At 43.2% G+C, this 143,304-nt stretch overlaps 9 protein-coding genes across 14 annotated transcripts; 2 read left to right on the forward strand and 7 right to left on the reverse strand.

The window, feature by feature from the left end:
* Nucleotides 1-48,260: 48,260 nt before the first annotated feature.
* On the reverse strand, nucleotides 48,261-49,801 carry LOC108555380 (probable malate dehydrogenase, mitochondrial). Its single transcript, XM_017911008.1, has 6 exons — nucleotides 49,627-49,801; nucleotides 49,261-49,556; nucleotides 48,904-49,161; nucleotides 48,693-48,825; nucleotides 48,420-48,622; nucleotides 48,261-48,356 (listed from the first exon to the last, which is right to left on the reverse strand). The coding sequence occupies exons 1-6, from the start codon at nucleotides 49,799-49,801 to the stop codon at nucleotides 48,261-48,263; spliced, it is 1,161 nt and encodes a 386-aa protein (XP_017766497.1).
* A 252-nt stretch (nucleotides 49,802-50,053) lies between these two features.
* On the reverse strand, nucleotides 50,054-50,840 carry LOC108555381 (cytochrome b5 domain-containing protein 1). The gene is given in 2 exon segments (XM_017911009.1): nucleotides 50,054-50,269; nucleotides 50,271-50,840. Coding segments are annotated over 2 exon segments (786 nt in total).
* A 485-nt stretch (nucleotides 50,841-51,325) lies between these two features.
* bur (GMP synthase burgundy) lies at nucleotides 51,326-55,413 on the forward strand. 3 transcript variants are annotated; one of them, XM_017911071.1, is made up of 11 exons: nucleotides 51,326-51,364; nucleotides 51,430-51,604; nucleotides 52,479-52,601; nucleotides 52,694-52,747; nucleotides 52,823-53,035; nucleotides 53,118-53,415; nucleotides 53,610-54,087; nucleotides 54,176-54,417; nucleotides 54,498-54,668; nucleotides 54,743-55,174; nucleotides 55,258-55,413. In XM_017911071.1, exons 2-11 carry the CDS (start codon nucleotides 51,504-51,506, stop codon nucleotides 55,357-55,359), a joined length of 2,214 nt encoding a protein of 737 aa, XP_017766560.1. In that variant the 5' UTR covers nucleotides 51,326-51,364; nucleotides 51,430-51,503; the 3' UTR covers nucleotides 55,360-55,413. The 3 variants fall into 3 exon arrangements, with proteins under 3 accessions (XP_017766560.1, XP_017766561.1, XP_017766563.1); XM_017911072.1 differs by lacking the exon at nucleotides 51,326-51,364 and having other exon boundaries at nucleotides 51,528-51,604; nucleotides 52,479-52,747; XM_017911074.1 differs by lacking the exons at nucleotides 51,326-51,364; nucleotides 51,430-51,604 and adding an exon at nucleotides 51,871-51,944 and having other exon boundaries at nucleotides 52,479-52,747.
* A 183-nt stretch (nucleotides 55,414-55,596) lies between these two features.
* Nucleotides 55,597-59,632, reverse strand: Rev1 (Rev1 DNA directed polymerase). The gene is made up of 6 exons (XM_017911076.1): nucleotides 59,551-59,632; nucleotides 58,053-59,475; nucleotides 57,518-57,959; nucleotides 56,263-57,448; nucleotides 55,916-56,058; nucleotides 55,597-55,750 (listed from the first exon to the last, which is right to left on the reverse strand). The coding sequence occupies exons 1-6, from the start codon at nucleotides 59,602-59,604 to the stop codon at nucleotides 55,597-55,599; spliced, it is 3,402 nt and encodes a 1,133-aa protein (XP_017766565.1). The 5' UTR covers nucleotides 59,605-59,632.
* A 1,039-nt stretch (nucleotides 59,633-60,671) lies between these two features.
* LOC108555476 (mitochondrial 2-oxoglutarate/malate carrier protein) lies at nucleotides 60,672-62,503 on the reverse strand. Its single transcript, XM_017911130.1, has 6 exons — nucleotides 62,173-62,503; nucleotides 61,659-61,874; nucleotides 61,452-61,582; nucleotides 61,214-61,384; nucleotides 61,033-61,132; nucleotides 60,672-60,939 (listed from the first exon to the last, which is right to left on the reverse strand). Exons 1-6 carry the CDS (start codon nucleotides 62,229-62,231, stop codon nucleotides 60,738-60,740), a joined length of 879 nt encoding a protein of 292 aa, XP_017766619.1. The 5' UTR covers nucleotides 62,232-62,503; the 3' UTR covers nucleotides 60,672-60,737.
* Nucleotides 62,504-67,423: 4,920 nt separating this feature from the next.
* Nucleotides 67,424-86,114, reverse strand: Elk (Eag-like K[+] channel). The gene is made up of 16 exons (XM_017911094.1): nucleotides 85,912-86,114; nucleotides 83,910-84,020; nucleotides 74,575-74,808; nucleotides 73,951-74,082; nucleotides 73,222-73,349; nucleotides 72,862-73,090; nucleotides 71,721-71,884; nucleotides 70,958-71,171; nucleotides 70,052-70,231; nucleotides 69,632-69,831; nucleotides 69,165-69,414; nucleotides 68,826-69,088; nucleotides 68,567-68,718; nucleotides 68,315-68,483; nucleotides 67,870-68,242; nucleotides 67,424-67,802 (listed from the first exon to the last, which is right to left on the reverse strand). The coding sequence occupies exons 2-16, from the start codon at nucleotides 83,983-83,985 to the stop codon at nucleotides 67,591-67,593; spliced, it is 2,976 nt and encodes a 991-aa protein (XP_017766583.1). The 5' UTR covers nucleotides 83,986-84,020; nucleotides 85,912-86,114; the 3' UTR covers nucleotides 67,424-67,590.
* A 5,269-nt stretch (nucleotides 86,115-91,383) lies between these two features.
* Nop17l (PIH1 domain-containing protein Nop17-like) lies at nucleotides 91,384-94,233 on the reverse strand. 2 transcript variants are annotated; one of them, XM_017911096.1, is made up of 5 exons: nucleotides 93,690-94,233; nucleotides 92,403-93,617; nucleotides 92,110-92,338; nucleotides 91,902-92,052; nucleotides 91,384-91,824 (listed from the first exon to the last, which is right to left on the reverse strand). In XM_017911096.1, exons 1-5 carry the CDS (start codon nucleotides 94,212-94,214, stop codon nucleotides 91,443-91,445), a joined length of 2,502 nt encoding a protein of 833 aa, XP_017766585.1. In that variant the 5' UTR covers nucleotides 94,215-94,233; the 3' UTR covers nucleotides 91,384-91,442. The 2 variants fall into 2 exon arrangements, with proteins under 2 accessions (XP_017766585.1, XP_017766584.1); XM_017911095.1 differs by having other exon boundaries at nucleotides 91,902-92,338.
* A 2,113-nt stretch (nucleotides 94,234-96,346) lies between these two features.
* Nucleotides 96,347-98,520, forward strand: LOC108555382 (uronyl 2-sulfotransferase). The gene is made up of 6 exons (XM_017911010.1): nucleotides 96,347-96,502; nucleotides 96,932-97,141; nucleotides 97,673-97,833; nucleotides 97,967-98,041; nucleotides 98,113-98,273; nucleotides 98,354-98,520. Exons 1-6 carry the CDS (start codon nucleotides 96,347-96,349, stop codon nucleotides 98,518-98,520), a joined length of 930 nt encoding a protein of 309 aa, XP_017766499.1.
* A 1,382-nt stretch (nucleotides 98,521-99,902) lies between these two features.
* LOC108555537 (obg-like ATPase 1) lies at nucleotides 99,903-112,749 on the reverse strand. 3 transcript variants are annotated; one of them, XM_017911229.1, is made up of 11 exons: nucleotides 112,668-112,749; nucleotides 110,699-110,880; nucleotides 104,876-104,936; nucleotides 103,567-103,694; nucleotides 103,032-103,207; nucleotides 102,372-102,449; nucleotides 102,203-102,300; nucleotides 101,920-102,060; nucleotides 100,711-100,807; nucleotides 100,515-100,637; nucleotides 99,903-100,445 (listed from the first exon to the last, which is right to left on the reverse strand). In XM_017911229.1, the coding sequence occupies exons 2-11, from the start codon at nucleotides 110,877-110,879 to the stop codon at nucleotides 100,335-100,337; spliced, it is 1,194 nt and encodes a 397-aa protein (XP_017766718.1). In that variant the 5' UTR covers nucleotide 110,880; nucleotides 112,668-112,749; the 3' UTR covers nucleotides 99,903-100,334. The 3 variants fall into 3 exon arrangements, with proteins under 3 accessions (XP_017766718.1, XP_017766720.1, XP_017766719.1); XM_017911231.1 differs by lacking the exon at nucleotides 112,668-112,749 and adding an exon at nucleotides 112,573-112,641; XM_017911230.1 differs by lacking the exon at nucleotides 112,668-112,749 and adding an exon at nucleotides 111,281-111,579.
* Nucleotides 112,750-143,304: the final 30,555 nt, after the last annotated feature.

Consider the following 143,304-nt stretch of genomic DNA (forward strand, 5'->3'; position numbering starts at 1 on the left):
AAGAGAGCCAGGCTGCGACGACGAGCACGGGACACGCGGTGTCGCGTCCAATTACCGTCATTGGCCTTTCCTCGGAGCGTGTCGTCTTGCTCGTCATCCCTCGTCAACGCGAACGGACCACATCCGAATCCAATTTAGTCGTCGTCGGGGGAACTGGTCGAATCGTGGTCGTTCACCTCGCAAAATTATCCTTCGTCGTTCTGCTCCTGCGGACAAGAACGCGTCGCATCCCTCGAGAGGACGAAGAAGAAGAGGAAAAAGGAGAAGAAGAAACGATACCGCGCGAGGTGAGCGCCGAGGGATGGCCGATAGAAAGGAAGAAACACGGGAAAAGAATGCCAGGTATTCGCCCTTTGCTATTCCACCCCAAACATCTCGTCGCGGTGAAATACTGGAAAGGAAGATGGTCGACCATTCGACGCAGGTAATAACCCTCTCCTCCCGTTCAACCTGGAATGGTAAATCGCGACGATGCGTGCCAGGCATGCGATACTTAGGTCGGGAGTTTCGCGGGATCGCGCGATCGGTATTATAACCACGAGCACGGCCGAGTTGCCGGATAGCGAGATTTATTTAACGGAAAGAAGGGAAGGAAAAAACGAGGAGAGAACGAGAAAGAGAGAGAGAAAGAGAGAGGAGAGTGAGATATAAGTGTCTGGGTCGTGGCCTGCGGAACGAGAGAATCGCCGCGCCGCTTGTCTTCTTCGGGCCGATAAGCCGCAAGGAAATTTCATTCGCGATCGCAGATACTCGATATGATCGCGTCGCGGCGTCGCGTCACGTCGCGTCGCGTCGAGTCGAAGCGATCTTCCCGGACAGTCGAGGAGATCGTCGAAGAAACTCGACGTCAACGACCGTTTCTCCTCCAACGACCGTTCGTGATCTTGATCCAAGTACGTATGTAACACCAAGTCTCGGTTAGAAGCGGTATCGACTCGGATCGCGTGTCGATAACGAACGCGATTCCGTTATACGCGACAAAGGTCCTCCGCGTCATTAAACGGTCAAGTTGCAAATCATCGGGCTGCAGAGATACCGCTTTTAACGTCGTCTTTAACAAACGGCATTTTCCTGACACGACAGTGCGTGCATTTCCCGCTGGCGTAATACGAAATCGATTTTAATAGTCGAACGGGGACTGCGTTGCATCGGCGTTCTTCGACTCGATCAAAACTCGTCTGTCGAATGGGAGAGTCGTTCGGAAGCGGGTATTTTACGAGCTTGATTTTTATTTCGCCGCATCGAGGTTCGTTCGCAGGATTCGCGCGGAAAGGCAACGGTACGATGCGGATATTTCATCGCGTAACGTTTGCTACGGATAACCGTTCGGTTTCGTCGATTCCCGATCTGCCTTCCGGTTCGTCGCGGTTCACCGTAAGCGGAAAAAAAAGAAGGATGTTCGGAAAACGGTACGGAAGATGTACATACCGACCCACGCAATTTCATTCTCGGAAGAGAGCATCTTTCGTCGTAAAAGTCGAGATACTCGGTAGAGCGAGCGAACAGCCGCGATAACTAGATAAGAGGTTGGCCAAGTATGTAGATGTTGGCCCCAATAACGGTACGGATTTCCCACACGATTCTGGCATTCCTTTGCTCGAGCACGTTGCTTCCTGCTTCGCGGCGCAGTGAATCGGAGTCGCGGCTGCATATGGAAATCGATGAGAATCGTACGACTATCGGAATTCTTCGCGAGAAGACGGTTAAATCGTGGAAGAAGAGGTCAGAACTCCCGGATAGAGGCACCACGATCCCACGGTTCGCCACTATCGCTCTTATCCGTACTCGAATTGGGCAATTACGCACACGCGTCGACGAGTCTCACTCGGTGGGACGTTCGATCGACGACGATCGACGGGATCGCTCGACGGCCACGTCTTTTCAGGTACGTACGCGAAAACGAGTCAAGCGAAATCCAATTACTCGTTTATCAGATAATTTACCGTTTCGCTCGTGGTCGTTTTACGCCGAACGATTTATCGAGTTAACGCGTATTATCGTTGAACAACGACTGTCTCTCGAAGCGCGAAGCGGCAATACGTTTCGTTGGAGTGTCGATTAAAAACAGCCGGGATAATAAAATGATAATGGTAGTTGATGGATTAATAAGTAAGTTTTTTCGCGCAGCGTAGAGTGTCGCGGCAAAAAGTTAATGGCGCAGTTAGAGAAATAAAAGTTCGCGGCGAATCTGCAACGATAATTAGAAGCGGCGAACCTTTAAACGGATTGTTCGATGCGTCGTGGTCGTTCGTTGTCGTATCGTAGAGAAACGGTTGAAATCGTCCGAGCCATTTGGTCACGTTGGAGTAAAAAATGTGCGTTTAAAATATCGGTTTCGATGCGCTCTTCTCGGCAACGCAGTCTCTTTCGAAGGATCCAATTTCGAATGCAAAGCTCCTTCGTTAAAGCAGCCGGTGCTTAAACAGTATGCGTTATTGCGGTATAATGTAAACGCAGGAGAATGCAGGGGCGGCACTTTACTTCGGGTAATAGCAATTTTATCCTCGTTTGCGTAGCTCGGGACACGTCATTTGCTCTGACTGACACCTAATCGCGACCAAAAGTCCATTACCATATTCATAGAATCTCGTTATTATTCGTACGCGTCGTTCTCTTCTGGCCTCGCGTCGCTTATTTTCCTTCGCGACGATTCATTGCCATCGGATAATCGTATTGGGAATATCCCGAATCGCGCTTTCGAGAAGCGCAACGAAAAAGCTTCTTCCAGGATCGAGCGTACGTACGTCCTTCGACCGTTTCCAAGGCAGCTCGTACTCGCGTGTTTCGTCGAGCCTCGCTGCGCTGCTACAGTGGTACCATTTTTTCCATCCACCGTTTTCTAAATCGCGAACGCTCGCGTACGCTCGCTTACGCGGATTCGGCACGCGGATCGCGTGGAAAAGAAAGGAGAAAAATCCGAAGGACGCACACGCTCGGTGGATACGCGCGCGTCGTCGGTATTTCGATGCGAGTCCACCGGTGTCCGGTCGTAAATGAAAGTGAAAATAAATTGCTCGGACGGTTCCACCGCAAAATGCAATTTGCTCCATTCATGGAGCTGGGTCCTTCTCGTACGCCGAGACGCGTATGCGTACATCGAGAGGATCCTGCTCCCGACGACCACGGCAGACACCTAAATTACGTTTCGTCGCCGATTCGCTTTCTTCTTCGCCCTCTATCTCGCGCACCTCTGCCCTTCCAACGGCTTTAGGAATGCGCGCGCTTTAAAAACCACCGGCGAGAGAATAATTTCTTACTTCTCTGCCGCGCACGACGCAGCAGCCATTTTCTCTCGGTCGAACCGGTCGAAACGATACGGAACCGGAGGAAAAGCGAGAGAAAAGGATTGCATCCGGAACGAAGGTTGGAACAGTGACGCGACATGTGCCGAGTCGTCTGGATCGCTCGAGCTCACCGTTAAGCCGGTGTTTAACTTTTTACCCGTTGCGCTCCAATCGCGAATAAATTAGTCTGATGGCATCTATGGTATTATTATGTTATTACCGTTCGACTCGGTACGGCAAGCGAAGGTAAGGCAAAGCGAGACACGGCAAGGCATGGCACGGCACGACACGGCGCGGCGCAGCGCAGCGCGAAGCATCTCGCAGCCCGGCTGGTTCTCTCGTCTATTAATTTATCGTCGCGAAGCGGATTCTTTTACGACGCGTAACACCCAAGGGTCCGCGGCCTCTATAAACGGATGCTTAATAGCCTCGGTACCTAACAGATAATCATTACGAGTCAAACTTCTCTACGTTTGCTTTTGACTCCGGCATTATCCCCGTGAATATTACTCTTCATAAAGTCCGGTGTCACGCGCGTGAACCGTATTTACGATCCGTACGAGTACACGCTTGTCCGACCGCACACCGGATAATACCCGATCGTCGAGGTTACTTATTAAGTCCTCCGCCATTAACTTCTTCGACGCGACCCTCTTGAAAGTGAAAATCGCTCGAATCTCGAGGGAGGTGGACACGGAGACACGGTCTTCCTCCGTTCCATCTTCCCCCTCGATCCCTTGCTCGATTCCTCGCCCGATCGCGCGTGAATATTAAAAGTATCATCCGTGCGGGCAAGAGGCACGTGTGTCGCGTGGGAGATACACGTGGTATGAAAAGTCCACCCGGAGGAGTTGAAACCGCATTCCAGGTGACGTCTGGCGCCAAAAGTGGTTCCCAACTGCGCGACGACCAACCTCGACGCGGTAAACGCATCCGCGTGATTGGCAACGAGATGAACTTTCTACCGGAAAGGGAACCCTTAACGTCGAAGGTTAACGACTATAACCGTACCCGCGTATGTGTATCGATTATCGCTCGAGAGCTTTCCATGGTTGTAAAAGGAGAACGGAGCTTGTACGAAATTATTTTTGGATATGCTCGTTTATCTTTTAGATCCAGAGAAAGTCCGATATTCGTAGAAAGTGAATTTAATTATAAAAGGGTACACGCCGCGTGGACGTTGTAATCGCCTTTAGCGCTCGTAAATAAGAGAGGTGGACCAACGAAGCAGGGTACGGTTTATGATAATGTACGTAAACGGTGGAGATGGAGAGACTCTCGACGGGGATCTTGGGCGGAAAAGCGAGGAGTGTCTTCGTTCGAAACAGAGATCGACGAGATCGCCCTCTCCTTTCCTCCTGTAAACACGCGCCTTTGTTTAATCGTCCACTTATCGTTTATCGTTCGTTTAGCGGTACAGGAAGGTAAGTAAAGGAGTAAGCGAGTAAGTACATCCGGCTATACCGGTGATCGAGCGCATCGTCCTCGAGGGAAAGACCTCGAGTAGTCCGGGAGACGGGAAATGTCTCGGTTCTCGTTCTCGAAACGAAACGCGAATCGCGTGGATCGGGCAGAAGGAAAGGATACGGGGGTTAAATTTAGACGCGGCGATATCGATGCGAGCAGCCTTTCTAAGCTTCGACCTTCCCGGGAATAAGCGCGAGACGTCCCTCGGGCCCAAAAATGGAAACTCCTTTTACGAGTTGCCACGAGGACCTTGCGCGCTTTCGGCAACCGAGTCGTAATCGAGGATTTCGCTTTTTGCGATCGGATCTCTCGGTAGCGGGCATTTACTACCGCGAGCAAGGTGAGATATGGCTTTGCCAAGTGGAAATAAGCCGAACGCGCGGAATGCGCGATTGTGTACATTCGCGAGCACGCAGCAGCCGGGTTCGCGAGTAGGTGTGCGTATATGCCATCTGCATCGATGTTACCCCTTTAGATTCCAAGATACCAATCCGGTTTATGAGTCTCGGATAGAATCCGCTGTCCGCCCATGTATAAAAATAGAAATGCTTCTCCCAATGTGAGATTGAGTTGTCAGACGGTTGCCCCTTGAACCACACGAGGCGGTTTATGCCGGAATGAAGACGGAGAAAAACGAGGAAAGGGAAAAAGTAAGGGAAAAGGGTAAGGGAGGCGAGAATTATGACGCGACATCGTACCACTGCGCTAGCGTACGCGTGTACGCGTTTCGAGAAGACGCGTAATCGTTGCTTCAGCGGGATCTCGGTTTTGCGGAAGAAAGCCGGCAGCTAACTAATCCGGCGAATTAACGGGGTGCGTAAACGTCTCGAAGCCACGACATCGTGGAGATCTCGAGAGATAACGGTCGTGATCGGTGCAAAGACCAGATAAGCGAGCTATGCGCTTCGTCGCGCGATTATTCTCGCGTCGTTCCACGGGATCGATCGCGAAATCGGAATTCGAGTAACTTTTTTCTTTTCTTTTTTCCCGACGCACGCTGTTCGATACCGAGGGTCCGTTAGCGCAAATAAACCGCGAAGTAACGGGAATCGAGAGATGGAGAAATTAAAGCGACAGATCGAAGCGGAGATTCGCTTTTTCCAGCCGCGTTGTTGACGCTCGGAAACGACTATGGCCCCCAACTCCGAGGTATCCTGATAAATAAAACATGCTCGCGATGAAACCGCGACCGATCCACGTTGAATTCTATTCGACCGGTCAGAACCGATCCGACGGCCAACGAATTCGCATTTAGACGATTCGCATCCTGGAACAGAGGATGGAGAGATTCGCACGGTCGTCCCTATGCATCCGTGTCGTTCTCCCGGGCAGCATCTCGAGTGCACCGACGACGCAGATATCGCGGCCTTCCTCCTAAGTATCCGGTGTGGAGAAGATGCTTCGCGAGTCGTTGACGTTACGAATAACTGCCATACTGGCACGAACGTTTCTGTACCAAGGTTATCGGAGGTGTATCGTAAACCGGAGTAACGTGGACGGATAATTAAGGTGAATCGAAAAGGAGAAACGACGAGCGTCTGGTAGATTTTTATAGTTACAACGGAACGACAAAGAACGGAATGTCGCGATTGAATTTGACGCTAGCCGGCAAAACGTTGCAAAAATCCTATCTCCTCTCCGGCCGTCTGTCGTTTAAGACACAGGCGTAAGATAGGACGGTATACAACCGTGACCTCTCGAATACTTTTTACGGTGATCGCGGTGGAGGAACGAAGCGAGTCGAGGTCGCCGAACGACGGTTTCCATTTTTTCCCCGCGAACGATCCGATCCACCAAGGATGTCTCTTTACGCTTTACTGCTTTTGTCAGTAATTCGTTCGGGGGCTTACGAACGAGAGTCGACGGCGATTTCGGAGTTATTTCGAAAGATCGCCGAGGGATATCGACTACGCGGCATATCCCATTCGCCTTTATACGAAAAATCTTTGAATAAATTTCCAGTAAATTTCGATATCTCGTTTCAGCGATGTTCCGTGTCAATTACGATCGGAGGTTTGTTCGTTGCTGCGTCTTTTCCAACGAGTCGCGATATTAACGATAATTTATCTTCCACTGCTACGACGCTGTATTAGGCAGTGTGACCGAAAGGTAGGTAGAAGGCGACCTTTCAACGCCCCCGTAGGACGTTTTTTACGGAATAAGAAGAAGCAACGACAATGCCGAGCGGATGTACAACGGCGCCCTCTGGATAATGACGATGTTTCAGGCTGAACGAGAAAGAAGGCGAAAGAAGGCGAAAGAAGGCGCAAGAACGCGAAAGAATGCCGGTTAGAGGGAAGGTCGATGGCCGTACGACATTCGTGCATTCGTTCGTAATTGTTATGCACCGGACATCGGTAAGCCGTGCAACAAGTTGAAACGCGGTACCCAGAAGATATATTCCGTGAAAGAAAAATATTCAGCTCGGGAGCTTGCCTAAATACAGTGCGCGGGTCTAATATATCCGGAATTTTTAAGCGGGTTTAATGACAGGGAACGAGATGGTCCGATCGCGCGTGGAAAAGGCCGCGAGCAGGTTTTTCATCGACAGAGCGATTGCGATGCGGGACACGGCCAGTGCGGTAATTCGACATAAATGGCATGCGCGCCGTATATCTTTGAATATCTCGCACACGCGTTTTACCATAATTAAACCTTTTAAATTGCTCGCGATTGATTTACCGCCCATCGGAACGCGCGTGTCGCTTTTGAATCGACTGAAAATCAATGCAACCACTTTGATACCATTGTCTTTTCCCGCTAACGTAACCACCGCTCTGTGGATTACGTAACGATGAAATAGCTGCGCGTGCGAGTCGAACGTTAAACGTTCGACAGCGTCCAACACCGACGACCACGACGACGACCACGACGACGACGACGCAGCAAAAACGCGTAATCGCCGCGAGTACGCTCGCGTCGGGATAAACGACGCGGTACGACGTTTAAAATACGCACTTTCCATTTCTGCGCCGACAAGGTGAACGCTGCATGCTACCTTCTAATAAAATATAGAATTACCAAGGTACTTAACTTTCGCCGGTAGATATCGGACCTTCGTAGACCGAGACACCCGATTGCGTAAGGGCGCGCATGAAAAGAGCTCACCTATCCGCGAGATCGTGAACGGATAGCTCGTGTCCGAATAAATGTCGAACCTGATTTAGCGTCGATTGCCGTCGATTGCCATCGATTACCATCGATTCGCTGCTTAGTCCCGAATCGTGAGGCGTAAATTTTCGTCCGATCACGCTTGCCAGGCTATGTGCAGCGAGAATACTGGAAACCCTCGTTGTCGTCGTGGTCGTCGTAGTCGAGTGGTCGCGTATAGCACGCCAGGAGATTTTAAATCCACTGCTCGGCTCGCTAATGGTATGCTAATGGTAAGTCGGTTCGGTATGCCGACAAAGTCGACTTCGCCCACGGCCCTAAAACGGTGTTGGCTTTGTCGTTGTATTTAGATATCGTCATTGGCAACGACGACGCGAGCGATTCGCGCGATACTTTGCCGATGTCTTTACGCGCCACTCGCATTCCTCCATCGCGTCGTAAACCGCGTGGTTTTAAACCCGATGGACCGGAGCGACGATTCGCGCGGGATTCGTGCGAGATTCGCGAGAACGTGGCGTAACTTCGCCACTGGAACGTCGATTTCTCCGCGAGGATCGATCCGTCGAGCGATCGCTCGGAAGAATTTTCCGAGAGAACGCGAACGAGTTGGAAAGTTGGCGCGAGATCCACGTGACGGCGATCGGGCGTTTTACGCGTAAGATTCGGCACGCGAACGAATTATCTCGCGCACGTGAAGCCAGATCGTTGGTGGTTCGTGCGATCGGTTGGTCGCGGCGATCGTGGTAAGCGAGTAAGTATACCTGCAGGTACTGGAACGAGTGAGAGGCCGGTGTGTACCGGAGGTAGAAAAGTTGTTTGGCACGGTGACGTTTCTCGAAACACCCTGCGGCGTGGATCACGGACCAGCGAGTTTAGATTCGCGGAACAGCCTTATTCGCGAATCGCACGAGCATCTATCGCGTCCCTTGCGTAATACGATTACCGATATTTTTTTAATCCATTACCCAACGGGTACAGCCTGTGAAAGTTGGCGTCGGGCGACTCGGACCTTTAGAAAGTCGAGCCGATTGTTCCTACCAGTAGTAAATATATCGATATACCGCCAAAAATTGCGCAGCTACCTATTGTTAGGCGAAAACAAAGCGTAACTCTGCCTTGCCGTGCGAGTTGCCGTCTGTTACGCGAAACGACTCCGTGCAGGCTGCACGAGCGGAGCCGCGCATTGCGACGACCTAGTAGCAGGAAAACACGCGGAACAACTCGCATTCTTTCTTAGCGAGCTAGACGGGATCGCGCGACGAGATCGGTGCACGGTGAGAGGGAAAGAAAGAGGACCGTTCGTAGTTGCACGGTCGAACGTTGCACCCGATCAAAGAGCTGCTTACACGTTACAAATCGCACGCGAACGTTGGAACGAACCGTGGCAAATCGCAACGACCCCCGATAAATCGAACCGGCATTGTGCACCGTGCCGTGCACAGTCGCTGCTGCTGCTGCTGCTGGCTGCATCGTCGAGAGCAGTTCTGGAAAGAACGGGAAAAGACCTCGGCGACGTCGATCGCGTACGATAACGCTCTCCGTACGCCGTGCACAGTCGCTGCTGCTGCTGCTGCTGCTGGCTGCATCGTCGAGCGCAGTTCTGGAAAGAACGGGAAAAGACCTCGGCGACGTCGATCGCGTACGATAACGCTCTCCGTCGCGTTGCGTATTTGACCCCGTGGCGATTCTCTTCGACTTTTTACGAGAACGACGATTGCTCTGACGCCCGTTGGCCTGACCGCGACTAGGCGAGCTCGCTTCTCGGAGATTCGTTTAATTGCCGTTAATTAATACGCCTTGACTTACTCGCGTCGTTTCGATCTGCATGTTTCGTTTTCGCCGCAACGATTTCGCCGATAATCGTCCTCGATACGCGCTCGTTAGATATCCTTTTACGATCCACGTCCACTTATACGTCGTTTTGTCTCGCGTAATCCACGTTTCCGCGTGTATCGACACGCGCGCTGTTTATACAAAGTGCGCGTTCTTTCGGTAAGTATTTACGTAATCGTACATCGAGATTTAACCTCGTTCGACGCGGATGAACCGCGTTACGACATCTGCTTCGCGTATGACGATCAAAGCGATCCAAAGAATACACGACCGCATGGTGTATCGCATCTCGCTATCGGCCAATTAATTCGCATGAATCGAAGCACAGATAAGAGACGTTGATCGTCCTCGATCCAAGTCTCGCAGTCTAGCTCGTTAATTGATCTTTAAAGAACGTTGCGATGCGACGACCAGCCGAGGGGCAACAACGATTACGAGGCGCGTGACACGTAGCACGACTCTGCTTCGCGAGATGATTTTCGAAAGAAAAGCCAAGGAGCTTTTGCTAGCAAAACTAGCTGCCACGAGACGAAACGGGTGGTAGGGGTATCGAATGCTGAGGCTCGAACTAGTAACCCCGGTTTTAGACATCCTCGTAGAACCAGATACCGCGTACGCGCGCAAGTGTTCGCGGTAATAAGTTATCGAGCAATTTCCGTGGAATCTTGCCGTTTGCTTCGCGTTCGCAGGCATCGCAAGCCTTCCCTCGGCAAATTGCTCGTCGTTTTAACGAAGCTGTTCCATTTCGTCTCGCGAATCGATCCGTTCACCGCGGAATCGTATCTTTTCCTCGGCTCCAGCCCGAACGCTCCTACCCGCGAATTCTCGGAAACCAGACGTTTCTTTATTCCTTGCCACGACAGAGGCGAGAGCCTTGTCGTTGGAAACGATATTTTCGCCAATCACGCGGTACGCGAATCCGTCGCCAGCAGCGTTAAATATTTGCCTTTATCGTGGCTCGCGGTGTTCAAACCTCCTCGTAACGCGTTTATTTGTCCGACTGGATAACGATTTTGTTTTTCCACTCTGTTCGTCACGATTCACCGTCGTGAATCTTTATCCCGAGCAAAAACTTCGCTCGATGAGACTCTCTTAGACTTTGCTTCGTAAAAATGGACTAGATACGACCACTCGTCTAATCTCGACAGATAGGACGCGTCTCGTTATCGGCAATGTCACCTGAAAGGCGAGTAATCAGCAAACCGATAGGTTTTCAACGGACGCGAGAAATTTCGCGAAAACGCGAAATCTTGCGCGGATCGCGTCGTGGAACTCGTCTCTTCGTCTCTGGACGAGTTTCGTATCGGTCGAGAGTGTACCGTTGAGCATCGGTGAAAGCGGAGGCGTGTATAATCGCTTTGTAATCAGGGGCGAACGCTTTAGGAACGCTTTAGGAACGCTTTACGAACGCTTTACGAACGCTTTACGAACGGGAAGGAAAAATTGATTCCGGTATCGGTAATTCCCCGATACAGCGCGTTCCATTATGCTGTTTTTTATGCGCGTAATCCAAGGCTCCGACGAGTGACTTATCGCGAACGATTCGCGTCCGCAGAACGAAAGCTCGTGTTACGGTATAAACCGTTCCTACGACTATTCCCGTTCCATCATTAGACGTGATTTATTTCAGGACTTCGGTCCTCTTCCTCTTCCTGGTAGAAACGACCTACTCGACCGGCTGGTTCTTTGTTTCCAGTCTATCTTGCGTTACCTCCACTGGGAGCGAGACTTTCCCAAATTCGTTAGCCCCGGTTGTTTCGCGTTAAAATTCGCTCGGTTATTCGTTTCTTTGCTAACGTAATCGCAAAGGCAGCCGGAGGAAGAAGAAGCGATGTTCGTAATAGCGGCGCTACTTTACGCGATTCGTTCCATTCTTTCGCTATGACTATGACAAATGACCTGTCCCATGGGTCTTCGCCAACCTCTCTACCTTTGCATAGGGAACGAGCGTTATTCCCATGCCAAAAGGACATCGTGCGCTGTTTTAGTCGAGTACAGCGCGGTTGTTTCGCCGAGCTTCCTGGATCTGAATCGTTGGAAATAATTTATGTCCTGGTTCTGAACTGGTACCGTGTATGCAAATGCACCGATCGATTAATCGCGAAGGGACGAGCTCTTTCTTGGAAAATAAGACGTCGTCGTGGCGATTATTAAACTAGCTCGTATCCTGCAATTAACGAGGTTCCGAGTTTGCGTTCCACGCTTTCTGGGACGACCCGTCGTCGATGTTATCGCGCCCAACGACCAAACGCTCCACGACGTTACTCGGTGACCCGACCGAGAATGTAGACGATTCCTCGCAGCGAACTTAATTAGCGGAATTAGATTGCACGCGCTCGTTACGAGACACGCTCGATAACGAGCGATGGAATTCGGTACTTGAAATTCACGGGGTAAACGCCTACCTGCATACGTAATTCCGAGCTATTCCTAGAAAGATGCACCTGAACGACCTCGCCGGGCGACCTTATAAAATATTTCACGCCAACGGTAATCGCCATTATCCACCACTCGTGCGAGAGATTCGTACGTGGGAAACGTTGAATCGATCCGGTATTCTCCAACCTACCGATACACCGACTATACATCTTCGCCTTTTCGCGAAAACTCTTCGTTCGGCGTAACACGACGATTTCTCCGCAAAGGATGGAAGGAACGAAGAGCGAGAAAGCCGCGGAACGGAAGCAAACGAAAGAGAGCAAAGGAAGATCAGCTTTGTCACGCTGTCACGAATTCGACTTTCGAAGAGATCTGTAAAACGGTTAAAGGTGATACGATCCGCGCAACCTTTGTAGGTCGACCGGTCGAACGATATCACTTTCGCTGGCAAAGAGGCAGATTCCGTATCGTTGACCCGTGACCCGCCTTTCCCTTCTGCACGATGTGACAACACCGTCATGATAAATATTCAATTCGCATCGTGACGAGAGCTCCTTTTGTTTCGTACGTAGTCGGCTTTTCTAATTAATTAATTGTTCCGTTGGTTCACGGGGCCACACGGTCGTGCCTTCCTAGGCTCGACTTCCTATTTCGAACTGGAATTTCCCACGCGAGACTTTTTCTCTCGTAGCCGCGGAGCCGGAGGAGCTGCAACGATTCGACTTTTTGCCGGGCATTCACCCAACTCGAGCGCAGCTTCGAAACGTTACGCCGGAATCGAAGAAAAGAAACGCGAAAAAGATAGTATTGGAAGAAAACAATGGGGAGAGCTTAATTCTTCTTGGAAACGTTCTCTACAAAGCTACCATTTCCGACGCGCTTTTATCTGACGCGCTCTCGTCGTCGTCGCGCGAATCGCTAGATAACGCTTTGTTTCTAGACTGCTTGGCATCCGTTCCACGGTAACGATATTATATTATCCGACTACCGAGAGTACCGAGCGACCTCCGACCTCGCGATCGTCAACTCTATCCGTGGTTTCCCGTTTTCTTCCACGCGACGACCGCTGGATCCGACTTTAATCTCGTGACGGGGATAATTAGAAGCGGACCGTCGATCGATCGATAAGAAAAATAAAAAGATTCGCTGTTGACGAAGCAAAGTCCATTGTCGACGATTACGAGTAAAAAGTTTAGTAACGTTACGAGTGGTTGGCTCAAAGTACAGGTACGCGCGTGATCCTACGACGCGAATAGCCGATATCGACGTAAATGGTAAATAAAACGTTAAGCAACGCGGTAAAGGAGAAAAGAGACGACAGATAGAGGCGTTTCGGTCGAAAGAAATTTTTGTCATGGCCGTAGACAGGATTGGACGATGAGACACCTGATAAACAACGGCTAACCCGCAGGTGCGTGGAGAGAACGAACGAAAATAGGTTTACACGTGAACCGATTTCACACATGTCGGAGCACGTGCAGCTGGGCATAGAGCGTGTGCATTTCTCCCTGGCATAACTCTCGATCGCGTGGGCAATGCCTTATAGGTATTGTGCGATCGCCGATTGCAAAAGATCAGCGACCTCTTTTCGGATCGACTGCCTCTCTACGCTCCGGATCCTGTTCGATGCTAACGATTTGCCGGCAACGATAACCATCTATCCAACGAACCGGGGCAACGTTGACGCGGATCAATTTTTCTCACCGACATAAATATAACTTTCGCGATAAACGGCGTATCGCGAGGTATTTTCGACGTATCGTGATATTTTTAATCGGTATACCCGTGGATTTGTCGTAAATGGCCGAGCTCGCGAGGCGGTTCGCGCGACGGAACGCAGACCGCGGAGGATGCATACTTTCTCGTGGCAACAGGAAGAAAAGGGCCGAGGAAAGCCAAAGGCGGTTCGAAAGGCGGTTGGAAAGGGAGAAAGGGACGGAGAAAGACGCAGAGGGAGCGACGCGACGGGGGCCGAAGAAGAGTTAAAAAAGAAATAGGAGGAGGAGGAGTTGGAGGAGGGGAAGGAAGAAGGGAAAAGGGGAGGACATTAGAGTCGACCTTGAAAAGAACCTTGCAAGGCCGTTACGCTTACCTCTGGACCGTCTCGAGCTGCTGCCGCCGCTGCTGCTCGCTGCTTCTACGGGCCGGATCTCGTTCGAGATACGATACGGAGAAAGCCCACCAAGCCCCGACATCTTTCGTTCGTCTAGTTTTACAGACTCGAAATCGATCCGCGCTCGACTTTGGGCATAGACGCGTTCTCCAAGCGAACGAATATAGGTAAAACGAGACATCGGAATCGTCTGGTTCGACGCGGCTATTACGGGCAGGAAATAAGATGGAAGAAGATAGGTAAAGATAAAGAATACGCGTGACGCAATCGCGATATCGTTAATCTTTCCTTATCAGAGCGAGCAACGTTGGCAAGGTCGATCGACGTCCTCGAGAAACTCTCGGACTCGAGGTGATATACGAATTGCCGCGTGACTGTATGTACACGCGTCGATGTAGACGTGGTCGATGATTCGCGTAATCGACGTAGGAGGATGAATAATTACGTTTCATCTAGACGTCTATCGAGCACGACTCAATTTGGTAACGGCAAAACGAAGATCGCGTGGACTCTCGTGCATCAAGGTTAATTGGATTTGAAATTGAACGAGTCTCGCTGGATGGAAGAATCGGCAAGCGGTTTTTTCGAGCATCGCGATCGTTGGTAAAACGGAAATTCCGAGTCGGAGTTGGCTGGCTTGCTCGCAGGCTGAAGCGCGATGGTCGCACGAAGGTTGGATAAACGTGAGCCGTTCCATAAATATTCGTTAACTTCTAATAAGTGTTCCTTTTCATTCCGGCGTAACTACTCCGCGAGGAAGCCCGGCTAGATAATAGCCTGTGTCTGTAATTACGTAGCGGATGAGCTTAGTCGAGAGTATTCTCGGGGTTAACGACGAAACTAACCCCGGAATACCATAGATACCGGGATCGAGAGGACGACGGCAACGACGACGACGATCGGTGGTTCGGTTGGTTTGCTCGCTATCGAACAAGGGTCTGGGCTATCGCGTTGGTCCTCGAGAGAGAGGGTTCGGATGGAAAAGAAGGCAGAGGCGAGGCGCGTACGAGCGTGTCGGAGGACGAAGGATAAAGGGTGACGGAGCGTTACGCAAGATTTTGTTTGCCGGTTGGCTGTGGAGTTATTGGTCGCGTCGCGTCGGTTAGCCAGGAATAATGGTTTATTTGCTGGGCTGGTCGGGTGGGTTAGTCGTTGCCTGCTCGGCAACACGGCGATACGGCAACTGCGAAGACGGTCGCCCAGGCACGAACAAGAAGTAAAGGAGAACGTCCTTGCAAGGCCGGCCGCCGACGCCCGAGAGTCGAGCCTCTCTCTTTCGCTTTGCCTCTCCTTTCCTCTCCTTCCTCCCTCTCTCTCCCGCTCTCTCCCGCTCTCTCCCGCGCCCTTCCTCTCACACCCTCTCTCTCCCTCTCTCGTTCGCCGGTTCGTTCGCTTCGCTGCTCCTCTCGCTCGCTCCATTCCTCTCTCGATCCCACTTTCGATCCCCATCTATATACCCGCTTACTTATCCATCCAGTCTCTCCGATCCTTCGTCTGCACGTTCGCCAGTTACTACACGCGGCTATGTAACATCCATTCTACCATCCTGTTTGCTTATATAGAAAACTGTCGTCTCACCTATCCGAGTGTAGTTACCAACGTGCATCCTGCATTCCGATCTACCGAGGCCGGGATAAGAGCCGGAGCGCGGCGAGATCGCGTGAGAAAACCGGCGGGTATTCGAGTTAATTCGTTTGACAATAACTAGGTGTACCGACTTCGTGGAAAGCCGAACCTTCCCTGTCGAACCCGCCACCACCGTCACCGCCCATGCGTCTACGGCTCTTTCTCACGCGAATATAAGGAACACGGAAAATCTCTCCATTACGGTTGCCACACGGGCGCGGCGATAACGCCACCGCACCATCCCAGCCCGCGAATAAAATATCCGATAGGACCGGTTAAAAAATTACCCGTAGCCGTCCAGCCTCGGTTCCATTTCGTCCGAGAGATAACTCGACTCGTTTCAGTTTAGCGAACGAAAGATTTTTACGACCACCGCGACCACGTCGATCGTCGCGACTAGGTAGAAATACCGCGAAAACCGACTCCAAAGTTTGAACTTCCCATAAGATCGGTGAGAACGGTCTTCGCCTCGTGGTTATTCGCCTTCTAGGAACGATGATAAACGTTAATTTACGAGACATCCACGCAAAGAGAACTGTATTTGTTCCTTTGTTTAGCGTATCGGTCGCAACGAAGCGTTAAACGAATGTCGATGAACCTTCGCCGTAAATACCCTAGCGTTTCAAAAAATCCCATACCCCTTTTTCCTCCTGCTGGAATCGTTACGCGTAAGGCATTAATCGTTCCTGTTGCGCAAACCTCTGGGAACCTTTCGAGTTGGCCCCGAGTCTGTTTCGGCACGCGTCGAACGAGAAATTTAACGAATATCGCGCTCCAGCGTGGAGAATATCGCGACTTTTCGTAGGTGTGCGAAAGCGACGCGTAATGGATTTGCACGGCTGCAAGTAGGCGCAAATCTATGAATGCAAACGCCACGCAACGCACTCGTTCATGCGGCCCACTTCGTGCTTCATCGCTGGCAGAAATGTGCATGTGCACTTGCGGCTTGTTGCGCAGTGGTTACTACTCTCGAAAGTGTGGGCGTCGATACTGATCGATCGACTGTACCGTTGTCGTTCGCGTGAATCGTGCTTTTATAAATAGGCGAACCAGTGTTTAGTACCGAGCAGATTAATATTTTATGCATCGTCGAACAGCGAATGTAGCAAAAGTAATTGCACATCGCGACGTCGAGCTGCCGAGTACTTCGCGTAATCCGTTATCGTAGATACGGACGTCGTATCGCGTTCGCTTCGATAAAATTTCGCGAGTCGGTTAACGTTTTCGAGATGCAACGTCGATCCCGGATCTATGGATAACGCGCGAAGCGGTAAATTTTGCGATCGGGGATGCATCGATGAGTAGGCTTGAATTCTCGGCATTTCAGCGATTCCGAGGAAATAAAGAGAGCGATTATCTCGCGATCTAGCCTGGATGGTCGATAAGCTAAATAGCGAATATCTCGAGAGCCGGCTGCAATTTGTCAACGCGCGGAAAAAATATTCCGGATAGACATCTTCGCGACCTGATAAATCTCGGCGCAGCTCGAGGTTCGATACGCTCTGTAATTACGGCACGTAACGAAAGTGTTACGTGTAGGTGCTTTGAAAGCCTTGGGGCTGAGAATCAGGTATCTAAGGGCGTGCCCAGTCCGAGACGACTTTTATCGTCGGCGATATCATTGACCGCATCTGTAGAAATTTTTCAGCCGACAAATGAATAATCGTTTGTCTATTTGTTTCGCGCTGTATCGAAGATATATATATATATATATATATATATGGAAGGAAAAGAGAAATAAACGGAGCGAAGAGGCTGCTCGGAGGAATGGCATTCCGCTTGCAAACTCGGGGACAGAGGGTACTCGGATTCTTATATCGACCGATTGTTCCTCTCGGGGATGACGGATACCTACCGCATAGAATCGAGAGTGACAAAGAAACGGAAAGTCAAGGCTGGCGGTTAATTTATACGCGTAATAATACGTATCGAGGCTCGCAGCTAGGCTAACTCCAGCGCAGAGATTCCCCCGTAGAATTTTAACTCGTAACGTAGGCAGTATAGCGATCATAAATGTTTTGCTCGTACACTTGACAGTGATAGCTTTGTCGTTGATTATTCAACGCCTGAACCGCGAATCGAAATTACGCGGAGAAAGCAGGTGTTAGCTGCACCGTTCAACTCGTTATCGGTGTAACTCGATGGTCGATGAAATCGAAATCGATTTGTCGAAATCGACGCGCGTAAAAGAGATTGAAAGGTAGTTAGGTGGATTCTCGCACAGTCTCTTTCTCGTCGCGAGACTCGGCGATTAGTATCGTTTCCCGAACAACGTTCTCCAAACGGATATCGAATCGTTTCACTCTGTGTCTACGTCGTGTCTGTGCCATACGAACTGTCGCGAGAGCTTGGAAACGTAGTCGAAATACATAGAGAAAACGTAAATTCGAGGTAAAAGAGAAAATTTGTTAGTAGCATCTATCGTGATTTAGCTAGCTGCGCGGATGTACAATAACGATGCTTTACAGCCTGATAAGAAACAAAGTTGAAAATAAAAATTACAAGCTATCGACGAGTACGTGCACGAATAATCTTTCTTGTCACGATCGATGAGCATCAGATAAGATAGGAAATTCGATGAAACGAATATTTCCTCCTTCCTAGTTATGGCTCTTCACCGTGACTCACAGATAACGACCGTTTAAATCTTAAACATCGAATCGCGTACACATTTAGAACGATACGTGGTCTATTTCTTTGCGAATTATCTCGGTGTATCTAATTACAGACACGGTATCGCGAGATAGAAAATCGAGAACGAATTTGTCAGTGGTTTAAACTCGAATCGATAAAACCTATTCGATCGGAATGGTTGGATAAATACCGTTGCAGCCAAAACCAACTGCAAAATATTAGAAACGCGATACGAACCGATTGAAAAAAAAGGAATAAAGTCCGGTGGTCGAATGGAAAGAGATCGCTTTGGATCTACGAATGGTAAGAAATAAACGTAATACTGGATCGATTAAAGATTCGTAGCAGAGCAGAATGTAGCGGTGATCGACCTGTACTTAACGATAGCCCAGTGATCCGTGGCTTGCCAAGAAAGAAAAGCCGGGATCGACAACCACTGGATCTTGGAACGATGCACACGTGTGGTCAGTTTAATAAGAAACCGCATATCGCGTTACGTAACCATACAACGACACAAAGTGGGGAATTTCGGCGAAAAGCTGACCAAAAATCAATTTTTCAAGTGTAATACTACGTTTTGCTATTATGACGCATTCCTTACATACGTTTCATTATCATATTTATCGTTAATAATAAATTAATATCGTTTATAACAAATTGTTGGCAACGTAAATTTATAATAAAAGTGAAAAAATTAATAAATTAGCAGCTGTTAGTCGAACTTATAACGTATGCTCGTGTTAAAATATACCTATAATTTACAAAAGGTTTATAAATTATTACACCCATTGTTAATAACAAATTAATATTGTTACTAACAAATTGTTCGCAACGTAAATTAATAATGAAATTGAAAAAATTAATAAATTATTGGCTATTAAAGCAGAAAAATAATAAATAATGGAATCGAAATAGTTCGAAAATTTCCGATCGGGGTGGGGGGAATCGGCCGATCGGCGGCTATATAAGGGGCGACGCGAGGCAGCGAACCTCATTTGCCAGTTTGGCATCGGGAGTGGAACATCTAAATTTTTCCGTGTGCGGGAGCGGGGGTGGGTCCGAAGTGAGGTGGGGTTGGCTACCCCACCCACTCCCACCCCCTTAACCATTTTTTTTAATTTTCAGCTATTAATTATTTTTTTCTTTCAGATTTTAATTATTTTTTATTTTTTCAGGTTTTAATTATTTTCTTTTATTTCATTTTGTTTCTGTTCATTTTTATTTAAACATTCGAATATTTCGTATAATATTCGAAAGTCTCGACGTTGGTTTGTTTATGTCTCACTGTTGGGTTGTCCTTTCGATTTCTCTTTTGTTTCCATTTATTAATCCGTTTCATTTCAGGTTTTAATTATCTTTCTTACAGATTTTATTTATATTTAAAAATTCGAATATTTCGTGTAATATTCGAATGTCTCGTCGTTGGTTCCTTTATGTCTCATCGTTGGTTTGTTTCTATCTCATCGGTGGCTTGTTCCTTCCACTTGGTTAACCTTCATGGTTTCTATTCTCTTCGTTTTCTTTCCTCGTACTAATCCGTTTACTTTCAGGTTTATATTAACAATGATATATTCTGTTTTAGCTTTTAGGTTTCCCACGATTCTCAGGTTTCCTCGAGACGAGAGTGCGATTATTTTTATGTAGACCTAAGTAGTCATAAGGTAGATCCCTAGACTAAGTATGATGTGCGCGCTATCTGTACAAGGGTAAACTACCTAACTTGGAGCGAATATATACAGTTCATATTTTTCCTCTCTTACCCCTTCCGTTTACCAAATAGAACATAATTGTTCTCGCGATAATCGCGATCGTTCTTGAGTACCGACTAGCCTGCGCGACGTGCACTCGTGTACTCGACAACTTTGCGTCTCATAAGTCATCCTCACGACTCGTCTCCGACACTCATTTCCAGCCACTGTCAATCTCGTCATGCATCGAGTTCCAGGGTGGCCCCCGGGTCACTGATTCTTCTGGACTTGATGCGGGGGTCCAGCTGCCCCGGTCGCGTACGCGACTGGGGTTCGGGTACGCAGCTGGACGGACATAGTGTCTACGGTTAGACCACAGGGATGATTAAGTTCTACCCCGTGTGGCTGGGATGCGAAGTGTCTGTCTGGCTTGCAATGCCCCGCCGGACCCTCGTATCGACTCTGGGGTTTCGGTGGTTCGGGGACTATCCTTGGTCCACGTGTAAGTCTTGACGAGAACGACAGTGACTGGACTTGAGCTAGGCCCGATCGGGAGGGTGCCGAGGCATGAAGTTGTCTTGTACACGGGAGTACATCTCGTCGGCTAGTCGGTCTTTCGAATAATCGCGAGTTCGTTCGGGCGCGTCGCGATTTTAGCTTAGTTTTCCTTTGCCCGCGTTTTTCATGTTTGATTCCCGAATTTTGTGGGAACTTGGAAATATTAGAGTCTGTTAGTGTTGCGACAGTAAAGTAATAAATTTTAGTATACCGAATCGAAGTCCCTTTGATAAGACACGTAATTTTATAAAGTGTCAGTAGATTTTTACTTTAACTTCATTCGCTCCAAGTTAGATTAGGGTACCTTTGATACAGATAGCGCCAGCAGGTTGCGCCACTAGGGCGCATGTCCGGGTCTCGATGCGTAGCCACCTCCACGTGGTGAGACCTGGTAATTGGTATGGTTTTTCAAAGAAAAAATCTTTGAGAAACGATACCAAGCTAAGAGCTACGCATGCATTGTTACTTGAATTAAGATCGATTAAGATAATTATAAATTTAACCTTTATTTTTAGTGCACGAGACATCGTCGGTATTACGTGTATTTCGTAATATCAATTTCCGTTTGCCGAAGGAGTTTCCAAAAAGCGATTACTTTTTCGCAATTGTAAAACTATCTGCAATCGTATGGTTGCACGACTCTCCTGCTGGTCTATCAAGCTTTGCGCAACCCGCGTCTCGTGGTATTTATCGAGGTCGAATCGAGCAGTGGTCGAAGCGTGGGTCTTAACCTGTCACAATTCGATCGTAATTTTGCGATAAAGCGACCGGCCACTCTGGAATTCGATAAAACGACAGACTGCGAGAAGATAGACGTTCGTTATTCGAATACGCGTTAAATGTAACGAAGCTTTCGACCGTTCGCTGCGAGATTCGACAAGTTTGCTCGTACGCCAGACCCATCTCGGTGAATCGTTACGACGTACAAATTCTCAGCGGAATGTGACTCGTATTTACTCTACGATTTTACTTTTTCTCCCATTTGCAAGTTTATAAATTCGTAAATTAGAACGAATCGATAATTCGATCTACCGATCGAGCTTACGTATGCATTTGCTTTTTACGCGTTACTTTGAACGCAAGGAAGACTACAGTTTATATTACGAGATATGTAGGGGAAAAAAGCGGTATTTCGCGTTACACGGAGACTTTAGTCCGTTGAGATTCGAGTCTGAATGGAGCGACATTCCTTTCTAATCGAATATCCCTTTACGCACGATCAAACGTAAAATGTTGTTTCGATGGTGGTCGTAAAATTGCGAACGATCGTGGCCAAGTGAGCATGGCACATGTCGAAGGCGAGAAAGAAAACAAGTATACGGGGTAATTCCCCTTAAAAGATTTATCCTCGTAATCGGAAGAAAATCGCGATCCGGCCTTCGCACTGACTTAAAGGATTAAATTCAAAGGATTAACGCCGCGGAGACTTTCTAAACCCGCCGGTTCGAGTACGCAGGACACGGAGGAAACACGCATAGATCGCGAATTACTACGATAGCTCGAGCTGCCGCGACGATTCTACCTACCAACCTATCTACCTACCTACCTACCGGTCAACCTACAGTCACCACAGATATTCGCCACGCGGTAGAATCCGCCTTAAATCAGAAAACCTAACCTACGGTCAAATTTTCCGCGTTGTTGTCTCTCGCGATCGTTATCGTCGCGCTCGTGCATATTTTAGCCCGTATTACCGAACGGAAGCGAAACTCGCCAACGTTTCTACGCACTCGCGCGCCTCAGTCTCGAACACGGAAAATAGAATAAGAGTAAGAGTAATGTTTATCGTAGAACGCGGAGAAGAGAGAAGGGATGAACGAGCAAAAGTACTGTTACTCGGACAAAGGCTGCCTACGTTTACGGTCAGGATGCTATAAAAGCGCTTGCTTCGCGCACACCCAGTTCTTCCTGCAGTTTATTGCTATTGGAAACGGTTCGAGAAATCTCGTTCCTACGTAATGCGTTTACAGAACGACGCTTCATTTTTCCTTATCTTCTCGTACTTGGCCGACGCGACATTTCTCGCGGGACCGTTATTACGGTTCGCGCCTCTTTTACGCCGCGTTCCACGATATTTTTCCCACGAATTTCGTTCGGTCGAAAAACCGATCGAAAAACCGAGCAACGCGATCCACTCAAAGGCCGGCTTCTTAATCGTTGCAAGATTCGAGTCGGTCATGCTTGGGAGAATTCTAGCGGAACTGGCGTATAATAGATCATCGCGGTGTATCGCGAACAACGTATGCGCGCGATCGTGGTTTCCCGATCGCATCGTGGCGATCGCGCGAAATCGTCGGAGATGCCAAAGCGGCGAATCTGTAATTTACGAATTCACCGTTCAGGTCTGGGTCAAACGGAAACCGTTGCGCGATTCCTCCTTACCTCCGATTATCGTCGAGCACGAGATCCTCCATCTCGTATCGTACCGTGATCGACGCCGCGTTAAACGAGTATCCAAACAACCGCGCTTTATTTTCGGCTAACCGCGATCTATAAGTAAGCAGAGATTCTCGGACCTCGGCAACACCCTCGTCCATCAGGCTTTTTCCCAAGGTTCGTGTTCTCGCGTCGGTATACTCGGGATGAACCTGAAACTTTTTTTCACAAACCATCGCCCTTTCCTACGCCCGTTCCCCTACTCCATCTTCGCCATCTTGCCGTGCTACTACACGGCCACGGGCAAACAAAGAGTCTCTCGAAAGAATCTCGCGTTGGAGAAAGAACGAGATCCGGTCGATGCTTTTTCGCACGAAAGGTTTCGAACCTTGCAGCAACGGACCAGTGTGTTCGTATCGCTTTATCGTGCCGCGTTTCTTACAGGCATTGCACGCTCGCTCGTTACGATTAACCAAACACACACGATCTATACGATACCTGTACGCGTGGTAAAAGGATCCTACGGGAGGTCGTAAAAATTCCAGGATATTTCGTCGGTTAAAAAGAATCGCGTATTTTGGTAGACGAAACGAACGCGAGAGATCTTTTTGCGCGATGTAACAAAATCTGCCTTTTCTTGCAAAAGAGAAGTAACGAAAATATACGCTGTACGGGGAATCATCGAATGCAGCTGCGCATAATATGGTTTCGTTCGTATCGAGTTTCTCACGGGAGGAGTCAGGGGGAAAGAGAGATTTCGAGATTCTTAACTTTCGCGCGGGTCTTTTCGAACAATAAGATACAGCGACGTTATTCGGTATTTTTTCCCGTTCGCGTAAACCTCGCACGTTTCGCCGTTTTGCGGTTCAAGGTAAGGTATCTTTGTTCGACACCTTCGCCTCGATCGGGACCCGCTTATCGTCGTAAGGACGGTAACGCGATACGACGTGACGCGCGTACGCGTTTTTGGCGCAAGACGAGCAAATTCGATCGAGGTAACGAGACTTTCGGACCGGCGAAACTTGCACGCGTTAATCCGGATCGATGATCGGTTATTTAACGCGCCACTGCGCCTTGGTAACGAAGACTAGGCCATGCTTTACCTTGCTAATAGAAACGCGACCAGATCTTCGACGGCCGATATACGCGCGTACGTGTCCTTTCCACTATAAGCCGTGTCAAATAAAATATGTTACACCCGCATATGGGACACGGATCTCGCGTTACATGTCGACCACACCGCAAGGTCACCGATAGATAGGATCTAACGCAGAAATATGGCCGACGACGAAGCAGTTCGACCGCTCTAAACTCTCCCCCTTCGATTATGAGAGGAGAATACTCGAGAAGATAATACGCGATCGGATCGAGGAAATATATCGCCGACACTAGCGTGTATTCGAACACGGGCTAAAACCATCGGGGTGGAATCGGTTTCTCCGATAGAAGTCGAAGGAATTAGAAGGAGAAGAAAAGGAGAAATAGCAGACGAGTTCGTGGAAGCTGGCAAGGAGGCGCGAAACGAATGATTTAATAACGGCGTTTCCTGGCTCGATGTATCGCGTCAAGTCGGCACCATTGATCTGCCGTTCAGGATGCATGCCGGTTAACCGGCATCTTAAGGAAGAACGACAGTTTTCTGTTATCGAAAGGTTTCCCTGCTATAGCGACGTACGATGTCGATAAATTATCCGACAGATGCAGCCGTGACGCGTGACAAGCGCGTATCTCCTTGACTCGTCGTGCCGCAGAGAGGGCGGTTATCCTGCGAATCGCGGATAAAAATTGGAACGATTAATATCGCGGTTGTTTGACTACTCGACACCAGAGGAATAAAGTTAAACGCGATTCCGGCGACGTCACCGTGCAACGTTAAACGCGCGTACCGGGTCACAGCGAAACGCAAGTGTATCGTATTATCGCGGAGAGAGATTTCGATGGTAGATTATTCGCGCGGATTCGCACGCGTATCGCCTCCGCCAGCGGAGAACGCGTCCGAGTGTAGAGAACGAAAGGGCTATCGACTTTTCTGCCTACAAATCGCTAGCCGGTATTTAAGACGAATATCCCGCATTCCTCTCTGCCCGGCCAGTGAATCTCGTTCTAGCGAACATACAGGCAGAATCAAAGGGACGAAACCGCAACGCAACGGCAGCAACAACGGGCAACCGATAAGTAACGATAGAGCATTAACTTGCCTGGACAGTGGCGGTGCACCATAATACACGTCGGGTGTATACAGCGCTTGGGCAACACCTACAAATAGAAGTCGTAGAACAAGCCAGGGCTCTGTTGCTCGCTACTTTACGACTACCAGGACACAGAGTTCGCGGGCATTACTTTCAAACCATTAGCCCGTGCGCGCTAAGGTTTGCTCGATCCACGGCGTTTCCACTTTCCAAGCAAATTGCTTTTTCGCGCGAAAAGAAACATTCCAACGACATTCGATGGACGAAAAATGGCCGATTCTTAGCGCGAAATCGCGGAGATATCGAACGGACGGATTCGGATCGTTTGTTCGACGCGATGACGAAAATCGTGCGTTTATCGAATATTTGCGGCTAATTATATCGTTAGAGCAAGGTAACGCGTTTCATTCGCAGGCCTTCCGCTCGAAATTCCTCTGTGCAGTGACGCATAGCGTGCACGGTGATTTGCATATTTGAAAGTGAACGAGTGATTTTTGCCCGAAGGGAAGGCAACGCAAAGGTACATGGACACCTTTGAAGTTACGTTACCTCGACTTCTTCGAGGTATCGCGGATTTTTCCGCAAACTGGCTGCTTGCGTGGTCGATCCCGAGAATCGAATTCTTCGAGTCGAACGTTTCGCGAAGATCGAATGGATCATTGCCGTGGAATAATCACGCGCGATGTTATACATATGTGGCGTAAATGGCCTTATTGGCGGGATGAACTCGAGCCACGTGTCCACGGAATCTTACGTTACGTCCCTAAATCCTATACGTTACGTCGGATGAAGTATTAGCTGGCCGATCGTTGTTGCAACTTTGCTCGAGACGTCGTGTCTCATGGTTGCATGATGCAACGACGAAATGAGTAATGCAACGCTACCTCAACGCGAATGCCGTAATACGCGAATAAGCGGACGCGTTCTACCACGTGGTCGGATTCGCGTAAGAGAAGGCGAATTGGATTCGTCCGCGAGGCGAAATGGTAAAAAGCGCGGAAAGCGACAAGAGGGGCGAAGCGTGGATCGAAGAGCGATTTACCAGGGAACACGATCCATGGTACCGCGTTACCGAGACGTATAGAAGCGCATCCTCGATTTTCAATTTCGCCAGCAGGCAAAGAGTTAAGATACCACCAAATAAACCAGTCAACGTCTGGACAGCAGCGTATACCACCGACAACGGTGCATACCACCGCGTGGCGAGGACCTAACAAGCACGAGTCTTCGAGCTAAGGTAACACGAGAGGGCCACCAGCGTCGCGAGAGTCTCCGGTTTCGAATTTGTCTAAAGTAATTAAAACCCTGCACGAGGCTTTGCCGCACGTTATGCCTGCAAATCGATGTTCTTCACGAGGGTGGTTGTTCCTTTCGCGAACACCACCCTGAGATTTTACAACGACCACGCACGCTGGTTAGCTCCTCTAACCTGAGTTATAGAAGGGACAACGTTATACGCGTATCCTTCGTACGTAACGTTAGAACTGGCAAAAAGAAAACTCGCGAAATTTATCGCTTTCCCATCGAGAGAAGGTGAGAAGAACGGCTACGTTTTCTTTTCCACGTTCATGGCGCGAGCACGACAATGGAAGGTAAACAGAAGAAATGGATGGAAGAAAATAAATGGTCACCTGTTTAGCAAGCTACCTTGGTCACCCAGCTGGGATACGTGATGTCACGTGTTGCGTCTCACCGTTACCCCGAGAATTGTATGCAGAGGAGGAATTCGATTGTCTCCAAATTGAGGAGCACTTATCTCGGCACGTGACTCCGGGTCGTCGAAAGGCTTCGTCTCTTTTTCAAAGTATCGTCCCTTCGTCTCGGACAATCGCCGGTGTAATAAAACGTTTTTCGGGTTATCGGTGTTACCGCGATGAATAGAGATGTTGGAAATAAAAGAGAAATACGCGCCGCCACGATCGCGATGCTTTATACGAAACGTTTCCCTCGGATCAGCCAGAGAACCCACGTGAATCGGATGCCCTTTTCGAGAAAAGAGGCTATCCGAGGTTCGACAAACCTGTACGTATAGTCGCCTTTGAAACATCCTCTTCGCGGATGGCACGCCTTGAACCATATCTGGCATAACGCGAACCGGCGTTCTTGGAAACAGAAACGGAGGGACAAAAGGAAGCCGCCGCTACGAGTAACGCTACCAATCCGCTGTTACGCGCCAGACATTCGTTCGTTCGCTTTTGTAACACCGTCACGCACGCGTTTAATCGAATTCGAAAAATCTTTTAATTTCGTAAAGAGCGTTCGAGCGTTCGTCGGTCGGTATGGGACGTTAAACGACGCGATGAGTGGCGATTCTAATTACTTACCCGGGTGGTACGGAACGCTTACGTAACGCGCGTAACGATGACAAACGATGGGTCAAATCGCGTGACGAACCGGACGATTCGCATCGTCAAACCTAACCTTTCAACCGGCCATACTATCCACGGACAAATTGCACGCGAATCGGAATAAAACGGGCGTATGTACGTAAAAATCGTAAAAAGCTTGATTCGCGTTGAAAAGAGATCGGTCGGTATCCGTATATCCGAGACGTAAAAAGACAAGACGGGACATAATCTCGTGGGCGTAGGTGTCGCGATTATCGAAGGCATCCCTCGCGGATGAAGACGTCAGGATTTGACGGGCTTACAATGGAGTATAAATTACCGATGTTAGGAAACGATGATGACGGTGGTAGCGTAAACTCCGATCGTACACTATACACGCGTACGCGTTTAGAGGTGTATGCATGGACGATAAACGTCACTGGAACCTGGGGTTTTATCAACTATAGGTGAGACGCGATTCGAGCACCGAAGGGATATATATATATAGAGAGAGATATATACACAAGCTTGAAGCATCGCGGCGACTTCCTGGAACGCCCACGAACTGTTCGACCTCCGAAGACGACGAGCCACGATCCAAGAGGTCATCGCGGTATCGAGTCTCGACCTTCGTGCACGACCTTTCGATCCTTCGAGGACAATGAATTCATGGCTGAATCGCTAGATCCTTGGCAAACGTTTCTCTCTCCGCCAAAGTCTGGAAATAATCTGTGCCGTAGCAGGAACGAAATTTTATCCCGCGACGTACGATCGTGGAAAGTTATACATATACGCGTATATATGTTTTTCGATAACCGACGAGAGTCGCGAATGTCCAAAGAGTACAATCTCGCGTGTAGTTTTGCAATAAATCGTAAAGGACTCACCGTTTCACACGACATTGCTGCAAGCGTGGGTAGTTGCGGTGTGGCAATATGGCGCCGTGCCCGGCCGGCCTTCCGTCCCACCTGGACATATAAAATGGGCATTGCGGTTAATTAACGAGCATTACGTTAGGTGCCAATCTGCATAATTAGCGGCCCGCGCGTTGCATCGAGCGCATTCGTCATTTACACGGCGTATTATCGTATCACGATGGTTATACGTCCAGAAGGAATTTTCAACATCGAAACCGTAAAGAATTACATCCGAGCATTCCGGCGCGCACGCGCGTGCGTTCGTCCTAGTTTAATCGAGCGTTTCCGAGGCTCGAATTTATAGTTTCTTGCTTTCGATCTTGCGTACAAAATGTATACCATTCCCCGAGATATATTTCTCGGGCATTTTATCTTTTCCATCTGAAATGCTACTCGAGCGGAAGAAACGCATTGCTGTAATTGTCGTAGAAAGTGAATCACACGAATCACTCGAATCACGAAGATTCCAGGTAGAAAGAGAGCAAAGAAGAGACAGGAAAAGACAGCGACCCCCTTAAGCGAGATTCCTACCGGTTACTGCCTTACGTCTACCTGTTATTGCAGCTACAGGGCTGCATTCCAACTGAATCTAAATGCCTCTGTCACGGCTCGCAATAACCCTAATGGCAGGAACACGATGTTCCTGCTTCTGGGTGAGCGTTTTCTGCGGGTGCATCATTTTCGACACAAATGAATACCTTCTGCTCCTTCTCGCGCCAAACTTTAACCCGCAAACTATGCGTGTCCAAGGTGAATTGCGAGGGTGGAATGCGGAACACGGAATATTTTCCGCGTTAACGTTTCGCGTCCGACCATTAACTTCTTCCAAGATAACGAGAAATATATCTTAGAATTATCTACCGAAAAGAAACGACTTACCGACATTGGCAAGCCGTGTCGTTGATATCGAAACGATCATAATGATAAATCAAGGCTCGACCGTTTCGAGATATCGATGATAAAAGTCGGAACCGAGCACGAACGCGACTCACGATTATGCCTCGGCGAACCCGTAACGTAGTTTTGTTCGCTGATAATAAGAACGTTCCCCGAGTTAATCAGGCTCGTATAAGGTCCAGGTTATCCTGCATGGTGTGCACAATGCTCCGGACGAGTTCGCGCATCCGTCGTAAGTGGATCTCTACCCGATGGTTCTTACGTGACAACAACATTTAGATGGTTGCCGTGCGATAAGCTAGAGAAAACTGGAGCTTCGACTATAATAGGGACGGCTTGAAACCGCGTCAGACCTATCCAGACGAAACCTACGAGCGAACAAGGATCGCGATCCCGCAAACGGCTTGAGATATTATCCCCGGGAAAATCGGGAAAATCGGGAAAATTCGATCGAATTCCAAGTCTAACGCGCGTCGCACGGCGTCCAGAAACCGATCGCGATTAAGCTGCGATTCGCAGAAATGCTAATCGACTTGGTCTCGAGAGGAGGAATCGCGCAGTTGCGCCATACGAAAATTAGAAAGGCACTTGCGCTACCAATTGCGATCGTACCAGCGCGCTTCTCGTTCGCTGCAAAATATCCCATACATCCATTTCGTACGTGTAACGCGTCGTCTCGCTGTTTACCGCGTTGCGTAAGGCAGTAGTTGTTCGCCTCCTGTGATTCCTTAATTACGGCAGCGAATCGAACGAAACGACGAGGGTAAAGTCTCTCCATCGACGCGTACGAATGGCGAAAAATCCGACGACTCCGTATCGGGATAGAACAGGGGCAAAAGAAAATCGGATCTACGATTGCGCATTCCGCGCGGGAATATGGAATAAAGAAACTTTACTCGCTTCGATCCATCCAGCTTTCCTATCCGTTTCTAATCCCGCGAATAATTCAGTTTCGGTATCGCGCGACACTATCTGCATCTCCTTTTTCTCCGTGCACCGACGAAGCAGACTACGTGTACTTTCTTCGGCCTCGATCCCCTTGCGGGAACCTCGCTTACGTATCGCTTTCGCAATCATTATTAGACGTTGTTGCGCAAGCGAGAGCGCTCTGTCCTATATGAAATATCGCCCGCATTCAATCTCAGCCGCGGATACGTTGTAATTAGCGTGCAAGACACTGCGTGGAAGCAGAGCCTCTAACGTAGCGTGAATACGCGATATCGCGGCTCGCAGGACACGGGTGTCTGTAAAAATTCAGATGCCATTTCAGATAGGTGCTAGCAGATTCGCCACGGCGTTACACCGAGAGTACTGCAACTTTACGGCAAGCTCACGACATACCAATCTTCGCCTTGGTCTGCCTCCAGTTATTCATTCGTGCCTGGCTTTTACATCGTATTAACGCTCCTCCTATAATAAGTCATGCGGCTGCTTATCGGCTTCGCGATAGAAACGAAAACAGTGTTAACCATTTTCCTATTTAGAGATTCGTGATTCCACGCGTCGATAAATCTTCCGATAGAATACGTAATGTATAGCGAAAAGGTAATTGCACGATGAAAAGGTATCGAGAAATGATCTAATCGTCCTCTAAGAGCAGATGTGCTGACAGATGGTCGACAAAGACTGTTCTCAAACACGCGCGCTACCAGTTGCCTCGGGTCAGTATAATCAAGGGACTATAAACTAACTCTGTTAAATCCCTCCCTTTATTTTTTACCACCCGATAAACCTGTTACTCTACAAGGATGTCCCGTAATCTATACATCCTGTTCTCCTCCTCGTGCTCGCTCCCACCCACTCTCGCGGAATAGTATCGGCGTTTGATCGCTGTCAACGTTCCACCGTGTCCAACTTCCGTTGTTTTCAAAGACCAATCTCTATCGAGCTGCACGTCACGTCTCGTTACGTCACTCTCTCCAGTCAACGACGAAACGTAACGTTGCTGGATTCCATGGAAAACCGACCGACCCACTGTTGCTACGCCAAAAGTTCGTAGGTTATCTTTCATCGTCGACCCGGCGACCATCTATTCTTCATCGAGAGTGCACGCGTACACGTTCACTGCCAACTCGATTAACGCGATCGTTACAACGATAACTCCTTTTACTTCTTTTCTTCCCCTTCTTCCATTTCTTTTTCCACTCTCTCTCTCTCTCTCTCTCTCTCTCTCTCTCTCTCTCTCTCTCTCTTCCTTTCCGCTTGCCTTCTCCTCGGACGAGCGCGATCCGAGTTAAGAGAATTCGGAGGGTAACGCGTGAACACTAGGGACAGGAACAAAGGTATCCAAAAATCCCTTAAAACGACAGTTGATTGGCTGGTATCCATTAGAAAGTAACGAAAGAGTTTCTCTTATTACGAAATCTATCCGCATTCGTTTCATGATTTACGCGCGCTGTAGCGTTCGAAGCAATCCGATTAAGTAAGTGGACAATCTCACGCGGACAAAGAGGTACGCGTTTAAATATAGCTAGCAGTCGGGCTAAGTTTATCTTTATTGAGGTTTATGCCGGTCCGCGTCGACCTCGTTGTTGTCCCCGGAGCGAATTGCTCGCGCTCACACTCGCCATCTTCGGGCTAATTTTCATCGTTGATAATTAGCTCGATCGTGAGTGGAGACGAATGGAATCGTCACTGGAGACCTCGTTACTTTCCGGCCAAGACGCGCCTTCGATTTTTCTTTCGGTATCTGTCGAAGACGTATATCGCGATGAAACCGGTAGACTGTGAGTTCGTTTGGCGAAAGGCTTAACAGAACGGATGCTTCTTAAGTACCAAGCGTACCTTTGTTATCTACTTTGGCAAAAAGGGTCAACCGTATCTGCGTTTAAACGCGCTTTCGCGCTCGTCTATGTAAATGCGGGTAAGTTGCATGCGATTAGGTGAAATAAGGAGTAGAGGCGCGTAGTCGCGAGCGACGTTCGCGCGAGTGCCGATAAAACAGGATCGCGTGCTTCGCTAAGCTAGCACGTTGAAACGCGTTGAAGCTACTGCTACTACAAATATGCAAGTCGAATCGTTTAGCGTTATTTCACGAGCGACGATGTGCACGGTGTAAACTAGCGGCAAGAGAGTAGACTAAGGTTGCTGGTTTAGAAAACGGGCGCTGTCCTTGCAAGGACTTGATCACGAAGAAACGAGTTTCGGTTGGGTTATTTCGCGAGGAATTTGATCGGATCGATAAACTCTCTGGAAAAGTGTCCTCGTTCGTTTTCGCTGTTCTATCCTTGGATAACAAAGGATATACGAAATTAAAAGATAGTATCCGTTTTGGGATCTACGCGTTCGTATTTTATCGATCGACTTGGCACGTTCTTGAAAAGGTTCAAAATCGCGATGGTGTTGACAAGACATGTCCATCGATAAATCATTGGCTCAACTCAGTTGGTCACGAGCGGTGACATGTTTCGTAGCCCCCTATCAGGACGAGTCTATTAAATCTGCAACAGGACGGAATGTCTGCCACGGTCATTACCATTCCACCAAGTCGTAAGTTATCTTCGCTGACAGTGGGCGCGCATAGAAATGTCTTCGGCCGTGATACCTCCTGACTTCTTCTTCTTCTTCTTCTTCTTCTTCTCCTCCTCCTCCTCCTCCTCCTCCTGGCTCTACTCCTTGTATTTCTTTTCTTTCCTTCTTCTTCTCATTCTCCTCGAGGCCGTGTTTGGTCACAGTGTCACGCCGCCGACATCAGTATCAGTCTTTACACTCTAGATAGTCGAATCTGCTCGACGAATCTTCGAATCTTGCATCATTTATCTGATCGTAAAGCCAGCGATAAAATCTGACTCTGTTACGTAATTTTTCTAACTCTGCGCGTGTAGCGCAAAAGGAAACGAATGCACCAGTAATTTCTCGGTTTATTCGACAGCGTTGGAAAGTTCGCAGAGGTAGTGGACATACGTTGCTTTCGTAGCGAAGGTCGTCACTTGGCATTCAACGATCTTGCCAAGCCTATCAAAGGTTCAGATTCGTAGAGGTATTCGACGGGTCGTGGTGTAACCGATTCGTATAAAATTTGCATCGCATTCCAGGCAACCCTTGGCAGTGCCAGTAATAGTGGTCGTGCATCGTAGGTAGATCTTTGAGAAGATCTCACCTCGGCACCTCAGCGAAACTCGCGGACACGAATGTAAAGGAAAGAAAAGGAGAGAAAAGGAAAACGTGAAGACGGCAACGAGGGCACGAAGAAAAGAAGAAAGAAGGAGGAGGAGGTGGAGGTGGAGGTGGAGAAGAAGAAGAAGAAGAAGAAGAAGAGGAGGAAAAGAAAAAGAAGAAGAAGGTATAACAAGAGCTGCGGCCCTTCGTTTCGTCTCCCTTTTCGAGTCCTTCCAATTCTCTCGTGACCATAAAGGTTTTGTTGCAGCCGGATCGCCGTCGAGTCGAACGGTAAATCAAGATGGTTGCTTTACGTAATGGAGTTGCACCGGCCACATCTTAATTAGGAAAAATCTGGAAGCACATCCGTTTCCAGCTCGCCGATCCTAGGTGGAGTTAAGGCGCCCATTGCATTCTCATTAACCGTCTGCTTTTGAATGCATCCTATACACCGCACAGCGAATCGCTCGTTACACTATTTATCTTGAGCCTCTGTTTCGTAGAAAAGAGACTCGTGTTCGTAATAATACGACTACATGCACGCGACCTGTGTAGAACCTATTAGGTACCTTTTCAGTACGTTTGCATAAAAATACGATATTAAACGTTCGTGTTCATCTTACACACCCTTTTGATCGGGCACGAAACGCGGCGGAGATACGCGTTTTATTAATAGTTGGAATACCGTTAGTAAAAAGGTATAATAATTCTACAACCAGTTTACCGTAATATCAAGCGCGGACAAAAGAAACAATTTCCTTTTTCTCCCTTTTTCGAAACGAAGAATCGTTAATAATTTCGTACCGCTCATATCGATGACACATTCGCGCTTGTAACCACGATGAACACAGCGATCGTTCGTTGTTGAAATTTTTCCCGATTCTCCGAGGGTTACCGAGAGAATCGTGGTCGCTGGTTTTTCACCCTACGGAGATACCAAGATGAGCGTTAGTCCAAATTTACGTGAGATATACAATTACGTTTATTAGTCGACTATTCGTGAAACGTCGCAATGACTGGCAAGACAGATGGCGAGGCATCGTGTCTCGATCGTCTTCATCGAGAAGTACGAAACGTAATTCTGTCATTCCGCTTAACCTTTACGCCATCTGCTATATCTTCGCGTAGGCTTTTAATTGTTTAGAAACGTTTCCGAACAAAATCGTCGAACTGAACAAGTTCGTCAACGAGTATATGCCAGAATCTGTCAAGGAGAATAAATACGACGACACTCCTGATCAAAAGGCGAACAACTGTCGATCCACGCTTTCCACGACGAAGAACAATAACTGCGACACGAGTAGCATTTCAGACTTTGGCGGTAAATATCGACGAAAATTCAGAATCGTTACGTATACGCGCGTAACGTGGACAGTCACCCCTTTTGTGCCGTTTCCTTCAGTTTCCAGTTACTACTCTCTATCGATGTACGATCGCGGTCGATCGCGGCACGGAATTAACAAGAGAAGATATTATCGATCGCGAGGTATAACTGGTTGCAACGTACGTCGAAGACCTGGACCCCTTGGACAACTTTTGGCATTTATAGTTAGCAGTTTGGCAACGTGTACGAAGAAAATGGTAATCGCTCCGTCGCAATATATCATGGACAACGTGATACCGACGCTTTTCCAAAGGTACGAATGGTAGGGAAAAATTAGCAAGATAAGAGCGGAGAAGGAACAAAAGATATCGTTTGGTTACAAAGGCGAGAGTTGAAACACGCGCGGTGTGGACCTTCGCGGAATTGGGACAGTTCTCTGTCCACTTACGTGACTACGTTGAAGAAGGATACGTCGGTGATCGGGAAACTCATCGACATCATGAGACCTGCCGTGGTGAAACTCATCACTGACACCACGACGGTAAGGATCCTTAAATGCTATATACCCGCAATTACGCGTTTCTTTATTTTTCCCCGCAATGGAAATGAAACGGAACGAAACGCGAGGCAACAAAACGTGTATATACATCTCCTTCAGTTGAAACGCTGGCTGCAAGCAATTGCTTTAACCACTGCATCGCCTCCGATCGAACTAACGAATGCAACTCGTAACACCGAGACCATCGACTGTTGGGCTTACGAGCTGTTCTTTCATCTCAAGTACCTTCAAGTGCATCGCGCACGACGGACCACCGACAAAGTAATCCTTAAAGCTAATTGTGGCTCTCTCGTACCTCTGCCGGAGAATGCGATAATTTCCCTTTCGAATCAATGCAACCGTAACAACGATTTTCAATTGCACTTTCAACCTTGTTAATGAAATTCTCTATTCCGTTAGGTAATAGCTGAGATCGAGTCGAAACCTAACGACGTGATTCACGCTAACTTATGGCATCGTTTAGTTCAGCTTCGCGATAATTATATTATTCTGTACGAAACTTTGCAGAACTAGGATAAAATTCGTGACCTCGAATCGGAGAAATGGCAAGAATAAAAGGTAATGGTCGGTTACGTAACTGTTGCACGAAAGTAAACGCACAGTCGGCTTAGCGCATCCATTAATTTTTATCGTATAAGCGATTTAGACATTGCAGCCTGTATAGTCTAGCAAAGAGCATTAACGCGAGCTGTACAGCAGGTTTAACTCGAGTAGAAGGTCCGTCGGTCGAACCTCTCGCCCGTTTGTTTCGACACGATCGAGCTGACATGGCACGCTATTGTAGCTAACATTTAAACTTCGTGCCAAGGAAGGGAACGCAGACAAGCCACGGGATTTTTACTTCGCCGAGATTGCACCACCCGACCTGCAGTCACCACTCGCTCCATCCACTTTTTTCCTCGGAGTAATAGCATAACCTACTTCGGCAGATAAAACGTCAGACGCTTTTTACGGCCGCGAAGCAATGCTATCGAACGCTAATATCTAAGATCGCTCGGTTCGCCCCGAGACCTATATCGCGCAATTTCGATTCGACAAATTTTCATACCGATATATTCCGCGATGGAAACGTATTTATTCGCCGAATCGGAAAAACAAAGGTTATTCGCGAAACGTATAAGAATACGAAAGATCAACGTTACGATCTTTCCAACGAGACGAATTTACCGAGAACCAACGGTCGGACGCGGTAGAATTATTAACCATTTACCGACAAGTGCATGCCGAACGCGTACGTTTATGTTTTGGCGTTCTTCGAGATCATCAATGATTCATCGAACGTGAGTAACGCTTGCCGCGCAGAACCGGTACCGCGTTAAAATCCCTCCCTTTTCTCCCCATTGCCGTCTTATATCGTTTTCCCGTAGCGAATTGTCACTGTAAAAACGGAATGCGGCTACTTCCGGGAAATGTATTAGATTTTCAGCATCGAGTCGATTCTTTCATTCCCACGACAAACACGGCGCAAATCATTCTCTCGCTTGAGGGAGTGTCGGTAAACATCGGGGAACACCTGGTATAGTCGTGTACAGCTATAGAACGGCTTTACAAAAGAGGTTGTATTACCTCTATACGTTGCTCGGACGGAATAAGACTCGGTGGTTGAATCTAGAGGCGATTATATCGTTGCCCGATCCGAGCAGGGAAGAAATTGAAAAGCTGTTATCTCGAACATATTTATAAATGGCTTTTAATTAAACCGCATATCCGAGATATAGATCTACCAATGTCACCGTAAAGTTGATCGCGACAGGAACGAATGACGAATACCGTTGCTAAATCGATGGCATCAACTGGCGAGATCAACGCGCGTGTAAAACAATTCTCGTGGTAAACTGTGATATTGACGGTGATAAATACACCTGTCTACCGGAAACCGTGCAGTTTCTCTTCGCGTGATAGAGGAAAAGAGAAGAGCGAAGGAAACCGACGTACGTTTCATCTTTGCGATCGTTCCGTGCTTCTGTAATCTAGCGAGGAAACGTTACGAACGGTGTCATAAAGCAACGCTCGTACACTTTATTACGCCATTAATATCGAAATGCTGACAATACGTCGCGGTATTAATTCCTGGTTTAATTATGCGGGTATAAATCTAAAGTATTTGTTATTCGTTGAAAAGAGAATGAAATTAGTAATTTGCGAAGGAAAAAGAAGGTCGATATCCTTATCTTTCCCGTTAATAGCGAAATGTCAGGTAGGGAATATATTTAAGAACGCTTTTCCTAATAAACCGATGTGCCAGATATCCGTGGGTACATCTAAGCAAAGGTAAAAGCGTTAAACGAGTATCGACCCCAACTAACCTATGATCTTGGTTGATAGTTGATCGCGAGTTAAGCCCCGCTCCATCCATAACAGCGAACGAAATCCCTCGTGTGGCTCCATCGTGCGAACGGACGGTAGTCACGACTCTGATTACGTACCGTGTAAAACACCGAGAAGCCGTGCAACGAAAAAAAATAAGCAGCGAAAAAGAGAAGAAGCTTCGAGAGAACGAGAAAAGTAGATAGTAGATAAAACTAAATTTATAACTCGGCAGATAAAGTATAATTAAATCCGTTTCGATTCCCTTTACAGCAGGGGTTGAAACAGTTACGATATCGATTCCGGTTCTAGAAATAGTTTCAAACAGCCGTTATTTTCCGTAACTGTTGCAAAGAGGAAAAATTGGCAAAGATATCGATTTCGGTTATGGTTTCACTAGCCACTTTGGTAAATTATATTAAGACGGAGCAATAACCAAAGACAAATTACACCTCGCAAATTGGTAATAGAAGCTATCGGCACTTCTAACAGCCAATTACACGATCAACGGAGGAACAAACGCATCCCGAGGGATCGTTTAACTCTCTCACATCGATAACTGATAAACCATTAAGCAAACGCGTATTAATTAAACGAAGCTAATAGCGTATAAACGGCGACATAGGAATAGCAATGGAAAATACTACTCACCCGATACCGACGAGGCACCTCGAACGGGATGATACGTCTTATCGGCACAACTTTCGACAGCGAACTGACGCCCCGCGCCGCAGAATCGCCTAGAAATTTCCAATTAGCTAGGATGGCTTCGGTTCCCCTTTCCGCGAGAGGTCACGGAGTAAACAAAAATTTTAAACGTCTTAGAAATTTCACGCTCGACGAACTAGACGAGACTCGAGCGCGATGGTCGTAACATCCGATGTTGATATTTTGCTGAATGGAACGTGCTCGAACTTGAAATTTCCTAGAGACATCCAGCGTTCGAGAAGGGGTTTTCGCGACTAGCGTTCTACGCGCAACTGTTTTGAAACGCGATAATCGCTGGTCCGAGAATTTTCGGCCAATATTCGGTAAACAGGTGCGAATCCTACGCGTCGCTGTCTTCTTCGGACACGCATTACGCGTCGGCAGCCTATCGGATCAAGCGGGGATAGCGTATTAAAACGTAACTTTTAAAGTCGAAAGCGTATCGCAATGTGGAAAAATCCTTTAACAAATGCGCATACTCGTATAGAGGGAAACATACGCGTTGTTCGAATGTAAGGAAAAGCAAAGATCGTGGCCGTAAGATCATAGACGAGACTACCAAGATCCAGTGGAACCGTTAGAGTTAACGATGAGTTCGCTTCCCTTCTCCCGCTTCGCGATCTTTCCGCTTCGCAATTCTACGAGTGGATATATCCGTGATACTACGGTAGCTCGTGGAGGCGGAAGATGAACGATCTCTGTAGAAGAACAACAATCACACGGGTGAAACACGATTGTATAATTTCGCTCCGAACTTAGCGATGTTCGATAAAATCGGGATACGTTTAAGAGAAGTTTGCTTCCAGTCTCGAAGCGCAGCGAATCGTTATCGTTGCTAGAAAATCTGCGTGGAAAGGATGTCAGCGATCGTTTCTATCGTTATAACGCGAACTTGGAAGACCGATGTGCTTCTTTTTAAGATTTACGGTACAAGGTGGAAACAAGCACGCGATAAAACGCGTAAAAAAGCACGGCTCGTGATGCAGTTTGTTGGTTGGTTGGACTGGAAAGGAGCAAATTGTAGAGTCGAAGATAAATCTCGGTAAGATTTCACACCCTCCGGCACGCCCAAACGACGAGACGCGACGGTAGGTAGAATCTCGTCGTTCTCTAACCGCACCCTTTCCTTTTCTCGCTAGTGACTTTGTTATTTTCAAAAATGACTCGCATAAACGGAACGTCGTACACACGGTGAACCAGATGCGATCACGTTCGAGTGGTTACGATATCGGATCGAATTGTTCATCGATTATCGAGGAACACAAAAAGTTAACCGACCTGTTGGTGTGTCGCTGAATACTCCGAACTCGGTACGTAACAACGTGCAATTCCGCATACCCCGTGCTATCGTTCTACGAATGACAGGCATAATCGAAGACCAGCGATATTCCTTTGCATCGAGATTCGTGCAATGGCATAGTAGAAAGGAAAATGATTTTATAATAATCGTCAAAGCTGTACATTCTACTCGTTGTATCCGTTTCGTGCCATACGGCAAAACAGAGTCGTGGGTGTGTTCCTTGGGCATGCTACTCGGGAACAATGTGACATTATGGTAAATGACTGAGACCATTGTCGTCGAGGAACGCTTACCGCATTTGTACTGTTCCGTTCCACCCGATATTATTCCGTCGGATATTTCCGTGCAGACAAGCATTCGGATTTTTCACCGAACCGTTAGAGTGAGTGGAAAAACCGAATCTCCGAGACTAATGCGCTCTTTAATAGAGCTAGCGCATAATTATAGAAATATCGAGCGTTTCCTCTGAAGAACGGAATAATTTATAATCCAGGAAAACATGCGTGGATCTCAAATTTCAACTGGGTATCTAACCACATTCGCGTGTCTTCATTTACCGCGTTATACGCAAGAGCGGTCACCCAGAGATCCGTATAGGTTGTCCTCAACGTGCACGAAGCACTCTAATCCGATCTATGAAAATATAAATCGGAATACTGAATTCGTTGCTGAGACAACGAGTTTTCTGCTCTTATATAATGCGCCTTTGTTGCGTAATCAATTTTACGATCGTAAATAGCGATTATTCTCGTTACAGCTCAATTTTCATGTAGCAAAGCTAACGGTATGCTAAAGAACGAAAGGAAACTAACGTTCCTTTCCTACGATCGCGAATAATACGAATCTGTGAATGAACTGGGTTTTTGAGTCAATGATCTTTTAATGGCTGATATAAAATATATATAGATCCTGGTGTAGGAATTATGCTCAGCAGTAAAAACCTCTCTTACGTCTAGATATTAGCATTATTCCCGTTATTACTGTTATTGTCACCATCGCTGTCGTCATTATCATCGTTATTATCATAGTTATTATCGTCGTTATCGTCGTTGTTATTATACTGGACTCTAGCTATCAAAAAATTGGCGAAGCTATCTGTGCGGTAAGCCACAGAGTACCGTGCACTTCAACTCATTAACAACGTGTATCGGTAGTCGTAACGCGACGCGATGCAACCTGAACTGATCGAAACAACTTGTCGTAATTCTAGTTTTGTAAAATCTTCTGTAACATCAAGTTTTCCTTTATTCGAATTAGCCTAGGATTAAGTACCGCGATATATATAGTCTTTTCTACCGTTGTAATAGCTGCTCTTTGCAACGCAGCGTCGGTATCGAGGCAAGGAATACATCCCGTTATAACGATTACATTAACATAGTTGATCTATAACTGCAAAAGGATAACGGTGGAAAACGACTAGTGAAACGCGACACTTTCCACGTTATCCAGGCACGTATTGCGTAACCACGATGGCCGATGGTGGTCGCTAAATGTTCCTAGAGAATCGAGTATCTCGCGATCGGCTTGATAAATTTTACCTTGCGGGAAAATCTGTTTCTCCATTCGGTGAGATTCTATCGAACGAGAATCCTGAATTAAATCTCCGTAAATCTATGCGCCTACGTAACCTACGTTGCACGTTACACGGTGAGAAAAAAGCCGATGCTTTCGTACTTTCATCGAACGCGGGGAAACGCAACGAATACGTTTCGCGGTGTTTAAACCGTGAACGTAATACTCGGAAGATGTATAAAGTTAGAAAAATGCTAAGGTGAATGCAAGTTTACGAGAGATAAAACGCTTCTCCCGTGTCCTGGGACTACCGGATTTTCGAGTTCGTATTCTCGCGATATTGTTCATATTTACATTTAAATCTGCACAATTACAGTTGTCCATGCATCTTGGCTATTATATTGCCTAGACATTCTAAAATAAGCGCGCGTGAATCCCTGCCGCGATACAGCCAGGTCCCGAGCGGGAATATGCGATTATGCAAAATTGGTATTCGCGGTAGGGTTCCTTGTGTTGATCTTAAATTACACGAGTTCTCCGCGTAGGGACACCCGTAACTGTCGTAACTTATAATTATTCCTAAACGTTTTTATCGTATTAAAAAGGATGAAAGATTGCCGGACAAAACGCCATGCGACGAATCCTTGACATCGCGACATAGTTATTATTTCATTTTTAACGTCCAACTTGTTTACAACGTTGGCATTACAATTGCAAGGCGTGTTCCGCGGTGCAATATTTAATATCCTGTTTGCTAGCAGCCGGTGTAGTCGTAAGGAATTTTAAACGAGAAAACCAAACGTCGATTTGATTTCTTTGCTTCTGCGAGCTGTATCTAAAAGAGTAGAGACTTTGGCCAAAAACTCGAGTCGATGAACGCTGTGAAACGGAGTAAGAAGAGGAATATGTATATACTTATATGACTAGATGTGCCTCGAGTGCCAACGCAGCTCTCTCCTCAGTCCTCGCGAGTATCGTCAAGTTCAAGGATGCCCTCGAGGTCTAGGTTCACTAAAGACAGCCGTGCTCTGCTGCACGAAAGAAAGAGATTCTTCTCTTTCAGTTCCACTCTCGTATCTAAGGATTCAAGCAGCGATGCCTCGAGCAGATACGCACATTGTTTCAAAAGCTCACGGTACATTGCTCGGCTACGTGGTAACCGATGAAACGCGCGTTTCGGTAAGGACAAGGCCATGGTAGTCATCCTTTGACTCGATGTTTGCTATTACGTCTCGAGTATTTTATCGATAATACACGATGCCCGTCGTTTCACCCTCGACGATCGCCTACTTCAAGAATGCGTAAACGATCGATATCCTTTTATTCGAGGAGCAGCTTTACTTTCGCCTTTCCTTCATTTTTATACTCGCATACTCGCTCTTTTTATCGCAAGATTAAAAGTATTCCATTCTCTGGTCCTTTGCTCCTTTTCTCTTTTGTTGCTTTCTCTAGATCGATCGATCGATGCGGTAACGATGATCTTTGTTTTTGGTATCCTTGCGCGTTGTACGTGTTCTCTAGATCGATCGATCGATGCGGTAACGATGATCTTTGTTTTTGGTATCCTTGCGCGTTGTATCGTATCGCTGGAATTTCTTCTTTCTTGAAACCTTGGGTAACTTTCTCTCTTACTTCTGGAATTCTGCCACTGGTAGAATTCCTTCCAGAATATGTACCCGCATATTATTCGAATAACCGACAGGGACGGTTTTGAAATAATTTAAAATAAGATTTCCAGTGAGCACTGACTGACCACGAGGAAGGCAAGTCGTCCACGGTAGAAACTAGGACAAGAGATTATTGGCGTCTATGAATAGGTCTGACGCTCGTAGAAATTGGAAGTATAGGAATTGCCGAGAGATGTCCTTAGGAAATAGGAAGAAAATATTCCTTCTTCAACTCGACGATCGATATTTAACTTGGAATAGCGTTTAATCGACGAGCACTTTGCCGCTATTGCCACTTTGAGTACTCGATGATTTTCATAATAAGATGGATACATAAGTACGTACAACGGTAGAATTTCCATTGGTTTCCGATCCTGTTCTAGACGCGTGATGCGCATTAATCGTTGCAGCTGCTGATCACTTTAGTATTAAGGGGATAATGCCTCCCGGTTAGCTGTTGTTCGATTTAACTATCGAGAGAGGTAGTGAATGTTGCATACGGCCTTGGATGTCACTGCATCAATTGGTGCCGCTACTCGATGCTTTCATTTAGGACTTGGCTATATCGCGGAGACTACTACACCTGGCAATTTTATGACAGCATTAAAACACGTATATCCGAGGATGCAATTACGAATAGACTTGAACAGAGTTTGACCAGATAATACGAAATAATTTGGAAAAATAGGATACTACATTCCTTAAGATACTACTCCTTACCGACGTAAGACAGCCGTAAATTCTTTGAGGAAACGAGACACGGTAGTGGTTGCCAATCCATCGAGGTTGAGAAACAGGCAAACACCTGCCGCAGATCGCTTATGAAAGATCGCTTTCGAGATTACCGTTCCTTTACGAATTAGGAACGAGGAACGTTCGGATTAAAGGACAAACTGGAATGGCGCCGGAGAGAAAGAGGTAGGCGGAAAAAGGAATCGTGGGCGTAAGCGAAATGTAGGTGGTTAACGAAACGAACCCGTAGCCGATCGATCAGGGGTCACCTTTTAGGCGCGTCGGAAGATAAGGGAAATAGGTCGAGGCATTTGGGCAAGTTTCGGTAGCGTGGCGATCTTCGCGAGCATGGAAACGCCGCGGGCCAGCGTATCGATTTAAGGAAAAATAAATCTGGTTATAGCGATACCATAAACAAGTCGACCTTGTTGCAATTCCAGTACACGGACACGTATGCTTTTGCCCTTAAAAGCTGCTGGCAACAATGCTTTCGCCTTGGCCGAAGCAGGATCTCTATGGAGGATCGGAGAGGCGCCAATGGCGATGATGTAGGTGGATCTGAATGCACCATAGAAAGAGGTAAATAGTGAAAGGAGAAAAGAGAGAAAACTAGTGGACGATCTGCGAGGTTAGGCGCAGTCGCGGTGCAGAGTCACTGCACTCCTATGCCCCGTTGCGCACCGCTGAGAGAGCTCTGCGCGAGCAGCCGTATTGCCGAGTACAGCCGGTTTGCAGGCTCGAGGTATTTTTCATTGACAATGAGAGAAAATAGGATATACCCCGTCCGCTAATACCGACAGGGTAAAAAGTCCGCCCGAACTATTATTAGAACCGTACTTAAATAAGATTATGTGGATTGTAGGGACAGGTATGTGCGCTGACGGCACACTATCTTCTGCCGTGCTATGCAACTCGGCAGATAACTCTGCGAGAGTAATGCCGTAACGAATCGACTTAATATCGCCTCGAAGCACACCAATAACTGCTTTTGCGATCTATCGATTTCTCTTCGATGCACAGTTTGGCTTGAGTTTCGCTTTATCAAGTAGCCAAAGAGCGGACGAGCTAGCGGACGAGCTAGCGGACGAGCTAGCGAACCAGCAGGCTAGAGAGCGAGCGAACGCGCGAACCCGCCAACGAAATGGAAGATACGGGATCGTGTTGCAGGCATCTGGAAGTACTGTATCCAGCGTGCGTGGAGGCAAAGGGAAAGGCTTCGGCCGGAGCAAAGTTTCCCGATGTCGGACAAAGGTACGTTGCACTGTGCCCTATCCTGCGCATCGAAAAACCGTAAGCTCCTCACGATATACCAGCGCATCTAGCCTCAAGTGCTTCTTCGAACGCGGAAGCTTGTTGCGGGGGAGTGCACATGCAGAATCACGTCGTCGTATGGCCGGTCGGCCGCTCAGCCGGCCTCCTCGGAAGGTCGTGCCATTCAGCGGCCGTTCACCCATCATCCCTTTCTTTTTCTGCTCTTCCCCTTCTTCTTTTTCCTACCCATCACAGCTACGGCCAATATCCGCCATTGTGACTTACACGTATGACCGGTAAGCGCATAGTCTGCCAGGGTGCGAAACCAGCGCTATCTTTTCGACCGACTAGCACGAAAACTGTGCGCGAGCTGGCGATACCTTGACCTTTCGTTCCGATCCGATGCAAAGTGCAAACGACCAAAGCCTACGAAAGTCTATACGCGATACAGCGACGAAGAAAGGTAGACGCGTCGCGATACGAAACTATACCGTAGCCGATTTAAAGGTAAAGATAGGCGGGGGTAAAATAGGTACATTTACAATAGCTGTCAGTTGATACGATTAGCGTCTTAACGCTTTCATACTCGGCATATCAGCGAATGGTCTTAGCTCGGACGTTCACCTCCCGCCTATTTGTCCTCCTGCATCCCCTTATCTTCCTAACGCATCCTCATAACCGGTCCTTAGACCGCGTTGATCGTTCAGGCGAACGCCTTGGGTGACGAATTACCGGCTATGAAAAATCACGATTGCGCCAATAAATTCGTATCAGCGGCGCTAAACCGAAAATATTACGACAGTTTGCTACTTAGTTTCATACTTTGCCCTTAATGGATAGAAAGTCGGAAAAAAATATAAGCAGCAGGCTGGTAGTTATCCGGACAGAGGGATCCAGCAGATTTTCTCACGCATCGTGACATCCAGACGAGTTCTTCCTTGACTATTAGACTCGAAGCGATTTCTCTTCTTAATCGCGATGTATGTCCTCCAGTCTACGTCCTTGAGCAAAAGAACGCACGATCGATACTACGCAATCCTCGATAACCTCTTTGATTAGAAGAATTCAACAAGAAAGAGCCAGACGGCGCCAGCCGCTGCTAAGAAAAAGCGATCGTGTGAGGCATTCTAATACTCGAATACCGACAAGCTTATGTATTTCTAGACGGTACAAACGTTTCATCGGTCGATCTTGACAGTTATACGAATGATTATAGGCATATCGATCGCGAGGATCGTAGGGACGATTAAATGATTTTGTCGTTGTAACTCGCGTCGTAAAAATATCCACACGCGAGTGGAATTTATATTCCCCGATTCGATTTGAACGAAAGGCCGTTGTAGAACGTACTCGCATCGTTCGATATCGCGTTACTCTCGTTAGACGAGCAAACATTTTTACATTCTTAACCTTTCGAAACTCGTTAGAGTCGAAGCAATTAAAACAATTATCGATAGACGGAAAGTTTTTGGTGCGGAATGAGGGGAAGGATGGCTGGGACGAGAGTAGAGGCAGGTGGGTATTGCGACTATTATGTCGTGAGAAACTATGCGATTAATTTCCTGCTCCGCAAGTGACTGGCGCTACCGACGTGTAAGTTGCAGCGGCAAGAACCACGTAAATGTGTTCAACCTCTCGATGATGTTCCGTCGAAGCCACGTGAAAGAAACATCCGGTTCTCGAACTTCCCTCAAAGGCATTCCGCCGATTAAAAAGCTCTGCTGTTTACATCGGTAAAAACTACCACGACGTAATCACTGATTTTTATCGACGGGAGAGACACTCGTTTAATCGTTTTCCTCTCCTTCGATAATACTACTATTCTGTTTACCACTTTATATGCGTCGATATTACGTTGAAACTCATCATTCTCGTCAAAACGATTCTCATCGCTTATACTATCAAGGCCGACTGGTGGTGTTTACAGCAGAAAGATGGATGGTTGCTTGAAACTATTTAAGTCGTGCATTAGCCGCGATCGATGTTTCATTAAAAGCATCGGATCATGCCTGGAATCAACGGATCGACGCAGTGAAATCGAAAAAGAGGAAGGGAAAAAAGAGAGGAAAAGGAGGAAAACGCGTAGAGGAATAAGAAACACGCGACGAAGAAGCAATGGGTTTCAAGGACGAGTATGTAGAAATAGCAGAACGAGATGAATAAATTCGCGGGACAGTAGAATTCGATGTATAGTCGACAAAGGTGGTCACATACGTATGTACGTGTATGAGGAGAAGCTGGCGCTTATACAGCTTGTATTATATTTTATTATTATACCGTTCGCTACGGCTAAGGTTGAATCGCGTTGGAATGTAAAGAGTTTAAGACTTGCCTAGTGAGGATTTGCGATAGGCAACACCCGCGCCTACTCTCCCCTCTCTTCGCAACTTCGCAATAATCCCTTCTGCCAAAGAGTTGCCAGCTGCAGTCGTCCGTATCTTGTCTGCAGTCGCCGCGCACACTTGGGAACACCATGGCGTGTCGGGAATGCGGAAAGGACGAGTTTCTTCTACTTTTGTTGCACGTATCTACCTGGTAACCTGAGACGCGGTGATGCGGTGGCTCTTCGAAAACCGCGTCCGCTTCTAGAATCTTTGAGACTAGGTTGTATTTGTTCTTATCAGATTCAAAAACTTCCTTGGTTAGACGACTCTAGTTAAGTTGCTCACTGCTATACGTGCAATAAACGAGCAAACTCGAGCCGCGCGGGACGCAACCGGTGGTCTTCTTATAATTAGAGCATCACCGTTAGAACAGTGCAAGAATATCGATATAATAGACGTTTCAGTCGCAGAGTCAACAGCGAGAAGAAATTTTTCCGAATCTCCTTCGATAATCTCGTTGGAACTTGGAAAACACTTGCACCAACTTTCATGTTTAAAAGATTATTGACACGATAGCATTCGTTTATTTCGTATCTTCGACTCTGCGAGGATGTCTTTATCGCTTTGCTTTCGAACCGTCGAATGCTTTTCAAGCGTCGCGGTTTCTTCGGAAACTTTGATGAACATTTATGTACGGTACTCGTCGATTTACACGAAAATAAATGTGTTCGATCCCCGTGCAGACGTCCGACTTGTTCGCGAAGCAATGGTCGATAGAATGGATAGCTGCCACTATTACGATCGCCATTAACTATTTTACAGGTTTATCGCGGTTTGATCTCGAGTACCGCGTTTCGTTTCTACACGATGCTTCACGGTCTCCCATGCTTTACGAGCCATTGTTTCGATTTTTTCGCTATTACCCATCAGAAATAGCAGTAAGATTTTTGGTGTAAAATCACGTGTAGTTCGTGTCATCGAATTCTCTTCCCTTTTTCTATCTTTCTTTAATACAAAAATCTGGCGTAAAACAGCGTGAAAAAGGCGATAAAACAATGATACTCTTTGATCATTCGTTGTTACGAAGATTTACGAGGTGAATTTAGTTGGCCGTACGACGTATGACGAGGCAAACACACTTCCGTAGATACGTTTTCATCTCCAAGAGCAAAAGCCTGTAGAGATTTAAGAATCTTGTCATCTTGTTTTCTCGTTCATTAGGAAATAAATTTCGTTACCTGCCCGAGTTTAATTGCCTTCTTCAAACAAGGCACAGCTGCTTCAAAAAGTTCGTACTCGTAGTCATTTAACGGTGGAATACCCAAATGTCTTTGAATTCCATTGGGACCTAGTTCCAAGGGAGCAGCGAAGTATGTTAATTCCGGTACCGTGCAGGATCTAACATAAGCGCATTCCACCACGTTGCTTTGATGTCGCAAAGCTAAATGGATCGATAGCTACGTGTGAATTTCCATCTAATCGGAAAAAATATCTCGTATTCGAGGTACTACCTTTGCAAAGGGATATGCAAAATCTGGCAGCTGCAAAAGACGCAGCGAGAAACATATTTCCTGTATCTTTATTTGCCTTGGATGTCTCTTCGTTGGACGTTCTTACCGCGTATGTCAATCTCCTAGCTTCTATCTGATTAATCGATAAACGAATCGATTATTCGCGGTGAAAGGGAAGACGGTATGCGGGAATTTGCGAATAATTATTAACCTGAGATAATTTGTTACTAGGTTTTGCTTGAGAAAAAAGTGGAATACATGTTTTGGAACAGCCTCCACCAATCACCGGTACTATCATGCATTCTGGCTCGACACCTATAATTTCTGCAGCAAAAGTATTTGCTCTAAGACAGCTGAGATTAATTACGCCAAAGAGACGATTGTACTCGTAAACACCAGCATTTTTATACATTTCTATTGCCAGAGGTATTAAACTGTTTATCGGATTCATTACGACCGCGACCATAGCCTGGGGAAGAAAGGGACGAAAGGAGATTTTGCCACGGAAGTCGAAATTTCAATTATAGTACCTTGCAAAGCGCAATCGTTAATCGGTATGGTTCGTTACCTGAGGTGAAAATTTAATAACGTTAGGCAGCAAATCCGATAGCGTATCCGCATTAGACTTCAAGACTTCGTGTACGTCCGATTCGCCTTTGGTCGTTCCATCTGCGATAATCATTACTATTTTCGCCCCCTCGAGCGTGTGCTCGAGACTCTTCTCGGGATAATTACACGTACTAACCTTACACCTTGTGTCAATATAATTTAAATCCAGCGCAAGACCATAAATACATTTGCTGTCGAAAATTGCCAATTCGTCGATCAACGGTGATTGTTTCAGAAACAGTGAGAGGCAATTTCCTATGAGGAAACAGCGTAATCGATGTATAAAACGCGGAAAAACGAAGCGAATGTAACCTCGACTAATTACCCGTCTTGCTGGCAGCACCCAAGATAGCTACTTTCAAAGATTTTGAAGAAAAACCCTTAGTTTGCGTATTACGAATACAGAAAACATTCTTCTTTATAGGAGGATGGCGAAATTTGCCGCAAAATGAACGTAAAATGAAATTTCGTGATGTAAGAGGCGCGATAGACGTAAACATCGTTAAATTTTATAAAGGCCTGTGTTAAACAAGATAAGGTTCTTGTTTCTTTAAACGTGAGGTTGATTCGTATCGAACAGAGTGGTTGTGGTGCCATCTTTTGTATTCGCTTTAAGTCTTACACGATGATATCGTAGGAAACTTTACTTGCAATGATAATTTACATTAATTTTATTCGCATGACTTTTTTAAAATTTGTATCGCTCTGACTCTGTCCTGCTTCAATTGAACATCGGATAGACGAGTGAAAAATTATTCGTCATTATAATAACACATAAGGCATGGCACGTAATAGTCGTCGGGAAGATCGCAAGCGACAAAGCGATCCCGTTCGTCCACTATACCATTTTCTGTCAAAGTTAAATCGAGATTTAAATCCTTCCCTTCGAACTTCCACGTATAAGACATTCCATTTGCATTATAAATAAGGGCACGTTCTTGAATACGCCTAATGGAATCTTCTTCGCAAACCTTTACGCAATTTAGTCGTTAGTATGTCGCTCGCAGACTCGTTTCGTTTTACTGAAATTAAAAGCTCTACCATCATAACAACTTGTATCCCGGTAAGGACATTTAAAATTCTACATGGACGTGCATTTCTGGTCAAGTTTCCCTTCTTATACTTTTCGTCCAGCCACCAAGGACATTTGTCGAATGGTCGCCAAATAGTACTAGGTACTACGGAAGGTATCACATCCGGAATTGGACCATGAGGACAATATGGTACCGACACTCCCGTAACAGGATGTACGTGGTATTTAATATCGTTCTTTTCGTGATCAAACCAATGACTTATATCTTTACCAGCATGGGCCAATATCGGTTTGACCTCTCGTCTGTTGGCCCAAATTTTGCAAAGATCAGTTAGATCATACACTCCATTATGATACGAAACCCAACAATCAATCTGTGTATTATGTAACGCAACTTCTGTCGGTAGAAAATACTCGATTGCCTCAGAAATATCATCTGTATCGTCTTTAAGAAATTCATAATTATCTTTTTCTTTCATCGAGAAAAACTGATTTACAGATGACATTTTACAAAATCCGATATATACGTTTCCTTTCATTGGAATTTGTCACCAACGATTTTCATTTGAGTAGATTGCATAACACGTACCACGTGATTTACAATGTCGTAAAATGACTGTTTGGAAACATTTTTTAAACTCGGGGAATATTCGTGATAAGATAATAATTTTATTTTAATACGTCACAACAAATATGATTGTTGTAATTTGATGATAACAAAGAGGTTAACATTAAAATGTTAACATTTTATTAAACATCAGATGCAGCAGTTGTTCACCTTCTTGATACTTTTACATATCTTTGTTATATAAATACATAAGAAACAATAAACATAATTCTTAAACGTGACCAAAAAATGCTGCTCAATAAACGACAAATTTCGCTACCTTCATGTTGTACAGATTTCATAAAAAACCTAGACGGATTATACACAAACTGGATAAATACAGTCAGAATCAATAAAGAAAAGACTTTGGACTGTAAAATATGAAGAATTGCACGAAACGCTAATGTCAAATGGATAGATATGGTAGTACTTTTGCAAAAACGAATTGGTTATTGTTACAAGTATTGAATTTTACTAGGAACTTTTAGGTTATATTGTTGGCTTCCTACGTTACCTACAAGCTGAAGGCAGTCACTGCATTGTGGCTAGTGCAGGCGATTGAATGGCTGCCTCGTCTAAAGAGTGCACATTCTGTTTTGCTGTAATTAATTTTACGTTACTTGGTGATTTACGCGTGAAATATTCCCTGCCTCATATAATTTGGTGAGTCTTTGAATACATTTTACTGACCTTTAAAAAGATGATTCATGTAGTAGGTGTGCTATTATAGTACTTTCGTTTCTAAGAAACGTGCTCGTAAATTTTACGGCCGGTTATTTATTTTTTGCTGAACGTCGTATTTAGTAGTTTTTCCCTAAACATACTTTAAGTCATTTATTAAATAATATAAAATGCGCACGTGTATACTCCTAAATAAATTTTCCAAATAAATCATGTATCTATAATGTACAGTAGTTGTCAGAACTAATACTGGGTTGTGACATACTATAATAGCATCTTATATTTACACGCAGAAATATCTTTGGATATTCGGAACGGAAAGGTTTGTGTAACTTTTCCATTTATTAAAAACATAAGTTTGTAACATCAGTTATACTTGATATTAAACTCTACAATTACAAATATGATATATAATCTAATTTTACTCATCTGTTTTCAATAAGATTAAAATGATCTAGTAATTAAAAGAGAGTAGAATTGAGATAATATGTATAACTTTTGATCATTTCCTGATAACTGCATGACCTATCATCAAATGATCGTGCAAAAGAGTTTTTCTTTTAAATTATTTGCCTTATTGTTAATTTATTGTTATGTATCAACTTCCGTGCCATATAATCTATCACTTTGATATCTTTTAATCTACCTTTAGTCTTGACAAATGGAAGGAATCTTTTTGTTTTGCCTATTTGTTAAGTTACAAAAATATGTACATTTTTATGTAAGATTATACGTATAATTAATATAATTAATCTAATAATTAATATATATTTAGACAACTAAAAGTAGTCTTATGTTACTTTCTAATTTGTTTATTTATGCTTCATTCTTTATTAAATTTGATGCATCCTTGTAGGATTATTAAAATCACCACATTAGCAATAGCAATACAAGAAATTTTGAAATGGAAAAAAGCGCGGACGGATTATTGTTTCGCGCAGAGAGAAATAATGGAGCAAATGAAGGAACATTGGGCATGGTATGTGTTAATGAAAAAGTGGCCATACTGGATGCAGGAGCACAATACGGTAAAGTGATAGATCGAAAAATTCGTGAATTAAATGTCCACAGTGAAATTTTGCCTTTGGACACATCTGCATTTACCCTTCAAGAAAAGGGTTATAAGTAAGATAACAAATTGTAATAGAATTAAAAACTAAATATTTATAAACAGAAATTATTTTAAACATAAATTTCTAGGGCTATAATAATCTCTGGTGGGCCAAGTTCGGTGTACGCAGAAGATGCACCTAAATATGATGCAGACATTTTCAGAATAGGAATTCCTGTACTAGGTATCTGTTATGGGATGCAAATGATGAATAAGGAATTTGGTGGTACTGTACAAAACAAGGATGGGCGAGAAGATGGTCAGTTTCCAATTGAAATAGATTCCAAATGCCTGTTATTTAAGTAAGTGAGTCCAAAGCAAGTGTTCTATTTGGTATTTTTATCATTGAATGTTAAGGTATTGAGAAAACGAATTATTTGTTAGGAGCTTGGAGAAAGAGCAAATGGTACTGTTAACACACGGAGACAGTATAGATAGGGTGGCTGATAGTTTTCACATTACTGCTAGATCGTCAAACTTTATAACAGGAATAGCAAGTGATAAAATGAATTTGTACGGAGTACAGTTTCACCCGGAAGTAGATCTCACACCTAATGGGAAGATAATGTTAAACAATTTTTTGTTTGGCATTGCTGGCCTGACTGGTAATTATACGCTTCGCGGCCGGGAGACACAGTGTATTCAGTACATCAGAGATACAGTTGGCAACAAAAAAGTTTTGGTAAGAAACAGATTTATAATTAGTACATAGGTAATTACTAGAATCCTTATTCCCCAAAAAGATTTACAAAGTCTTTAAAGTATGTAGTTTTTACGTGAAATTTAATGATTTACTTTGGAAGATGTTTAAAAATATAATATAAGGTATGACAAAATGTGGTTGTCAATTAAAATAGAAAAAAAAAACAATCATAGTTGTTAGTGAGCGGAGGTGTGGATTCTACGGTATGCGCAGCGCTACTACATAAAGCTTTAAATAAGGAACAAGTCATAGCTTTGCATATCAATAACGGCTTTATGCGGAAAGGGGAGACGCAATTTGTGGAACAAAGTTTGGCACATTTGGGAATTCGATTAAGAGTCGTCAATGCGGGACGCTGTTTCATGCAAGGAACCACGTCTGTTCCCTTAGATAATGTCACTCCAGTAGCCAATACAAATACTATAAATAACAAAGGAATATGTGGAACAGCAACTAGTCCAAGAACTAGATTAACTAAAATGTTGTGTGCAACAACTAGTCCGGAAGAAAAACGAAAAATCATAGGAGACGTTTTTGTCAGAGTAGCTAATGAAGCAATGGCAGAAATGGGTTTGAAGCCAGAAGAGGTGTTTCTTGGACAAGGCACTCTCAGGCCTGACCTTATAGAAAGTGCGAGTACATTAGCTAGTGGTAAATTAATAGTTGTAAATGCATTGTTCTTTCATATCTGTTAGAAGCAACAAAATATATTCACATAAAATATAAACACTTCTATCAGGTAAAGCAGATGCGATAAAAACGCATCACAATGATAGTGAACTCGTTAGAGCATTAAGAGCACAAGGTCATGTAGTAGAACCTTTAAAAGATTTTCATAAGGATGAAGTAAGGCAATTAGGATGCGATCTTGGATTACCAGCATCGCTGGTTGCTCGTCATCCATTTCCCGGACCTGGACTCGCTGTACGCATTCTTTGTGCAGATGAACCTTACATGGATAAAGATTTCTCTGAAACGCAGGTATTAAATCGATAAAAAAGAGAAATATACAGAATTCTCCTATCTTTTTCTAAGCTAATAAACTCGTAATTTGATTTCAGGTGATAGTTAAAATAATGGCAGAATATGAACAAATGTTGCAAAAGAAACACGGATTGTTAAATCGCGTAGAAAGTGCGACCAGCGAATCTGAACGTCAATATTTGCGACAGCTTTCGAGTTACCGGCATATTTCTGCAACGCTTTTGCCTATACGTAGCGTAGGAGTGCAGGTAATGTTTCAATCGTCGAATTTTACAATTGATGCGATCGATGCAATGATTAAAACATTTATTACACGATGCAGGGAGATAGAAGAAGTTACAGCTATGTAGTGGGTTTATCTAGCGAAGAAAATTTATCCGAGGGAATAGAATGGAAAGATCTGTTGTTCCTCGCAAAACTAATTCCACGAGTATGTCATAATGTAAATCGTGTGTGCTTCATTTTTGGTCCTCAACTACATCACCCTGTAACGGATATTACACCGACTCATCTTACGTCGAATGTGATAGCTACGCTTCGACAAGCAGATCATGTAGCAAACTTAGTACTAACTAACCACGGTTGTATGGGAGCAATCAGTCAAATGCCAGTAGTTTTAATTCCCATACACTTCGATCGTGATGCTGCTTCTCGAATACCCTCATGTCAACGTTCAGTTGTTCTTAGGCCATTCGTTACTAATGATTTTATGACTGGTACTCCGGCTGTTCCTGGGAAGGAATTGCCACTACATGTAAGTTGAATCGGACATAAGCATAAGAGATTAATTATCGATGCGGTAATATGTTTTAAAAATTGCGATTCCTTTGTTCGTAGGTGGTGAAAAAATTGGTGACCGAAATATCTTCAATACCCGGTATCTCGCGTGTTTTATATGACTTAACGTCGAAACCGCCAGGAACTACCGAATGGGAGTAGTAAACGCTCATCTTTGACTCACCCTTTTCTATTTTTTCACCTTCCCAGCGCGTAACGACAACAAAGTAAAAAATATATTAAAAAAAAAAAAGTATGTTCTCGATTGTAAATTAATATGTTACCTAAAGAATACTGGTACTGTGTTCAATGAAATTGAAGGTAAGTATCATGTTTGCTTGTAAATAGGTTTCTTATTAACCTCATTGTAAAAATATTAATTTATTAAATTCCGAAAATTTACATTACATCATTGTTACACTGCAAAAGGTTGCATTTGATTGGTGGTATCATGAGGTTGCTGTTATATTCAATTTGCATATAATGTTGAACGTATTTTACTGTTTTCCTATATGTCCCATGCCAAATGCAATTTCCAGTTTTTGTCATACATCTAAAAATACGAACATAAATAAGTTAATGTATTGTCTTTAATATCATTTTTATTTATCAATCATAACTGAGTAAAATGATATCTATTCCCTAAATCCTCTGTGTTATATTACTCGATATCCACCTATTACAAAGGTGTATGTATAAATCTTGCATAGTAGATTACCTATGCATGGTTTTCAGTAATACATGTAAATCTTCAATACGTCTCTTCTCCGGAAGCATGCTAAGAAATGTTGCAAGCGATAGAAAGTCTACTTCGTTCACGATTTTAGAATTAGTAACCCACATTTGTATTTGCATTTTTGCCTGCAACCATGTATTTTATACTTTCATTAATCGTACAAAAATTGTAACGGGTAACATAATCTAACGGATTATCGGGCATGCATTCTTTGTTCATTCATAAGAAGTACCTTATCGCTCTGACATTTTTTAAGCTATCCAACGCAATGTACCGATAAAAGAAAATTATCTATAATGATCGATAACAGTAAGAATTATGAAAACTACCTGTTCTAGTGGTAGATTAAGTAAACGATTTACGAGATCGATTAGAATATCTTGATGTTGATTTACAATGTCATTATCTTGCGAGATAGTAAAATTATGAGAAAGAATTGCCTCAGCTTCATCTGCGGTAACTTCGTTATTAACAGATTCGTTTTTCCTTGTACAAGGTATAAATTTTGCAATACCGACATCGGCCTTATTACTCGATATATTCTCAGATTCGCTCACATTTTTAACCGTCTTAGATGTCGTTTGTATGTTTTTCTTTTTGTTTTTAGAAATTGTTTTAAGATTTTTACCGCTATTTTTGTTTTTTGCGTTATGTTCTATCTTTTTATTGTGTTTTACATTTTCATTTTTCGTCGTTGCAGTATCACGACTTATTTCGTTCCTTTGCTTTTCCGAACGTTCTTCCTTTTTCACAGAACAATACATTTGGACATCGCGTCTTAAATCATCCGACAACGCGGCTAAAAAGTCCGGATCTACTTGCGAATAAGATATATTTTGTTCGTCGTAATTAATTTTTGCACAAGGTTGTCTGCTAATTGAAGATGTACAACTATTGTTATCTGTATTAATATTAATTTTGTTTTCACGTTTTTTAGCGCTATACTCGTTAAGAATTTCATTTCGTATGTCTTCGGGTAATTCTATCAAAACGGACATATCGATTTCTTGTATAGGTGGCATTGCCACCTTTGTTGGCCTTGAAATGCCTGCTTTAGTTTGTTTAAAAAAATGTTCATGATGCGTTTGTACATTTTTTTGAGATCCTCTTTCATTTGTCTGTACTACATCAACAACGATCGCTTGGTCTCGATTATTTTCTACTAATTTTTTATTCTGGTTAACGTTTAAAATTTCATTTTGTATTTCCTTTGGAAGCTCGAGAAGAACTGACTCGTGGATATCAGGCGGTATATCCAATTTTTTTTCGTTATTAATATTTTCGGGGGCTGACGCAACAGCGTTTAAATTTAGACCGAATTGACTTTGACCTTTATTACTCTTATTTGCTTCAACAGAATGATGAACCGTGTTACTTGGCTTGTTTTTAAGAAAATTTGTTAAAGTTGCATTGCGAGATTTAGTTTTTAATATTTCTAATCTAGATATTTGTATACCGATGCCTCTCGCATCTTCGGGTACTTTTTGCATTTGATTCCAAAGTATAATGACTTCCCTAAAGTAAATACAAAGAAATTATTGTTATTACTTCATGCAGAAGTACTAAGATAACTTTGTAACTTACTTTGTTATAATATCAACATCGTTAATAGGAGCAATAAGATTTTTTGATTTTGTTATATAATCGCACAATCCGTGTCCCATAAATTTTTCCGTTTCTTTCGGTGCTTCTTTCGCTCTGATCAAAAGTTTTAACGTGATACATCTACCTTTCGCATTGGCTTTACTTAATCGATTACACACTTCGCAACATAACTTTTTTAAAAAATCAATCGCGTCATCGTTACTTTCAAATCTTATCCCGTAATTGACCTCTGCGGACACAGATTTTCTAACATGTTCTAGATTAAGCTTCCCATTATCTATTCCCCGACACATGTTATATAATATTTCACCCGTTTTTTTGCCAAATTCTTTTTGTAACGTCGCTAATGGTATCTTTTGCAATTCCGCACATGTTCGAACATTTATATTGTTTAATTTATGCGTTGTTGTCCACCCAACCCCTAATTTAAATAATTAAAATTATTAAGCACTGTTAATCAACGTTATTAACATTTTTAAATATTTTATAGTTAATCCGATTCAAAATATTCTACCTGGTAAATCTTGTACATTGAAGCTACCAATACAATCGTTTATGTTTTCTTGCTGTATATAAAATTGACCATTTGGCTTTGCTTTCCTTGTTGCTAATCTTGCCAATAATTTATTATTCCCAAATCCTGTTGACACAGGACAACCTGTCTGTTCTTTTATTTCCTGTCTAATTACAGTTGCAAATTCCATTGGTGTTAAACAAGATTCTTCCATTATCTTTGTACAATCTGCATACATTTCATCGCAACTAACTGCTTCAATGTCTAATGTGTATGATGCTACGATATCATACAACATGTAAGAAACTTTTGTATAGCCTTCAAAGTTGTATGGTATTGTCTTTAAGTTGGGACATAGTTTTAGTGCCTCTCCTAAAAACATGCCATTTCGTACACCAACTTTCCTTGCTTCGTAGGAACAAGATGCTACCTCTGATAGTGAACCCTGTTCTTCATTTTTATTTATGGTTTGTTTATTATCGATACTTGCAGAACTTTTATTGCCTTTCGCATGTGTCACTGCAACAGGTAAGCCTTTTAACTCTGGTCTATCTCTAAGACCAACTGAGACAAAAAAGCAATCCATATCTATATGCATTATAATAGAACCCTGATTAACTTCTATCTTATTTTCCTCTTGTAAATCAACTGGTTCGATATTAAAGCTTAATTGAGATCCAAACGATAATCTGTCCAATCTTGTACCTTTTAATTCTTTTAACTTAGTAAGACCAGGGAATTCCCCATTGCTTTCATCTCTTAGTTCATTAACATAATCCTTGAAAGTTGTTCCCATTGTTGCAATATGATGTAATCGCGAATGATTATAAAATTCTGATATAAATTCTGAATTTTTTGTGGAAAGAGCATTTCTTGAAGTAGTTGGTAATATATGATTTGAAGTATCTTGATTCACAGAAGTATGTTTTATGGTTTCGATTTTATTATTATCTTTTAGATTATTTATTTCATTATTGTTTTGTGCATCATTATGTGTTTCAATATTAACACTTGCTTTATCTTCTTTATTTTTTATTATGTATTTTAATTGGGGTTGTACATTTGTACAATGAGAGTAAAGCAAATAATTTTGAAAATTTAGGACTCTATTAGCCTTTATACTATCCACGATCCATTCAGGTTTACATACAGGAACTGGATTTTGTTTTTGTTTATACACAAGGATCTTTGAATATGGTAAATTAGATGCAATAATATGAGTTGTTACTTTTGGCCTCATATAATGATGATATATACCTCCATGTGCCATCATTAAATGCCGAAGTTCATCTGCAGTTGGATTAGTATAGCCATTCACAAAAATTGCAATTCCTTGAAATAAATTAGATGTTTTCGTTCCTTTACTTGCTTCGTCTAGAAATTGTTCTTGTAATTTAGATTGTTTAGCAGCCATGTATCCACCCTAAAATTGTCCCTTTACATCTAAATCTAATCTATTTATTTATTTTTATTACAAAATTTGCAGCTTTTTACATACCCAATCTTCAAATCCATTTTCCCCCCAAGCTTCCCCTTTTTTCTTTTTTGCCATTATTAAAGATTTTAAATAAAATAAAACAATACTAAATTTTTGAATATGGAACTATCATGTAATTATCATTTTGATTAGTGTACATATAATTTGTGTATATATACAAATTTTGTTTTCTTTCGTATCATGAAAAGAATCCATTCTCGTATAACCTTATGAAAGTGAAATATTTTGTTAACACGGATAAAATTTAGAATATCATTTAAGTATACAAATCAAATATTTAATCTACGTTGAACATATATTGACATATAAACACAGAAATTATCCATATAAATCAATTCACAATACTATGCGAAACTATCGCGGTCATACATGTACGTATATAGTACATGACGATAGGTCACTTCAAGTTAACTTTATTAACTAGTATCAGACGTTTGATTTAATCGATTCTTAACAAATACATATTGCAGTAGCCTACTTATCTTATATTCAAGAACACATTGATATACACAAAAATAACTTTCTTCGTTTATTCAACAAATATTTTTACAATTCGAGTAGTACACATATATGAAACTATATGAAAGTATAGTAACCATACTTATTACTATTTTATTTATACGTTGTAATATTTAATTCGTATTTATAAATTTTATAAAATAATATTTATTGTACGCGTTGATTTGTAATTTCGTACTAACAAATCTTTATACGTATAAATATTATAAAATGATAAAATATACATTTTATAAAATAATAACGAATAAAAAATAAAAATCGTATCAAACGATTATTTATCTTGCAGAGAATGTTTGTAGAATGTATTTCGTATAGTAACAAGAAAACTTGTACTACAACATAAACTATGTGTATGATTTGCTATATAATGTATTGTAACCTAACGAATTTTTGATGAATTTAAAAATTCGAGTATACACACCAAAGTAACCAACATTTGAAGAATAAAACAGATTAACGTTGTGCGTGTATGTATAAATTTATAATGTCTACCAGATATTAATACACAAACATAAATTAAAAAGATAAATATTCTTTTGTAAGCATATATACTTTATAAAGGTTAAATAGGAATTGAAAGCTATATAAAGAAAGCTATTAGATAAGAAGTACTTGGAATATTTTTGTTGACATTAATTCATTACCTGTTTGTGTATTAATTCTAACTGTTAAGCAATATATGTTTTATAAAAATTGTTTAGTTGTTCCATGAAAACAAATGTCAAAACCGTATGTGGACCTAAGCGGCTATAATAAGGAAAGAAGCCTTTCCACAATGAAAATATCCCTTCATTTCGAGATACTCGAATTATGACATCTATTGCACCTTTAAATTCTGGTTTACCATCCACAATTTTCATGTTCTGAATCCTGTAAGCCCATTAATAATGCAAAGTGTAAATTGTTAAATGCAAAAAGCATTTTTATAAATGTTTCACTAATTCAGTTTTGTACAATATTTACCTTGTTTTAGCAATATCAACTGGCATAGAAGCAGCAGTTGTTACTAAACCTGATATCATAGAACTTACAAAGTGCAATGAAATATTGTCTTGAAAATATCCTAGCCAAATATATAAAAAAAAAGGTCATTTTACCCTAATGTTACTTATTTAGTTTTTACTTATTTATCATGTCTACTAACCAGTCTTAAGTAAAGATTCTTTAGATTGAGAATATGATGCCAATTGAGCTGCATTTACAACCATAGCTCTTCCCATTGTTGGAATAATACCTCTCCACAAAGCTAAAAAGCCTTCCTCTGTAGCTATTCGAAATAATGCATTAAATGCATGTTTATAATTGCGTCTTTCAGCTAAAAATACAATATTGCTCAGAATTGTAAAATCTCTTATTCAATATACATCTAACAATGAGCATACCAATAGGCAGTCTACCATCAGCAGTCATTCTAATTAAGGCAACTTCTGCAGGAGTACCTACAATTGCTGCTACACAACCAGCAGTACTACCTATCAATGCTTTCATAATAAAATTTGGTTGGCTGTCTTTTCTGAATACAAGAAATAGCAAATGATTGATGCATGCTATTTTTTTACATTGATACCATTTAATTGACATATACTCACGAAGCTAGTTCAGACAGCCAATTATATACACCAAGTCTTGTAGTTGTATATGAACACTGACGTAATAAACCAGCAGATAAGCCTGAATAAAAAGCTAACATACCCTCATTTTTTAAAATCGAGGATATTACATTTAATGTAGATATTCTAGTACCACTTAACTGCATTCGATTTTTTATCAGATCTAATGGTTGAACAACACATGTTGCAGCCATTCTAGAATAAAGTAATCAATCGAATATAAATTCCCCAATCCTCGATAAAAGTTACGAAGTTACTTTTGTATTTTAATATTTTAAATAACATCTAATTTTTTCCTTTAAAATATTTAATATAAATAGTTAATAAAAGTGCTTAATATTACATATACACACATTGAATTAGTGTTCTATAACTTAAATTAATACTTGAATGAAAGCAAGTGTTTAGTAAATCAATCTTTTATTTGATCTGTTTAATATCTATCCATATTATTTCCTAAAACATTATTTGTAAAACGATAAAAATAACAAACCCTGCAGTGCCCCCAAAAAGGAAATTTATTGAAGTTGGCACTGTCTTGTGGTTGCTCATTTTGACAGTACTGTATGACACTTGTATTGACAACTAGATGGTAATTTTTAAACTAGGAATGACTTGAAATGTTGCGAAAAGAAACGTGATATTTACAAAATTCTAGAATGAGGAAAACAAGCACCATTTCAATGTCGGACTAGTCGAGAGCACTAAAATAACCTAAATGAAAGATTATCAAATTTCCGAGAAATTTCATTCTTCGCTTATCGATATTAAATTGTAAAATTTTTGTATCTTAGCGACATCTTTTAGCATAGGATTACTTTTGATACCACACTTGATAAAGAACATTTCCAACGATCACCAAATTGGAACGGTAATAGCGAACTACTGATAATGACAGACTAACGCCGATAATACAGAATTCCTTTGTTTAAAGTTGTATATCATTTTTTATATTTGAATAATACATTCGAAAAATAAAAATTTCGAATGTAAATTACTATTAAGAACACAAATGTAACGAGAGAGCGAGAATAAAAATGCGCGTGTAAAAAAGAGAGAAAACAGGAGGCATACATATTTGAACAGCTCGCAAACTGACCATCGAGTAATGTTCATGCAAAAAGTGGTACATCAATGGTCCTGTTCACGAACTCAAAACGCGTATAAGCCGAAAAATATATATGCAAGATAATAGGTCTATTCTATACCTTGTCAGTGGTTCTATATAAACCACCAAATGGATTTATACCAACAGAGCATTTCCAGAGTCACAGTCGTTAACTCGTACGACTTTCTTTATTTTTTGATAGAAAGAAAATAATGAAAAATAAAAGTTTGAGGCTCACCGTCGTTGATTGCTTCTTGCTATACATGGAAGTCGTGTAAAGGAGAATGGTTGATCATATCGAAGGATGTCAATTCCGAAAATCTGTCGTAAAAGATATAATTCAATAAGTTATTAATATTTCCCATAAGAATGTATCGTTAAAAAAAGAATAAAAATATTATTTAAAACATATATGTGGAAAAATTTGAAAAAAAATTTGTTGGCGTACCCACGCCAAAATTCAAAGTTATTCGTATAAAAATCGCGATGAAATTATATTACGCATTTCTTTAATGCTATGTTTAATATTTTAAAAATCTTACCACAGTCACTTTGTTTCCACACATTATGCACTTCTGTTACATTTCCGAACACTATACACTACTAATTTACAAAATTTCGAAGAAATTATTACAAATTTACGTACAAGGAACGCGTATCATCCACGAACATTTAGCAACCGAATAGATAAAGGTCATGTGACTACTACGTATAACATTCGAAATATCCTACAAAACTATAAAAGTACCGCTAAAAATGTGTGAAAAGAAAATCTGTTAAAATGTATTAAAAATATTTAATCATAATTATAATCTGCGTTTTTAGAAAATTTTGAATGATATTTTTTCTTCAAATTAATATCGTATTACAAAATTACGAATTTTTTAAAAATACATATAAGTAAGTTAAAAATAAAATTGATTTAAAAATGAAACCAAGGGAAGTTAAATAAAAATATAAAATTAATTTTTTTTATCATTCTTAAATTTGTTAAATATCGTATAAATTTTTGCAAATTATTTATGAACTTGATTGACTGATATGGTAGGCCGCGATAGATTAACGTATTTTCTTACCGACACGAATTGCCTATTAGTTTGATTGGCTTATGTGTGTGTGTATGGTGGGAAAGAATTAATAACGAACTGTTACGACAAAATTAACAAAAAGTACTGGGAAGAAGTTCTTTTCCACTAACAAGCAAGTTAAATGCGGTTATATAATATACGTAAATGTACATACAACGTTCTAAAGAAGAAAGTATCGATAATATCGATCAAAAAGTGAAACAGCGTCGTGAATATTGTTGTGGTCGCGATGCCAGTGAATGTTACTTTTCCTTGTTAATAGTTTTTCTGTTTAAATAAGAATTTATGTGACATATTTATCGAAAATATTGTCTGTTGTTACAATGTGATGTATTTTTGTGAAGTGTAGTAGCATGGTGTTAAATTTGAAAGTTCGGAAAACGTTATGTTCGGAAGATATTACGTAGAATATGATTTACGATTTATATGGTTTACGATCGAAATTTTTAATAATGTCGATAAAAGATTTTTCCAAAAATCTTTTAGTAAACGTAATCACCCAATTTTTTTCGATTTTCTGTGCCTTGTTCCGATCTTTGTTCGTAATCGATCTTTTTCTTTTCATCGAAATATATTTCGAACGTAACGGAAAATAGTGTTTCGATCGTATAATCGTTCGTAACGAAGCAGAAATATGGCGTTGGATAACTGCTTTCATCTTTATAAAAGGAATGGACATCGTTTCAAAGGTATTTTATTATATGTTCATATAACAATTTAATATGTCTCCCATGTAAAATTTGTCAGTTTAAAGCAGATGTACTTGAACATTTTAAAGCATATAGCAATTTAATATGTTTTCCATGTAAAGTTTGTCAGCTTAAAGCAGATGTATTTGAACATTTTAAAGCACAATAGAAATAAAAGTATAGCGTAATATGTAATAGAATTTAATAGAATTCAAAGATAATAAGCATTGTTTATACATGTTTCGTTTATAATATATATTGCTACGCAGTGAAAGAAAATTTAAGGCGATAATTTTTGTAATTATTTTTATTTGTTCTTTTCTTTTATAATGAGACGAGTGAACAAAGGATACCAATTGTATGATGCACATTGTACAGTAAGCAGTTAACGATATTTACAAATGACTTTAGTAGGTTGACTTTTTTTTTTTTATTAATTATGTTCGCTGCCCAGTTTTTCGTATTATATTGGAAAGTATAATATACGCATTAAAATAATAGGTTTTTCTTTAAACAATCAATGAAGAGTTTGTATATACGATAGGCGCCTGTTAGCTGTATTATTTAAAAAAGAGATTTTTAAAATTGTTCGCTAACATTAGTACTTTCAAAATTCCGTTAATCGCTGATAATATAATTATAAATATATTCTATCATTTTCGAATTATACGTCTCTCTTTTCGTATTTGTACAATATTTATATTTGCAATTGATATAATATAACTCGACATTTGACATCCCTGGAAAGACCTATACACAACGATAGATGCAAAATTGTAAAATATTTAGTACTCTTGGTATCTTTATATTCGATTGGATCGGAACGCGACTTTAAGATGTTTTGTAATTTGATACCGACTTTACGTGGAAAACCAGTGGCGTAGTTACGCAAAAATCACACCTCTAGATTATTTTTCCCGATATGCAAGAGCAGTGAAAAAAATAAATTTTTACTTTAAGGCCGTTGATTAAAAGTTTTCTAACTAGTTCGATTAAAAAATGTACGATAAAAAATTTAATTAAGTTTAGCTAAATTTTCGGTAATTTGATATTTCTTTGTATTTTGGCATAAACTTATTGCCTAAGTTTATACAGGGAAAAGGTAGATACATCCGCTTGTATGTATACGCATACGTATAAGTATATGTTTATACATACGTATACTAGTAAATTTATATTTTATCATATCTAACGTGAACGATAATTTCCCTTTTCTATTTTATTTCGAATCTAATAATTAAATTTAATTGGTACGCCGATTTGTAATCGTGTATGTTTGAACATAGCTTTTCGGATTCGTCAACTCGAAGCACACTTACGTGCGCATTAAAAAGTAATTGTATTTTGTGCTTACTGACATTTTCGTACATGTTAAAATGACAAATGTTCTTTTCGAAGTTTTTCGAAGAGTGTAAAAAGTAGTAGAATACGTGAAATAGGTTAGATAGTATTACAATATGTTTAGCTTGAATTATAAGGTGAGGAGCATAGAAACAGTATAACAAAATATATGAAATATTTATAAAACAGCTGCTTTCATTGACATTTGTGAAATTCTGATGTTGTAATAAATGCAAACATCGTATTTGAATTTTCATCTAAAATTGCTACTGCACAATAGACACGAATGATTATTTAGAAAATATGTATCGGTATTGCATCATTGTTTGTGCGTTGAAGGAATAAGAATGTACGTATACAGGTCAAACGATTAATCATCCTGGTTCATTTTTCATACTCGTTCAAATAAAATTATACAGGTGTGTCGAATCGTTGGTATTCGGTATCGCGAATACAGAAGAAACTTTTGTTTCTCGTTTCACAAATGACGATGAAAGGTGAACGAATACAATTGTGCATGGCCAAAGCCGTGCCTTATCACATATTTTTGATAGCGATATATACTATTTACATTGAATTTTTTCAAGAAATACTTACAATTGGATACACCCCGCTCGTAATAGTCTCATATGATACATTAATTTTAAATCGATCATTTAATACCTTCCATTAACGTATTCGGTTACTTAGTTTGAAACCAACATCGTTTCTCAATGCGATGATAAATGCTCAAGTTATGGCTACTTTACAATAACTACTATCTAATTTGGACGTCGGCGGATACATCGAAATTTCTTGTGCACATTATTGCTACGCTAGAGTTTAAAACGTTTTTCTCCGATAGTTTCAAAGTCTTTCGATGCGAGAAAGAAAAAGAGAAAGAAATAAGAAACGATCTCGCGATATTAAACGTTGAACGTCGTTTCCATGTTAATTCGCGAACGTGATACGTTTTGCTGATTTACTTACAGCAATATTACCTTTAAATAAATCGTGTAATTTCTCTAACTAGGTTTAATTAATCACAGCAACACGTATGCGTGTGGAATGACATAAGCAAAACCTTTTCGAAGGAGAAAATATGTTTCCGGTAGAAATTTGAAAGATTCGCGATATAACAGTCGGTTAAAAAATACCTCTCAGATCAAGCATCTTCGATTGGTTATTTAAATTAGGTTAGATTATGAAAAATCCACGAACGATTTACTTCGCATACGATTTTTAGATTAAAATTTATGATTGTACACGTGTTTCGTTTTAGAAACTCGGATCAGACAGCAAGGTGTCGAGTCTCTAACTAAATATAAACGTTTAAAATGAGCAAGGATTATAGTTTATCAACGATGGCGAGCTCCTCGTTTTTGCTCGTTTCGACAATTATCGCGCGATTGCTCTCTTAAGACAAAGACAATTTCGATCGGCTCGTTCTTAATTATCCTTTGAATTTAAGTTTAATTAAAAAATAAATAGATATTCTAGGTTTTACAGGATCGAAATATGTATACATATGTAGGTAGGTGATAAAACACGAACGAATCTGAACACTTAAAAAGGAGTGGTTTTGCTTCTCGTTGCTCTATTTCGCTTGTGAAATTTGTCTTTTCCTTTTGTTTCGTAAACAAACATTTTACCTTCCGAGTTATGCTTTTCTAAGGCTTGTAACCCTGATATGTTTCTGGAATCGTTCAGCTATCAAAGGGATCGAATTTCAGCGACCGAGATTCTGGAAGTCGACGCAAAGTGCTAAATGCTTGATGCAAAGACGCGTTATCAGCATCACCGGCACTGAATCGGTGCGGTAATTTATTCTCGGGATCCCACGTGGAGTTTGTCGGTTTAAACAAACGAGGAATGTGTCGTTCTCCATGGTTGTTGCCGAAAACGAAATTATCGTTTCCTGAAACGATAACCTTTGGGTATCGAGCCTCGATAAGGAAACTTTGGAGAATTTTTTGACTGGTTACCTTGCGAAGGGGGCGGTGATTGCGGCGGTGTCCCAACAACAGGTGACAGGGGTTCGTACGGCGGCGGCGGAGGGGAGGATGGAGACGGTGTCGGGGAGGGTGGTTGCCTCGAGAGAGTATCCGGATCGAGTTCGAGAATTCGCAGAACTCTTCGAGGATTCGCACGAATCCAGGATTCGAACAAGTCCACAGGCCAGTCGGTTTGCGTAGAGGCATCTGATATTCTTCTAGGGGGATCCCAACATATAGCATCCGGTGGATGAGACGAACTTCTCGCCAGAACGCCGCTCCCGCGACTCGCGGGGGTCGGTAAATTCGGGTTACTTTGGGGCGAACATGCTAATATTTGTAAAGCTTGAATCGCATTTCTGACCTATTTTGTACGGAAATAGAAATGGTTAAAAATTTCGATGACTTTTATCAAACGAAAGACACTTTTACGTACCTCGCAACTCAGCGTAGCGACGTCTTGATGTAACGTAGAAAATTGCGTGTCGAGTCTTTCTACCGATCCTCGAATATGTTCCTCCATTGATTCTTGAGCGATTACTTGAGCCGTTCTTCCTCTTACTAAAACTCCCCTTCCGGGTCTCCTTGCTTCTCGGTATTCGTCCCTGTTGCGTACGACGATGCAAGGATACGTTAAGATATTCATTCGTCGAGAGCAAGACGAGGTGATTGGCGAAGGTGAACTTACCTGAATTTAGCGTGCCTTGGACTCGAAGACGTATGTAAAGGTGATTTGTTCGGTGGTGATAAAGGCGAAGTCTCCCCTTCCTCAGGCACATTTTCGTCGTCTTCGCTGATCGACGGTAACGTTAGCGATGGTCCGTTCATGTCCGACTCTTGCTAAAAGATACAGATAATCGCGGAACGTTCGTGTCAATACGATTCTCTTTGCTTTTTTACGCTTCCTTTCCATTCGTTATATTTTTATTATCGATATCGATTGTTACCTCGGCTTCGTATCCCTCTCGTAAATTGTAAGTGAGATCGTGCTGTATGTCATTCGCAAATTCGTGTTGATACTCGGGATAGAGTCGAAGCACTTCGACTAATCCATGCATATGTATGCACTTCAAATCGCAATAAGTTAACGCTTTAACGTCGCAGCTCGATTTGACAACGACATCTGCAGCTCCTCCACCACCTGTTCCACCCCCGTTGCTGCCGTGTTGCAGGTGAACGTTTATGTCACAGCCTACTAGGTCACCTTTGCCTTCGAACAAAATTTATTTCAGCATCTACCTCGATAGTCGAATCAAAGGGACGTAACGAATATTGCTGTATCCTACCTAAAATCGCAACGACCATATTGTTTTGCACAACTTCCATGGAACCGTTGCATAAATAATATATATACGAAAGTGCGTCTCCTTTGTGAACCAAGAATTCACCGGGGGCACAAAAATTATTTTTAATACGAAGAGAAAGTAGTTTGAGACAACCCTGAGAAGCAGCTTCGAATATCGGTAAATTTAATATCTCGCGATGTAAATGCATCGAAACGTCTCCCCTGAGTTCCTCCGGAAACTGTTTAAGGGTCTAAAAGCATCCACACGTTAATCTTGCATACTCGTGATTAGGGTAGTAACGTTTAGCGTATTGGCGCGACGCGTTACGATCAAGCCACAGTTACATATGCACGTATGTATATCGGGACGCATAGTTTACCTCGTGAACGTTTAGCGTATTGGCGCGACTCGTTACGATCAAGCCACAGTTACATATGCACGTATGTATATCGGGACGCATAGTTTACCTCGTGTATATCGATACCGTGATTCAAAGACCACATCGTTTGGAAATAATCCTGCATTCGCTGTTTCAGTTCTTTGGGGATCTGATGCAATACGAAAAAATCCTTGAGATCCCGTAATTTTGTTTGATATAGCGATCGTCTAGAGTAAATTCTTTGAATAATCGCTGTCACGTTACCAAACACCACGGCATGCATCAGAGCTGTAGCATACACGATACGTACAATATGGGAATATTTCCTATTGTAAATTTCCATTCAAATTTATTCCGTATTAATTAACAACATTTGCCCCTAATACACGTGTATGCAAATTCTTAGCGAACAAACAAGCGTGCAGCAACTGATAGTTGATTACCGAGTAATTAATTGATAATCCTTACGGAATAACGTATAACATATTGATCGATGATGATTACTGACCACCAATGAGCATCGTGCAAATGGAGAAGAACTTTTCGAAGAACGTATTGGCTGACACATTTCCAAATCCTACCGATGTTAAGCTACTGCAAGTAAAATACAACGCCGTGATGTAACTTTCCGCGTGAGTTACATTTTGCACGGAAATTTTCAATCTTTCCGCCAATGTGTGAATCCAGCCTGCAAAATGCACTCGATCAAAATCGATTCGCAAGTTGATTATTTATCATCCTTCGTCAAATACAAAATCGGGCTACTAGCAACCTCTTTATTATTATTTTTTTATCGAACGAAGTAGCGATAAATATCGTTCACAAGTATGCCAAAGTCGATAAAATTCTTAATATACACGAGCATCTTCGATCGCGTTATTAATAGAAGGTGTACTTTTAGAAGATGAATAACAGATCGAATCTCTGTAACGAATCCGCGTCGTGTCTCCTCCTTCAGCTTTTTCATCGGACGTTATTCATTTACGCGAACGGATTAGACGCGAACGGATTAAGCAATAGCGCAACAAGAGGGTATGCCCAGAGGCAAACGTTTGCAGTTAAGTTACGCGATACGCTTTTCCGTGAGAGAAAAGTTTGCAGACTAACGCGAATTCAGCTTTCACCGAGCACCGTTTCCATGCAGAATGCAAAGCTCTCCGAAAACAAGTTCTTTGAAATGAGCCACGGGAGACCAATTTGTACATCTAAGCACGTACTGCTGTACGTGGATGTACGTAGACAGTAGGCTATTACGCACAGGTGTGCTTTGCTCGAAACGCGTACGTTTCTCTTTAAAAGTCTCAGCTTTGACTTGTAGGCATTCGAGTTTCTCGTCAGCTCTGATTTCGCTAGTGAGTTCCATGGATTTGTATTTTGTAGGAATGGTATCTTGTACATGAAAAATCCAACTTACCGAGATCCCAGTCATTATCGTTTCCTAATCTTTCTTTTTCTGCGATAACGAACCAGATACAAGCCAACCAATGTGCCACCAGGATGAAAAACAGCATTAACATGGTCAAAATTACGGCGCTGTACTGCGAATATCTATCCATCTTTTGAAGTAATCGCGCGAGTCTTAGCAATCTTGTTAATTTTAATAAATGAATGTTACTGTGTCCCGATTCCTATGGTAAAAATATGCTATTAATAACACGTGAAATATATCAGTCGTGATTCGATGCTAACTATCGATTGGTTTGAAAAATAACGTTGGAACATCGATATTCAACCATTCTTATGTATAATCACGATTTCCCGTACGCTACAAACTTACGGGGGCTAGATTGCACCATTCATCGTCGAGATATGTCGTTCGGGGTGCGCGTTGGAATCCGTATTTTAGAGAGAACACGGTGACGCGAGGAATCGGTATGTCGTTCAATTTAATAACGCATCGACCTTTGCTAAACGAACTTCATTTACAACTCGTTTCCGGATATCGTCTAGAGATAGAGCATCTCGTACGCGTTTCTTCCTCGCGTTCCTCGGCAGGGCATCGAGATTTCTCTCATTTGTAAAAGAAACTATTCGCGATCGACGTACAAATTTAATAGAGTCACTTCAAGCTAATTCGAAGCTCGCGACACTTGTAAATCGTATAAAAGTCTGGTCTTTACGATGCACCTTCTGGCTCTGTTCATTTCTCTAGTCTGCGATAGTTAGCGATTACTCACCTCGCCGCTGTAAACGTCAGATGCATAAAGAAAATCAAATGGCAAGGCAGCGACAAGATCGACCATAAACCAGCCCTTTAGGTAGTTCACAGCAATACTTTTGCTGTTGCTCACGACTTCACCTTTCCTGCTTACATACGTCGTTCTAAAGTTCAGTACGATATCTGTGGATGAAGATGATTTTATTGTTTTCCTTCGACGATTACAATCCCGCACTTTGGACATTTCGCCGGGTACGAATCTAAGCAAGTAGAAACGTTGGAGTTAGAAGTTCACGGTTCGCGTTTCTATCAAAGAGACAAACTACTCTTACACTACGCTTGTCCATTCCCCTCTATTTCCAAGTTTCTCAACACTCGGAAACGCATCGCGTTCTAGAACTTTATCTCTATACGATGAACTGCTTTTAATCTCGTTGGTAAACTGGATTTCTGTAGGAAAATTCGCTCGTCATGCTCGTTTAGCGCATCGGGTAAGCAGAGTAATTTCATATAGAGTTAATGCACGTACTAGATTTTTCGGTCGAAACAAACGCGACGAGTGGAACAACGTCGCGAAGAAGTCATCGAAGGATATAAAGCTTGCGACAGTGTGCTCGCAAATAAAATTGCGATTTCTATCTTCAAAAAGAGACGCGATCTCGTCGAACACCTGTGAAGGGCTTCTCTTACCTGGGACGTCGTTACTCGATATTCAGTCGAGAAATAAATCAATTCGGTGTTTGTACAGCGCGAATGTCACGTAACTCGTCAACGATGATCCGTGAAGTTTAGCACAATTTATCGTGAGAAATTATCGTTTTATTCAACCGAGTTTGTACGAAGGAATAACAAATCCGCGAAGGAAATTAGTATAGCTGTAGTCGTAACCGTAGAGTATCCGACAGACGGATCGGAAACAGGGAGAGAAAGAATCGTTGCTTTCGAACTTAACGAGCTCCTCGAATCACCAATTGGATAAAAAGAGTGCCCTTCTCGTTTCTTCTCGGCTGAATTGCTGCTTTAAAGCATTACCAATCGATATATCGAATATGTATATTAATTTTGGGCCGGTCGTGATGAAAATCGGTTCTTCTCGGTGCTCAATTTTTACGGTCAGTCAGCCGGAGAAGAAAGAAAGAAATTGACAGAGCGATACCCACCGATTATGAAGAGCGCTTCGACAACAACGTCACTGACCATTGTAGGCCTATCGATGTTAATGAAGCTCGCATTAAAAGGGACGACGATTGCCACGTAAAAGGTTGCGAGTAGTATTAACCAGTCCCAGCAAGATTTGAAGCCACTGTAATGGCTTAGAATAAACTGAGACTTTTTGATTCCCGTTGTTTTATACTCTGGCAATGGCGCTGCAGTGGAATGCAGAAGATTCTACAATAACAGGTATACGATGCTTTTACGATATTTCATATTTGTGCAGAGATGTGTAACGTTTTTACGGTAAATAGGAGTTTTGCTTGTTCTCGGAGGTGTGGTTGTATAGCGGAAGATAAAGCACTTACATTATTCAATTTCATTTTATGCTTATTGTCCTGTTTGTAATGGCCTGATAATTGATAAAGGACGGCGCGACTTCTTCTTCTGCCATAATTAGCTGGCGGTGCCTCCGGATCGAGACCGCCATTTGCATCTGAAATGTAATTGTACCATCGCCGTATACGCTTCTTCCTATCTACAGTTCTAAACTGTACGACGTGTGCGATCAACGGGTTCGGGGAGAATGTATATTTGTACTTAATTATTAGATAAAAGCGTGAACGTTGTATCGAACAGTTTTTCCATCTTCGATATTTATTTTATCGAAAAAGGAAAATAGCGCACACTGTAAAAATACCTTTCATTCGAACGAAATATGTACATACGTAGCTTTTCTAGGTCAATTTTGTAAACGACTAACACGTGCAATGCCATTACGCGTAAATTCTACAAGAAAAGCAAACTATTGGAAGCTGTTGGCTGGCTTTTGATTTGTGCTCTTTGCTGTTTTGCTTTCAGAATAATGTTGCATTAGGTTTTACGTGCAGCGTGTAGCGTGATCGCGGTGTAGGAAGCACGAAACGTTAGATACGTTGAAAAAGTATGTACATTGGGAACGTTTAATCCATACCCGATGTATGGTCCGTGCTCGGATACTTTGGAATGCAATTCATCAGTCACGTCGATCGAAATGCATTCCAGAGAAAATCGTTTCGTCAGACTGAGTTCGGCAGCGAAGCTTGGCTAGAACTCACCACTATCGTGCAACTCACACAGCTGAAGGTTCTTCGTATGTGTAATATCCTTATGCGAAGCCAGAAAGAGAACGACGTCGCCCTTTTCGTTTTTGATCGGAACAATATCGAGCAAACAGTCGAATGGACTTCCTATAATCAAAATTACGTTCTCGTTACCTTTCCATAATCGTTCAAAAACTCCAAACGAAGCGTTAAATTCGTTTTGTTAAATTTTAACCGAGTTTTATTTTTAGACAATCGAACGTACGAAAGGAATAACGAAAGCTCGTATCGAAAACATAGACAGTTGTGCAAATATAGCAAAATCGATTTGATCGAATCTATTATCTCGATTAAATGTATTCTCCGCTCTTCTTGCATGCGTTTGCATCGTACCATTGTGACTCATAACGTTGAATCATTGTTCCTATCGTTATGGCGTTATAAATCGTACGATCGTTTCGCGTATTCGATTTTTGCGAATGGAGCTTAGGAAATTTCATTCTTACAATTTTGTTTCTTCGCAGATTTCAACGAAAAGACGTAGCGGTAATAGGAAATATAATAGGAAATACATTTCTCGGAGTTATAGCCTCTCGATCGAAATAGGTCGGAGTGTATCGCGAAATGTGCAAAGCTTACCGTTCTTTTTATAAAATACAACTTCCATCTTCAGTTCTGTTTTGCTCTCGAGGCTCTTGTCGATCATTGCTCTTTCCTCTTCTTTCGTTTCCGGGCCATAGAGGAACTTGCAAGCGCAACCCTTTTGCATGATTTGCGCTCGCGCGAATCCTGTCAGCTCACAGAATCCGTCAGAGCAATAAACGATCGGGTAGAGCGCCGGAACCTGCGCATTTCCCAGCACAAAATTGCTGTCTGTCAACAAAAACGAACACTCCATTAAAGGAAAGAACTATAACGACGTAAGCAACAACAGCACCGTTTGTTATTTTGCTTGAATAACTATACGCGAATTTTCATTCTGAGATACCTCGCGTGCCTTTTATCCTGTTTGTTATCCCGAGATGCGACGATGGGATGAGGATATTAGATTAATTTTTACGAATTTGACAATTATCGTCATGCGTATTACTTTTATTCTGGATTACCGTTCATTTTGCAATGTCACCACGACGAATCGATCGATTCGACGACACGGTATTGGAAAGTGGAGCCGAAGGAGAACGAGACGCAAAAATCTGATCAAACTTTCAACCCTATGAAACTGTTTCATTCAGCTTTATTTGTCGACGAGAGAGTCTTGCGCGGCCTTCGTTTAATTTCTTGCCGGAAAGAACTCGCTGAAAGTTACGCGGTACTGGAGCGCACTTATAAAAATTGCGGCAAGTAAACAAGATTTTGATTATTACGTGCGTATGATGCATGATGCAAGAAGTTGATGCATGACTGCATCATATGCTACAGTTCATTGGTTGATAGCTTTGTCAACGTCTCTGACGTCAGGCATAATCTCTTTCAGGGTGACGACGGTACTATTTTTAATTTTATGGTCACCCCTAGAAACACTTTCATCTTTTCTCAGCCTTGCGAGATTACGACTGTCGACGCTTCCTGTTCTTCGAAACAAAATCAATGATTTTATCAAAGGGGTTTGATTAAACGTTATCTCGTTCCAATCGACGTTCCTGTCTCGACCATTGTCAAAGTTAAGGATTAACGAATGCAGGCACGTGACGTTTCTTCAAATAGACGTTAAACCGTAGCTCTTTTCTCGGTGGATGAGCACGTCTAAACAATCTCGTGCAACTTTTTTGCTGTCAGTAAAGCGGATCATGGTGATCGACGATTAAGCCACCCTTTATGCAGCGAGGAAAATAGTCATTGTCACATGTTCGGTGGGGAGTCGAGCTGCGAAGGGTTGTAAGATAAAAATATGATTTAGGGGTAAAGTTTGAAAACTAATCGGCATTTTATTTTGCACGCCATTTTTTCTTATTTACGCTGCATTCGCTATCTTTCTTCGACAACTGCATTTAAATGCTCGGATAAACAGAACTCGAGTCATTTTTTCGTTATGCCATCTAAACGTAATTTTCGTTCGGATAAATATCTCTTTGATTAAAGTTTAGAGTAGGATTGCCATATTCTGACACGTTTATTTTCTCTTCGCCTATGTGTATTTACGTATTTCCAATAAATATACGTCTGAAATTATCTTTCGAATTTCCAGTTCTACTGTCCGTAGATACACTGACATGTATAAACTGTTGACCACGAGAACGACAGAGTTTACGATCATCACATCAGCTGCTAAAAGCGGCGTAAACGCTATAGTTTCAGTCGAGTCTTGACAAAGACTAATGGAGTCGATTGTCTTACGTTCATCCCGTGTATACACGCGAAACATTCGAAAAACGAAGATCGGTGCTGTAAGACTTTGTTATGATCAGCGAAAGGGTTGAAGTTTCTTTAAGGATTCTAATATCGATAAATCATCGATGAAAAGAATCGCAGCTGCTTGCGACTGTACCGTCAGTCGATACGTTGCACGAACACGTAAATTGGTTTTGGGTGCAATTTTTATAAATTCGTACGAGGAAAGGCCGTAATTCGTCGAATAAATCGAACATACCGCGAATAATCGGGGAGTATGGGGAACGTAGACGGAGACCACGAAAAGCGCATTTTATGCAAATATCAATTTTACGATAACCGGTATGCACGGGAGAGAAAATTTATCTGGATAAAACAAACAGGGAGAGAAGCTTTGCTCACTCTTCTCGACTATGCGAAAATCGCATTCGATTGTGCGAATATCTCAACGCTTGTGTACACTTACCTGCGTATACGTGTAGTTCCTAGAGATTTATACGAATGTAAATTAGGATGTTGCACATTTCTTGCGTTGGGGCGTTAATTAAATTTGAAATATGAAACGGAGATACTTCACTCGAGCGTAATAAGGTTGTTATTAAATAAGAAGTGCTACTTTATTCCGAGTAGGATTTCAATTTTCCGTGTAACGTCGATTAAGAAGTATGATTAACAGTGGCCAGTTACCTTCTGATACGACGTCGTTTTAAGCCGATTAAATAATAGTATCGTACAAGGCGAATGAGTTTAAATAATTCATTTCTCGTATAAGCATCTCTTTGCTGCTTTTCAGCGACATGCAAATCAGAATCGGCAAGAACGACGCGATACGTAGCGCTTCAGGATAATTCGATAAAACTCGACCGTAATTTAATCGTGTACAAATAGTCGGAGAATATCTCCGGAACTGTAACCGTATTCGGGTAGACTAAATATCGCGGATTTACGTGTTTTTTCAGCGTTAATTGGAAAAGTGACAACTACACCGTAGGTTCCCGACCACGTTTCACGGTAATCGCAAAATAATTAAGTGGATGTAACGTAGCGTTGTCGTAGCTACTGTGGTTAATGCGGTTGAATTTATGTCCGACTAGGCGAGTTAAACAGTTATATTTACGGTATGATTCGAATGTTTCATACGAAGCTTAATTTTCATCTCGTTTTATATTCATACCGTGCGCGTTCAATTTTATTAGGAACTTGAAATTTGTCACTCACGGATTAACAAAAATCGATTTAACGAAACAGGGAAAGCGAGAAGAGTTTTATCCTCATGGACGATGTACAGAGGGATTAAGAAAACGTGATACTTTGTGGAAAATTTACCGTCGTGTCAAATGCGTCACGTTCTCGCGACAATGAAAATTTTGTATTTATGTTTAACAGCGGAGGTATAGCGGTTATCAAAGATTAAACGTTGTTTTACCTGAATATTTCAACCTTGTGCTTTTCATCACGTATCGTGGACTCTGTTAAAGTCCTTGTAAACAAAGGGAAAGCTCGCGTTTCATACTTTCCGCGAGTTTCGTCCTTAAGCTTTCGTTGAACGAATTAGAGTTTACGCGTATATTTTCGAAGACAGTTTGCCCTGAAACGAGAGCGATGGGATCGTAGTTAAAGGTTTAACGGTTGAGTCCGATACAACTCCGATACGACATTAATTGTAGAAAATAGAGGAAAGTGGGTTAATGAAACTTGAAATTACCGCACGGATCGGGTAAAAGAGAGAAAATTTAGCGGTAAATTGTATCGACTCGTTTTCAATACGGCTAAGAATTTCTCGTGGCCAAACTGTATAGAGCGTTCTATTATCCATCTCAAAATCTCCAATCACTGAAGCATACTCGGTTAATTTACGTGGAAAATCCGAGAAAGGAAATGGGAAATTATTTTTCTCTCTCGATAGAGTCCTATTTAGAAATCACACGTGTGATTTAATTAAAAATTCGTTTGCAAATAAGATCAATTACTTCTCGAAGTTGCAACTTTCACGTCCCACGTGTTGTCACGGGCTTAATATTCTTGAAAGGATCGCGACAAAGGTTGACCCGCATTGTAAGACGAGTCATCGTAGTTGGGAATAATCTTCGCGTTACGTTCCATTTTTTTTAGGGGCCAACCTGCTGTTTCAGACACACGGATCTTAGCAATCTCGTAATGCAACGCCGATTCTCCCGGTATCTTTTTTCGTTATCGATAGCACGTAATTGAAATTTTTGCGAAGCGTTTGCATGGCAAAGCGAGCGTCGAATAGAAATGACAGTTCTTATTTATAATCTTCGTTCTTCGATGCAATTTATGGAGGAAGGCCGAGAGACTCGTTACCAGCGGAGCTTTATCACCCATGATTGAGGTCGGTGACGATGATAACTTAGCAATTTCCACTAAGGCCGCAATATACCGCTTTCCCTAATCAGATTTCTACAAAATTTCGAGTACGTGGAATTGTGAAGCAAATGGAACGGTTAGATTCTGATTCCTTCCTTCAAATTGGTTCATTTCGCAAAGACTCCCGGAGTAGGCAACTTTTCCTCATAGTATGAAAACACAAAAGTCCAATATTCCGCAAACTGATTGCTGCTAGAACGACGCAAAGAACTGGGCCACTCGCGGAATCTATCTTTTCCGATACTTGTTTCGCGTGCGTCTTATGAAAGCAGCAACCGAATGAGAATCGAAATACCTTTGACTCGTAATTTCTATAAATCGTTCGATCCTTTGTCGAATGTATTATACGTCGTTTCATGTATATTCTTATCTTAAAATGAGTAAAGAATATTTTTCGAATTCTTCTCTAAATGCTATTCGAAATAAAAGGCTATTTCTATTCGCTCGTCGGTGTCTAGAACATTTTCTCTTACCCCACGAGTTAGGTCTCCCTTTGCTTTAAAGTACCTTCCTTCGACCGGAATATGAAGAGATTAAGCCTCGCTATCGAGTAGCTTAGCCATACCTTTTCAAAAAATTTGCCCACTTTTCTTCTATTTAAAACCGGCCGCGGATGGATTTTCATTCATCGAACACCGCGAATTCGGTTCATGGAAGAAACGAAACGGTAATTGACGAGTTCTTCGTTGCTCGTAAAGCTTGGCGCATTTAGAAGAACAATGTCTGGTCGTCGTAATTGTCCTCTAGTAGTTTCATTTCCTACAATGCTGTGCCATTAGAGTAAACCAGGAGCAATTTATTCCTGTTCGAACCACTTACGCAAACAGTTGCACGTATTTTCATTCAGCGAGAAGACTATGAGTTAAATCGATAAATGTATGTATCTTCCTTCGAAAGGTCCTGCGTCATTATTTTTCATCCACTTGCAATGTCGAGTATTACGATAAGATAAGTATCATTGATATTGAGTAATCATCAGGTTTCGCTGTGTCGATCAATACCCGAATCTTCCACAGATTCGATGCATTTTTTCCGCTCTTTCTCATTACCTTGCTGCACTGCACAGTCGATCGCAATCTCCCTCGTGGCAAGAATATCGCGTAGTTTTGGAAAGTTAAAAATCTTGCTATAACGTTTGTTCTCACGTGTAGCTCGTTAGTTATCGCAAGGTGTATTTCGATTATATATATTTGCGCGAGATTGCAGACTGCTTTTAGAAATTGATCCGTATTGGGACTTTCAGTTAGTACGAATTTACCTTTACCCGATAACGCGAATTAGTCAAAACTTTGAATGAAATTTCTAGACAAGTTACACGTTTATCCACTTGCGAAACCCGCGAAATTCACGGTAGCCTAACGCTACATTGCAATTAACTCGCAGCACGTATGCAATGGAGTTATATGTTTTCATACGAGCTTTGATAAAATCAAAAGTATCGTTTTGTTGGTGTCGTTATTTTTTCTCTCACGAATATCACCAACAACGTCGATGATATAAAAGCCTGTTGCAAACTCTTGTCATTTATTTGCGGCGAACGTAACTATTAGCGGAACGTTTGAGGTTATACAGCGATACGCGACTTTGAATTCAAAGTGCATCAAAGTTGCATCATTGTTAAATATACGTAACAAACGTTACGACGGGTGCAGTGATTTGAAATATACGAGTCGAGAACTAACGTTCAATTGAAAATTTCAAACAGCCAGAGATATTGATTGGAGTTCCGTTTCTAACTTGTTTACATTTCAATTCGTTCTTCCTTTTGCCTTTTATATTGATTATTTTTTCAGGATACGATATCCTTACCTCGAGTATTATACGATATTATCACGCGTTTCGATTTCTCGTCCGACGTTCGCTCGATAGTTACTACTTCGGAGAAAAAGATTTTACTAATAAAGCGTAATTCGCGTTGAAAATCCATCCGACACGCAATGAGAGGGAAAACGTGCCTGCGATATTACGGAATCGTTCTTAATATAATTTTTATGGAAAATAGAGGAAAAGAGGAGGAGGAAGGAAGGTAGGAAATAACAAAGCTGACTACCTTTTCGTATAAATGTCTACGTTGAATTTATCAGGACTAAATCGCAACGATATATGCACGCAGGTGGAATAAAGTCGATTTTCATGGCGTCGATGTTAGATTAATATTCTATGCTTCGTCTGGGGTCGACGGACTCCATAATAAAACTAGGGGCTATAGTATTACTCGGAATTCATATGCCACGGCCAAGAGGGTTGTGCATCTGTGCAAGCTACGAAGTTCGCGCTGCTTGAACTTGCATGAAACTTTCGTTATACGTTTTTCTTCGCTTTAAAAAAATTACTCAAAGTTTTAATCGAATTGAGTTGCATAAATTCTTTGGGTCGCAAAGCATTGTCGTATTATGGAAAGTATCGATGCGTCGTAATAAAGGAAATTAAATGGCAAAAGTGGAAATAAAATTTTTCATCGAAAATCGTTTCAAAGGTTTCCTGCAGTTGGTTATTGGTTGGTTGCTAAACGGGTTTAATTTATTTGGCTTTAACAGATGCAACGCATTTATTTGTAACTCTAAACAAATATATCGTGCAAACCGATATTCGTCGATACTTGTATTTCGTTAAATTCTTCCTCTAAAATGTTCCCGTGAATCGATAAAAAAAGCCGCAGATAGACATGTAAAAAACTTTGCTAAAACGAATATTCCAATTGGTCCTCCATGAGTCTTGGTCAGCAAAGACAAACGAGTGTTTGAACAGTCGTCAACCATCCTTTACCCCAGTTGGCGATGTGCCAAACACGCTCGGAGAAAGAAAGAGAGTGCCAAAAATATCCTCGTATAGGTACTTCGAATGTCGTTAACGAGCAATTATTTCCCTTTTTTCGCGCCGAAACAAGAATGTTCGCAATGGAAATATCACGAGCCTTAACGCGTTCGCAGTTGGCTTTTCCATCGATGTTTCGTTGAAAAAAAAATTCCTCGGACAAACTGATAATACGCGTGAAAAATTCGCTCTCGTAGAAGCAGATTACGAGCACGCGCGTATAATCTCCTGCTTTATTTCCTGGCAAAGTTAAACGAGAAAAGCTATCGTATAGCGAGATCCTCGTGTCTCGGCGATGCTTATTCTTTCGAAATTTCAGGAGAAAAAGGCACGTAAGACGTCGGTGTAATCCGTAGAGCAATCGAGTTTGTAGAGAAACTAGAGTATTCGATGGTACACCAGGATCGAGCGTAATAGCATAATTCTAGGGTCGTCGTATCCTCTTCAGGCGACGAGGCATCGTACTATAACGACACGATCGCCTCGCAAGTGTGGTAAACAAGTAAGTACCTGGTACTTGATCGGTACTCTAAGTTACTTGAACTAACGCAAACATGGTTTTGCCTGTGATCGGGCAGATCGACATTTGCTATTAAGACGCGTTTCGATTACGAAAGTTACGAATGGAAAATACCTTTGTACTTGTGACGGAATATTACAGACCACAGATGTAAAAGCGAAAATTAGGTTTCCGATTTAGTAGCTGTAATCGTCTTAAAACCGCGAGACAGGTGTTGCTGCAAGATTAATTCTTACGTAGGTATTAATATGGTATTGCGCAACTGTCGCGATACGTGGCAGAGCCGGATCTTCTATTATGCTTGATGGATTTGTTAACGTCGTAAAGACTGGCTTATGCAAATGCGTATGTAATATAAATTTCACGCTCGGTATTAAACGTGGCCGATTTAAAACCCTCGAATAAATCAAAATGTACCTCCGAAGATTAGTTAGATTGACGCGAATGCAATTTTATCAGCATCTGGAAAGAGGGAAAAGATGCGATTCCATTACTTGCCAAGGAAGTAACTTTCCTCTGTAATTCTCTTACGAAGATGACGAGGATGATTCGTGGTGCCTTTCGCGTAATTAGTTTTTCTTGACCTGTAGGCCCGAAGTTTGTAGCGGCATCGGCGTGCTTCTAATTTCGTATCCATTGCACGAGTCTTTCCTAAAACAGTGTCTCTAAGGGTCCTAAGCGGATAAGCTCAAATGCAAAACTTATCCCGAAAGATTGGCCGACGCTGTTGCTCAAATATGCGAACGTGAAACGAATTCGATACTCGAGTAGATCTCGGCACGTTGACCGCGTACGTTTTCCAACCACACACGAGTCGAATATTTCACGTTTATTATTAAAGAAGTTGAAAAAATATCGTGACAAAGTGCTGGCGACAGTTTTAGTACAGATTACTTTTCTCTTAAACCCAAAACTCTATCTCTCCGTTATAAAGAGAAAGGTTGAAGATAATCAAGTTGGTGTCTCAAGGGAAGGCACGGGGATAGCCGATGTTACGAAGGATGATCTCGTTTGATCGTTCTTTTCGGAATATATCTCGAAACACCGTTACCAAATGCGTAACATTAAGGAATACGGTAGGATTATTTCGATGAAAATTCACTAAGGCTGTATAGTTATTGAAATAATTTGATTTCATGCGTTGTTAACGTTACGGCCCATAATATCGGTATACGAATTAGCGAGACAACGTCAACGGGTGCGGCGACTATCGAGAGACGCTTCTGTATTAATTTGCAGCTTGATCGAGCGATTGGTAAATAGCGACACGTGCCAATGTCCGAATTATATTAGACACTATGTCGCGGAAGTGAAAGAGCAAAGCCAAACACACACGGTGAACGTATGAAATTTTATGAAACTAGTTAAAAGTAGATTTAAATATTCGATTCACTTTTTCCCTCTTTTTTCTTCTTTTTCTCTTTTTTATCTTTTTTTTTTTTTTTTTTTTTTTTTTTTTTTTTTTCATGAAACTTTTCGATGAAAAAGAGCGATTCGTTCGATAGAGCGATGATACACGAATAATCGATCACAGATCACGGTTCCTTTCGCACAGGATATGCCGAAGACTTTTTATACTGATAAATCGTTTCGTTTTCGTCCGACGACGCGCAAACGAGGGTGGTCTTCGAGCTTTGGAATTGGGGCTAATCGAATGGCGCGATGCTACGATTCGTTCCTCTGCACCCCGTTTATAGAAAGTTTACGTGTATAGGTTCTGTATTCTCCTTTGATGTGATCGGAATTTATCGGTTATATTATACTTTCCTTTATTTACGTTCAATTCGATTCATCTTGATCGGAACACGCCTCCGTACTTTTAGCGTGGATGTTTTTCGCATAAATCGTATCCCAATTTCGTTTCTTTTCGGATTCGTCGAGTAAATTAATTTAATCGAATGAGTTGCTGCAATATACTTACGGGTTCCATCGAAACGAGTAGCGATAGTATCTAAGAAAGTATTTTGTGGGGCGAGGAGGCCCTTCCTGACCGGCATTGGGGCCGCCCCGCCGCGCTGTCAGGCGCTCGAATCTGCAAAATAGCCAACACGATTTTGTTTCAGTCCATTGCATGCAATATTCCTGCAGCAATTATGCGCTCGATATAAGTTTCCAATGTAAATGTGCGCATACGTATTCCGATATAAAAGTCGAGATCGTTTGTTCTTCGAACCAACTATGCATAAGCATGCTTAAAGCTCGAAAATGTATGCATGAGGAAAAAGGTCTAAGTCCTCGATAGGTAGGTCAGTGGTCCAATGAAAATAAAGGATTGCGTGTAGTACGGTAGTAGCAATGATAGATGATTGCAGTCTAAGCAAAGTAGCATGAATCTATTTTTAGCTGAGAATTTTAATTTAACGTGTTCGAAAAGCGGCCACTTTTCCGCCGAAATGTATATCAATCCTTTTTCCCTCCACTTTTTTTCTTTTTTTTTTTCTTTCTTTCTTTTTAAACGACAATTTATGTGACATTTTGCTTTTCGATATGACATTATTACGTTTTTTGTTTCCTTTTATATGAAATGTACACGTAAATTACAGTTTTACAAATCGCGAAATAGCTATATTTTTTACACGAAATTCCGTGCATTCATTGTTCGTGTAATTTTATGAGTAGGCGCAGAAATGCATTTGCAGAGCAGGGGTCTCGTTGGGAAGCGTGGAAGTCGGTGATATTCATAGCTTTTCATTATTGGACAGTTCTATTGTTACTCACGTTCTTCAATGGTATTTGTGATTTCTGGAATTAATCCAACTGAAGTTACACTTTTCTTTCATTCGAATCATTCTTGGATACGTGTCATTAACGCATAGTCACAGTAATATAATTGTCAAGGAAATCGTGTATTTATGTTATTGCAATACCATAAAATGGCGATATAATAGAGATAGCGGTCATCAATCGCGAATATCGTTTCGAGTCGAAATATATTCGATACATTAGGATAATATTTAGTTCCAGCTCCAATCAAGCTTCGTCTATTTTTGGAATCGCGAAATAATATTCAACAGATTCGGTCAAACGAAATCAGGAATGGAATGAGGTTAAACGTCAGTGATAAGACATCGATTTATAAATAAATCATATCGTGATTTATAGCTAAGCGAAAAACTTCGCAGGCTAAGGGAAAAGCCATATACGCGAATGTGCTATATTGAAAGTATTTAAACGCATGAAACGGCCGGCCTAGCAATTAAGCATTAATATTCATTTTTACGCTTTACGAAACGTTCATTTCGACTTTTGTGCCAACAACTGTAATTAACTTGCGACTTTTTTAAATAAAAATGCTCGCTGAAAGATTACCGCGCAATTAAATTTATTTTCCCCGTTTTGCTAAAAAGTTAAGGAAACCAAATATAATATTTTTGTAATTAACAAATTTGCATAAATTCAGTTTTCCGTTCTGATTTATCAAAATTATAACCCGTTTTCACGTTTTCCTTATCCTTTAGGATTCTCATGAAGCACATCTATGCGACTCTATAGTGATTTCAGCAATGTAACAGGTGTGAGAAGACGATATGGTACAGAATACATTCATTACGTGCTTATGCTCTTATGCAAGCATCCTATTTACCAAGCGCTTTTTTTTGGTTATTTCCACTTACAAAATTAAGTGTAATGCTTCGAAATAACCGTTTCTGCGATATTCTAAAAATATCTGTGTCTGAAGGAACGTTCATTCAAGGATTGTCAAATATCTTTAGAAATTTTACGCCGCTGCTATTTCTTCTCGACGAACTAGTTAGAATTTTGTGCAAAGCATTTTAATGGAGACAAGAAACACATCGCGTTCCTTGCAATTGCGATAAAGGGATATGGGATAGTGGTTGATGATTAACTTAAAATCACGTTCGTTCAGCATGCAAACTTTCGGACATTGAAACGATCCAGTCGTTAGAATCATCGATACAGACCTTATCGGGAAAAAAGTTCTACCTCACTGGCAGGACATGTTAGGCATTGTATAGGAAACACTACACCTATTTTCGTATCCTCTGCTTTCGATGTCTCACAATTCTACACTGAACACGTTAAAAGGGAATCGCGTATTCGCCCCGTTACGAGAATTTCGAGGTTTTATCGCGACATTACCGAAGGAAACGGGAGACACGCGAAACGTTTGCTGGTACTCGCGTAACTGACCGAGCCGGGGGGAGAATTTCTCTCTATCCTGATGGCCCGGGCTCCTGGCTGACTTGCGCTCCGCGCACCTAAGCGCAACATGTGGTAAACCGTTGAAGGTATACACCCATACACTCACGCCTCTCTGTATGTGCAAGCACACCCGTAAGTGTACCCTGATAAGTACACTAATGCGAAACTGTATAACCTGCATACGCACGCGCGTTGATCATTCCCAAACGCGTGTGTACCGCGAGCCGTGAAACAGGGTCAAGATTTCAACCGAGGATCAAACATCTTGGTGCACAGTTTCCGAATTATCTTAATATCGCCCGCAGTTTCTACGTTATTCGACATTATGGTTGGATCTTTTAAAACGTAAATTCAAGCCTTTCAATCGCGTTCGAAGCCTCAAATACCTTGCTTTGCTGACTATAGCGCTTTGGTTGAGAAATTAAACGACAGGAAAAAATTCTGGTGGTTTTCACCGCGATACGTTGAAAGTTGGGGGTGATTGATCGAGATAGAATCGAACTCGGTTAATTTCTCTGTACGGGTTGTTGAACGGAATTCACTGCAGGAATATAGCGCTTTGCGCTCGATTTTCGCAAATTTTCGAGTATCGTATACGAGATATACGATCTAAAAAAATTTGAGTTCTTCGTTCGAAAGGGTACTCCATTGTATTTGATTAATTTTATACTGGAAAAAAATAGAATATAACGTTATTACGTAATGTCATTTTTTCAAGTACACTTGCATAAAAGATGGCGAATTATTACATGTTATCTCTATACCGTTTTATGAACAGGAAGATAGGGTTCTTCTTGATGACTCGATGATACTTTCGAGAAACGAGGAAAAATAATTCGACCATATTGTTGACTGACATAAAATAGAGAACGAGATTAAACTTGGCTATTAAATTTCCAAGTAATATATGATATCCACGAATGCTGAGTACATGTACAAACATATACTATATCCACGCATGCATATTGCTTTTATAAAGGAATTCTTCGTTTCCTCAGTACCCATGTTAGCAAAGAGAACGAGAATTTATTTTTCGCCGCGATATCTACAATTTTTTAATGATTTTCTACTATGCGCAACTGTAATCTTGCTTCGATAGCTTCGGTAGAAAAATTACACGCGTTTATATTTCGCTCGCAGTTTTCTCTTTATCCGATCAAGCCGTTTGTGCAGAATATAAGTAGTAAGTGCAACAATAAATGAAACGTGACTGCAGATCGATAGCTTAGAAAATTACCACCACGGCGATTTCGTGCACCGTTTCATCGACTTTTCCCTACTTTGATATATTCGTGGCGGTCTCGTGTATGAGTATATATTGAATGAAACGTTAACTTAGGTCAGTTTCGTAGTATTGTATAATGTGACCGCACCGAAGGGGGTCGCTGACTGTATTCGCGTGTTAGTCCCTCGTGAGCGGGGCATGCAATCCGTAGGCGTCTCTGATATAGATCATAGTAAAAAGAATTTCTCTGGCGACTGTTTGATTCCACGGCTACGTACGAGACTACTTGAACAGTAGAACAGACTTGTAACATGGTAGACGCAAGGACTCGGGGGACTCGGATTAACGAAGAACGATGGTGTCCCTGTATTTTCGAAACGAACGTTTATCGTTCAGTTCTATCTTTTAAATGCGTATTACTTTGTTCTGGAATAAAACCTCCCTCGTGATCTGCTTTGGACATCATTATGGTAATTTATCTTGTAAATTCGTAGATCTTACGTTTAATTTTTTAATTTTCTATCGCATATATTTATTTATAATATACAATTCTACGCGTTATATATCATTCCGCGATATTTACAAGTCAGATAATAAATTTTGCTTGAGCGAAAAACGAGCTTCTTTGAACGTGATGTATATAAAAGACAAATCCGACATGTCGGCCTATTTTTCAAGCACGAATCCAGTAACTACGCCAATATGCTTGGTAGAGTAGATCACGCTTCGGAGTAATATAAGCTCTTGTTACTAATCCCCTATTTTGCAGAAAATATTGGAATATTTTCGTGGTCAAAGGCTATTCCCTATTTCTTTCTATTCTTCTTCTTTTCTCCTTAGATGTTTCCTCAAACGACTTCAATTTACGCTGCAAAGCCTACTTTGTTTCTTACAATCGTGTTGGATATTTTTTGGGGTAGCAGTAGGGTTTTGCCTGCCAAAAGATTCCTATAAATCACGTGGGATCAGAATTTTCCGCGAGCTGTGGAATGTACTCGTCGTTTTATTTTATAACGCAAGAGATATGAATATGGAATAAAAAAATTTGCATTTACGGATGTTTGTTACGCTGTTGGGCAATGTAAAATTTTAATATAAATCGAGTACTTTCGGTGTGAAGAGTGGGGAAAAATATAAAGGTGGCATCGAAGCACACATATGAAGAAACGTGATATTGACGGTCTAAAGAAAAAATAATCGATAAAAAAATGTCTGTGTTGCACGAAAATTGTCAGTGTCAGTGGGTTATCCGGGCAGCACGGCGTACAGACGGCGCGTGGTCACGAAGCAGGGTCCATATAATCGATACTCCACTACTTCGAGTACCTGACTCCGTTGGGAGGGATGGAGAAAAGGAGACAGATTGAGATAAAAAAGAGGCAGGAAGGTTCTAAGGGTACCTACCGCTTTTTTCCCTCCTGCTTTGTCGAAGGCTCGTCTTCTCTTCCCTAAGGAATACCGAAATAATAAAAGTTCCTCGCATAATCTTACCACGAACGATGGTGAAATTAACGAGTAAGTTTCTCACTGCCTTACCTCTCGTTTTACTCCAGACTTTTATTTTTCTTTGAGAGAAAATATATATATTTTTATATCTTTCGTTTTTCTAACCCATATCCTCGAATTAAAGGCATTGCTAGATAAATACAGCGACATTATACGTGGCTGAGCTTATTCCGCTTTCTCTTTTTGTTTTCCCGTTTTTCTACACGATGAAGATAGTTACTCGAATCACACGTGTATTAATTTCAACATTCGATGCATTGTATCAATCTTCTGAATTCGATTGCAGAAGACAGAGAAATTACTCCGAGGTTGAAGCTCCTCAAAGACCGAGAAGTTATTACATCTTTGTGCAAACAGGACTATCTTTGTAGACAAGAATTTCCTATTACGGAGATAACTGCGGCATTAAAAATTTCTAGTAATTCTTCAAGACCAATAGCTCTAGTGGTATTACGTATCACAGGGTCGATCTAATACGACGAATTCGATTGGTCTATGTCGGGGTATTAACTTGTAACTATCTATCAGCGAGTTGTTCGGTGCCACGTGATCAAGCTGGTGTACCTATCGGTATCTCTATCGGTATCTCTATCGGTGAATGGGGTTGCTAAGATCATTGCCGTGGCAAATATCTCGGTGACGTCTAACATGTGCGATTCTGTATTAGATACCGGCCGGGTTGGTCTGTTTTCCAGTGGTGCCAGGTGCCGATGGCCGAACGGTATAACAACGTAACCGCTGCCGCATTGCCGATGTCGTGCCTGCCGTAACTACGGTACATGGGGTACGTGTACCCTCGTGTACCTACGTCGACCTCTGACTCTCTCAAGGGGTGGACGACTTATCGACCTGGTGCTAGCCAGGCCTACCACCTTTATCTCATCGGTAGTCCAATCGCGAAATTTCTTACTCGCGATTGCGTGATTTTAATCAAAAACTAAATCGATTCGAGAGCGATTCTGCAATTTCCAGACTTTTCCACCTATGAAATATTTTTCCACGCTAAATCGAATTTTAATCGCGTTACGGCGTGTTTATTTATCGACGCGCGAATGAAACGGAGAGAAAATAAAAATCACCGAAATGTTGAAAAGATTTGCAATGTGTATTCTACTCTTTGGTCTACATCCCCAAGAGAGGTAGTACCTTCGCAGTGTATGATGAGAGGCCCTTGTCCTTCTAGGTCGTCTTTTAGAGTGTTTGCGAATCAGGCCGCGACCCCGTCACCGTTGTCGTAAACCACAGCTGTGGTAGTGGTTGCAGGGGGTTGTGCCGCGAAATTAGAACATTGCATTCGTGAGGGTCGTCGCTGTCTCGCTCTCGTGCCAGGGCATCAATAGGAATAATACGAGGAACTATGCAATGTAGCTCGTACATAGGTAGACGCGAGTGTAACGACCTTACACCCCCGCAGGTAGCGGGATCGATGGGCTCCAACTCCGAGCAACCTCTCATCCACAGCTCCTATCGCGGGCCAACTGCCTCCACCGTGTTAGCTTGTCCCACTTTTCTATCACATTTTACTACTACGATGTTAACCGTACTTTGGTTCGCACCTTACGGCCACTGCTTGCAAACGATAAACGAACTTACGCTGTTCCTATTCAAAACAGTTCCGTCATCGCAGTACACAATGCCGAACCAGCCGGTTTTTCAATACCGCGAGTCACGAATGTTTTGTCAAAATTTTATGCTTAGGATTAACTTGGGATGTAATTGGAGCGAATAAAATAAACTAGTTATTTCTTTAAAATATATTGTATACGCTTTTCATAATAATTACGATTCCATGACTTCGAGATCAAATTTCGTAGCGTTTAACGTTTCGAAGTTGATCGATGGTATTGTAAAGTTTTATTTTCGTTATACTTTTGCATGGACTCGTTGGTGTCTTATTGTGTGCATACTGATATGGCAAACACTTCACTAATAATGCAAGTGCGTTATTTGTTTCAATTATTGGAGTTACATTTCGTAGTCGTGACACAGATTACAATACGATCGTATTACTGAAAAGATGTGTTGGTTAAGTGCATTCAATATAAACAGTTGCATGAAAATCTATAAAATATATGTAAAAATTCGTTTTTGTTTAAGAATTTCATCTCGTAAAATACTCTTCCGTATTTTTTATGACGTAAGATTTTTCCACAAAAAATTTTAAGAAACGTGATTCTTTCATTTCCCTATAAGACATAGTTAAAATTTAAAATAGATCGCGTGAGAAATATTTAAGAGATTCTTATTAATATATTTTCGCGTAATGCTTTATAAATATAGATGATAAAATGCTATAGAATAAGATCGGTAATTTTGAATTATCGAACCTAAAGGAATTCTATCATCTAGGACTATTTTTCGCACAGTCCCTTAATGTAATAGTACGAACGTACAATTTTATCAAGAAGTTATCACATAATCCTAAGTAAATTTCATAATTTCTTTTTTTTTTTTCGTAGTTGTAGACCTTAAAGATCAGCAAACCATTTTAATTCGCCCAACTTTAGAAAATTATCACATACACATTACAAAATACTTTGGTTGTTAAACTACCAGAATTTACATATCGAGGTCGAATATCAAGTCATTCTTAAACTGTGCTTTAACCGCATCCTTCGCAGGCTCATTCGAGCTGCTGGAATGGCTTTCATTTACGATGTCTTCCTCGATATCCGACTTTCGCTCTGGCAAGGAACGATTATTACTTGACGCTTTAACGATTTCGATATTGGCAGTTTTCTGTTGCGGTATTTGTCTATCCTTATTAAGTATAGGTTTTACAGTCTCGCAAACTTCCGCATTCTTTTGATTTGCTTTGTACTTGTCGCGTTCCTCGGTTTCAGAGTTTTCGCTTTCGCTCATTCTACGTTCATGAGCGCGCCTCTTATTTCGTAATTTACGTTGATTCTTTTTACGTTGACCAAGAATACTAGAATTAGATCTAAACAATCGAAGGGGATTAGTCGGCGTAAGTCATTGCTAAGGAAAATATGGCTCGAATTGCAAGTGCATCAATACCTGAACAATTGTCGCGATACCACGTCGTTGAATCGTACCGTCTTTTTTAAGCTGGAACAATCTGATTCAGAATTCAGATCTTGTATCGAATCATAATGACAATCTATGGATGATGCAACCATTCCATTTTCATCGGCACTCGATTCGGATACTGAACGTGAAAAAGTATGAGTGCGTCGCGATTTCAATATACCTTTCGAGTATGTACCTGTAGCTATATTATTACATGTTATTTCATCCCCGCTGCTCTCTGAAACAGATCTACTCTTTGATAAAGTATGACAATGATTCGGTCGTTCGTCCGTTGATTCTATACTGTGTCGTTCAGCTTCGTCGTCCGAATCTAAATGATTCGATCTAATGTTTATGACAACGCCATCATCCTCTGCCTGTACATCGACTGCTCGATCCGTCTCGAAATCATCGTCCTCTGCGGTCTGTAGAAAATTTTGATAGATATAGATTAAATCTTTACTTCTTGTAGCTATTCAAGATACTTACTATTAATTTCTTTAGTTGATCGTTGAAAGACGTAGCAGTAGGGAACTCTTTTTCCTCCATAAATGTGTCGTTTATTCCAACGTAGTAGCGTGCTAAGTCTTCCACATTTTTTAACATGATAGTAAATACAACGTTATTATCCCACGGTTCAATCGTGAGAGAATCTGGATGTACAGAATTTTCGCTTATTGTTAAATATAACGAGTAATATTGAGGAAAAAATCCTGCACCTATAGACGTTAGTAAAATGTGTATTCCTAAATCGTTTTGTAAAATTCTATGACGAATGGAATTTGGATCAACATTTTTTACATTTACAGTAATTGCTAATTGATTGTTATATATATTACAAGTAAACATTGGCAGTAAATACGTAATGCTAGGATCTAAAAATGTATCTATATTTTTTGTGCTAGTCCGTAATGCCGTATCACTAGAATCTTCTAAAGTTTCACTCTTGTATCCTACTTTTGTGACTGCAACCACTGTTTCACACTCCTCTACAAACTTAGATATAGGATTAGTTTCGTGATTCTGACTAAGAGAAACTTCTGTAGATTCGTCCAGTAGCAGTGGTACAGGACTACTGTGATCACTATCAACTCCACTATCTTCCCTTGCATCAGACACCGATACAACTGGTTGAATGACTGGTAGCGTTATAGTAAGCTTCTTGTATTTTGGATCAAACTTGGCATTACCCATGTCAGCATTTACATGGTAAGGCAGAGGAAGCTCCAATAAATATTTTGCAGGCTGTTCACTTTTTATGCTGAGGAAACATTCTTGTACATCTAAGGAAGCATCGGTGGCAGTTCTTAGTAAAGGTAAATCTATATTAACGATTAATCTTTTAGGTACTGTAGCATTCATTTTTGCATTTCTACTTGTGCTAAAATCTTCCAGCTCTATATCGGATTGGTGTTTTATAGAAAATTTTGGAGTGACATATTTACTATTCGTGTCTGTATCCTTATCTGCATTTTTATTATAATATGTCGTAGGAGGTGAGCAACGCTTTGGCATCTTCTCTAAATGCTTGAATTGTTGCTTTCTGCTATCATCGTAACTCGACATCAGCTTTTGATAAATTTCTGGTTCTATGTCCAATTGTTTTGTGGGTGGTTCCTTGGATGCCTTTCTAATTACGGTAGGATGACATATTCCTTTGTAATTCATCTTTGGAAATTTGAGATTTTTTCGATCCAATTTCACCTTAGTTTGCAACGTTAATAAATGACAAGAATGAATAAACAAACAGCTATGAAAATGATTTGTAGTACTTACGTTAAAATTGCTCTCCACGCCATCCATGGCCGTGTTATTAACGATTTCGCGAAATTGTGCATTTTTCGATGTCAGGTAAATAGTGTCGGGATGGAAGACCACGTCGAAGACCTTGCAACGTACATTTTTTTTGTCAAGGTCGTCCCTAGGTGGTATCAACGTATAAGGAATAGACCATTGTAATCCGCGATGACCTAGTTTGAAAGAAGGTTGACTGCTTGGACGGCCTACGATGTCGCTTTTACTGATGTTTAGAAAACATTTCTTGTCTCCGTTTACGCTGGTTTTTATGACGTAACCAGGTTCTGGATTGACAAATGTAACGTCGACGCCCCGTTCCTTCTCTAACTGCGTGATTTCCTTCTCGTAGATCTTCCTATTTTCCGGATCAGTCACCTCTTCAGCGTATTCGATTAATAATTTACGGAATTCTTCCTTTTTTAGACACTCGGTTAAATTTTTTAACTCTTCTTTGGTCACGTCCAAATCTTCCCAACTTTTTCTATGTGTTTCGTACGCGTCCATCTTATGAAATGTTTACAAATAAACTTGTGGATAGAATGATCGCGAAACGCTGTACCACGTGGATAGTTGCGCCACTACGCCGGCCGGTTGAACAGCGGTCGAACAGGGAACTTCCAGTCACCTAATGGCGCTCGCGCCAATTTTTTCCACTTCCTAACATCCTAGTATCATTAAAAAGAAAAGAAATCCTTCGATCTATTTGATACAAAGGTCTTGCTTTAGTTTTGAAGACACAGATTTACTTTCGCTTAAAAAGGAAATTGTATTACTAATGATAAACACAGTGTTTGCTTGTTTCCTTTGACATACGTAACTTTTAATCGATCGTATTCTTTTTGCAGTTTAAGCGAATGCTCTTGCAATCTGATCGACATTAATGGCGTTGCAAATTTTCTAGAGAATTACCGAATAGCAAGAAAGTGGAACTCCAGTTCTAAACACTTGATCTATCTTATATCGTATTTGTTATCCTACAGAATAAATGATTCGATAACATACGAATGCGTATACGCAAAAATTCATAACAACGTTCGATTCAAATTCAACACTTCCAAAAAAATCAATTTTATATGCAAAGAAGAATAAATTATCGGTATCTCGATCAGTTAAATCTCTCATATACCTATTTCGTAACTGCTACTTACTCGTAATGCAATAAATACCCATGAAAAAACTATGTCTCGCTTTCCGTGAGATCTATCATTGGTAGGAGTTTAAGCACAAACAAGGTATGGGATAGATTTATCCTGCACGATACATTTTAGATACCTTACCATTTCACTATCATTTCCAACGTTATCGATGCAGTACACAAGATATTGTGTTAATACATCAATACATTAGTCGGAATTAAAACTGAAATGAAAGAATCGATATCACGAAGGGTTTCAATTTTTAATCGATATAAAATATCATATCAAAACGACAACGTCCCTAGATAAAAAGGAAACACCATATTTATGATTAGCTTAATCTATCTTAATTTACATCTTGATACGATAATTACGTTTATCCCACATTTTTAATTCAGGAGCACTTTTTAGCTTGGTATTATTTCTGAAAGTTTTTCCGTTTTCCGAAAACGCTGGCAATTACCAAGTCCGATTACGTGGAAGAGGCTACGCATTTTAATATATCAGCGACGTACTCTGTATCAAAGATCACGTACACGAGATAACTTGGCTGATCGGTCACTCGCCTAACTCGAGTCATTGCCAACACTGCCGTGACCCCGGAACGAAGGTAACCGCTGAATCAATGATGGCCTTGTGGCCGGATACACACCGTGTCTCTGCCCTGCGGGCCATAAGGTAACAATCAATTAAGGAACTATCCCACGAGATCTGACGGACAGTAAACACGTTATATTCGGGTATACTCCGGTCGTACAGGTGTGTAAGTGTACGTATTCTTTGATCGTATACGCGTAGGTATACACAGGACGACTAGGACCTCAGACCGCCTTGACACCGCGGAGCATCATCAGTCCAACGACGTCCCAACGAATTCGTCATGTGTCCGAGGAAGACACTGACTCGACGAGTCGGGAGAATTAGAGAATAGGGATGAAATATTTTTATTTTTCGCTTCAAGTCGGATAGAAGATCTTACAATTAATACATAAAGTATCGCGATGAAAATTTAGACCCCTTCTGCTAGAGATCAAAGCGACAATTGCATCCAAGTTGTACTTCAGCTTGCGCTGAGAAGCCTGTGATAAGATTAACGATAATTTTCATTGACAAGTAGTTTATTTTACACGATACCTTCCATTTTGGTTATGCGAGTTACATTGAATATAATTCCTAAATTCATTGCGATAAGTCATAGTGGGCATAATGAATTTTCTGCTTTTCTTGGACGATCGGTATTTTAGAACGTGGAGCATGAAGTCCCATAAGGTGATAAGTCTATCCTATACCTCGTCCGTGGTCTAGGTGAAGATGTGGGGATCAAGCGGTACGAAGTCTCTGACCCACTGACATTCTCTTTAGTTTCTTGGTAGACACAAACGTCGATAATCTGTGATTCAGACTTTCGATGTCGGTAATTAAGATTACTGGTAAAATATTTTTTGAGAAAAGAAGGTAGCCACCATCGAAGGATCAGAACCAGTCGAATCTCGGTTTGAGATGCGGCTAAGTCGTAGCTTGGTAACTAGTGTCGTTGTTTGCTTGACAGTTTTCTTCATCGTTTTGAATTCAAAGTCAGCAGTAGAAATGACAAACGATTCAGGAAGTAGCATAGAAAAGCCTTACGTGGGAGAAATGGGAATCAATAAAGGCCAGGTAAATTGTATAAATTGCATTTAATAAATTTACGTTATGTTAAATAATTAGGAATTTCGCAGAAATCGTATCTAAAAGTTTTGACGAAACACACGCAATGAACTTTTTAAATCTGTATTATATATTTTTCGTTTGCAATACGGTGTAGCCTGAGAGCAATTCTCTTTTCAAATAATATATTGGCCGAGTTTAGATACTATTGCAGTGAAAGTGCATCAGTAAAGGATGTAATTATTGGAAAGTGATCTTTCTCTTTCACGATTTATATATAAGTTTCCCAGATATTGCACACAACCGAGAATTAAAGAGTTTTTGTGTCATAAATGATATTACTTTAGCGTTATTTACCAGTCGTTGCTAGTTTCATTAAGCTAATTTGTCATTGCAGCTGTAATTATGTAATGACTAATAATGTGATTTATTACATAGACATATCGATACGTTACACCGTCTCTTGCGGAATTGGGTGCGCGTGGAAGCTTTCCGAAAATGAACAAGCATATCTTAATGTTAACGCGTGTACCCGATGCTGGAGCTGAACTGTTAGTATTGATGCTACAGCGCTTGCAGGGTTACAATGCATTTAAACACGTACGATTACCACCTGGTGATCATAGGCTTCTATCAACTTTACAAGAGGTAAAAATCTAGGATACGACAGTCATTAAATTTTTTTTAGTTATTATTCCCTCATTGTTCTCTTATTGTTCTCTGTCACGCCATACGAAATAGTCGCGGTTCTATATGCGCTAACGACATTGATCTCATGAATAATGTAAGAAATATGAATCAGCAGTTGATTCATTGATCGTATGGATGTTCGGAAAATTTAATCACACAGTGGTTGTTGCACTTTACGTTCACATCAGAGTCTGTTTTCGATGTCGCAATCCAAGTTGTGCCACTTTCATCTTTCCAATTAAAGTAACCGAGTTGAGAATTCCTATCCGGAGTATGTCTAGTTAAAGTTGGGGATGTAGTAAGATTTGCCGCAAACGATGGGAAAATTAATAATATCGAAAGATGCGATGTATTTTGAATATAATTATATCATCTTGACATTTTATACCCTGCGCCGACTGTTCCATTAGTTTGCGCTTTTAGGCGATGCAGAAGACAGCAGTTGTAGACTATTTCTGCGTTCTAAATAATTTTCACATCATTTTATAGGAATTGTTAGTGGAAGAAATTACAAACATCATAAGGCAAGAGGCAATTCCTTTAAGTTTCGACGGGGATGTTAGATTCTTGAACTTTTCGAAATTCGGACGAGAGTCTCCGTCATTCATTTCTCTAGTGAGGAATCCTATAGGCGCACAAAATTTGCAGAGGTAAAAAATCACGCTTTTCGCAAGCTTCTATCAGTATTTCGTTGAAAACGAGCCGGTACGGTATACCGTGGATGGAATTAAATTTGTACGATACGTACCGACTGCATTCGAGTACGCATTTGTTACGTTTCAGATATCGTGGCAGGCGAAAAAATATGTTCGAAGGTAGAGCCATACCTACGTTTTGTGGCCAAGATTCTCGATGCACGTGAGTAATTATACGTGAGCAATAATAAATAAAATTTCATTTGCGCATTTCCTTATCTCTATCGATTGTAGAGAGATCAATAATAAGTGGGCATTGCAACGGGCTAAAGCAAATATTGTTGAATGGTATCCTGTTGTTGGTATATTAGATTATATGGAACAGTCAATGGATGTACTGGAATATAAATTTCCATATTTCTTTCGCGGTGCTAAACATATTTATAAAAAGATTCGTAAGTAAATAAGCAGCAGGTATAATTACATTTAGGAAATTAGTCTTCGATTCCAGTTGATCATGATTCATTTTATTTAGGGCCAACAGAGAAACGCTTTATTGATTCCGCAATCGTGCTGAACTCCCGAGAGAGGGATATTTTATTTAAACTTTTTGAGACTGAAATAGAATTTTATCAGTGGTTGAAATTTCGTCTTCTAAATGAAACATCATCGATTGACAGTGACGAGAGTTATTATTCGTGAGGGGAAAGATTGTTATTCTCTTGTATCTAGTTTAGAAATATACCAAAGATCATTATACTAAATATTCTAATAATGATTTTATACAGAATCAAATTTAATTAAAAGAGTTTTTCAAGAAAGAATTATGGTTGCAAATTATTTTTCCTTTTAATCGCAATCCATTATTTTCCCCGTTTGATCGCATTACCATTTTAATAAACGTATTTATCAAAAATACATTTTCAGTAGATTAATATTTACAATCATTTGCGTTGAAATGCTATTGTTAGTTGATATCGTCGTATTGGTCAGATAAATGTATAAATGACAATTTCCTTCGAAAAAGGTAAAGAACGTAATGGTGTTGATATCTGAAATTATGGCTTCTTTGCAATATCAATTTTAAAGATGAGAATAAGTACTTTATAAATAAAATAACATTATCTAATAGTCATTGGTTTATAATAGATATTATATTGCTATTCGAAGGTGAAAAGAAGTACTTGACGTTTATATTTAATATTTAATAGTCATTGATTAAGAATAGCTACTGTATCTCTTTTATATTATTAGCGAAGACTTTAAACAAAAGAGTAGGATCTGGCACAGAGAATGATTTTTCTGTTATCGCAGATAATATTTTATTAATTTTTACATTGTTTTGAAAATTTATTAGGACAATAAATGTAATAATTTACACAAGTTTACCAAGTGAAAGTTACATTTACGTTTTTATGATAATAGTTTTTGACATACAGCTATGTTAAAAATTCTTGGTGTTTTTTTTATCGTAAAAATGGACATGTAACATCCAAAGCTTATATTAATCAATAATCATTAATTGAGAATAGCCACGGTACATGAGAAAATTTTGTAGGCCGTATAAAATTGAAAGTATATACATGGCATCGTTATCGATAGAATTTATATATCGTTTAAGTGGATAATAGTTTATAAATTTCAGAATTTGATTCCAAACATACGTCACTGAACAGTAATTATTTATTCACTGTATTAATTTACTCTCTTTAATAGTTTATTTTCCCTTTTTAAATAATATTAATTAGTTTTATTAAGACGTAATGATGATTTCGCCATTTTTTAAATCGTCGTTGGCATAAAGAAGAACTGACGTTTCTTAACCGATATTTCGTTGGTATCCATATTAACACGAAGCTGAATAAAATATTTATAACCTATATAGTTACATAATTTACAATTTTAATGATAAAATGTACATAACAAGTTTTAAACGTACCGGATTTATTATTATTCGGGAAGAAAGTATTTTTATTACATATTTATCTTTTAAAGAAATATATTTAGAATAAATATGGAAATGTACAAAGCAGCATTAAAAAACGTACAATGGTCATTTCGTGTTTACTAATTATTGAGAGTGATAAAAGCAGGATATTATATTACGAAGCTCTTATTGTTTATTTACACCAACTGATCTTTAAAATGCAAGTTTCCAGTTACGTGACCGTTGTATAATGTGAAAGAAAAGTGACGAATGCTCCACAAACTTGACCAACATTGATACGATAGAACTGACAAAGTCGTTTTGATCGTACAAGCAAAAGGCGTGTTACTTTTATAGTATAATAGAACATGTAAAAATACTTATTCGATTCAAGTTTCAAATGCTAATATAAAAATGTTGCTATCGTTATCAACGATGGTACATGTGATTTTATATAGAACGGAAAATAAATTCAAGGGGTATCAGAAAGCGATTTCGATCGTATCATGCGCATTTCGCACGTGCAACAAAACATAGCAATCATGTTGATGTACAAATGAACTAGCAACAACATGAGCAAAACGTGCCATCACTTTTTCTTCGCATCTTTTAATCCGGCACCAGCGTTAAATTTAAAGAAAATTATATCCCCGTCTTCGACAACGTAGTTGCGCCCTTGCTGTCTGTACTTCCCAGCAGCCTGTTGGGCAACAAAGGACAAAGATCAAAGTAAACGAAACATTGATATACCTGTCAGTGCGGTATTTACCTTCACTGCTGCTTCCGATCCTTCGTTTTTAAAATCGTCAAACTTCATAACTTCGGCCATAATGAATCCTTTCTCGAAATCGGTATGAATTTTTCCTGCAGCTTGAGGTGCCTTTGTGCCTTTCTAAAGTAACGAGAAAAATGACGTATAAGATGACGCAAAAAAGGCTTCGAAAGATTGATTCATTTTGATTTACCTGGATAGTCCATGCCTTAACTTCGTCGTGTCCTGCTGTAAAGAAGTATTGCAGTTGCAATGCTTTGTATCCTTGGACGATGATCTTGTCCAACGCGCTGAAAAAGATTCGTAAGGTGAAACAACAAATTTTCAGCTTGGCGTATTAGAAAAAAAGAGAGAAAAAGAAAAGAAGAAAAAAAGAAAAATAGATTCTCAGTTCAAAGAAGGGGTGGTCAAAAAACAGGACTGTGGAATATGATTGTCTCGAACCGAATATCGTCTAATGACAGGGTACAAGAAGGGAAGCCATCCTGTTTTGTGAGCCCAACGAACTTCGAGACTTCAGAGAATACACATAAAGCTGAACGACTTAATACCGCAATTTTATCACTCTAACTCTGTCCGAGATCTACTTCGGCGCCTCGGTTATCTGCGGTCACGAAATAAAATCGCAGTATCTAGAAATCCTTCGTTTGTCCCCTATGATTACCGAAAGAACCTACCTTATACGGTCATTTCGAGGGATCGACGAAATTTGCCGAAGAATTTAGATTTCATATTATGGGCATCATCGGCAAACACGATTTAATATTTCTCATGTTAGCTACAGCTTAGCTTTTCTTTTCTTCTTTTTTTATTTTTATAACTACAATTTTCTCTATAGCATGACGTATCTATGGTAATCTCTAAAACGTATGCGAACTTGATCGAGTTTACCGTGCATAACACGAGCGGAGTTTGTTCGCGAATGACCTACTAGCCAACTGAACCGGTTGATCCTCATTCCACTCGTCTCCCTGGTTATACCGGTGTGCCCGGGAGGGTAGGAGGGGTTTTTATGTAATTTTGCAAGAATTTGAATAGCCGTTCGTAAAAATATAATGCACCACAATAAAGATGCCGCAGCTTTTATTAGTAACCCTACGCGAAAGTTGAGCTAGTCTAGACGCTTAAACCGAGCCGGCCATTGTTATTACCGTCAGTAGATAACTTGCATAGTTAAATAAAAACCGAGTTTTTTCAAATTTTCAGACCGAACTTTGGCTCACTAACAACTTTTTTTTAACGTTCGTCATTTTCTCCTTCTCTTTTTCGTTTCTTAATTTATGTAGGGCACGTTTGCACGTTTTGACAGCAGTTTCGTTTCCAAGTATACGGGTAGTCCTGCATTCTTTCTAAAGAGAACTGCGTGGCAAGAAGTTACAGACTAGGCTGTAAGGTTACCCACCTAGTAACCTTGTTTTCTTCAAAATATTTCGCACGTTCTACTTCGTCCATATCCAGAAGTTTATTTTCAAAGGCCCCGCTGAAGGGAATCAAAATAGCTCCGGGATCGTTCTTGTCAACCCATTCCTTGATCTTTATCAACCTGAAATTTACGAGATACCGTCAGTAATTATCGATATATGAAATTAACGCGTTAATATATAATATCGATACATTAACTTAGTATCTAAAGTATCAAATTGACGATAAATATAGATTCCAGATAATAAACGATATATAAGTACCATTTATTCTTCTTACGTATGTAATCCTTTTCGGAGAGATTAATTAAATAAATAACTGGCTTTGATGTAAGGAATAAATATTTATTGAGAACTTCGATCTGTAAATACAGGACACGATATTGAGAGAGTGTTAAAATTTTTAATTCACAGAAAAACACGATCAACTTACGTCAGTAGCACTCCAATCGGCAAACCTGATATGCCTTTTTTCATCCACCATTACACCTTTCACTTTCAGTAATGTATCCTACACAGAAAAGCATTCGATTATATCTCTGCAAGCATTAGCTCCTTTCAGAAACTCGTTTTTCCCATTATTGTGCAAATATACGTATTTTTACTATCGAGTAGAAGAATCCAATCTTCCGTTTAATAGCTCGCCACACGAGTATGCGTCACGGAGTGGAATAATTTCGCGATCGCACTGTGATTAGAGGACGGTGCACTAACAAAACGTTTCTCCATTAGTTTGACCGAGAGAGGACGAAGAGGCAACTTTGAACTCTCGAAAAGTTTTAGCAAATTGCAAAGTCTAGAACGAGGGGAGAGATCGGAAATTGCCGTGGGTCAATCCACGGAAAGAGGGTAATTCGATTGATTCGTTCTAGGAAGCAGTGTACCGATCACGTTCTCTTAATTTCCTCGATAATTTCGTTCAGATACTGCAATATGCCTCCATTCGCAACCATTTTCATTCCTTTTTTCATCCGAACCCTCACGAAAAGATTAAAGGAAGAAAGTAAAAAATAGAAAGAATTTCTTTAAACGTCTTGCACGAAGCTAATGCTATTGGAAGGTACGAAATATTAAAAGATAACTCGATACTTACGTATTCAGGCTTGAGTTTCTTGTCGTTTCCCCGAACAACGAGTTTTTCTAACTTTTCGAGATGCCCATTCAAGAATTCGATATCTTTTAATCGTAACTCCTCGCTAATAATTTCAAGATCCCTTACGGGATTCACATCTCCCTCCACGTGGGTAACGTCGTCGTCGTCGAAGGCTCCTGCATTTGGATCCACAGAAATACAAGATTAATCCTCTTTCGAAATTCAATTTTTCACAATCGATAGAGTTCTACGAAAACGGTTAATAACGGTAAAGCTATAACGTGTTTCGCTGTACTTATAAGCTACTCGTGCGTGTTGCGAGATAAACTCGCCACCATGATTGCACGTGCAATACACGGAAGGAGCAAACACGATGACAAAACTAATCTTCCATCCTATCGTCAATGGTAACTTCGCTTTAACGTGATCGATTTTATCGGTTATCGTTCACCTCGGATAGCAACGATGTAGCTTATTTGCATAGAAAACTCGTGTTTTGTATTTATGTGTTTCGGTATATTTATGTTGAACTTACGACAGAGATGAAAAATTCCATCGCAAGCATTGATATGCGAAAGGAAATTGTTTCCCAGGCCTTGTCCCTCCGCGGCGCCTTTGACTAAGCCAGCGATATCCACGACATTTAAGAAAGCTGGAACTTTGCTGAAAAGGCAAATAAAGATAAGTCTTAGCGGCGATCCTGGATTCGTTCGTGTGCGAACAGCGTAACGAGCGCCTAGGGATTATGGTAGACTGTAACATGCACGCGTCTAGAATTTAAACGAGGGCGTCGCAGTGACAACGAGCTGTATTTAAATGCTAATGCAAGTAGCATCATTAAACAATTAGCCTTTGAAGAGAGGCGTTGGTAAAATGAGCAAGAAGGGGAATGCCGTGTTAGGTGGCTTTCATTAGAGATCGTTGAATCATCTGACACGTGACAACTAGTCGGGGATCGTGCAGTGTCGGTGTTGGTGACAGTGTTCCAGAGTTGGGTCGTGAATGACCACGATGCAAGACATGCTCTTTGATCTAACACCCGTTCCGCGTTTTATTCTCTGCAAATTAGTAGAATTGTCAGCATACGCGTGTCGCAAAGTAAACGCGATTGGTCCTTTCGTTCGATAATTCCACCGGTTCGAAGTTTATCGATTCTCTGCTACTCTTTCGTGCTTTGGTTAACTGTTTACTAACTGTAACGGCAGCTAAAGAATATTTTAGCACGGGTCGAATGTACGCTTTGCTTTCCTATCCACCCATGATTCTGCTGCTTTGTACATTCAATCTCATCGTGTCAACGAGCCAGCGTGATGACGCGAGGTACGGTAAACACGGCTTTCATCCACGGTTACCCACGCTGATGCATACCACAGCACGTATAGCGGTTTCCACGTGTTTCAATGAAACTTTCGTTATCATGTTTGATCAATTTTAAACGCGGAATGAAATTTGAATTAGCCATTTTGAAGTTCCAAAGCGACCAAAGCTCGTTGCTCAAATTGCAACGATCTAATTAATTTTCGGTATAAATTCATTTGCATTGTAGCAGGAAATATTAGCCTACCGTAAAAATATTACGTTTACTGCGAAATATTAGCGTGTACCGTGTATCGCATAGGCGAATTTTCTTGAATCTGCATTGCGTATCACGTACCGTTTGTTCCTGTTTCCGCCCCTACCTTGATAAAATAGGAACGAAGAAGTACGGATATGTCAATGATTATTCCAACTCGTTCCCATTGCTAAGATGTGTTTTCGGGTAGGCTCGTCGCTTTCGTTCGATGACATTAGTAACGTACGTTAAATACTTGTTATAATCGAATAATATTGACACAGCTACATACCTAGCTGGCTTGAAATATTCGCACAAGTAATCGAATCTTGCGTCAGGAACGGGTACGCGACGTGCTGAAAAATAAAGCGCAGTTAGCCAACGAGTAAATTGAAGTGGTGATAAATTTCAATGGAAAATAAGAAATGGTACAACCATGTGTCGCCTATCTATAAATCGTTTATTACACGGAGTCAGGGGGTTTTATAACGACGCTTAAATCTTAATGGAGTACAAAATCCTCATTGGAATCATCGTTCGACGATTCGTCATCGGGATCGACTAAAAGTTGAGTCGGTGATGTTCGACGGAATACAATGGAATTGGAGCGATTCGAGTATATGCTAGATATCATTGACAATTGTCCGCTCAATCTGTAACCATAGTTACGTTGATTTTTATCCACGGGTACATGCACGAAAGGGTTTAGCCTTTCCTTCATTGTTCGAGTTGCCACCTTGATCATCTTTTCGCGGGCGAAAATTCTTTGGCACATCGTTTTGTATACTTTGCTTTCCGCTATAGTGTACGACGCGTTATGAGTTTTCAAGTATGCACCGAGGTATATGGCGGCAGTAACCGATGGCGATAGACCTGGCAATTTCGGTCGACTTACGCTAATTTGATTTACACCTTTTACCAATAACTCGGCGACCGTTTGTTCCAGGAAACCAAGCTGTGGTAAAGTTTTTACGTCGATCGCTGTTAGGGTACGTAAAAATTTGATATCGACGTTCGCGTATTTGTCAGGCTGGGTGAGAAATTTCCGACGGCAATCTTCCGTGCAAAACAAGTATAAGTTGTCTTTGTATAGAATCCCTACAGTCGACATCCCAGGTACGAGTTTTCGAGTCGGTAGATTCTCGACATACGTTACTAAACAGTACCCCCCAACTTGCAAGCGTTTCGCCCAACAGGAATGTTCCAAATCAACCGTTTCCGTCAGGATACGAGGACGATCTTTCGGCAAATACGCGGTACTCGCTGGTGGAAGATACTTGTGTGGATTTCGAGTAAATTCGTTCATATGTTGCGAACAAATCCAGTAGAAATGCTCTCTAAACTGGACCATTCCACGATGATCCGGAGGAGGTCCAGAAGATTCCATCTTGTTCTCGTAATACAAGCAAAGAGGGCAATACCTTTCGAATCGACTTTGCCGCCTTTTGAATTCGTACGGTGAAACGCTCATATATTTCAAATTAAGTACCTTATCGTAATCGCTTTCGCGAAAGTACGATCTGATAAACATATACCTCGAACATACGTTTTCATCGGCTCGCGTCCACACGTACCACGTACACTTAGTAGCGTCCAGTTCGATTACGTTCTGAGTGAAATTTTTCAACCACCTTCGGAAATTCTCCTGATCGATTTTCCAAATGTCGTACCGATGTGTCAAAAATCTGTTCGAGAAGTTGGGTGGTTTCGTCGTTTGATCGGCCGCGCGAGATAAGCAATCGAGGCAAAATGCTAGAGTCGCTTTGAGATCAAGAATGATGGTTGGCTGAAAACCCAGAAACGCCAATTCCTCGTATTCTTTGCGGTTCAGGGGGAAGCCATCCAGCACGAAACCCTGAGAAATCACATCGGGATCGATAGAATACGTTTCAACAGCACGGTATACGCATTCCGCCGGAGCCATTTCACCCGCACGAAGATACGATTCCGTCAATTGTGCAGACTTCGTCCAAGGAAAATGCTTCGCGATGTAACGTAGAGCAGCTCCCCGAGTTACTACTTTCACGCCGTACTTTTTCGCGAACCGTTGCGCCAGAGTGGTTTTTCCGCATTTAGGTGGTCCGATGATGGAAAGCCGGAATGGAATAACAGGTACGCGAGAATCTTGCTCGAGATACTTGAGCGGACTCTTTAGAAATGCGGTTTGCGCATCTTTGCCGGCGAAAAAATAAACGTATTGTCGGTGTATCACGGGATAAACTTCTCGCAGAGTCTCTAACAGCAAGAATCTTTGCAGAGGGATTTCGTTTCGACGCAATTGCACGGGACACCAGCGACCAAAAGAACTTAGGAGATAGTAGCCGCAATCGAGAAGTACGTCGGCTGTTTCGGGATCTATGGTATAGATTTTCTCCAGAATGGTAACATTTCGATGAACACGAGGCTCGAGAATTCTCAAAACTTGCAGATAAACGTATGTCGCGTTCTCTTCTGCATCCACTACGACGTACGGTATCGATTCGTCTTTCAGAATACTCCGTACAGCGTCTAGTTTTTGAGAATCGTCCTCATACTTGTTTCGAAACTCTTGCTCGATTCTTTGCTTCGCCGTTTCAACATTTTCCCAGTCGGTGAACAGTACCGGCTCAGGATTTTCTCTATACCACGTTTCTTCTAGCTCAAATTTCTTGTCTTCCATATCTTCTCCCACGTATTCATACCCTTCTCCTTCTTCCACGTATCGTTGATCCGATATTTTATCCAACATTCTTTTTATCCAAATGTCTCGATTCGTTTCGTAATCTTCGAGTTCTGCCGTGTATCGTGCATGTTCGGTAAGTTTCTTGTTTTCTAAATTCTCCTGCCACATTTCGAGTAATTTAGGTATCATCCTTTCCGACGCCGTGTCTTTGCCGCAACGAAGTTCTAATATTATCTCAGGCACCGTGTAATATTTCCGCGCCATCTCTACGTCTTCTAAACAGCTTGGAAATTGATCGAGCACGACGCCGGATTGATTATAAAGTCCGTCGAAAAACTTTAATAAACACTCGCGTTGCATTTTTCTGGGAAGTGCACTTCCGGTTCCCCAATAATTTCGAACGAACGTTTGGATGGTGGCAGTGTCGCTGTTGTATCTTTCGTCGTCGAAATCTTCTGGTAATTCTACTTCGTCCGGAAGATCCGCGGATAAAGCGATAACGTCTCTATGGGAAATTGGTGGCATTCCGCGTGATTCCATGTACACGGTGAAACACCGGAAATAATCTATATGAACTAAGCCACATTCTCGAGATATCGCGTCTGCCAACGTGCTTTTTCCGCTTCCCGATGGACCAATAATACTCACGCGAAGCGGTGGAATTAAAGACAACGGTTTTCTTAACGGAAGGCTTAATTTTTCCGGACCGCGTATAAATTCTTCCAGAGCTTCGGCACTGGACAGGTGATATATTTTATCCATAAAAATTCCGCTAAACTCCTCCTTGCCCTTCCAGAGCACATTGTATTTTATTAACGCTACTGGACAATAGTAATTAGTATCTCCGAAACGGCGATTATCCTCTTTCAAGTTCGTCTCCACCGTTTCCTTTTCGCCTTCCATCTCGCCTCCATCTTCCTCCATATTTTCAGAGTAATCAGTCATTGCGATGTAATCTGCAAGATCTTTTTCCTTCTCCTTTTCCTCGTCGCTCATGATTCTCGCTTTATCCGCATAGCGATCCTTAATTCGATCCATCACGTACTTTGCGACGTTATTTATTTTGCCAATATCGCAGGTAATCAGATTTCTACAACTATCCATCACTTCTTCCCTCATCGTTTCCCAATCCAGCTGGAATTTTTGAATTTGCCTGAGATATTCGGCCAGTCCTCGTACCCCTTCCTCGGTCTCTTGAGCTTTAAAGTATTCCGCCTGTTCTTCTTTAAATTCCTCTTCATCTTTGTCACCGTGAACGTTGTACCACTTGGACAATAAATATTCGTAAGGATCCTCGTCGAACAAAAGAATTACATCTTCGAAAATAATCCCAGAATCTTCCACGATTATTTTCCAACAATCGATATTAGGATACATACCGTCCACGATGTAACCCCCATCCCTCCATACATCCACGTCTATTTCTTCCTTCGGTAAGTTTCGTACAGCTTCTACAATCGCGTTAGACCTTTCTGGCAAAATTTCGTAACGCGGTGAACGAAGAAAAACATTCGAGTCTACGTCCGTTAAAGATCTGTCGATTTCGTTCACATTTATGACCGTGCCCCTCAGCATTTGCGCCAATTTGTCGCATAAATCAGATTTACCGGAGTAGTTCGGACCGAACACGGCGAGTTTACAAGTTGGTCGAGGAGAGAAGTTGCGAAGAAAAGTTCTCGGGTTCTCCGTAAATAAATCAACCGCTTCGATCGACGAAAGAAAGAAGATCTTGTTCATGAATCGAACAGCATGTTTCGCGACTCCTTCCACTGTTCTTCCTCTGGCTAATTCGACCGGACAAACAAAATTCCAAGCCGAGAGCCTCCAAGGAAATAACGGTGAAACGGTCTCTCTGTTTGTCAAATCATGCAACGCTTCTTCGTTCGATTTGCTCTCGAATTCGTCCAGTTCCACCGCGACGTGATCCAGGAATCTTTTCGGCAGAATCACGCGTTGTATCGGCAACACGCGTAAACGCGAAACCACGGTTTGAAACATCAGTGACACTGGTTTGCGACCATCTACGCGTATTACGTTTTCCGGATTGTGCAACAAAGTCCGTTTCTCGATGGAAGGTACGGCGAAACGCTGATACAATGCGCATTGCGTTTTCACGTTCGATTTCATGTCGGAAAGTCTCTTCAGTAGATACTTTCCTCGATTCTCGTCTAAAATCCGTTCCTCGCTCACGAGCTGCTGATACAATCCGTAAGAGACGTTCATGCCGTGTCGTAATTTATCGTGGGAAAACAGCATTTCGATATTCTCGTTCGCTTCGGCGAAACTCGTGTCTACGATACGGCCAGCTATCGGGTCTATGCGAAGATATTCGCGTTTTCTTACGACGTCTGCGTCAGGACACATTACGTAGACAATTATCGTTGGTTTTATGGGCCACGTTGCGAAAATATCATCGATTTGACTGTAGATAAAACGCTGGTAATTGGGTTTCGTTGCGCATGTCTTATCCTCTGCGGTTTTACTCGAGTTTGAAATATCTTTACCGCTATTAGGTACGTTATCTTCGAATTCGTCTGCCATATTACATACCCCAGGAAACGTTAGACCGAAAAGCTTTATGTATTTCTCCGAGGTATTCCGTGAACTGGACTTTTCGTCGGAAATATTCGGATATGAGGAGTAATCGAGCGTCACGTTTGAAATTAGCGGTAACCCTTCCACGATGTACCCCTTGTGAAACACGTCCCTTTTATTCAGTCGACTTGCTAACAAATTCGTGACAATTTCCGGACCTAGACATTCGCCTGTTCTTAGAATATCTTCGAGGAATTTGCCTTTCTCGCTGTTTTGCTGGATTTCCTGTTTTATAAGAGGCAAGGGGGAAATCAAAACGCAATTCCAAGAGTCCGCTATCATGGTCGCGAGTCTGGTGGTGTTTAGACCAGGTTTTCCCAAGACAACGAAACACGTTGGTTCGCTTGCTAGATATTTTCTTCTTGCCTCGGATTCGCAATAGGGATCGCGAATCTCGTAAGGTTCTTCGGACGGGCCAAAGTGCGGTGGAATATCGCCATGTTTTCTCGATTCACACTTGGTGGAAGATCTGGTAAACGGGTTGGTATCCTCGAGAAAGGGGTAGTAAGAATTAGCTTTTGGATACACGCACGAATGAGGTTTAGGCCACGAGGGGGTATATTCTATACGAGGATATCCTTTGATGAATGGAAAAAAGCTCTTTTTCGTGATAAAAGATGCATCCGCGTAAAACTGGTTGTCGTCGTCTTTTCCTTCATCGTCTTTCGCGTTGTACAAAGTTTTATCGCACATCGTTAAGTATATTTTACTTTGAGGTTACCCAACGATTCTTTCGTTTAAAGTTACGAACAAACGACACGCGATTCAACGATAGGTTAGATATTTGCAATTGCGACCGCGAAATGCGATTAACGTTAATAAGACGAATAAGCATGCATAATAAATGTAAATACTTATTTTCATTGGGATCGATGGTGCAGAAGGGGAAATTCTCAGCAGCCGCCTGACTTTTCGTGAGGACATTGAAGAAGGTTGATTTTCCTACGTTAGGTATGCCTACTATACCAACTTTCAAGTTGGTGCCCACGCGGCCAATCAGTGGTTTCCGTTCGGGTTCTTCGATTTTCTTTGGCGCCATTCTAAGAAAAATAGAAGAAATTTATCGTCATTGCTCGAGGTTTCGTGGTGTACAAACATCGTGGTGTATCGCGATTTAACGAACTCGGCACTGCATACGGAAAGAAATCTTAAAATACGCGTTCCACGCTATAGATAAACGTTCGTTTGGATTTCACAGCGACACCGTTCGGTTCGCGACACCTAGAGGTATACCGATACGTCTTTGTCTACGTGCTAAAACATGCTGAGTAAAAATGGACACGTACGTATAGATATATATATATATGTATATATATACGCAGTGGGAGGGAGGAGGGATATCAGTTTGCATGGATAGAAATGAAAATGATCCAACATGGATCGACCACGCCCTTATTCCTGCAACCCTCGGAATCTTTAACTTCACCATGTTTCACCTACCTATGCACGCACTGCCCCCGGCCTTGTGATACTTCGAACAGAATCAAGGTAGGGCAAGTAGAGCGAAGTAGAATGGAGTAGAGCGGAGACGACTCGGCTTCTCGAACAGCGGTTCGAGCGCTCGGGGTGACTAATTATATTAATGCGGACGGCACATCAAGCGATTGCTGTATTTACCACGAGATTGCCCCCCTTCTTTCTCTTCATCCTTCGCTGTACAACGGCCCGCGCCATATCAAAAGGATGAAACAGGTACGAGACGCCTACGGGAGGCAAAGGGAGAGCAAGGGAGGCGAAGGGAGGCGAAGGGAGGCGAAGGGAGGCGAAGGGAGGCGCAGGGAGGCGAAGAAAAGTGCGGAGAAGCGAATTCGAGAGAAAGAAGAAGGGACGAGGTGGATTCTCTGAGCAAAGATGCGAGGGAGGAGGAATACGTCGGGTAAGGGGACCGACGATTACTGGGCACCAAAGCCGCGAATCACCGGCATCACGCCGGGAATCTGCAACCGCGCCTCAGGCCGCCAATCCGCCACTGACTTTCCGATTCTTCTTCCTCTGTCTCATCTTTTGGCCCCTCTCCCTTCTCTTTCGCCTTCCTTCTCTCTTACCATCCACCATCCAACCGGTCTTCCTTTACCTCTTTCTCCGTCTGTCCTCAAACTATCCAGTCTACGGAACGGTTTAGCTCGGGACCGCGCCACCTCCCGCCGTTCCTCGTCACGATCCCCGGGAAATTTGCAAATTACGATAATGGAAGAGAAGAAAGGATCCGCCCGCGATGCTACCCAACAGCCGCTTTGGCGCCGTGGCATCACCGTCGCTCCTACTTTTCCTTGCATCGTCTCGCTGTGACCGACCGCGCTTTTATCGATTACGTCTGCTCGGTAAAGACGTAGCTATATACCTGCCCACGGTAACGAGTCCCCCCATTTCTAATTAGTCACGCGAAATAATTCCTCCATGGAAATGTTCGTATCGAGAGATTTGAATAAAGCCGCCAGTATTTAGTACCGAATCGATCGAATGGAGGGAGCTTTGCACTGTATAGGTACATCGTACGGTGCTGCCTCGTAACACTAGGCACTCGAACCAGGCATGAGATGTACACTGCGACTTAACCTTACTTTCGAAAGAAGAACGAGTTATTTATAGATTGCTAACTTTAACAATTTTCAATTATACGCTTTTTAACGTTGTTACGCTATACTCAAATCGTTCGCTTATACGCTAGACCCACGTGTATGTTCCTATCGGCGCAACCAAAGTTGCATCACGTTTGCACACACGTACGTTACCTGCGTCCCGTGAAAATTATATGAAAATCTACGAGGATCACACCGTTCGCACTCGCTATTCGATCGATTACGTCCACTGAGTGTCGATTAAGTACCTTTCGTATTCTTCTTATTTTGTCCGAGTAAATATCACTGCACAACGCGTGGCAAAGAGAGGAACACAGCACTATACTGACGTCACACGTTCGACCGGTCTCCAGTTACGAAACAGAGAACTGCATTATCAACGGAGAGTTTCTTCGATTGAATAAAAGAAAGTAAAAAGCGAAGATTCGCTGCTCGCGATAAAGAACGAATGCTAAAATTTATCTTTTCCCTGATATTTCGAACAACGCGATACCGATATCTTCCAGCTTTTTCTCCTTATTTTTCGATATCTCCATTACCACCACGGTGCTAGTTGCTCGGTAATTTTTATTCAACGATTCACTAGTTGATTCTAGCAGTTTAACCTGCTCCAAGTGTCTATTTTCAGACGTGTTCGTTGCAATATCGCGAATAGCTTCACCGAATGATACGATAACTTTAAACGATACGGCAAAGAATGACCATCAAAGGTGGTTCGTCGTAATGGTTTCTCGGGAATCATAAATCCGTATACGCGTGTACATTACAGATACGAGGTATAAAACATCTGCGAAGGTAAAAAGCACTCGTGATTGAAATCGTATTGCTGTCGCGGCAAAAACTGTAATTTCGTACAAATAAAATAAACGCGCGTTTTGACTGCCGGGATTGGTGCAGCTATCACCGCAAATGACACAGATTTACTTATATTTGTATACAAGTTTTTCTTTGTAGTCCATTACATAAGGCAAGTTTCGTAAGAGAGTACGCGTGTACAAGGATACGCGGTATGGTTCCAAATATGAACGCGATTATTGGAGTCTAATTTGGTAGTGAGCGTATGTGATGGGAACGTGCGTCGTGAATCACCGGAGGGCCGTAATTCGAAAGATAATATTAAAATTGCCTCAGAATGGAATAAAAGGAAGAAAAAAACAACGGAATTTGAGCGTGTGTGTGTGTGTGTGTGTGTGTGTGTGTATCCTTGCGGCTGTTCTATGGTAGCAGCGTGGGATCGCGCAAGGAAAGAATACTCGAAGCCATCGTTGACAACGACCGGTTGGTTCGAGGGAAATTCACTCGACGCTTGCGAAGAAAAATGAATCGTCGCGCTAATTTTTCGAAGCGTTTCCCTGATTTTTAAACGTCTCGATTCGCCGCGATTAGGAAGACCCCGCGCACGGAAGTGGAGCGTAATTTGCATAAGTTGGTGAAATTTCAATTACTCCGGATATATATATATTTGTTGCCAGCACGATATTGCGTTAACCGATGTTTCATTTGGCGAACAGATTTCTAACATTGTGTCGACCTTGTAGCGTATGATTATTTCAATTATTTTATTACGAACCGTATCAATCTCAGCCCATATAATGCATATAATCAGAAGGCTATTATTCCACGAGCGCACGGCTGGCGGAAAGGACCTTTCCTCTACCTCTCTTCGGACCATAGTCTATACCATCTCGACTCGCTCGTTTTCGTGATATTGTAATTTGGAGACCGCAAACTCGCTGACGTCACTGGTGCACCGAAGCATCTTGCCAGCGTAGCACACGATCGGAACTCTTCCACCTGCTTTTTTTTTATTACCCGACAACTTCGATGAAAAGCATATTAAAGGCGGTCGAATTATAGGAATTTTGGCAGATTAGATATGCGCCGAATTGAAGGATTGCGTTACTAATTCCGAGGAAACACCGACGCGCTGCTCGTTGCTTCGGGATTTATTTCTGCATGCCGCACACTGACGGATTACACGGCAGGTTAACGAAAGAGCAAACTCATTAGACACGGTACGATCGTGCGAGAAATTTATATTTTTCTCGCACTCGCGATAAACCGCGTTTTCGAGAGACGCGAGCAGGGAGATATCGACGGCGTAGCAAATAAAAAGAAACCGGGTTCTCGAAAGGAACAGCCAAAGCAACGAACTCTCGAGGGAAGCAGCGACTAACAAAAAGAAAAGATATTAAACGTTTGTTCAAATATTACACACCTCTCGGGCTGTCATTTGCTTATCGTTAGCGGCGATTGCTCATCGTAACGTTTCGCCAGTCGTTCGGTTACGGTGTTTTCGAGTATACCGAGTGATTTTATTGCTAGAAAAAATAGAAGATGGATCGTAAATGGAGCACCGAATAACAGGGTGTAAGGAATAAGAACAGAGTTTGCATTGGAAGATAATAAATGTAGAAACGATCGTTTAATGAGAAACATACGAGACTCGCGTTTACGAGGAAATAACATCGAAACTATCGAGTGTGGGCCAATTATACGGCACATAAAATTTTTCTTTGTACGCTGCTGTAACGTACGGTCTGTGATCACCTTTAAAGATGACTTAATCGGCACTGGCGTTAATCGATATCTTTACTCGATATCGTTTACCTTAGAAAAGCGCTGCACGAGACTATCGATTATCTGCAAATTCGACATTCGTGTCCTCGAGTTTATTTCTTTTCAAACAATTATCGCCGGAACGCCGGTAATCGTCGAGTGGTTGGACAAGCAAATTGATGGAAATCTGATAAGCTAATGGCACGTTGCTTAATTAGGAATAGGTGTAAGTACAAAGTATACTTTGCTTTGTTTTAAGATCTCGTGTGACGATCGGAGTTGCTCGATGCTTCGATAACCAGTTTTATAGATTCGGTAGTTGGACTTTAACTCGCGATTTCGATTCTAGTCGGGTCTATTCGACGCGGGAAAGATTGAAAAAGAAATAGGAAAATAGAAAGAAAGGAATTGCTGAAATATAACGGCATCGTAATAACTCGCCGACGAGTCGGATACACGCTAGCAACGGTCCATTGGCTGTATTACGAGCTCGTAAAATGCAATGTTGCTTCTACGTTGCTTCCGCTCTTTCGTGCTTTTACGAGGCAAATTGAAGATTATAGAATGACCGCTCTCGCTTTTCTCAGCTGTTGCTGCATCGTTTAGAAGCATTACATCTCCCCGTTTCCTTTCTTCCTTTGCATAACCATATTCGGGGTAAAACTGGCCGTGGAGAGGAAAATTATGCAGGAAGATCGAGTGGATAGAAAGAATTTGCGGCCAAGTTAATTCTCAGAGTTATCTAGAATCAGGCAGATACTTTGCTTCAGCGATCTTCTTTGTTAAGGAGTAACGTTATTTTCTAATTCCAGATGCGTTGTTCCTTTACGCTTTCGAAGAGGAAGGAAGCGTGAAATAAAATTGAAAAGCAGCATGTTAATATGGGAATCATTGCTTCTTCGTTCTTGAAAAGTTCGAAATTATACGCATTCGGGATGAAATAGATTGTAACACTGTATCGAGATAGACCAGAAGTACATCCCTAATAACTAATTGTATAGGGACGTAAAGAAGCCTTGATAATTCTTCGAGCATGTAGCCACGCAATTAAGGTGTAACGTTTCGAAGTTCTGGTCGTAAACAACGCGGGCAAAGTAGCGGAACCTCCGAGGCTCGGTTCCGCCCGTCAATTGTTACCAATTGTTACCAATCAGAGTAATACGTGTCATTATGGTGAGAAGGTTAGCAGCAATGCGCAGCACCACTCTGCCATGTACAGACCAGATTACACCGCGCGCGATATTAATTCGAGGATAATTACGCGGTTCGTGTTGGACACGTGCAAGTTCAAATTAATTAATACATTTTACCGTTTCATTTGTCATTTTTTGTTCCACCATTCTATCGTGTTACTAGCTATATGATCTTTCGCAGCACGTTATTCCGTCTCGCGCTCCATTCGGTCGGTATTCCACCACGATGGCGATATCTCGTCGCGTTCGTTGCAAATCCGACTCGACGATCGCATTTCTCGCATTGCTCGCATCAGTCGAGCCTTTGCAACGTTCTAAGGTCGTTCGCTGCTAATTCCAACGAACTATACGTGTAATTTCTCTCAAACTATAAACCTGCGTATATGTATATATACAACAACGGGAGATTATATACGCGTATAATTTTATTATATTACATATACGTATAAGTACGCGTGTAAGTGGTGTACACCTGTTATTATGTTTGAAACTGCAGGGTGATTAAAATTAATTAGCTAGATAGAAAAAGTTCATCTCTTAACACGCTTTTAACTGTCGCTGTTCTATGGACAATTTGTTTAAAATTAATTAAGATATGGCATATAATAGCGTAATACTGAACTTTACAGTCCAGAAATCCGGTGTTTCAGTCTGCGAACATGTTCTCCGCCTATCTTTGTCTCGAGAGTTTGCAGTCGTTTAATCTACCCGCTCGATACGATTATTCAGCGACCGATTAGCGCGGATTCGTTGAAAATTCGATATTTTTATCTGCAATTTTCCTCCATCCCCGTGAAAGTATGCGGTATTTTCGACGAGCATCTTCGTCGACGTCGATCGGCATCGCCCATGTTTGCGATCTTATTATTTTCGTACCCGAGCATGCTTTTTGCAGATATTACGCGAGGACGAGGACGAGCCGCTGATGTTCGATTTTGCATAGGGTGAACGGTTCAGTCTGATTGGAGCACGGGTTGCGCTGCTTAACCAGTGAACAGCAGCGGATCAAAAACGATTTGAAAGTCGCAATGTATCGTGCTCCTTGTAGAGCTATAAGAACGAGTGGCTGTGGAAGAAGAAAACACGAAGGAAGAAGACGAAGACGAGGAGGAGGAGGAGGAAGAAGAAGAAGAAGAAGAAGAAGAGGAGGAGGAGGAGGAGGAGGAGGAGGAAGAAGAAGAAGAAGAAGGAGAAGTAAGAAGAAGAAAACCAACGCGTTCGTGCATCGCGTGGCAGAAACTGAACCAACCAGTGGCCACGCCTCCTTAGACAGCCGCCAGCCAACAATTAAGATTTGATCGGCAAAAATGGTTGAGGCAAAATGGCGCTGGCCACTGAATACGTAATGCTCATGGACGAGACTGGCCGACCTGCTGGCGGAACCGGCACAACACGTGCTTCCTTGCATCCGGACTGCAGTCAGACTCACGTTTATGATTAGAGGGTAACTATGCAACTTACATCGGCTCTCGTGCCTCGGTACAACCTCCTCCGAGAAGAGAACATTGTTACAAAACCTGGGTTGCTTATCATCTTCGCGGCGACCAATGCCATGGTTAGTACCGATAGATCGTCCTTGCTTCTCTTACGCTCCGTTCGCGTATGTTTCGCTATTGCTTATCGCTCGCCTGCGACTATTTTTAGAGAGGAATTTTTAACGGAATAGGATGCCAGGGTAAAAATAATTTGACGGAACAAAGCGTAAAGTTCATGGGTACCGTGCGCCCCTAAGTGTAGGCAACCGATAGAGCATCGGTGTATAGGAATGGACTGGAGAAAGTTGGATGGCAGAAGCAGATTGCGCGAGGTTGGAAAATTGCAAGAGACGGGAACCGGGAAACGACGCGGTATCGTGGTAAAATATTCACGACGAGATAGACTGGGAGAGATACAATGATAGAGAAATTGCAAAGTTGTCCGTTAACGTGACACGGCAGCAAACGCGTCGCGCGTGTTGCGATGCCAGGAGTACATCGTTACGTCGAGTCATAAATCATATCGATAGCAACGTACAACGTTTTCATCGTTCACACACGTTGCGTTCTCCGTAGATGTGTTGGTGATTAACGTAGTTTGATAGATGCGCGTACGAATATCCAGGGATAGATATATACCTGTCGATTGGCAAGATGGGTTCGCCTTCCGTTCAGTCGGGCTTTCTCTTTATTTTTTGCCGGCTCGTACGAGAGTCCACCATCGTACCACCGACATTCCTTTTTCCCTTGCAAGAGACGAAGGAGAGAAGAGTCTCGAGACCGGATTAAAATTGCAGGAGCGATTTCGCGAACTCACGATATCGGCGAAAATGCAGCAGAGGCTCTAATCATGGCGGATACACGCCGCGGTAGCTGCTACCACGTTTTACCCCTTAACTCAAGACTCTCATTACACTAATGTCCCACCAATCACGGACCCTCCGCCGTCTGCAGCCCCTCCAAACCCTACACTTTTTCTCAATCGCTCCAATCAGAATCATGCAAACTGATGCAAAAATCGAATAACGTCAGCCTGCTCGGGACACGCAGCGGACGATCGGCATCTGCGCGCTTATCATCGAGTTTCGTCGGTCACGGTGAAGTTACCAACACCGGCATTCCGATGGTGTCTTTGTTTGCTGTTCCCCTTTCTTCGCGAAACACCGAGACAAAACGATGGGTCGTTGTGTTAATGAGTCCGTTACGTATTAATTTAACGATTTTACGATTCCACATGGCCCAAATGAACGGGCGTCTCGCATAGAACGCGGTCTTTTGCACCGTTCAAACGTTACAACGGCCCATCGGAGTCTTTAACAGGGTACTTCGCGAAATAGCCGAAGAAACGCTCTTTAGCATACCGGCAGGGCCAACCGTTAAGGCGGTCGTTAAGTTTATGGGGGAGCGCGAGATACGAGAGGTTGGCAATTAGATGCCTTCTGTGAACACTGTGATCTTCGCCACGCGAAAGAAAACGACCGTGTGCAAAGCTCCCGAGTCTTTTTAGAAGATGCACACTTTACTCGGTCAGACGACCGAGGAAATTGAAATACGAAAATCGCTTCGCTCGTCTTTCGTCTTTCATCTTTCGCCTTTCGTCCTTCCTAAGCAACCTCTACCCTTCGATTTCGCGCACCTACCTCTGTACGACGAACCAGCGAAAAGTCAAAACGCCAGGCTAGATACGAGAATTCATCGTCGAAAGATTTCTCATCCGTCGTTCAGCCATTCGCGCGAATTTCCTTTGCCACGGTCGAAACGAAACCGCGAAGCATCGATATAATCGCGGATACGATCGTTTACGACTTAGTCGCGGTTGGTAGGTTACTTTTCATCTCGAACGTGCACTGGAATTTTCATGCTACCGCCTTGTACTTACATTTTACATACCCACCGGTATCTGTCACCGGTCCGTGTAATCTGGAAAATGACTGGCACTCGGGAACCGAACCCGATCAACGAGTACAAAGCGGAAAAATCGCGCGTTGGCTTTCGGTAAGATCGTGAACCGGTAGGTCGATCGTCTGGAATGGAATAATTGGTGGCGGGGTGGCGGAGTTTGAGCGATCTTGCGCAACGGGGATTACGAGAGTGGAAAAAAGGGAGAAAACGGGGAAAGAAAGGAGCGGAGACGGTTTCTATCGGCGCGGTGAAAATGGCGCTGGGAGAGACGACCAAAGGCAATACGGCGACTATGGAAGGGCCGAGAGCAGCCAACCACTTATCATTAGCCGCATCTTCTACCGAGCAGTCAGGGTAATTGTTTCCTCCGGTTTATAGTTTTATTCCGACTCACCGCCGCGATGATATCTCTCCTCGTTTTATATTCCTCCAGGCTATATCAAACCATCATGGCCGTCTACTTTTCTGCGTCCCCTTCTGCCTTTCTTTCTCTCGATCTTGCCCGCGATTTCGTTCTTTTTCTTCGTAAACGGATGCTTCTTTCCTTCCACGCGAACGCGTTTAACCTCACCCCTTTTCTCGCGTACACTCCTTTGACAGTCCCTCTGCTGTTAATAACGCGAACGAAAGGAATTCTCCGACGTGCAACGCGTATACGCAACGAGTCCTTTTCTCTGTCGCGACGGTGTGTCGAAAGATCGGGCAATCGAATGCTGGTTGTACCAACATGGAGGATGCGTGTGCTCGAGCCTGTGGCCCGGCAACTCGGTTTTAGGAGCATGGAAACATTTTCTCGGCAGGAAGAAAGAAAAAGGGAATCTCCTTAATAGCGCGCCATCTTCGAAAAAGGGGTTGGCTCGGTTCTGATGGTAGCATTAACCTCGCCTAGTCGCGCGATATGGAAATATCCAAGCCACGTATAATAACATGGCATCGAGCGGTTCTTTCGGTAAACGGCGACGAAGAACTGGACGTAAAGTATTTTCGTGGAAACCGAGCGATCGGGTGGTGGCTGCGGCGTACTCGTTTTGCTTGGAAATTAAGAGTCTCGCGTACGAGGGCGGCGCTGGAAACAGGGCCTATCGTTTAAGCCGGATCTCCATGCGAGATTACTGCCCCCGGGGGTGGCAGCGACGGCGTTGGTGGAGGTGGTAGTGCTGGTACCGATATTGGTAGTTGTAGTAGTTTACTCGAAAGGCGGACCCTTAGGGCTCCCCACCCATTCATGATCTGCCACGCTGCTAGATAGAGAGGACTGACGTCATTCTCTGGAAAACTCTGATATCCTCCATGATTACGAGATTTCTCCTAGGATAATTTCTCGGCATCTATATTCCCGATAATCTGCGAATTAAATCTATTCTAATTAAATCTAAAGCGTACGCCAAGAAATTGCTCGAGTTAGCACTGCTGAACGGGAAAACGTTCGCTCACGGGGATGAAACGCTCAGAGCGTACGTATAAACGCTCTAGGTTCGTCGGTTTGGACAGACACGCGTCGGTAAACACATTTCGAATAACCTTCGTATATTATCCTCGATCACGGGTATCAGCGACTTCGAGGTTGCGACATTCGAGTCAGTCGGTGTTTGAAATTTGGAGGTGACGCGTCGGTCGTGTGTCTCGTTCGTGTAGAAGGTTCAGGAGTATGGAAAGAGCACGCGCTGACACGAGTAAGTACACTGTTATTGTTCGAAAATGCGTGCTACTCCCCGCATCTCTGGGGGCGAGTCGGGGGGCGTGGGAGCTGCAGCTGCGCTTATGGTCTGCACGCGTCTTGTATCTCGTTTGCTTCGGCAATCGCGTACGAGAAGTATCCTTTAATTTCCGTGACGAATTATGCGTCTTTTTACGGACACCGTGAATTTCGCGTGAAAAATGAAGTTTTCTTAGCCCGTATAGAACGTCGAAAGAACGATCTCGTTTCGTTTGTATTAATCGTAACACGCGTATATACATACACGTCCGATCGTCGATGACGCCTAAGCGACACACGCACACGCGCGTGGGTATGAACGAACAGACCAAGGTTAAGGTTCGAGGCGTGCACACCCCAAAAATATATCGAGGCTCGTGCGATGGGCATGACCGTCGACACCCACTTGAACCGATGGTCTTGTTGCTAAATAATAAGCGCTTCCATTCAACAACGAGCGTGGAAAGAAGAATGACGAATGCCGACCAGCAGCTACCCCATTAGGTAAAGAATCACCTATTAACGTGCCGCGGAGGGAGGAGCGGATTTTTAGGGTGCTAGTAAAAGGGTCTCGAGTGACAGGAAGAAGCAAACGAGAAAGCGCGTGCTCCGTTTTCAGAAGATTTCCGGTTGCTTTAACGGCGTCCAACCGTCTTTGAACTTTGAGGTCCTTTCGAAGAATGCTTTTTCTCTTCCACGAATCGCCGCGTAAGATTTAGCAGCGGCTGTACCCTAAACGCGATTTCTAATGTACGCGAAATTTACTACGTTTCTCGAATCTATTCGCGAGTAACAATTTTTCCACCCGTGCCGAATGATCGGTCTCCTACGGCTACGAATTCTAACGCGGAGCATCGGGCCCGTAATGACTACGATCATCGAGAATGGCACAATGATATCTGATCGTAAAATGGGTACGTTGTTTTCCAAAGCTATACGAGTGTACCGTTCGCTATCCTTCGGCAGATGGTATCCCGAGAAAGCCACGCGTGTCTCTAATAGTTATAGAAAGCAATTGGCCTTACGTAAACTTGCCCCTTTCGGTATGGTATTTCTGCTTTGAAAACGCGATTGGGTAGCAGTTGAAAATTGCCGCGAAATCTATTTAAACTTTACCGTCAAATCATATGTACTTTGCGCGGTATACGCGAATTTGCATGCACCCGCAAAGGAATCCCGTCTAACGTACCTTTATAGTTTCATCGCGTATCTCTGTCCGGTTTGCGACTCGTTTTATGTAAGAAACCGGGGAAAATCGATACAACGAGAATAGAATTCGTGGTTTGTCGCAGAAAAGCTGCATCGCGAGGCAGCCCCGTTGGAATAAACCTGTTCGCGAACCACGATTCGACGGTACTGTTACCGTCAACGTTTCGAATCTCCAGGACAGCAATTTCGAGGTACAGACGAGTCTAATATCTCGGTAGATATTTTTTGGCGTAGTACCTCGAGCTTGAACGTCGATAACGCGGCTTCTCGAACGTAAATGACGTACGTAAATGAACATCCTTCGTGAATAATAAGACCGTCATTTCGTGGCACTCATTGTTTCCCTGTGCCGTGACGCAATCGTATAATTAACCGCACAGGAAGGATGTATAACACACGAATAGATCTCTGTCGCTCATTTGCGAGAACATGGTTTATCATAGTCTTATTACGTAGAGGCCCGCCCACGATCACGGACAGTCGTGTGCTTCGTATTTTCGCGTATTTTCTGTATTTCGCGTACACGCGCTGCGAGATCGTGAGTACGCTCGTTTCACCGGCATCGAACGCTATTTCGCGATGCGTGCAATATCTCATAAAATTCTAGACATCCTCTCCCGTATGCGCATGCAACGCGTACATTAATGTCTATCTCGTTAGGTTTCTTGCGAGGCGGCAATTATTACGCGTACGACGAGCCTACTCTATCGTCCAGTTTTTCCGTGGACGCGATTTTGTGCAGCGGAGTCTCGCAAAACTCCGAGGTGCTCGCTTACCCTGCCTCATTTGCGTCTTTAATCGCTCTCTACCAGAGTAATTACCATTATTTGTTGAACAAAAATAGAGTTCTACCGAGCGTAATGAGGATTTCGTATCGAGGTTACCGTGTACATGTGCAAAAGCCTTGTTATCTGCATCATCGTCCCGATGAATCCCTATCTCGCATAAGATATGCGCACGAAGGGTGGAAAGAACTCGAGCGTTTTCTTGCTGCATCACGTTGTAAAATGTGTTTAAATCTTGCTACGAAAGATCTATCGCGAACTATCATTAAAATCAGCGGCATATGCTCCCCTTTGCTCGAATAATTACAGACACCGTCTGTCGAAATGGCAAACAAACCAAGTGTTGTAAATTTTCATTGCGCGTTACGACGCTATGGAAAGACCGCGGGTTTGATTAAAATCTTCCTCGCGGAAAAAAGACATCGTCTACGAATACGAAGTAGGTTCCTTTTTATTCGCGGAATTAAACCTCGTTGCCGCCGTATCTATCGAGAAAAACATATCTTTTTGTCGATGTTGTCTCTATTAGCGAAAATTACAAACTTCTCCTACCTCTACGCGTATCGGCTGCGCGTTTTAAACGTACCTCGTAAATAACTTTCCTCGGGTGGTACTTTTTAGCGCGAGGACGAAACGATCAAGTCGCGCGGGTACTTTGGAAAGCTTCCGGTTTTTGCAACGACAAAAGAACGCAAGGAAAATCTTCGTAGCAGGTACGCGAGAATCGAGACATAGTCGGCCGAAGAGTAAACATAGGTACGACCGATTAGAATCTTCGGGTGGTTCGCGATCGGCAATTACAGGAGGGATATAACGCGCATTATCTGGCAGGGAGGTTCATCCGTTTTACCCTTGCCTATCCGTGGAGAGCGGTAACGAAGGTCGAGGCATTCGGCTCGTAATGACGAGGCCAAGATCGTAAATTATGGCGGAGAGTGGAACGGAGATCGGTGGAGAAAGAGAGCTCGCTCTGACTGTCGATGAAAGGGAAGTTGGAACCGTTGCTGGGACTAGCGATCGCGTGGTTCCTACATAGAGCCTCGACCGGTAGGTATTATACGCTGGAAACGCAGTTTGTCTTATCGTCCGTCATCTAGCAATGGCGAGAGGAGCATTGCTTTACGACTAATGGACTTGCACCGGTAAATCACCGGGCACAATACGCGCCAGCCTGCGTACAATTTACGAGGGTCCAGCAGCATCGATTCTCTCGTCCTATAAAAGATCGGGACGTCGAAGTCGAAAGTGGATGCTGCCGCGTATTCGAAGGGAAACGTGGAGAACGCGCGGAACGCGCGGAACGCGCAGCTCGAGGATGTTGCAAACTCGCACGCGGAATCAACGAGATCCGCTGGTCTTTAGCCGCGTCGCGTGAATGCGATGCCGTAAATCACGATACTTGTAAAATAGTCGCGAGACGGTGATTTCTTGACACCTCGTCGACGATGGCCAACTTGGACAACGGGAGAGATTACGGCTGCGCCAACTTTACGATACAACGGCGCGGGTTTTATAGAATACGCGTTTATTAAGCGAGATGCGGGGGAAAAGCAAATAAAAGGTGGATGAAATACGTGCAATTACATATGCGTACGAGGACCGTGAATTTTACAGAGTTTCCATAAAGTTACGCGCACGAGAGTTATAATCTAGAGAGAACGTTTGTCCGGAATAATAATACCAATCACGGCTCTGAGATTTCATTTGCTAAGTTCAAGAGTTTCAATTACTGTACGGTGAACGTCCATCAATTTACGGTTGCAGCATTACCGCGTTCGGACGATCCCGGATGCAACGGGAGATGCTTCTCGATCCAGGCGCGATCTCATCTTAAAAAGCACTTTCGATACTTCAGAGCGAAAAGCACTTAGGGAACGCCTCGGGTACAGTATAATGGTAATAATAACGTTATCGAGGTTTTGTTCAAGGAGACGATAAATGTTTAGCGACGGATGGTTACGACCACGTAAACAAGGATCTGGGGGCGTGAGTAAATCTATAAAGGACCAAAGGATTCCTCCAGCACACTGATTCACCTTGCGCTTCTTTTATCTACCTATACGATGATCTGCCGATCACCTGGAATTCTTCACCTTGTTGTCTCGAGGAGGAATTCGAAATTTAAGGAGATTACGTTTCGTGCCTTTGGCAGGTAGACGCGGAGTCGATGTCGGGGATTAGCACCGAATAGACTGCACTTCGTACAAGTGGTTAGCGATCCTTTCGGCCTGGCTAACAGAGTTTTAGAAAGTATCCACGGTTTGCCCGACAAAGTGGCTAATTAAATTATTCCGTAACCGATCAGCTAGTCGGGTACGTTGCGCCCGTTCAAACTTTCGACCAGTCATCCATTTCTTCGGAAAATCAGCTTCCGTTTCTTACCACGATTTCCACTTCGAACTTGCATTTCGACGGTGACAAAAAGGTAAACGGAGGACGTTGGACTCGAATTGTTCGACTCCGTCTTGGAGAAAAATTTCAATTTCGAAAGGTGACTAGTTTACGCGTAGATCCCGAAATAAGTGACTCTTGATTTTGCCTGCAGTGGCTTCTGTCCATTAGACGGATAAGATCTCTTGCTGGTCGATTGGACCTTTACTCCCTCGACCCCAATTTGTATCTACACCCATCATCACGGTACCTTTGCCAAGCCGGCTTTGTCGGAATGCGAAAAGCGATGCTTAACTTTCCGATAAGATCGCGAAAGTGTCGCGTCTCTCTAATCGCAAACCATTCTACCAACCGAAGAAAATGACGGTTCGTTCTAGACGAGAAAAATTTGACGCGCGAGATAAATGCCCTTTGTCTATGATCGGTTTCCTCGAGAAATGTCTGGAAACTTGGAACTCGCTCGTTCGAACATTGGTCCGATTCTTGGGCGTCGAGGTTCGAACCTTTGTCCGTCTAGATGACCGACGAAACGTTTATCCCTTTCGTTCGCTCTTTCACCAGTTATCTCGTTTCGAATCTGCATCTCGTTCAACCTCGGTCGAGAAGGAATTAGTAACGCTATCGAATTTTCTCTCGCTCGAATCGTTTTCATCGGTTTGCCTTGTCCAATAGCGAGAGTTCCGTTTATAAAGAACTAGTTTTCTTCCTTGGTTCTTTTCCTACCGTTCATCGGTGCACGAGGTAAATTTTAAAACTCGGTCTTGAAACGTGACGTGGGGTTAGCGAGGAGAATCGAGTAATGAGTTGGAGGAACCCTGGCGCCAGTGGCTTTGTGGTAGTTTTATTTCGTTAAGGTTGCTTTTTGTCGTCGTCGCTTTCGAAAAGTTGATTTTAGATTTTATAATTACATTGACGCGGCGCGAGTAGAAAAAGTTCCTTTATATCGACGCATCGAGCCTTTTTTCGATGCTCGTTTAAAGGAGAAAAAGTGGACGATACCGGAGAGCTTGATCATGGCAATGGACGTTGCCCGATTTATTTTCTCCATGGCCGATGAAATTCAATTAAAACTCGCGAAAACCCTATTGAAAGTTCATCGTAGGGCGGATATTGACGGACCGAAGGGTCGGACTTTTGAGATGTCCTGTTGTGCCTCGTATCGCTATTGGATTATGCAGCCAAAATCGAGGTTCTAGATTCGAGCCACGGCGAGAAGACGAGGGTCTGACTGCCGTTTCATTGTGTCGGCTTCTGCCCTTTGCTTCCCTCGATAAAGGATAGCATTAGTAATGGGTTTTAATTACTTTATAATGAGGCCATGATTTGGCTTTCCGACTGGCGCCGAGATTGGAGGCACAGAAAAACAGAGGCTGCCGCGGCTCGCGATTTACTGGCAGCTTGATGGCTTCATACTTGATTTCCTGAAGAACAAAGACGCTGGACCTTGAATGAACCACTTTTTCGGTGAAAGATAAAACCATCCGTTCCCTCGCGTTGCTTCCTTTTTTTGCCGCAAAGATTTTTGCGCGAGTTCGAGGAAACTTGCGAGATCTCGTAGCGGGGAATATTTTTAAAGATACCGTTGAAATATCGGTGTTTAATCGATAACGGGACGCGGTTGGTCGAGGTTGGCAGGGGTTGGTAGGGGTACAGGTGGACGAGACACGCGTTGTTCACGGCTGTAGCGCCTATTAACGATTCTGAGCAGCTCATTTAGATACCTGTGTGCGCTCAGCATCCTTTCCCTCTGAAGAGAGACAAGCGAAGAGAACGAGAAGAGTGACTAATGCGTCTGTGGCTACCTGAAAAAGCGACCATGCGGCGGAGCATCAAAGGATTCGTTGGCGCCGCCTGCGCTCACCAAAGAATCACGTCGACGTCTTACACGATGACTTACACCGAACTTTACACGTTGTTATTCCTTTGTTTCACGCTGAAAATTTCCCGCGACCGAGATAAGAAGCGCGGACCGAGAGAGGGTACAAAGCGTGAAAAAGATGTCGCGTATCGATGGAACGATCTTTCTCGCGACAAATCGATTGCTCGGATAGAATTCTTCGCGTTTACCGGCACCGCGTTATTTTCGCAACGCGAATCTCTCACACTTGGCTTATCCGCCATCTCGATTAATCGTTTTTTCTCAGCCTGTCAGCACTTGGGAACAATGATCGTTAAATCGTTGGTTTTTTCCAGTTGCTACTGGAATTCTTAGGAACGATGAATTACATGGATGATTCTTTTTGCAGCCTTATGTTTAATTCGATTAATTTATTGCCAGAAGCAGACTGAATCGCGATAAATTTCGCACGTAAATCGAATGCAAATTACAAATAAATTACACCCCTATCCATCGTTTGACTGGCATGCAACTTCTGTGAAACAATTTCCCTCTGGCTTCGCATCGCTCCCTGCTTCTCTCTTTCTCCGTCTCGCCGTTCCGTCCATACGTCTCTCTCTTCCCTCGCTCATCAGGGTCTCGTGTATCAATCAACTAATTGCTCTATGAGCCAATTATATCGTTATTTAATTAATTACAAACGCGCAATTGCCGCTGCGCCACCGTCGACGCTGCCGCGTTCACCCTTTGGTTCCTGCTCCATGCCAACTAATTACAACCCGTTCCTCGATTTCTGAATTGCCGTTACCGTTACTGTCTTTCTACCGGTATCCTGCGCATTTCTGATTCGCAGGTAGTAGATACCCTCCGTAATAGACAATTGTCTATAGCTGCGTTTTTCTCGCTATCACGTACGCGTACGTTGTACCGTCGAGTACAATTTTCGCCCGACGTTGGACGAAAATTGCGAGGGAAAGGGGGAATAGAAGCAAAGTATATAAAGGCAAAAGGAATAAAAGGTTCCTTAACGGCGGCATTTGTCGTTGCTCGTTTCCCGAGGTAATACGGAACGTACAAGAATTCTTTCATGTGGATAATTGGCTTATAGAGAAAAAACGTTTTCTACTTGAACATCTGTACGCGCAATTGATACCAGTTAGTCTGTTATTACTCGAGGGCCAAGGCGTACAAACCGTATACACAAGGAAATGGTAGCGTCCCTACGTTGCGAGGAGTTGTAAACGTAAGCGTATCATTATCGCTACAAAGGTACGCCCAGACCACATCGGTTTTCCCATCATCAGTCCTTTCGAATTGTAGTCTATCGGTCATAGGGAACGCTGTCGACACGCATTCGCGGTCTCGTCTATACCGAAAACTAAAATTACCACGGTGTCATAATTCGTCCTCGGCCGAGGATTAGGTAATGGAAACCAGTCGATTATTCTCATTAACCACCGTACACACAGGTCGATCGGTTGTCACGCGTATTCGTTGTTACCGCGTTGGTCTCTAACAGAACGACGAGAACCGCGGCTTTTCGCGATTTCTCTTTAGTAGGCGCTAAATGATAACGAACCCGCGTAGCGCGCCACCGTGGAAATCGTAGTCGGAATAAAAGGGAGGAAAAAAATGGAGGACCACAGGGAAGGTATTCCTTGGCAATACCTATAGACTTTATGTCCCGTCGTAAACCGGCGTCCTTTCTCCTCTTCGAGAAGGCGGTAGCTCCTGCCACCTTCGACTATAAAAGGCGACCGATCCTGCTCCCCGTGGCTAATGAGCCGTGTGTGTTTATGCGATTTGCGATTCGACTACCGGATCCTGGTGGTCCACGTCTCGTCGTTAATTGGAATTTATTAAATACCACTTGATTCAAACTCATTCTAAAAAACGTCGCCATCAAAGAAGCGCGATTCGTTTTCGCGATGGCTACCTAACGAATTATCATTAATATCGCGGTCAGTTATTAAACCGTTTCGTTTCCCTTGGCCGAAATGGTATTTACGGCTGTAACGCAGAATCGATAGATTCGAAGAGGAATGGGCTCGCAGCGAGTCAAAGGGAAGGATTCACTGGTCTGGAATTAAAGTGTACCACCCAGTGACGCCCTGGACCACCTAGGGGTCGACAGGGGCGTTGGTTCGAGGCGTCCTTGATACGCCCCTGCGCGTGCTATAAGAACTTCCCCGAAGCCGGTAGCTCCACACGCGTTATTCGCTCATGGATAAAGATTACGCGGTTGCTCTACGAAGCACATGTACGCATGCATGTATATACCAGACAAAATCAGAATTACGCTCACAGGGGCGAGGGCGTGCCCCTGGATAGCCCTTCGAAATTCAACGCACCGCCAGGTCGAAAGAGGAACAGCTCGTCACGGCGACACGCGTCTTTGCTCTACTCTCCAACGCGTCCGTCCCGAATAAGTCGATGTCCTTCTTCTTCCTCTTTCTTACGATTCTTCGTCCTTTTCTCTCATACTCGTTGTACCATTGTTTCGAGCGGTACGTTGGTCTAATAACGCGAAACGATTCGTGTTCTGGAAGCTGAGCTTTCTCTCGTCCAGATGACGGTGCGCGTCTTTCACGGAAAATATATCGCGGTGGCCGTACCTCCAACATCTGGAGGAACCTCTGCGGTCTGTCGTCGTGACACGGGGAAATCGAAACACCATGTGGCAGAGCGTTACTTATAGTTGGACGCCTTTCGTTTCGTCTTCCAGTCGAATTCCAGCGGCCCGAGTACTAGCGATATTATTCCACGCGGATATTTGCATTGGTAACGAGAGTCGGATCATTTATGGAAACGCGGTAGTTGCTCGAGGAATTTCGGCTTGCCGACAAAAGCGACGGAAAGGAGTCTTAATAAGGGTAGAGTAGGCGGAGTTTCATCCAGCAAGGATACCGCGTTGAACGCTTTTCCTTTGTTCTACCGACGTTCGCTAGCTTTCGGTCGAAATATGCTCCGAATGGAGGCGAGCGACGGTTTCCAAACGCAATATTTCTTCCGTTCGTTAAGCGCCGTAACGAATCTGTGATAGGCCCCTGCGGGACGCTTGGAACGCGGAAAACAAATAGCGAGGCAAAGGCGGCAGCTTCCGATTCCGGCTGGAGCCGAGGACCAGGACGATTGGCCGTCGCGGTTCGATTAATGACGGAGGGCGAGTAAGAATGTCTCAAAAGGATTCGACGCGTGTTCAATGAGAAACGGTCACCCAACGTACAGAGCGTGTCCTCGTAATCGGATCCCAATACTTTTATATCTTCTATCGACGGACCATTCAGGCGCCGGTTCAGCTGTTTCCGGTGGGCGTTGACAGGAAAACGGGTTCGCGATTCTTTCAGTACCGGTCGAAATGCAACGGGCAACCCTCCTCTGTGTCGTTTCAGACGTCCTACGGTAGTTGGGTAAAAGAAGAATAAAAAGAAAGAAAAAAAAAAAAAAAAAAAAAAAAAAAAAAAAAGAAAAAATAAAGAAGAAGCACAAAGAGAAAGGGAAAAGAGCAGGAACAGAAAGCGGGAGGAAAACGAGTACGCGTCGAAAGCGGCAAAGGGTGGCCGTGCAGCGGTTCTTGCGCATATCTCAGGGGCGTAACCGGTGACCTCCTGCCGATGGGGCACGGCGGGTACTTCAGGGTGCCCCTACATCGAATTATCGTCCCAGGAGGTGCCGCGTTGAACCATCCCTTCTCTCTGGCCCGTTTCGCTTCTCTTCCCTTACCGGTGGACGCCGCGATGATTGCTGGTGTCTCGAGTTTCCTCTCAGCACGTGCGACCGCCTGCCAACGTCCCACCGTGAGATTTGCCAACTTATTGTCTTCGTTGTTTGCTCCGTTTACCAACGCTCTATTCGCACCTTGCCACGTCGGCTGACTGGCTGTATTTTATACTTGCTCGCTCGTACGATCCTCGTAAATCACCAGCGAAAGGTACGCGAAACGCGAGACGCGAGAGCGTCCACTCTCGGCCGCGTTAATCACAGCGACGAAAATAATCCTTACGGGCCGAAGGAATATCCATCCACGTGCCGAAACTGCGATTGTCCGCGTGTTCTGCGCCGCGATTAATCTCGAGATTAAAGCGAGAATCTTTGACGGATGTAATTGATGTCGAGAAAGGCCGAGGGGTCCGAGCAGAGTCGGAGAAGGTAAATAAGAATGGTAATTATTGTAATCTCCGCGCAGTGGGAGGACAGCTGGGAGGTCCTGCTACTCTCCTCACTTCAGCCGTATCTAATGTCGGCCGCTACTGCGAAATTATCTTCTCGGGAGGTCCATTCTTCTAATTTGTATTATTATTTAAGTTGTCTATAATTGAGATTACGTCGTGAACATGGAACACACCGTTGTCACGCCTCGTATCTGTTAAATCCATTCTACGCCCGGAAAAAGGATCTTCGCGCTTACGCCAGTCCCGCGATGTATAATTATCGTGATTGTTCGAAACGAAAACGAGTTACTCGTCACGAATAGGCAACCGTCGTGATTCGATCGAACGTCCTACCGATGGTAATCGGGATTTTTCCTACGCGGAATATCGTTCCATTCATGTTTCACCGACTAGTAGGGGACAAGTATTTTTTGATACTTTGTTTTTACATCGATTCCCTCTATCATTATACGACGTATTTACCGCGTATGATTGTACGTCTTCCCAGATATCGTCAAAATGATTGTACATTGGCTATACCTTCTCTACCTTATCATTTTCCTATTACGTACAGTTACGCTGCGACGATACGCTATATCGTCGCGCAGGCGATACCACGAATATAACCTCTATCGAATAACGACGAATAACCCTACCGACGAGTATTTACGCGTCGATTGGTCCTCGATAAAATTCGTTCGACTATCGATAACGCGCACGATTTTACAGCGACATTTTTCCAATAACCGCTACCCGGTTTTTATCCACGAACGGTGGACTTACGGTTTATTTGCTTACGAGGCTACCTACCAATATGGTGGTAAGAATGGAGGATAATTAGCGTTACGAAATTAATAAAACTCGTGGTGCAATCGCGTGTCACGATTCATCGTGAATGTGATTCGATAGCAGCGAGAGCTGCGCGCGTCTCAGGTGAGCTATCAGGTTGTTCAGGTATCGTCCTGCCCCGTGAACACCATTGGTTGAGAAAAGACCACGCCTGCTCACCTGCAACTAACGCATTTCATGGTGGGGGCAAGACTTACCTGAGGCTGACGTCACCGAAGTCACGCTACTCTCTGGCCACGGGTAATCGCTGCCAGGGACTATCTCATCTCGTGACATTTCTCCGTTTTACGCGTTCGTTAGATTCTCTCGATCGTCGCGACGTATCGGGCGGCCGGGGGGGGGGGGGGATACGCGAACGTTTCACGGGTTTCCTTCGATGAAAATTGATTGGGTTGGGAGAGGAGAAAAAAGCGAAGGGTAAAGCTGGAATTAAAGGCAATGGCTGTTGATTCAAGGAAGGTTTCGTGGCGCGGAGGAACGCGTGGAACCCTAACGCGTGTATGAAAATTCATGAGCGCCTGAAGTCAAAGGCAGTTGATATCCATATTCAGAAAATGGCGTCGTTAACATTAAATGGGCACCATTATGCGCGGCTACCAATACACGCTCGGATCAACAGTCGCGTGCATGTGCAACAAGCCGGTTACGACTCCCAGGGGTGCCGCGGTGCAAGTAGGAACGAACGTACGTAGCTGGAACGTGCACGTAGATACGTCGGCGTCTCTGAGGCGCACCACGTTTCTCCACGACATTGCTGTTTGGCATGCGACGATAGAAGTCGCTCGGCCGCGCTATCATTTCGAGCCGTTCCATTCGAAAAGGGTGTGACTCCGGGTGTAATTTGAAAAAAGAAAACGAGAACCGATTACTTTGAGATTACCGCACAATACGACGCCATTAACTCACTTATCCTTTCACGGTGCGTGTGCTAGACCGCGTACGGTAATTATTTGCCATCGCCACCGTAGTTTCGCCTAATATCGAGCGCGGAGGCGAGATTCCAGCTTTAGCTGTGTATTAGCGATCGTTTTCCCAACGACCACCTACCTTCCACCTACCTTCCATCGCTGTTCGATTTCCGATTCGTGTTGCGGTATTTTCACCGGTGATTACATACTTGCTCGATCAGAGGCGAGGTGCCTGTCTTTTACGACATTTCGCTCGACAAACGTCAACCGTTTCATATTTTCTCCCCCGAAACCCTTCCTTCCATTATTCCACCTCTTTCCCACAGAGCAGGGGACGACCAGACGTTCGAAGGTGTTTCGGCAAAGAAGAACCTCGTTCCAGTCAATATTGACGTATGCAGAATAGAGATAACGGAGATATTGGATGTTTCCGATGGATTCGAGAAACGGGACGAACCTCTTTGCCCCTCGCTTCGCTCTTTTACCCCCTTTTCGGTAGATTTGCCTTTATAGTCAGAGCTCCATTGTGGCATGTTCGATGAAGCAAATGCACATCGTCTGCTCTTCGACGGGACTGCCGCGTTCATACGTAAGCTTCGATACTTGCTCGTTCGCCTATACGTGTACGCCACGTCAACTTATCTGTGTGCAAAGGGTGGTACGCATTCGGTGGTACACACCCTGTAGTGCGTGTATTTACATATCAAAGTGACGGCCTCTCGCACCCCACAGTCATCCTGCGCCAATTCGCTAGACCAGCGTGTCTAGAAAATCGTTTCAGACTCTCTCTCTCTCTCTCTCTCTCTCTCTCTCTCTCTCGGCTCTACGTTATCGCATCGAATATCGAGAAATTCCGTCGCCAAGGATCGCCTACCTTTCGAGTATAAATCCCAAAAGGGATTCGGTATCTTCGACACGCGTCGGTTTTAAGGGTATTCTGTCGGTGTCGTGGTATATTTGATATACCAATTAAATATTAGATACCGCGTTCGAGGCATAAAAGGCAAACCTTCGAGGACACGGTTTGAAAATTTTCAATGCGAAGTTATCGATACTCGATCGGTGGATGATCGCCAGAGTACCGCGTATAGGGTGCCTAGTAGTCAATAACATCCATCATCGTCTCACGAATTTGTCAACGCCGAGAGGCGATCGAGCGATTAGCTTGGGGGTGCCAGATTCATGGGTCCCCATAGCCTGCTCGTCCCGGGTTCCCACGTTGGAAGTGTGCAGCATCACAATAAACACCCGTCTCCTTTCATTCATGGTCAAATGCTCTGCCAAACCTGACGTCACTTACCGGGCTAAATATTCGTGGAAATTCGGCGATGGCGGAGCTCCTCGCTCGAGAAGAAATTGCAAATTATTCGAAACCGCGATGCACGCGATACGACGGTGCACGAAATTTCCAAAAGAATCGAAATGAAAGGGACAACGTGGTGGCACGATGACTGTGAGTTTCTCCTATTACAGCTTATTAGACGGGTTCCTCCGGTGTAGGTTTTTTCCCTGTTGCGTAGATTCTATGGAATGGAAGTATGGGCGATATCGAATTGCATCGGGCTAATCCCGACGACCTGGCGTTCGATTTCCGGGCAAAAAATCACCTACGAGCTCGACGAAGCCAAATTAGTCTCGTATGTAACGCGGAGGAAGGACAGGATATCTAACGCGTAGAGACGTTTCTCGCATTGATTCGCCAGTCGTTAGATCATCTTAGGAGATAGCGTTATAACAAGAGTAAAAGGGAACGGGTTGAAGTAGCAGTCCGAATATATCGCATTAGCGTAATAACGTTGCATCGTTAGCGTACAGATTAGTAGATTAGCGCGTAGATTTAATCTTCCGTAAATCAGTCGCGGCAGTACCGTGCGTGATTAGGGGTAATTAAAGTTTTACGACGGAGGCCTCGATATCGAGTGGTATAGAAGCTGCTCGGTTGTCGGGGAATCGACTTTCTTTCTGGAAAGCCGCGTGAATGTTTCAAGTAGGATTCATCGGAATCGTGAAGGGTAATTTGCAGAAGCAGGTGTCTGGTTGGCAACATTCGAGAGAAATACGGTGGCCCGCTGTATCGCTGAAGGGATAGCGAAACGGGAAAATCGCTGCTCCGCGAGTTAATGCGAGTTTCGTGCGATCGAGGAGTGGATATCGAAAGAATAGAGCTACCTAGCCAGAAACTTGTCTCGACTGCAAAACGCGTGGAACGCGTGGAACATGTCCGCGTGACGCGTATAGCTTTACGGTATCGTTATTATTGGCGATAAAAGTGGTATAACTTGATACCGAATCCATCAAAGACTTGTCTTTTCGTAACTACATCCGGCATTTACCGACGAATGTCCCCGTATCGTAGACATAGGAAACCAGTTTGTGGGAGCAGCCGGTGGGTAGTACGATTTCTCGGCGATTCGGATGGTCGAATAGAGGATAAACGAGGAAATAAACGATACGTTTGGCGTAGAAAATTTGTTCGGTATCGATCGGCTAGGTGCAGTGGCTGCGGATCACGGATGATCTCGAGGATCCGCTGCTTCGGGGTCAAGGTAGGCCTTCGCCAATGGGTTCCCGTCGATCGAATACAGAAAATCAGCGGAACGACTTAATAAGACACGATTGCGGGACGATTGCTTCACCCCGCCGCTGTGTGACGATTTGCATACACGATTATAGACCGCGGAAGGCTGAACGAAGGAGAGGAAAAAAGGTTGAATTCCTTGGGAGAGGCAGGTCGAGGCGAAATGCCAAAAATGTAGATATATCCGCGTGCATAGGCACTGCGCTTTTGCTCGCACGTCTTTACTGTTACGTTCCCTGCTAACGTCTACTCGGTACTTTGCCGCTTTATCACCAGATGGTACGAGCGTTACGCATCGTTACGCGTCTAAGACGTACGCAGAGATCGCCGGTCGGAATCGATCGCGTCGACGCGTTGCGGAAAAGTATCTCGAACGAGGGTAGAAAATAATGGAAAGGATGTGCCGTGATTTCCGCGTTCGTTTTCAAAGATAGCTTTGGAGAAAAGAGAGACAAAAGAGAAAAAAGAGGAAAAAATGCTGGCGATTGGTAACGCGACGGTTGTCGAGGATAAGAGGGAAGGACGACAATCGTTGCCAACGTTCCAACGGATACGCGCATCACGCGAATTAGAGTCCGAGGATAGCCTTTTATTAGATTCGCCACTGGGGTAATAACAACTCGATAATTTCGTTGCGAGTGGACATAATGACGATGCCGGAGATCGTGGGGAAGTAACGTGCCCGGAAAAGAACGGATCGCAGTTGGTCGCGCTTCTGCGACAACACGCGACAATGCCGTAACTTTGGATCGAAATTTCTCAGCGACCGGCATCCGATCGCGTCCGGTCGAAAAACGAGTAAACCGTTCCACCACGAGTCAGACCTTTATCCAGCGGAGACGCAGCGTAGCAGCTTTTTAATGACCGTCGAGGCATCGTTAACGTTCCTTAATTGCGAAATAATTGCCGAACCTAGCCTAAAGGAGACCGATAAAGCGCTTTCGAGAGAGGTGAGCTCGATTTGACGAAATTCTATGTAAACGCGGGATGAAAAAGGACGGTTGGACGATCGCGATCGTTGGAGGAACGCGAGCACAAATGCGAGGTAACAAACCACCGTAACGAGCCAACTCGTTCTCGAATTCCTTACAGTCGAGGGTGAATCGAAGCGGCTGAGGTCGATAATCAATTATGTTCGTGAAACGTATACGGCGATTACGCTGTGCACCGCTGTGAGCAAATTTCAATTACGGTGCAGCGTACTTGCGCGGTTCTTTCGTTCTCGAGGGAATTATCCGGCCGAGTCGACCGATTTTCTACGAGCACCACCATCGGTTTCTCGATAAGATCGTGATAAAGCGAAATCTCGTTCTCGCGGAAGAGAAGAAAAAGATCGGTACCGCGTATTTTATGCAATTTGATATCGAGGAAAAACGAAGAGAAGAGAAGCGTTCTTCGAAACTGTTGCGTGATAGAAAATGATTAGTCATAGTTGTGCAACGAGCGGCTAATCTATGCAAAGCGGGAAAACGAATCATTATCCAGATCCTCGGTTTATCGTGCATCAAAATGCATCCGGCTTCATCCGCGGACACGATCCTCGGGGCACGTCGACGCCTGGCTATATCGCGAATCGTCGTTTCGGTGCATGGCGGATAGGTAGCGTGGGTGGAAAGTTCAGATTCTGTCACCCGAGGTGGCTCACGAGGCAAGGCGGCAACATCAAAGACCGCGGCAACGATTCGTGCGGGTCCATCATAAGCTTTCGTGAGCCTTCGGCTCTCGCCTCGGATCGAGACGTGACGCGAGCGAAGCGATTTATTTGCCATTGCCGCTCCTCATTTCATGCGACGTGCCGTCCACTCCATTCGATTCTTCCTTCTCGTTCCCTCCAACCTATCCGACAAACACGCTAACAATTTTTAACCCTCCAACGTACGATTTACTTTTATAGTTTCGCGTCCATCCAACCACCACGATTCCTCCGATCTTCTTTTTCCCGAACGCGTAAACTGAGAGACGAGTCTCCTTTCGCGGCGTGCCCGATCGGGCGGGACTCCTCTGCGTAAAACGCGACAGGTTTTCTATGGAAGGCAGTCCGGGTCGAGGTTCCCGCAGGTTGCCTGCCAATTCATCCGAAGCAGTTGTACTCTTCCAGGCTTCTCCGCCTATCCACGCGACTCTCCAAGGCACCCACGAACACGACCGAAGCCTGTAATTCGCGTGATGAGGCCGCTCGATCGCGACACTCGAGGACAAAAATGTCTGCGCGAATCAAGGTTGAAGGCTTGGCAAACGACCGCGTCCTCCGAGGAGATGCAACGTCGAGATAGTTTCTCTTTTCTTCAACCCTCCCTCGTACAATTTTCTTTCCCTTTTTCCCTTTCCCTTTCCCTCGATCGACCCTACTCGCGCCCCTTCTTCTCTCACCTTTTTTTCTTTTTCAAAATCGGATCCGCGGCTTTTCCTTCGAATTTATCGCGCGAAACGCCAATCGCCGTCGTTGGAAAAAAATGAAAATTTTTGGACGGTGGCACCCTACAATATCTTCAGGGATGATCTCTCGTGCCGGTGCGTCTTTCGAGCGGTGCTGCCATCTCTCAGCACCGCGTTCGAACCGGTGGCCTCGAGATTCGCGTAATCCGAGAGCCGGAGAAAAGAAATCGACTCTCCTGGTCGCCGTGGCTGTGGGTGCAATTGCTTTGGGAATGTTAATTGCCGGGATTCGTCGAGTCAGCCGGTGGTCCACCGAGAGTAACGTTACGTTTTCCATTTTCGAGCGTACCGAGCGCTATACGCGTAATTTTAAATTCGTACGAGTGGCGAAAGTTGGTGGACGATTTCGTCCGTTTCTCGTTCCTACTGTCTCGCGTTGGGAAGAACAGCTACCTCGAGGATAGGCGAAGAGATTAGAACGGTAGCGTGGGACAAGCAAAAGCGTAGCGAGAGCAATGGCCATCGTTTTCACGAGCTCGTTGCGTATCGGTCGAACGCGTTAACGAGGATCGTTTCATCGACGATTAACCCTCACCCTGACTGACCCCTGGGCCAGTGTTTGCGGGCCTCTTTCGAAAATTGGTTCGTCGTTCTTGCCAATTTCCGTAGATTGCTGTTCGTCGCCCCTCTTCGCTCTCGATCTTACCTCGCCTGTAGCTTTTTTTCTCCTCGATTCACGTCGACCGTCGTTCGCTACAAATTGTGTAAATTTGCCGGCTAACTATTTATCTTTATGACCGAACGACGAACCCAATCCTTCTCGGGGCTCCCCTCGGAACGCGTTCAACGTTTCCGCGGATCGCCGGACTTGGAGGTCGGAACGGTCGTTAAGTTGTCTTTTCTTTTCAATGAACGCGAACCTTGTTTCCAGGAAACGTTTCGAGCGAATTTTCACCGAGCTTGCGTATCCTTTCGCTCGCGGTGCACTTATCGACGCAGCTTTCTCGTCTCCCGGTTACGGCATCCTTCCTACGTTTTAAGTATCGTTCGTGGCTGCAAAGCGACGCGCGTGTGTCTTCGGCACGTGGCCGATTTGTCAGGAACTTTCAACGATATCCGTACTCTTCGACAATGGACGAAAGAAGGGCTACGTACGAAATGGGAGAGCGAAGAGGGGCTAGGGGGTCGGGGGGAATCGGAGGTCGCGCGACACCCTACTCGCGACCCCTGCGGATGTATTAGCTTTACGGTCAGAAGGTATGCCGAGGTTCGGCCTGGAGCAAACAGGAAATAGCTCGAAGCTTACAAAGATCGGGGTTGGTTCCGAATGTCCAGTTTATCGTCGACCATTTTCTGAAGCGTCCACCTCAAGTACCCGGTTGCCACGGCCTTGGGCAGTAGTGGCCACTTAGCTGCTTCCTAATGATGGAAACGAGTTCCCGAGGGTCGGACCGAGTACGAGGGATTCGACCCTCCGATTTCGGCAATCGTTACGTTTATCCCGACCGAAAGATACTTTCCACGGAATGAAAAGGGGTTGAGGCAATCGGTCAGAGAAACGTGCCAAAGTAGAAGGTATCCGCCATATTTCTTTGCATCGTCCTCTCGTAGGTACTACCAAGCAGGTAGTACACGATCCGGAAACTACGAGGCTGCTTGCATTTCGAGCAAAGGGAACACATGGCGATAAACAGACATTCTGTTTAGTTACACGTAGGACTGGAACGAGACCGGAGGGGTCCTCGGAGTTCGAGTATCGGAACGAATGATATTTATTGACCGGGCAAATTTCGAGTCTGCTCAAATCCCAAGGGTGGTCTCCGCGTCTGTGCCTCTCGATAAATAATATCCATGGAGCGGTCATAAAGTGAAAATAGTAGGGACGTTTATCCGAGAGGAAAACCGCAGGGAAAATGTAAACGCCTCGCAATGATCCATGATTTTTTTACGACCGTGGAAAACGCTTTTCCCGGCCAAAGTCGCTACTTTCCAAGGTGATACGTTACCCAATCTTTTATTTACGACCAAAGGACCTGGTGTCTTTCCGTGGCGAGCGCTGTCGAGAAAATGATTCTTAAGGGTCGCGTTGCGTCGAAAATGCGGCTTAATCCCTTTGGTTTCCTATGAATCGGATCCCCGACGGTTCGTTCTGAATGAACCGAAGGTGAGCTATTAGCGTCCTGCTTGGCCAGATGAATGAACGGTCGCCCTTTTTCGATCCTCGCGAGTCGCACAGGTTGCGCCCTGCTGAGAAACCCGTAGTCCCGGATTCCTGCCGGTTGCTATACACGTATCGTCACATATCGACATTCGATACTAATTGCCCTTCTCTGCCCACTGCCTTTTATCCGTCCAATCTCTCTCTGTTTGCCTAACTCGTCCTACCTGCAACTTTTTACGAATGACAGCGGTCGCTAATCACTCGGATCACGACTGTCGTACGACGCGGTTACATCGCGTACGAAGTCTGCGCGAACGAGTGTTACTTACAGACGCGCAAGAAGCGTAGTTACGAGAAGGATCTGAATTTAAGGGCTCTATTAAATTGTTCGCTATGAATGCGTTATATAGGTATTGGAATCATGCGGATAGGCGTTACGTCCTCGTTGCTACCGAGCGATCGCTAACGAATACGATCGTAATTTTATTCCTCTCGAAAGGGAAAACGTTATTCCGCGTTCTACGAATCGAAATTCGTATATCCGCAACAGCTATCACACGGTATACCTGTATCTACGTCTAGCCTATTAAATATGGTCATAATTCGATGTCGTAAAGAATTTCCGAGCGAAACAGTCGCACTCGCAGAGATCGTTTTTGTAGGTTGATCGTGCAACCTTGAGCGATTCCTTCGTCGACGGTGTGCAATTTAATGATCATTTTGCAGATGAGGGGGGCGATAAAGCACACCGGTGTACGTCGACCAAGTCGAAATCGTAGCTCGCGAGATGCATGCTTCGACGTTATTCGTTACGTGCACGACGTGTGCTGTACGTGCACACGGTTGCGTGTATAAAGAAGCGTGTATGCGTATTCTCGAATGATTTATCGTTTTTCGGATGAAGAAGTCGGACGACAGGTCACGTGGGAAAGAAGAAACGAGAAAAAATGCAGGCTAGAGAGAACGATAAAACGATGTGGTACGAGCAAAGTGTGCGGAACGGTAGAAAAGTTATATCGCAAAGTCACTTGGAAGGAATCACGGTACGCGTTTATCTCTATCTCGCCCCTTCCGTTAATTACGTTTTATCCGTGTCTCGCATCGGTCCGTTCTACGTGCAAACAGTCGGAGAAAAAGACAAATCGATGGTACACGGCTGGACGAAAGAAGAATTTCCTCGTTTACTTTGAATAAACGCGGTGCACGGTCCGTGAACCAGAGCCGCGGTGTCGGGGTCGCGAACGGTGGAAAAAGACGTCGGGTGGTTAATAAGCTCGCCGTTCGCACTTCCAGAAACAATTATTCGGGATGGCTGTTCGCGCATTCCGCGCTGGTCCCGATGTATATATATCGGACGAAGTGCGGATATGCCATAAATACTCGAGCGAAGCAGTATATCTCTTTCGCGTTGGTCCACGCCCCGAGCACATGCTGTCGGAGACACCTACGGCCCCCTTCTCCTTTAGGCATCTTCTTAAGCTTCTTCTTGGGCCTCGACGCGGCCGTAAACCCCGTTCTCGGATCGCCAGAAATCCATCGTATCCATCGCGTTCGGCTGCGAAGCTTGTCCGACGAATTCTCCACGGTGTCGAGCTGTTTGACACCTGACCTCGACGACGCGTGTTTCTTTTCCAACGACGCCCAACCCCCTTCGGCTGGAACGATCTTTAGAAACCAACCGCAGGAGCGCGCGCGCGTATTCGTCGCAACGTAATTAGATTCACCTCTATCCGATCGCGATTGTTTCGTTCGTTGGAAAATCATAGGAAATTGCACGAAACGATTTCATCCATTATTATTTCTCTCGGCGTTGAATTCCTTAAAGGATCATAAAGCGCAGATGGAGCAGAAAGAAGGACGTACTTCCTCCTGACGGTCTCCCGACGAACTCGTAAAATAAGCCTAGCGTAGACAGAAATCCGTTGGTTGGGTCTGGCCGAGGCGTTACGGAGGGCCAACTTTATCGCCCGGTGAACTCGTAACTCTTACGAGCAGTTCTTCACACCAGCGACACCGTACCGAGTCTGTACCCGTTTCGAGACATTTTTACGTGATTTCGGAGACGCCCGATCGGTTATTTTCAGCAGCGGTACGCGCCACCGATGCTTCCACGTCGGGCGAACCTTTTCGTATGATTAAACACGCGATTAGACGTCGCGAAGGAATTCGTACGGTACCGCCCGTAATTTGACGGACGATCTTGTTCCCGAAACGGCGATGAAACGTACGAGCATCCGTGGATTCTTTCAGCGGATATTTCTTACCGAAGGTGCGTTGTTCGCTAACGCGTTGGATTTCCGCAATAGCGCGGCAAACGGACGAGAGGGACACGGTTTAGCCGCGTGAAAAGAGGCCGCATTGTCCGGCTACTCGAAAGATTTCTCGACTCGTCAATAGATCACGAGATCTTCGTGGCCAGTTTCCTACGAGAACGCGAACGGAAGGTATCGTAAACGGCCGTGCAGGTTTTCCAGCTCATTCCGACCGATCGTGGGGATACCATTTGTCATCGTGGCGCATTATGGTCGCGCCTTTACTCCACGAAAATACCGCGGTCAGGAATTTCTGTCCTCTCTCTCTCTCTCTCTGTTGGAAAGGGAGAGCGATCCGCGTGGAACATTGTTGCTCGGTTTCGCACCGATTCAGTTTGATTTATGCATTCCGGCCCGGGCTGGAGGAACCGGCCAGCTCTACAATACCGAGCCTAGAAAGAAACCACGGAAATGTCATCCTCTATTTCGGGGTGCCGCATTCGGTACCCTTGTGGCCCCGTAACGGCAATAAAGGACGCGCGAGGTTATACGCTCAGGGGCAT

Source organism: Eufriesea mexicana, unplaced genomic scaffold (genome assembly GCF_001483705.2).
Source record: "Eufriesea mexicana isolate 0111107269 unplaced genomic scaffold, ASM148370v2 scaffold124, whole genome shotgun sequence".
Lineage (NCBI taxonomy): Eukaryota > Metazoa > Arthropoda > Insecta > Hymenoptera > Apidae > Eufriesea > Eufriesea mexicana.

Bases quoted from the DNA above. Each gene is read 5' to 3' on its own strand.
- LOC108555380 (XM_017911008.1), bottom strand. From the start codon at position 49,801: ATGTTTACGTCTATCGCGCCTCTTACATCACGAAATTTCATTTTACGT. The intron at 48,826-48,903 runs GTTAATAATTAT...TCGATTAATCAG, and splicing joins CTAGTAACAAATTATCTCAG to ATAGAAGCTAGGAGATTGAC. The intron at 48,357-48,419 runs GTAACGAAATTT...AAATCTCTACAG, and splicing joins AGGCAATTAAACTCGGGCAG to GCTTTTGCTCTTGGAGATGA.
- bur (XM_017911071.1), top strand. From the start codon at position 51,504: ATGGCTGCCTCGTCTAAAGAGTGCACATTCTGTTTTGCTGTAATTAAT. The intron at 53,416-53,609 runs GTAAGAAACAGA...AAACAATCATAG, and splicing joins TTGGCAACAAAAAAGTTTTG to TTGTTAGTGAGCGGAGGTGT. The intron at 54,669-54,742 runs GTAATGTTTCAA...TACACGATGCAG, and splicing joins TACGTAGCGTAGGAGTGCAG to GGAGATAGAAGAAGTTACAG.
- Rev1 (XM_017911076.1), bottom strand. From the start codon at position 59,604: ATGGCAAAAAAGAAAAAAGGGGAAGCTTGGGGGGAAAATGGATTTGAA. The intron at 56,059-56,262 runs GTAGTTTTCATA...ACATGGTTGCAG, and splicing joins TTAATCTACCACTAGAACAG to GCAAAAATGCAAATACAAAT. The intron at 55,751-55,915 runs GTAATCTACTAT...TCGTATTTTTAG, and splicing joins TTACTGAAAACCATGCATAG to ATGTATGACAAAAACTGGAA.
- LOC108555476 (XM_017911130.1), bottom strand. From the start codon at position 62,231: ATGAGCAACCACAAGACAGTGCCAACTTCAATAAATTTCCTTTTTGGG. The intron at 61,583-61,658 runs GTGAGTATATGT...TCTTGTATTCAG, and splicing joins TGGCTGTCTGAACTAGCTTC to AAAAGACAGCCAACCAAATT. The intron at 60,940-61,032 runs GTAAATATTGTA...ATGGGCTTACAG, and splicing joins GTTGATATTGCTAAAACAAG to GATTCAGAACATGAAAATTG.
- Elk (XM_017911094.1), bottom strand. From the start codon at position 83,985: ATGCCGGTCAGGAAGGGCCTCCTCGCCCCACAAAATACTTTCTTAGAT. The intron at 74,083-74,574 runs GTAAGCTTTGCA...TTTTGATTATAG, and splicing joins TGTATTTTATAAAAAGAACG to GAAGTCCATTCGACTGTTTG. The intron at 69,089-69,164 runs GTAGGATACAGC...TTTTGTTCGAAG, and splicing joins TATGGTCGTTGCGATTTTAG to GCAAAGGTGACCTAGTAGGC.
- Nop17l (XM_017911095.1), bottom strand. From the start codon at position 94,214: ATGGACGCGTACGAAACACATAGAAAAAGTTGGGAAGATTTGGACGTG. The intron at 93,618-93,689 runs GTAAGTACTACA...TTGCAAACTAAG, and splicing joins GCGTGGAGAGCAATTTTAAC to GTGAAATTGGATCGAAAAAA. The intron at 91,825-91,901 runs GTATTGATGCAC...TCGATTGTTTAG, and splicing joins GTATCGCGACAATTGTTCAG to ATCTAATTCTAGTATTCTTG.
- LOC108555382 (XM_017911010.1), top strand. From the start codon at position 96,347: ATGCGGCTAAGTCGTAGCTTGGTAACTAGTGTCGTTGTTTGCTTGACA. The intron at 96,503-96,931 runs GTAAATTGTATA...TTTATTACATAG, and splicing joins TGGGAATCAATAAAGGCCAG to ACATATCGATACGTTACACC. The intron at 97,834-97,966 runs GTAAAAAATCAC...GTTACGTTTCAG, and splicing joins GGCGCACAAAATTTGCAGAG to ATATCGTGGCAGGCGAAAAA.
- LOC108555537 (XM_017911229.1), bottom strand. From the start codon at position 110,879: ATGGCGCCAAAGAAAATCGAAGAACCCGAACGGAAACCACTGATTGGC. The intron at 100,638-100,710 runs GTAAATCAAAAT...TCGTTACTTTAG, and splicing joins TTAAGGCATGGACTATCCAG to AAAGGCACAAAGGCACCTCA. The intron at 100,446-100,514 runs GTAAATACCGCA...GTTGCCCAACAG, and splicing joins GATCGGAAGCAGCAGTGAAG to GCTGCTGGGAAGTACAGACA.